We start from the raw sequence: 138047 nt of genomic DNA on the forward strand, positions 1-138047 counted from the left end.
TTGGAGGTTTTATGTCATATTTCTGTTTCTTTCATGGTTTCCCTAGCTTTTATTTCCCAATTTTTCTATTGTGGTAAAATTTACTATCTTAACCATTTTAAAGTGATATACAATACATTCATAATGTTATACAAACGTCACCACCACCCATCTCCAGAACTCTTTTCATCTTGTAAAACTGAAACTCCATACCCATTAAATGATAACTTCTCCTTTCCTCTTCCCCCAAGCCCCTGTCAACCACCATCCTACTTTGATTTTTGACTAATGTTAAGTACCTCATGTAAGTGGAAACATGCAGTATTTATCTTTTTGTGGTTGGCTTATCTCACTTAATATAATGTCCTCAAGATTCATCCATGTTGTAGCATGTGTCAGAATTTCCTTCCTTTTAAGGCTAATTGATATTTATTTGTATGGATATACCACATTTTGCTTATCCATTCATTTGTCTATGGATGCTTAGGTTGCTTCTATGTTTTGGCTATTGTGAATAATGTTGCTATCAACATGGGTGTACAAACATCTCAAGACCCTGCTTTCAATTTTTTTGGGTATGTATATACTCAGGATTGGAATTACTGGGTCATTGTATTTTTTAGTTTTGTGGGGGCTGGGCATGGTGGCTCATGCCTGTAATCCCAGTGCTTTGGGAGGTCAAGGTGGGAGGATCACTTGAGGCTAGGAGTTTGAGGCCAGCCTGGGCAATGTAGCGAAGGCCCTGTGTCTAAAGGAAAAAATAAGAAAAATTAGCCGGGCATGGAGGCACACATCTGTAGTCCCAGCTACACAGGAGGCTGAGGTGGCAGGATCAGTTGAGACCAGGAGTTTGAGGGTACAGGGAGCTATGATTATGTCACTGCACTACAGTCTGAGCAACAGAGCCAGACCCCATCTCTTAAAAAAACAAAACAAAACAAAAAACTGTCCTTTTCCCATTGAATGGTCTTGACACGCTTATCAGAATCATTTGACCATATATGGGAATGTTTTTTCTGGGCTCTCTGTTTTATTCATTCGTCTATATGCCTGTCTTTATGCCGGTATCACACTGTTTTGATTACTGTGTAGCTTTGTAGTAAATTTCGAAATCAGAAAGAGTGAGTCCTCCAGCTTTGTTCCAGCTTTGTTCTTCTTTTTCAAGATTGTTTTGGTTATTCAGGGTCCTTTGAGATTCCATATGAATTTTAGGGATGAGTTTTTCTAGTTCTGCAAAAAATTTCACTGGGATTTTGGTAAGCATTGCAGTGATTTCCTAGGTTCCCCCTACCCCTAGGAGAAAGCTCAAACACAGTCCCCTACTATCACAAATTATGCAGTCGAGTTTCCCACATTTGGGGAAATCGCAGGAGTCAGCACATCGGGAGAGCAATGGATAAGCCTCGCCCTGGGAAAACCACATTCGTGATCATGGTATCTCCCCTGCCAGGTAAGTATAATTCTGCCATTTTTTAAACATACATAATCTACTTTATACTTTCCTAACTCAGTCTAAGGTTAATTAAATCTCTGAAAGGATATGTGAAAAACTGATGACATTGGTTGATTCTGGAGAAAAGAAATGGGTGGCAGGGAGATACGTGTGCAATAGTCTTTTTATAGTAAACCCTTTATACTTTTTGACCTTGAACCATGTGAATGTATTACTAATTACAAAAGGAAATACATATTATTAAAATAAATAATAATGTTAATATCTCAATTCTTTTCCCAAATAAGAACCTTAAAAAGTGTTAACTTCCCTTCAAAGGTTTTCTTCTCCACTTACATGTTACTATTGTCTAGCATGTTATTTATATACTATGTACAAGTGTTTTCAGAATTAGTGGTTATCATTTTCCATAGTTAACACTGATCCAGATTTATCAATACATTCTACAAATGTGTTTGCTCACTATTGCAGCTTGCAACCATGCATCCCTCTGGGTTTGTTTTTCTTCTACTGAAATATATCCTTTATGTATTTTAAATTAAATTTTAATTTTAAATATTAAGGTTCAATGAATGGTAAAATATCATACTTTAAAAAAAATCTTACATCTATGAGTAATAGATTATTTTAGCCTTTGTTTATCTTAAAATGCTTTTATTTTGTTCTCCTCCATGGTAGTTTGCTAAGTATAGAGTTCTGGATTGAAAATTATTCTCTACTCCCACCCCAATACCCCTGCATTTTCAAGATATTATTCCATTGTCTACCAGCATTTATTGTTGTTGATGAGTCTAATTGACCTTCCTCTGTTTGTAATTTGCCATTTATTTCTGGGATTTTTCCTCTTTTTTCCTCATATGTAATAAGGTTATTGTTTTGCAAAGTTTTTATTGACTTGACTTGTAACATTTAGACAGAAAAGTGCACAAATCATAAATGTAGGTCTATGAATTTTCCATATTGTTGCTTTAGAGTACTCCATTGTATAACTATATGATGAGTCATTTCTCCATTCTACTGCTGAAAGATTTTTGGTTTTTTTTTTCCAGTTTTTGCCTTGTTACAAATAGTACAGCTATGAACATTTTTACAAAGATCATTTTTTTTTTTTTTTGAGACAGAGTCTTGTTCTTTTTTGCCCTGGCTGGAGTGCTGTGGCGTCAGCCTAGTTCATGGCAACCTCAAACTCCTGGGCTCAAGTGATCCTCCTGCTTCAACCTCCCCAATAGCTGGGACTACAGGCATGTGCCACCATGCCCGGCTAATTTTTTCTATATATTTTTAGTTGTTCAGCTGACTTCTTCCTATTTTTTAGTAGAGACGGGATCTCACTCTTGCTCAGGCTGGTCTTGAATCGCTCAGGCTGGTCTCGAACTCCTGAGCTCAAGCAATCTGCCCGCCTCGGGCTTCCAGAGTGCTAGGATTACAAACATGAGCCACCACACCCGGCCTACACAGATCATTTGTTAAGATGTTTGTAGTTTGTTTGCAGGGCATATACCTGTAAGTGTAATTGTTGGGTCATAAGGTATGTGTATATTCAGCTTTAGTAGATATTGCCAAAGAGTTTTCCCTAATCGATTTTCACTTCACCAGCAGTTATACGAGTTTTGGTATCCTTGCCAACACTTGGCACTGTCAGCTAAAAGGTAGCCATTTTCGTAGGTGAGGAGTGGTATCTCATTGAGGTTTCATTTGCATTGTCCTAATTAAGTTAAGCACATTTTCATATGTTATCTTGATATTTTTATGAAGTAAATGTTCAAGACTTTTTTTTAAATTTTTTTTTCAAAAATTTGAGACAGAGTCTCACTCTCTTGCCTGGGCTAGAGTGCCGTGGTGTCAGCCTAGCTCATAGCAACCTCAAACTCCTGGGCTCAAGCAATCCTTCTGCCTCAGCCTCCTAAATAGCTGGGACTACAGGCATGCACCACCATGCCCAGCTATTTTTTTCTATATATTTTTAGTTGTCCAGCTAATTTCTTTCTATTTTTTAGTGGAGACAGGGTCTTGCTCTTGCTCAGGCTGGTCTCAAACTCCTGAGCTCAAACGATCCACCCGCCTCGGCCTCCCAGAGTGCTAGGATTACAGGCATGAGCCACCGCGTCTGGCCTGAATGGTGCGTCTTTAGATTAGTTTACATTTTCTATTTCATGATCACTCTGTTTGCAAATAATGAAAATTTTATTTCTTATATTTCAATATTTATACCATTTTAGTTTTCCTGCCTTGTTGCAGGAAGGTCTGCAATATAGTGTTGAGTAGAAGTGACAGGAGATACCCTTATCTCATTTCCAATCTCAGGGAGAGAGCTTTCAATAATTCATTATTAAGAATGATGTTTGGCCGGGCGCGGTGGCTCACGCCTGTAATCCTAGCACTCTGGGAGGCCGAGGCGGGTGGATCGCTCAAGGTCAGGAGTTCGAGACCAGCCTGAGTGAGACCCCGTCTCTACTAAAAATAGAAAGACATTATATGGACAACTAAAAATCTATATAGAAAAAATTAGCCGGGCATGGTGGCGCATGCCTGTAGTCCCAGCTACTCGGGAGGCTGAGGCAGTAGGATCGCTTAAGCCGAGGAGTCTGAGGTTGCTGTGAGCTAAGCTGACGCCACGGCACTCACTCTAGCCTGGGCAACAAAGTGAGACTCTGTCTCAACAAAAAAAAAAAAAAAAAAAAAAAAAAGAATGATGTTTGCGTGCTCGCTTCGGCAGCACATATACTAAAATTGGAACGATACAGAGAAGATTAGCATGGCCCCTGTGCAAGGATGACATGCAAATTCGTGAAGTGTATTAAAAAATTCATAAAAAAATAAAAATAAAAAAAAGAATGATGTTTGCTGTGGAGGTGTTGTAGATATTCCTTATCAGATTAAGGATGCTCTTATCTATTCCTAATTTGCTGAGAGTTTTTATCATGAATGAGGGCCGGGCACGGTGGCTCACACCTGTAATCCTAGCACTCTGGGAGGCCAAGGCGGGTGGATCGCTCGAGGTCAGGAGTTCGAGACCAGCCTGAGCAAGAGTGAGACCCCGTCTCTACTAAAAATAGAAAGAAATTATATGGACAACTAAAATATATATATACAAAAAATTAGCCGGGCATGGTGGCGCATGCCTGTAGTCCCAGCTACTCGGGAGGCTGAGGCAGTAGGATCCCTTAAGCCCAGGAGTTTGAGGTTGCTGTGAGCTAGACTGACGCCACGGCACTCACTCTAGCCCGGGCAACAGAGTGAGACTCTGTCTCAAAAAAAAAAAAAAAATGAATGAGTAGTGGACTTTACAAAATGCATTTTCTATATCTGTTAAGATGAATATGATTTTCTTCCTGTTTTTTTCTGTTAATATGGTTACAAGTTGGGTGTTAAAACCACCGTTGTATTCCTGAAATAAACCTCCCTTGATCACGATCTACTCTCCATTTATACATTATTGGAATTGATTTGATATATTTTGTTTGGAATTTTTACCTGTATGCTTATGAGATATATTGTCTTGTAAAAATTTTCTTTCTTGTAATGAGCTTGTCAGAATTTGATATCAGTGTTGGGCTGGGTATATTAGTTTGCTAGGTCTGCTATAACTAAGTACCACAAATGGAATAGCTTAAACAACAGAAACTTATTCTTCACAGTTCTGGAGGGTAGAAGTCTGAAATCAAGGTGTCACCAAGGCTGTGCTCCCTCAGAAGGCGCTAGGGAAGGATCTCTCCCAGTCCTCTCTCCTAGATTCTGGTAGTTTCTTGGTTTGTGGCGACGTAACTCCAGTCTCCACATGGCATTTTCCCTGTGTTTGTGTCTGTGGTCAGATTTTCCCATTTTATAACGACATCAGTCATGTTGGATTAGTAGCCCACCCTACTCCAATGTGACCTCATCTGAACTAATTATATCTGCAACAAACTTATTTCCAAATAAGGTCACATTCTGAGATACTGAGAGTTAAGACTTCAACATATGAATTTTGCGGGGACATAAATCACCCCATAAAGTTGGGCTCATAAGACGAGTTGGAGAGTTTTATGAGGCATAACCTTCTCTTTGTGTCCGTTTTGGTAGAGTATGGGTTGATGTCTTACCCGTTTTGGAAAATTTTCAAGCATTATGTCATCAGACACTATTACTTCTTCCTCATTTTTTCTCTCTTGTCCTTCTGGGACTCTAATTATGAGTATTTGCGACTTTACTTACCACGTATCTTATACTTTACTTATTTTTTTTTTTTTTTTGAGACAGGGTCTTGCCCTGTTGCCTGAGCTAGAGTGCCATGGCGTCATCATAGCTCACTGCAACCTCAAACTCCTGGGCTCAAGTGATCCTCCTGCCTCAGCCTCCCAAGTAGCTGGGACTACAGGTGTGTGCCACCATGTATGGCTAATTTTTCTATTTTTTTGTAGAGATGGCGTCTTGCTCTTGCTCAGGCTGGTCTAGACTCCTGGCCTCAAGCAATCCTCATGCCTCAGCCTCCCAGAGTGCTGAGATTATAGGTGTGAGCCACCACACCCGGCCACGTATCTTACACTTTTCTTTATCCATTCTCTTTTTTCTCTTTGTTAGTTAGGATATTTTCTATTGCCCTATCTTCCAGTTCACTAATACTCTCTTCTGACTTGTCTAATCTGCTCTTAAACCTGTCTCTTGGATTTTTGTTTTCAGTTAATTGTATTTTTCCATTAAAGAAGTTCAATTTGATTCTTTTTATAGGATCTGATTCTCTAGGAAAATCCTCCATATTTTCCTTCATATTTTTTCATTTCTGTCTGTAGTTTCCTTAACCTATTGATCATATTTATTTTAAAGTCCTTTTTTGGCCGGGCGCGGTGGCTCACGCCTGTAATCCTAGCACTCTGGGAGGCCGAGGTGGGCGGATTGTTTGAGCTCAGGAGTTCGAGACCAGCCTGAGCAAGAGCGAGACCCCATCTCTACTAAAAATAGAAAGAAATTATATGGACAGCTAAAAATATGTATAGAAAAAATTAGCCGGGCATGGTGGTGAATGCCTGTAGTCCCAGCTACTTGGGAGGCTGAGACAGGAGGATCCCTTGAGCTCAGGAGTTTGAGGTTGCTGTGAGGTAGGCTGATGCCACGGCACTCACTTAGCCCGGGCAACAGAGTGAGACTCTGTCTCAAAAAAAAAAAATAAAAAAAAAAAATAAACAATAAAGTCCTTTTTTCTTATCCCTAGTCTTTGAGTCACCTCTAGGTCTGTTTCTGTCATCTTGTTTTTCCTCTCAATTTTCAGTCATAGAGTCCTGTCTTTTAAAATGCCTAGTAGATTTTAATTGAATGACAGGTATTATGTATAAAAAATTGCAGAAATTCTGGATGATGTTATCTTCTTCCAGAAAGAATTCACCTTTTCCTCTGCCAGGCAGATAGAGTTGGCTGATTTCCTTTGACCATTAGGTCAAGGAGCTGAGCTGAGCGGAATCTGGGTTGGGGTTTTGGTAAAGCTGTCTGGTTCACACCTGCCCCCAGGTGGAGCATCAGGTTTCTAGCAGGGAGCCTGGGGTTCATGAATGAGAATTCTTGTCTTCTCAGTGCAACTGCTGTAAATCACACAGCTACAGTGCTTCCCTCACAATTAAGGTGTCTCCTCTCTTTACATTTAGTTCTTGCATTCCTGCTCAGCTATGTATGTTTAAATGTTTTAAAATATTTTGTCTAGCAATTTTATGTGTTAAGATTGGGATTTGGGATCCCAGGTCAGTTCAGTCCAGCATCTTGACTGGAAGTTCCCTGAAGGAGTTTAAGCAGGAGAGTGACATTATCTAGTTCTTCAGAAAAATCCCTTTGTCTGTGGTGCTGAGGATAGATCAGGGGCTGTTGTAGAGATGACCATGGTCTTGACTTGAGAGAATGACATAGATTTGAGAGGTGTTCAGAGGATAGAGCCTGTGATGCCCAGGGATCAGGTTAGCAGTTGGGGTAAGAGGAGGACTTTGAGCCTGGTACTAGAGTCCTCCCAGAACCAAGAAGCTATGGATAACAACCAGAGTGGGATGAAGGAGAGGAGGAGGAGGGAGTTGCACTGGAGCCTCAGGGTGGGAAGTTGCAGTGAGAGGGAGGAGACATGGATGGTTTGGGGTGAAGCGAATCCAGAGGGCAAGGGCCCACAGGGAGAAGAGGCACTAGTGAAGAGAAGTGACTTAAGAAGTCAGAGGGTGAATACTTGCATTTTGGGCATTCTGAAAGGTCACCAATGGTCCTAAAAGCCTGAGACAAACTAGACATTCAAGAGACATTTGCAGAGTATTTTGGTGCCAGAATGGGCTCAGCGTTCCTGCTGTCTGGGAGGAAGCATCTGGGCCCTAGTGGGGAAGGGGCCACTTTGGGGGCTGCAGGGCTGGGACCGGGCCCCCAGCTGACCCTCTTCTCCTGACCTTTCACTACCCCCAATTCCGGGTTCTCCCTGCTTGCACCGTCACCATAGCGCTCACTGATCTTAAAACCACTTCCAGGTTTATCACTGCCAATAAAACATGGTTCAGATTTTTGACCTTTCCACCTGTGGTTGTCCACACTTGGCCTTAACTCACTTCCCCAGACACCCGTGACTCTTCCCTGCATCCTCTCCTCCTTCCACCTGGTACCTGCAGATGTGTCTCCATGCATTCCATGGGCTTTTAGTTTTGTTGCGCGCACTCCTGGAACGCCTTTCCACCAATGTTGATGTTGAGCCAAACTCCAGAAGTGTGCAGAGTTCTCTGTTCCTGGTCCTGGGCAGTTGGTATTCATGCAGATCGTGCCATGTAAAGGGCATTCCTTCACTCCATGTTTGACACCTGTGGTGTGCCAGGGCCCGGACTAAGTGCTGGGTTGGGCATTAAAACTCACAGATCATACCCTGTTCTGAAGGAGCTTCCAATCCAGAGATGCTGAATGATAGCGCTGGTTAGTCAGGGGCAGTGGCATAGGGCACCTGTGCTGGTATTACATGAGCTGAGGTCCAGAGCTGGTACCATTGACAGTGTTGCTTTGCAGGGCAGGGGATGTGGTAGAAACTTGGAGATTTTGTTCCATAGATACTTGTATTGTTTAATTTTTAAAACAAGAGTGGATTTAATTATTACTTATGTAAATAATTTTTTTTAAGTTTTTTTTTTAGAGACAGGGTCTTGCTCTGTCGCCCAAGCTGGAGTGCAGTGGTATCATCATAGCTCACTGCAGCTTCCAACTCCTGGACTCAGGGGATCCTTCCACCTCAGATTCCTAAAGTGCTGGGATTACAGGTGTAAGCCACTGCACCCTGCCAGTAATGCTTTCTGATTGAAAAATAAATTTGCTTTTTTTGGCCTTGGTATAGTTACCTGTGTTCGTGTTCTCCCATGAAGCTCACTGGGACACACCCGTGGCTGAACAAGTTGAATTACTGCTCATTGTAGTGAGGCAGGATGCACACCATGGGGAGTCATGGTGAGAGGGTGCTAAGAAAGGACTTTTTATAGGATTTGGCTTGTTTTGAGTAATTTGGGGAGGGTTTAAGGAAGTAGGCTTTGCTTTGTGTTAGCCTCAGTATATCCTATTTGGTTTAGCCTCCAGTGCAGTTTCTGACTGGAGCAAGACTGAAGCTGTCAGTTGTAAGGAGGCAGCAGCCACTCAGATTGGTCAGGATAGAACACTGCTTGGTCTTTTCTATGGCTTGGACAATGCTCATGTTTTGTCTGTGTCCAGACATGATTACAGAGGGGTCACAGAGTGGCCTTGTCTAATGTTGATTTTCTGTGAAATTATTTATATTTTTACCAGGAGGGCACTGAGGCCTCTATCTCTGAGTGCCAGGCCAGCTCCTAGCAGCACCGAGTCCTCTATCTGTGAGTCCCAGGCCAGCTCCTAGCAATGCTGAGGCCTAGCAGATAGGACCAGGCCAGCTCCCACATGGCAGGGACTGCTTTTCTTTCTCCCCTGAAAAATTAGCATGGTGACTTCAAAATTGCTGTGTTTCCATTCCTCTTGGTAAATCAACATGCGCATCATCAACCTGTGCCTCTGCTTGGCCAGATCGCCAGGCACTGGGGCTCATTTCCCTCCCTGGGTGGGGTGTAGCAGACAGCAGGCCTCTCAGCTGGCAGACATCCCCTGCTCCCCCTGGCTGCATACAGCCCAGTGCTTCTGGAGGCCTCTGTACTATTTGCTCCTACCTCCTCCTAGCACACCTCAACGGCTTCCCTACTGCTCACTTTACCTGTGCTCACCCCACAGCCTCCCCTGTATGTTCTACCACTGGACTCACCTTCCTAAACACAATCCCCTGCCTGACTGCCCTTCACCGACAGGATAGGCTTGAGCCCTCCCTGGCCTTCTCTCTTGCACTAGGGGCTTTTGCTGTAGATCCCCCTGGCCCTGGTCCTGGTCCACACCTTCAGACCCTAGCCATCCCCAGGGAGCCTCCCCCAAGCCTCTCCCTCTTAGCCAAGGCATGTGTCCTTGAACTCCTCAAGAAAACACTGTCCTTGCACATTTTGCTTGGCAGTTATTCCTGAGCTCCTTCTTTCACTTCTACAGATGTTCTAACCATGTAAAAATTCTGTGTTTTCTTCTTTAGTGTAAAATCCTGATGCATCTGGGAGTTAGCACTAGACAGGTCGCTTCTCCTAATTAGAATGCTTACAGCACTTGCAGTCACCCTGGAGAAGGAACTGTACCTGCTCAAGGAAACTGGCAGAAAATGGGGGGAAGGTGGAACCATGTTGCCTGCCCCATGCCCAGCATGTGACTAAGCTTAGCCCTGTGTCCCAGGCTAAGGAGTGTGGACTTTATTCTGAGGGCACCCATTAGAGGGTTGTAAGCAGGTGAGCAGTGTGATCACCATTTCTGCCTGGTGGAGGGCTGATGAGCCTACAGGGTCAGTATGAGGTGGCTTGAGGCAGGTGGTAGGGAGAGGGGAGGGAGGCTGGCCTTGCTCTGTCCTGGGAAGATAATGCAGAAGCAGGCAGGTTTCAGGGAGCAGGAGCTTGGCTTTGGGCAGGCCCCAGCTGCCTGTGAACATGGCTTGTGGTGTATGGGTCCCTTCACAAGCACTGAGGTGCCGATGCCAGTTAAACAAGTGGATTGACAGGCTGGTGGGGAGGAGGTGGAGGAGCAAGAGAGGTTCTCATGCCAAGCTGGAGAGTCCTGGGGAGAAAGGCTACAGTGGCCAAGTCTAAGGCCGTCCCTGGCCCTGAAGGCACTAGAGTTAGGAGCTCAGGAGGGCTCAGACAGAACCCCAGGAAGCAGAGGAACCTAGCTTTGGAGCAGCAAGAGCCACAGCAGCGGAAATGCAAAACAGGCTGTGCTGTGGGCTTAGGAGAGGACAGGACCTGACTAGCTGAGCCCTCAGAGCCTTTGTCCAGCTTACTGACTGGGGCTCTGGTCTGCAGGTTTCTGGTGACAAGGACGGAGAGGTGCGGAGGCTCTTTGTCTGAAGCAGACCTAGGCAGCATTTCAGGGTGCCCACACAGATGGACTCCACGGTGACTGGAAAGCCCTAAGGAGAGCCTGGCAGAGCCCCGGGGGCAGGACAGGCTGCCCTGGGGTGGGTCAATGACCTGTGCCACTGGCCCTTGCCTGGGGCAACAGACAGTAAGGGGCTTATGGGGCCCACTGCCACACTGTGCCACTTCCAGAATGATCAAATGTCAGACATAACCAGGTCACTTACCATCGTGTGACCCAGGCACAGGTGTAACTAACTCTGATGGAGCCTCAGATCTCTCCATCCGCTGGGAATCCCACGACATACCTCATAACACAGCGGAGAAGATGGCAAGGAAGGATGTACAGTGTGGACAGAGGATCAGCTACTGTCATTAACCTTTCATATTAATGCCTGGTCCTGTGCCCCCATCAGCCAGGGGTGCCCAGAGCCCCCTCCCTACCTCAGTGAGGCAGTGAGAAGAGTGACTGGGAGAAGGCAGAGAGCAGATCTCATTTATTGGCATTTTAATGACAGCAGAGTGAGAGGAAGGCTTCCGCCTCCCCTGAAACATGCCGTCCTCTCTGCCCTCAGGGCTCAGCACAGGGATGAGACCCCCACACTAATGTCCCCCAGAGAGAAGCACTCCAGGGTGCAGTGGGGAGGGGAAGGGGTACTCTATGCCAGGCTGGGGAGCTGGGACAGGAGGGAAGACGTGCACCCTCAGCTCTTGGCTCAATCCCTCTCCCCTGGGACCTGGTGTTGCCCCCAGACCCTGGGGTGGGCTGGCAGACAGGGCTCATGCAACAATGAGTGAATAGGAGGTGGCCTGGAAACGTGGCCTTGTTGCCCCTTGGCGGGGGCGGGAGGACTAAAAGGGCCATGCTGTGGCCACAGCGGGTCCAAAGAGAAGTATCTGCAGTGTACATAAAGGAGGGTTGGAGAGGGGCTTTCTCTGTCCCAAGCTGTGCCCAGGACAAAAGAGAGGGGAAATACAGATGGCACTGCCATGCCAGGGGCAGGGTCCAGGCCAGCCATGCCACCTGATGGAGCACAGCGAGCTGGGGGCTTGGACTACTCCTTGGCGCGGCCGATGATGGTGAGGATGTACAGGAAGATGTTGATGATGTCTGTGTATAGGTTCAGTGCGGCAAACACGTACTCCTCTGGGCTCAGGGACAGCTGCTTGTTCCCCAGTAGCAGCTGGGTGTCCACTGCCAGGAACTAGGGGTGACAGAACAGTGGTGTCGAGGGACAGGCTTGCCTACCCGGTGTCCCAGCCCCTCCCCACCAGGGGCTCCCCCCACCCTCACTCACACAGGTGAAGAGCAGAGCACCCAGCGAGGCATACACAATCTCCAGGATGCGGTTCCGGAGGAAGATGCAGAGGATGGCGAAGATGAAGAGCACCACCATGCTCACCAGGAGCACGCCCATGCACGAGGTGAAGTCGTAGCGAGTCTGAGAGGGTGGGAGAGGAACAGGGGCCATGGGTGCTCCGCCCCCTGGGAAGGCCTTTGGGCCCCAGGGCCATAGCCCTGCCATAGGGGGCCCCTCACCTGCATGGAGAAGATGACCACCGTGAAGCAGACGGCCGTGGTGATGCCCACGGCCATGATGACCGCCTCAGTGTTGTAGAAGCTGGCGATCATGCCCACCATGTAGGACAGGCTGACGGTCAGGATCGACTGTGGGGAGATAGGAAGGGGATGGGGGTGCACCAGCCTTGGGTGTGCAAGCTGCTCCCTGCCTCCCCCACGTCCCCTACTCTCTCCTGCTTCGTGGGGAGAAGGGGAACCAGGGTGACCAGGCCCCCCAGAGTGGGCATGTGGGACTGATACACTGGGCCCAGGGGGCCAGGGGCCCAGGTTTGGGGGTTACCAGTGCAACGAGGTTCCAGGGGTGCTTCCGCCGGAAGTCCCCACAACAGCTGAGGACAATGAGGGAGATAAAGAAGATGGCGTAGGAGACATAGTAGGTCCAGACGTTCTCCCGGACAAAACCCTTCACCTCCCGGACAAAAGTGAACACAGACACCGTGGACAGGGTCACCGACAGCTGCAGGGTCAGCACCAGGAACACCTGGAGAGGAAGTGACTCAGAGCCTGCCAGGCGTTGGCCTCCCACCCCACAGACACCCTGGCCTCACCTTCCGGATGAAGGCCTGTCGGATGCTCTTGTCATCCCAGTTGGTGGCAGGAAAATCCTGGTTGTCATAGTAGGATGGGGGCCCCTCCTCCTGGTAGTTCCCATGCTGTGGTGCTGGGGGCGGATGGGCTGTGTTAGTGCACTTCTGGGTACCGTACCCATGCCCGTGACCCTGCCCTGCCCTGCCCCTGCCCTTGCCCTGCCCCTGCCTCTGCCCCGCCCCTGCCCCACTCACAGTCAGGGTCCTGTGCCTGGAAGGCCTGTGGTTGTCCATAGGGGTTAGGGGGGAAGGGGCTCTGAGGGTATGGCCCCTGTGGGTAGCCCTCTTGGGGGTAGGGCCCCTGAGGGTAGCCCCCTTGGGGGTAGGGGCCCTGAGGGTAGCCCCCTTGGGAGTAGGGGCCTTGAGGGTAGCCGCCTTGGGGGTAGGAGCTGGGGCCATGGGGATACCCTGGCTGACCATAGGGGGAGGGCTGGAAAGGGGGCTGTGGGTAGGGGGCCCCCGGATAAGGAGGCTGAGCATAGGGGGGCATGGGTGGCTGGGGCCCGCCAGGATATCCAGGGTTAGGGGGAGGATAGTTGTCCCCAGACACCAAGAAACTCTTTTCATGGGACATGGCCTCCGGTTCCGTGGTCTGCCCCTAGAGGAGACAGAGAGAACAGTTAGCCCTGCGTGACACTGTGGGAACCAGCCTGTGGCGGTCTCACCTGCTGCCAGGAACCCAGAGGGAAGGAAGGGGAAGCCATGACCTTTGCCCCCGGCTGTAGGGAGCCCTGGAGGGGCCAGGAGAAGCGGGTGGGGACCTAGACCAGCATGAGCCTTCAGAAGGGGCGGCTCTAGGCCAACCCTAAAGGTGGGGAGGAGACGGACGAGGGGATGGATGACTGTCAGCCTCGGGACCTGGGGCTTTAGTTGTTTCTTACAAGCAACTGGAAGGCCCTTCTCACCGCTGTCGGAGTCTCCCGAGCTAGAGCTCAGCCCGGTCAGGGCCGGGGGCGCGGCCGGGGATATGTGAGGGTGTGTCCGGACCCTCCCCTTCACAACCTGCCCCTTAAGCAGCTTTAAGGGGCCAGAGCCCGCGGCTATTTCTATCCCAGGAAATCCCCAGGCCATCTGTGACCCACGAGAGCCCTGGCACCCCCATCCCAAGAGCAGGGCCCAACCGTCCCCCGTTCCCGGGTTTGGGGGGATCAGGCCAGGATCGGCTACCGGGTGCTTGCCAGTAGGGTACGCTGGGAACAGCGGCGTGCGGGGGTGTGTGGGGGATGGAACCGACCAGAGGGCGTGCGGGGGAACGAAGCAGGTGTGCGGGCGAGGCGGTGGGGGCGGCGGCCGCGGAACCCGCACCCAGGGAGGGTGGGCCCTCCAGCCAGGTCGGGGGCTCTCGGGGCCCGCGAGTCCTGACGTAGCCGCAGCGCGCCCCCCCACCCTGGCTCCAGGCCGCCGCGGCTCCCTGCCCCCACTGCTGCTGCCACCCTGGCCCCGAGCGGGCCGCGCGCCCTGGCCAGACAGACCGGCCGACCGAAGGCGGCCCCGCTCAGCTGCGAAGGGTCGGCGCGGGGGCGGGGGCGGCCGGCAGTGGGGCTGTGGAGGGTCACGCGCTCTCCTGGGCTCTGGCCGGGGACTCACCACTCGCGAGGCGCCGCAGGCCGGTGCGCACGGTGTCCACTGCGCGGCCGGGCGGTGATGGCCGGTGCGCCTGCACCTGCTCGGAGGCCGGCTAGGCTGGGCCTGCGCCTGCGGCTCGGGAGACGCAGAGGGCCCTTGTGACGGGGCGGGGCTGGGGCCAGGCGGGGCGGGGCCGGGGCGGGCTCTGCCGGGACTGCGGGAATTCTTCCGCGCGGAGCAGAGTCGGTACGCCCCGCCCGCGTCTGACCTGCCGGCTCTTCTCCTGGTCCCAGACCCAGGGCCAGCGCCGCGCGGGTGGCAGTGTCTGCCGAAGGCGGGGTGGAGGGTCGGGCGATGGGACGAGAAGACCCCTGGAGGCAGAGGCCTGGTTTGACCAATTTGGCGGTTCGTTCAGGGAGTTAAGAAATTTATTCCTAAATCCAGGATTTGCTGAAGCTGCCAAGGATTCTCAGTCCCTTCTTGGCCTTAAAGCACAACGTTCACTTTCCCTTTGCATTCAAGTCTATCGCAAATCAAGAGGCCTAATCGTTTAATTGCCCCATTCTCTTTACCAGCCCAGCCTCTGCCAGGCTCCATCCTAGAGACCGTTTACCCTTGCTTGCCTTCAGCACATCCTCGTAAGCTGTGAGGGGCTGAGGCTTAGAGATACAGTAGCACTGGACGCCAGGCGAACTGCCCCCCTGGCCTTGGAAGTCCTCCTGAGGGAGTGCTGTCACAGGCAGAGCATCCCCTGCAGCAGGGCCTCTCCTCTTGGGGCCTTGGGGCCTTACTCTGCTCTCTTGGCCCTTGGATGGCTGGCGTCCCCCAGACTGGGTAGTGGTTGGGGAAAGACTCTGCCCTGTGCCCCACAGTGTGAGTTCAGTATTTACCAACTTGATCTCCTAAGGGGAAGCCCTGATCTGTAGCTTTTGCACAAGCCCGTGGTGTAAATACTCCCGCCACAACTGGTTTCAGGCTACCAGTTTAACAACCAGTTAATGGGAATTCCTGTAAATGTAACAATCTGGTTGTGGTATGAGCTGCTCCAGTGCACCCCTGCCTGTAGCAGAACCTCCTCAGCCGTGATAGGCACAATGAGTGATAGACAGTGGTAGAAGGTGATGAGTTCTATGACAAGGGAAGAAGTAGAGCAGGCAGGGATAGATTTAGGTTTTGTAGAACCAGAAGCTCAAAAAATTTGAGGGGCTTCAAGAAAAATGATAAATACAGAGTTGAGTACAAGGCTTTGGCAGGGGCTTATGCAAGTCAGAGATCCTTAAGGGTTTTTAGCTTTGTGTTAAATCTGCTCCTAAGAGCAGAATAAGGGAGGTCACAGGGGAGGATGCCCATGTATCTCTGTGGGGAAAGCCAGGCCAAGCAGAGGGATGGGCCACTGCAAGGGCACTGATGCAGGAGTGGCCTGTAGTTTTGGAGGATGAGCTGAGAGGCTGGAGCCTCCCTGAGCATCAGGGTATGCAGGCAGGCATGGAGCCAGAGAGAGGACTGGGACCTTGTCAGGCAGAGCTGGACAGGCCCTTAAAGGGATTTTGGCTTTTACTATTACTGACACTGGGAGCTGTAGTGGCCATTGGTACCACTTTACAAGGTCCACCCTGCCCTCTCTGTTGAGGGCCCACTGTGGGGGCAGGCAGAAGTGGCACAGGAAGATCAGCTAAGAGGGTAGCATAGCTGCCCAGTGAGAGATGCCGGAGGTATGGACTAGGGTGGGGGCAGCAGAGGTGCCAGGTGTGCAGGGATGGGGGTGCAGACTGGCTAGGGTCCTTGGCTCCCTGGAGGAAGGAACAGCAGGGATGGGAATAGGTTTCCGTGGGCTGAGGGGTGAATGGGAAGTGAGGGGTGCAGAGCTGGGTTCCACTCTGAGAGGCTGGAAGCAAACAGAGCTTGGGTGATGTTGTGGGGGTTGGTGGGAATGGGAGTGTGGATTGTAAAGGCACAGCCTGGGTGTGAGCCCTGGCACTGCTGTGGGCCCTGTCTGCTCCTCCATTTCCCCTTCTCTGGTAAGGATTAGTGGCAGCAAGGCATGCCAGTACAGTGCCCATCACATGTGGGATCACACATGGTGACGATAACATGGTGATGATAACATGAGATGGGAAGGTTAAGTGAGTGTGCAGGCTGGAGAGAGAGCCACAGGGATGGGCCCCAGTAGGGGACCAAGGAGCAGGAGGAAGGCTGTGCTGAGATGCAAAGTCTTGTAAGTCACAAAGTATTTTCATGACTGTGGGAAATCTGGTCACCTGGGAGGTGTGAGGGCCCCAGAAGCATGGTTTGGGAAGGTTGCTGGAGGCAGCTACAAGCCAGCCTCAGGCAGCAACAGGACTGGAGACCCAATGCTGCTCCTGTTGAGTGAGGGTGACACAGAGACTTAGAGACCCTGAGTTGAGGGCAGTGACTCAGGCCCCTTGGTGGATTTAGTGGGGAAGGTGATTGACCATTTCTGGGCCACAGGGAGAGGCCAGGGGAGTGGAGGACCACCAAAGGACACTCCTGTCCACCCTACCAGTCAGGGGCTGGAGTGGGCCAGATAAAGCCAATGGGCTGGGCTGGCAGGAGGGTCCTGAGGGACCCAGCCCAGCCAATACTTCCTGGTCAGAGCTGGGAGTTGAGGCTTCAGCAGAGAGGAAGCACCTGAGCCCAAGTAATCAGGCCCCAGTGTTGAGGGCTGAGTTCAGCCCCTCCCTCCTCTCTCACCCTCTCTCTTTCAGTTTCACTTTTGTTTTCCTGTCCGGGCCTTCTGCCTGTGGGGATCCGTGCACCAGGAGGGGTAAGCAAAGGAGTCCTGGTTGAGGGTGTGGGCTGGGGCTGCCCAGCAGAGGGGGTCTGGGTGTAAGTGCTGTCTGTGGGGCCACCCACAATCAGGGGGAACTGGGGAACACTGCAGAAAGGCCTGGGGAGGGGCAGGAGGGGTGGAGCAGGCATTTCTCTACCCAGCAGATGCCCTCTCCCAGGGTTGCCATGGCAGAGGTGGAGGCAGGGGCAGCAGTGGAGGTCCGCGGACTGTCCCCCGATGTGTCCGACGAGCTGCTGACTCTCTACTTCGAGAACCGCCGACGGTCTGGTGGGGGGCCTGTCTTGAGCTGGCAGAGACTTGGCTGTGGGGGCATTCTCACCTTTCGAGAGCCTGCAGGTGAGGGGGTGCCGGCTGAAGGGGCAGCCTGGGTGCCCTCATGCCCTGATGCCTGATGTTCTACCCAACCTCTGCCTGCAGACGCTGAGAGGGTCTTGGCCCAGGCAGAGCACGAATTACATGGTGCCCAGCTAAACCTGCGGCCAGCTCCTCCACGTGCCCCTGCACGACTGCTGCTTCAAGGACTGCCCCCTGGCACTGCACCCCTCCTTCTGGAGCAGCATGTCCAGGCCCTGCTACGCGCTGCGGGACTCCCAGTGCAACCCTGCTGCGCCATGGCCAGCCCCCGGCCAGACCGGGCCCTGGTCCAGCTGCCCAAGCCCCTTTCTGAGGCAGGTGAGAGGCGAGAATGGGGCTGAGGTGCTGGTTAGGGGAGATGCCCCAAACCAACGTGCACATTCTCCACAGAAGTCCGTGTCTTGGAGGAGTGGGCCCAGAATCTGGGCCTGGAGGGGGCCACGGTGTCCCTGGCCCAGGTGCCCCAGGCCCGAGCAGTGCGTGTGGTGGGGGGTACCCCCTCCGTAGACCTCCTGCTGCTGGAGCTGTACCTGGAGAATGAGCGCCGCAGTGGTGGTGGGGCCCTGGAGGGCCTGCGCATCCTACCCAGGCATCTGGGCACTGTCGTCTCCTTCCAGCAGTGGCAGGGTGAGTGGGGCAGGATGGACCCAGCTGAACCCCCCTTTCCCACAGAAACCTGATGGGCTTTCTGTCTTCTCCCTTCCTCCAAGTGGCTGAACGGGTGCTGCAGCGGGACCACTGGCTACAGGGCTCAAAGCTGAGCCTTGTCCCTCACTACGACATACTAGAACCCGAGGAGCTTGCTGAGGACACCAGTGGAGGGGACCACCTGTCCAAGCTGGGGCCTGGGGCCACCAAACATGCTCTCCTGAAGGCTGGAGGGCTGGCGAGGGCACTGAAGGGTACAGAGACTGTGACAGTGGGCTCTAGAGAGACCCCAGGGCAATCGGAGGCCTCTCTGAGGACAGGTCCAGCAGGGTCTCTGGGACAGGCTGAGCCAGTCAGCTCAGAGACCAGGGGGTCTCTGGAGCAGGAGGGGCCCATGAGCCTGGGGACTGTGGGGTATCCAGAGAAGGCTGAGCTGGTGACCCTGGAGTCCATGGAGTCTCCTGCCCTGGGGGAGATCTCTATGGGGGAGCTAGGGCAGGAGGGCCTGGTAGAAATTGCCATGGGCTCACCAGGGCAGGAGGGGCTAGTGGGTCCAGTGGAGATCACTGTGGGGTCTCTGGAGAAGGCAGGGCCAGTGAGCCCGGGGCGTGTGGGGATGCCGGGGCAGGTGGAGACGGTGCTGTCGATGGAGCCTGGGGCGATGCGCTTCCTGCAGCTCTATCATGGGGACCTTCTTGCTGGCCTGGGAGATGTTGCCCTCTTCCCACTTGAAGGAACAGATGTGACTGGCTTTCGGGTAAATGACTCCTTAGGATGCCTCACCTTTGGCCCCCTCCTCCCACTGGGGACTTTGAGTACCTTTCCTGTGCCCTAAACCTGCAAACTGCCTCTCCCCATGGTCCTGCAGCTCTGTGGAGCCCTGGCTCCATGCCAGGCAGCTGAAGAGTTCCTGCAGAGTCTGCTGGGCAGCATTAGTTGTCATGTGCTGAGCCTGAAGCACCCGGGCAGCGCCAGGTTTCTCCTGGGCCCAGAGGGGCAGCGCCTTCTTCAGGGGCTGGAGGCTCAGTTCCAGTGTGTCTTTGGGACGGAGCGTCTGGCCAGGGCCACCCTGGACACAGACCCTGAAGAGGTAGAGATGGAGTCCTGCCCCTGCCCTTTCTTATGCCCCAGACCCCAGGACCTCTGCCCTTGCCCAGAGGCTGATTGTTCTGACATCCTCTCCCTACAGGTGGACCCCACTGAGGCCCTCCAGATCCTCCCTGGCGGTGCCCACATCCTGTGGCCCCCAGACAGTATAGGCAATGACCGGGAGAACATGAGCCTGGGTATGGCTCCCTGGGAACCCTTAGCACGTCTTGAGGCCCTTGCTTGACCTCCTGTTCTGCCCTGCTCTGTATTTCCACCTGTCTAGTGACCCTTCCCAGGCCCACCCTGTACCTGCTAAACCTGCTAGCTATCTTTCACCCATTCTGACTCCACCTGTCTTCAGTGACACCCTGGCTGGGCCCAACCCCTGACCCAGTGGCCTCTCCCTGCTCCCAGAGGAGGTCCGAGAACTGCTGGCCACCCTGGAGGGCCTGGATGGGGAAGACTGGCTGCCTCTAGAGCTGGAGGAAGAGGAGCTTGAGGAACAGCCAAAGGAGGGGGCAACTCCAGGACACAAGGAGGGGGATCCTGTGGTTCCCAGCACTGGGGCACCTGGACGGCTGGAAGAGGAGGCCGCACTGCAGCTGGCCCTCCACCGGTCATTGGAGCCTCAAAGCCAGGTGGCTGAGCAGGAGGAGGCTTCTGCGCTACAGCGAGCCCTGGCCCTCTCCCTGCTGGAGCAGCCCCTGTCAGAGGTAGAAGAGCCCCCAGGTGGGGCGATTGGTGGTAGGGCCCAGCTGGTGGTGCACACAGCCTTTGAGCAGGACATAGATGAGCTGGACCAGGCACTAGAGGCTGCCTTGGAGGAACACCTCTGGGAAGAGACAGTGGGTCCTCAGAGCCATATGCTGCCCACAGAGCTATGTGCTCGCCTCGAGCGGTGCCATGGTGTGAGCATTGCCCTGCGTGGGGACTGCACCATCCTCCGTGGCTTTGGGACCCAACCTGCCCGTGCGGGCCGCCACTTGGCTGCACTTCTGGCAGGCCCCTGGGATCGGAATTTGGCCTTTCCCTTGGAAGCTTCAGGCCCTACCTGTGAGTCTGCATCCTGGACTGGGGGAGTGTGGGGTGGGCCAGCTATCAGGAGCTAGTGCCCCAGACATGGCCCTGACCCCCTGTCTCCCCATGTGTCAGTGCCAGAGGAGGGCCTGAAGGAGCCCTTAAGCAGGCTGGAGCAACTGGCAGAGAGCACTAGGGAGTTCCAGGAGGTGGTGCAGGCCTTCTACGACACCTTGGACACTGTCCACAGCAAGATCCGCATTGTCCGGGTGAGTCTGCTCTGTTTCACTGGCCTCATGGCCTCCTGGGCTCTTGGCACCACTAGCACCTTACAGAGTCTGTGGGCTGTCACTCTTGCCTACATCAAGGTCGGCTCAGTGCAGGCTGGAAAACTGATGGTGGGGGAAGAGGGGGAGGTAGCATGAGGCCTCCCAAGCCCCCTTCCCTGTCCAGGGGATGTTCACAAAGTCAAGTAGGGGAGACAGGAGGGCAGAAGTTAGCGGGGTCCCTAGAATCTGACAGGCCAGAGCGAGGGTCTCTGCTCTGCCAGTTACAGCCAGGTGACCAGGGACTGTGTGACCTTCTCCATGCCTCAGTTTCCTTCTCTAGAGCATGGGGCGGTGATGCCATCTCATGGCCATTGTGAGGATTACTTATTCCACAAATGTGTACCATGTGTTGTTCTGGGGGCTCTTCTGCCTCCAAAGGGGGCCACTTCATCAGGGAAAGGGCCAGGACTTGCTGCAGCTTGGCAGCCTCATCCTGTATTTTTACTTGCTAAATGTGGCAACCCTGAGCATGAGTGTGTTTCACAAAAGGCTGGGAATAATTGGTGGGGAGTCAGAGAGAAATTTCAGGATCCCAGGAGCCACCAGCCTATCTGGGCAGCTGAAGGAAGAAGGGGCTGAGAAGGAGGGACGGGAGGCCAGGGAAGCATGAGCACATGGGGTTATAGGAGGCAACAGGGGGATGAAGAAGGGAAATGGGGTCCACAGCATCTGCACTGCCTGAAGGAAGGTCTGTGGAGAGATGGTCTGTTGGCTAGTTGGTGTGGGTTGGGATGGAGAGTAAATAGGAGGTGTGGGCAGGGACAACAATGGAAATAAGCTGGTTACAGGAGGGAGTGATGGGAGAGTAGCCAGAGGGGAGAGCAGGGTTGAAGACAGAGGTTTTCCACTTGGGAAGACTCAGTGTGTTCATAGCTGAAGTGAAGGAATCCACAGAGATGTCTGGGTACAGCCAAGTGAGAAGGAAGTGACAATGGAGATCTGGGGTCACTGTGCTAGTGAGACTGGGCCGGGCACTCACAACTCTTGATGCTCAAAGTTTTGGGTGGGGCCAGCAGCATCAGCCTCTACCTGGAACTGGTCAGAAATGCAGAAAGAACTGCTGGTCTTCTCCAGACCTGGCCCAGTCACCTACCACCACCCACTACCACCACCACCACCACCACCACCACCATCACTACCACTATCACCACCATCACTACCATCACCTTCACCATCACTATCACTACCACCACCATCACCATCGCCATCACCACCACAACCATCACCATCACCGCCACCCACCACCTTCACCACCACCACCATCATCTTCACCACTGCCACCGATCACCATCACTGCCACGCACCACCATCACTGCCACCCACCACCATCACCACCACCACCACCATCCACCACCATCACCTTCACCATCACTGCCACCCACCACCATCACCATTATCACTGTCACCATCACCACCATCACCATCATCACCTTCACCACCACCACCCACCATCATCACCACTATCACCATCATCACCATCACCACCACGACCACTGTCATCATCATTACCATCACCATCACCACACATCACCATCATCACCTTCACCATTCACCACCACCTTTACCAATCACCATCATCACAATCACCATTACCTCCCATCACCATGATCACTCACCACCATCACCATCAACTTCACCATCACCACCCAGATGCACTGTGCTCATATCCTGCTGGTTTTGTTAATTACATGCACTTGGTTCTCCTAGTGAGCACCTTTATGACTTTAGATGGTAACACTTGAATCTTTCTTTCCCCACTAAACAACTTTAGAGACTGCTTCTTTCCTTCATGCACAGAAGATGAGGAGAATGGGCCTCTCTTCTCTCTTGCTTACTCCTTCCTCTTCCATCTCATGGTTTGGTCAGTTACATTATTTTATTTATTTATTTATTTATTTTATTTTATTTTATTTTTTTTTTTTTGAGACAGAGTCTCACTCTGTTGCCCAGGCTAGAGTGAGTGCCGTGGCGTCAGCCTAGCTCACAGCAACCTCAAACTCCTGAGCTCAAGCGATCCTCCTGTCTCAGCCTCCCGAGTAGCTGGGACTACAGGCATGCACCACCATGCCCGGCTAATTTTTTCTATATATATTTTTAGCTGTCCATTTAATTTCTTTCTATTTTTAGTAGAGGTGGGGTCTCGCTCTTGCTCAGGCTGGTCTCGAACTCCTGAGCTCAAACGATCCGCCCACCTCGGCCTCCCAGAGTGCTAGGATTACAGGCGTGAGCCACCGCGCCCGGCCTATTTATTTATTTTTGAGACAAGGTCTCACTCTGTTGCTGGGTAGAGTACAGTGGTGTGATCATAGCTCACTGCAACCCCAAGCTCCTGGGCTGAAATGATCCTTCTGCCTCAGCCTCCTGAGTAGCTGGGACTATAGATGCACACCACCATGCCCAGCTAATTTTTCTGTATTTTGGTAGAGATGAGGGCTTGCTCTGACTCGAGGTGATCTCAAACTCCTGGCTTCAATCCTCCCGCCTTGGCCTCACAAAGTGGTAGGATTATTGGCATGAGCCACCATACCCAGCTAATTGAAACTCTTTTTATTATGTAGTCAAAGTTTACAGACAAATTTCACATTGTATTCTATAACTATCATGAAGCCTCCATGCTTGGGCCATAGGTTGATAGACACACTGTGATAATGAAAAAATATCTACCATTGAACCATAGAGAAGGAAATTAAGTCCTAGTTATTAAAACTGTGTTGCATGAAAGAGAATGTTCTAGGATTCAAGGTTTAATAGCTTCTCATTTTTTTACTTACTTGATTTTTTTCTGGGTCATGCTAGATTGTTGGGTTACTCTTTGTGCCCTGTCACCCTCTTTCATGATTCTTGTGTTTAGTGGGAGTATCACCTTGAGTGGGTAGTAAACATCTTTGACTTTTAAGTTTATGGTGCCTTTTACAATTAGAGGTATTTTACAACTATAATTTGATATTAGTGTTAACTTTCCATGTTCTTACATGTCCTAATAAGTCCTTATTTGTCCTCATTCACTCTTCATTAATGGTTTGACTGGATATAGTGTTCAGGTTCAAAATATGTTTTCCCTCAGATATTTGAAAGCTGCTCTTTTTTTTACTTCTTTTTTTTTTTTTTTTTTTTTTTGAGACAGAGTCTCGCTTTGTTGCCCAGGCTAGAGTGAGTGCCGTGGCGTCAGCCTAGCTCACAGCAACCTCAAACTCCTGGGCTTAAGGGATCCTACTGCCTCAGCCTCCCAAGTAGCTGGGACTACAGGCATGCGCCACCATGCCCAGCTGATTTTTTCCTATATATATTTTTCGTTGACCAGATAATTTATTTCTATTTTTAGTAGAGACGGGGTCTCGCTCTTGCTCAGGCTGGTCTCGAACTCCTGACCTTGAGCGACCCACCTCAGCCTCCCAGAGTGCTAGGATTACAGGCGTGAGCCACTGCGCCCGGCCTTTTTTTTACTTCTTAAAAATTTTTTTCTTGGAAAGTTAAAAAAAAAATTCCTCCCTGGTTTCTTAGCATCTGGTATTGGTAGTGAGAAACCTAATGTAAGAATATGAGATTTTTCCCCCCATTTGTATATTGATCTTGTGTATGTGTGTGTGTGTGTGTGCACGCACTCTTGTAGGGTTTTCTTCCACCTTGAAGGTTGAGGTTTCCTGGCAGGTAGGTAAGTGCCAGGGGTGTGTCTTTTCCCATTGTCCTTCTTGGTATTTTATGGATCCTCTCCATCTGAAGATCTGCCTCCAGCTCAGGGAAACTGCCTTCCCTTGTGTGTTCCCGTGCTTTGGCGTCCTGTGGAGCTTCTGCTTTGAGCAAAGACCTCATGCTCCCTCACCTGCTCTCTCAGGGTTCCCTTCTCTCTTTAGCTTTGCACTCAGCCTCAGTTCCTTAACTCCATCTAGACCCGAAAGCTGGGTCTTTAGCTTTAACTATTTCATTATTTGGCTCAGCAGTCCCATTCTTCATGTAAGAACTCTCTTATTTTCAGACTTTTTCTTTTTTCATAGCACGTAGTCTTATTTATAAGTCAATATCATATTTTTTTGCATCACACTGAAGAGACTAGAATTTCTTTAAAAGCTTTTCCCAGGGCTGATTGTCCAGTTGGTCACCTGAGGCCTTCTCTCCCACCTGAGCCTTCCAACACTGAGAGGTCCGTGGGCATCTCTTGTGTTGGAAGTACAGTACCGTGGGCAGTGCAGGCACCTGGCCCAGCTTTTTCTGCAGAGGCCTGGCTTGGGGTGTGTGGGTGGGTCTGCCCACCTACAGGCCTCCATGGAGGGCTCAGACATCTCTGAGGAGACTCAGGCCTCTCTGGAATCCTTCTATGTTACTTGCCCCATGGACGTGCTGGGCAGAGCATGATGGGAACTGCTAGGTCTTCTCCAAACCCTGAACTCCACGGGAGCAGGGCTCTAGATTGCAGGGCTCAACTCTGCCCTGGGTCAGCCCAGGGGCACAGGGATGGCCTCTCAATTGCCTGTTCCTGACCGAGTCACCCTGGGCAGGTGGAGCGTGTGTTGCATCTACTGCTGCAGCAGCTGTATGAGCTGCACCGGGAGCGCCTGCTGCAGCGCTGTGACCGGCACCCGGTGGAGCAAGTCCTGTATCACGGCACAACAGCGCTGGCCGTGCCTGAGATCTGCGCACATGGCTTCAACCGCAGCTTCTGCGGCCGCAACGGTCAGGCCTGGGCTGGGCAGGGGCGGGGGCTCTGCCCACCCCTATGACTCTGACCTCCACCCGTCCTGCCCCGCAGGCACGCTCTATGGGCAGGGTGTGTACTTCGCCAAGCGCGCCTCCTTGTCGGTGCAGGACCAATACTCACCCCCCAACGCTGACGGCCACAAGGCGGTATTCGTAGCACGGGTGCTGACGGGAGACTATGCGCAGGGCTACCGCGGTCTGCGGGCGCCACCGCTGCGGGCCTCTGGCCACGTCCTCCGGCGCTACGACAGCGCCGTGGACTGCCTGGACCAGCCCAGCATCTTCGTCATCTTTCACGACACCCAGGCGCTGCCCACCCACCTCATCACCTGCGAGCACATGCCCCGGGCTTCCCCAGAGGACCCCTCTAGTCTCTTGGGCCACTCCCCGGCCACCTGACCAAAGAGGCCACCCTCTGGCGTCCTGCTCCCCAGGTTCCTCACTCCTCACTGCCCTCCTTCCTCTGGGGACGCCTCGGCCTCTTGCTGCGTGGGGCCGGGTTGGGGGCAAGGCGACAGCACCGGACGAGGAGGGCCGGGGCGGTCCTGTCTTGCGGACCCAACCACCAGGGGTCAGCAGAGCCCAGAGCCCCGGCCGCCACCACCCGTCTTGGCCACACCTTGCCCGAGCGCGGCTCTGTTGTTTGAATAAACGTTTAGGTGAAGCCAGGCGTAGTGCCTCTGGAGCTCTGGGAAAGACTTGTTTGGGGAGTGGGGGACCTCGTCGTGACAGGGGCGGGTCGGCTGCTCCGCGGGCCCAGGGTAGCAGACCAAGGCTACGCCGGGACAGAGTACGGGGCGTGGCCGAGCGCGCACCCGTGCGACCCCACGCCGTCCTGGTGTCACGCACGCTCGCCCCAACAACGTCTCCTTGCCTACCCGCCCGCTCTGTACGCTCGGAGAGCAGGCTGCGCCGACAAAGTGTGCGCACGCGGGGGTCGTACCCGCCGGGGACCAGATCTCGTGGGCATAGCTCACATGCTCTCGGCGGGGCCGGGGCGGGGCTCGGGCTAGGACTCGCCCCGCCTGCGCCGCCTCCGCGGCTCCCGGGTCCTAGCAGTCTGGCTGCGCCGCCGAACTGAGGAGAGTGGAGCCACCAGGAACGTAAGAGCAGGGCTGGGATGGAGAGGCGCACAGCGTGCGGCAGCCGTAGAGTCTGGGTGGGGGGAGTCCGGCCGCAGGCGACCCGGAACTAGGGGCCACGCTGCGGCCGATCCTGCCCTCCTCCTCGAGGGCAGCACCTCCCTGCGCGCCCGAGACTGCGGAACTGGACGGGCGGTGCCCCGGGTGTGGGCAGGGAGGCTGCTGGGGAGGCGCGGCTGGCCGCAGGGCTGCGGACGGGGCGCTGGAGCGGACGCGGCCCTTGGAAGAGCCGGTGGGGGGCGGGGGAGTGGCCCCCTGCTCTGTGCCCGCTGACTCCTCCCTAGCCCTTGGCCTGAGGGCGGAGGCACAGAGCCCACATTGTGCCCCCACACCAGCCCGCCCCCGCCTAGACAGAACCCCATTCACCTCCCACACGCCAGTGCTCTGGGGGACGGGGAGCTGGGGAGTGAGTACGCGTGGGTATGCGTGCGCTCTGGTTGCGCCTGCGGTGCCGGCGTACAGGACACGCAGGGTGGGCTGCAGGAGCGGCGACCCGGGCTCCCTCCCGGCCTTGCCGCAGCCGAGCTCCCACGGCCCACGCCGCTGCGGCTCCAGCTATTTATAGGCTGCCACTGCGGAGACCGCGGTGGGGCCGCGCGGGGCTGAGGTGCGGTGGGGTGATGGAGATTCCTAGAGACCGAAACAGCCTGGAGATGGAGGCTCAGTGTCGGGGGTGGGGGGTGGGTGTCCTTCCCTGATGCCCCAGTGAGGAGAGGGGCAGTGATCAGCGTTTGTTGATGGCCTCACTTGCCTGCTGATTCCAGGATTCGAGGAGAGGGAGCCCAGGTTTGGGAAGGAGGGAAGGGAGGCCGGTGTCTGGGTGACGATAATCACCCCGCTTCTGTGTGACAGGGTGAGAGTGGATTCAGTGCTGTGGATGGAGTGAGCCCCTAGGTATCAGGGTGCAGGGGTCTGGGTTTGGGTAACTAATAGTGGCAGTCAGTGCTTGCGGGTCAGGGTGGCAAGGGTGGTCACTATCTTGCTGATAGACTAGAGAGGTGAGGTTAGTGTCTCCGGAGTTGTCACCGTGTGGGGTATCTGAGAGACGGGCTGGAGGAAGGAGGGTTGTCAACATCTGGGTTGACGGTGTATGGTCCGTATGTGGATGAGGCAGAGCATAGGAGAACTGTGGGGGTCAGTGTCCAGATGATAGGGTGGATGGAATGGTGTCAGTGGCTAGGTGAGGAAGGTGGTCGGTCAGTGGCACCATCTTCTCCCTCCAGTGGTAGAGGTGTGACTCTTCCTGCCCCCGCTCCAGGAGGCATGTCAGGTGAGGACTCCGAGGTGCGGGCAGTGGCTGAAGATGTCTCCAATGGAAGCAGTGGCTCGCCCAGCCCTGGGGACACACTGCCCTGGAACCTTGGGAAAACACAGCGGAGCCGGCGAAGCGGGGGTGGCGCTGGGAGCAACGGAAGTGTCCTGGACCCTGCTGAGCGGGCAGTCATTCGCATTGCAGGTAACACCCGATGGGGCAACTCTTCAGCACACCTTGTTGTTTGGGCACATTTTGTGTGCTGTATGCAGGTGCTGGGACTGGGTGAGAAGATTGTTGAGATCTGTGGGTCAGGGAGGGCTCCTGCAGTTCCAGGTAAGTGCAGATAACACAGTGCCACCTGCTGGCCCCACCTGGGAAGCTGCAGTGGCCTGAGGTTGGGCTCCTTGCTGCAGTGGCACCATCACTGGCCTCATGACAAGGATCCAGTGCCCACATGTGACCATAACTTCTTGGGCTTCTGGGGCAGAGCTGCCCACCAAGCCCTTAGTCTTGGCTGCCACCAACGGGGGCAGGTGGGAGTGTATACGAGCAAGACAGGAGGGGGTGCCTGTTTGTCCAGAGCCCCAGCCCCTCCCTGAGCCAGGGTCTGGCCTTGCCCTCCAGTAGCTGCCAGTGTGGGGAGGAGAATGGGAAAGACACAGTGAGAGGCCCCGGGGAAGGGGTGGGCAGCTGGAGGGTGGCCCCTCCCTGTAGGAAGTGGGTGACCTAGGGCTGGGGGCCACTTGGCCAGATGTACTGTGAAAGGGAGGAGCCAGTGGAGGGTCTCTAGGCTTCTTTGCAGTACTGCCCTAGTCCACCACTTGGCCCCTAGGGGGATTAGGAGGCACCTGAATGGGGGCGGGAGGACTGCAGGAGGATGGGAGGGTGGACTGAGACTTGTCTGGAGAGGGCTGGGAGGCCAGGTGCTGAGCCTGAGGAGCTCGGTTGGTGGGAGCACAAATGTGGCTTGTGGAAGTGGAGAGGGACAGAAAAGAGTGCAGGAAGCTCTGTCGCCACCCTGCACCTGGCCCCTGAGGCCGGTGTGGGCAGTGCATGCCCTTCTGGCCTTTTCATATCACATACGGATTTTAATGAATGAGGTTATCTTTTTCCCACTTGAAAGGGTCAGGAATGTTCTTTCTCAGCCCTGACCTTCTTCAGCATCACCTTTAAAGATGTGGGGGCAGGGTGGAGTGCTGGGCATACCAGCAACCCCTGCTGCTGCCCGCAGTGGTCTTGGGCCATGTCTCTGTGCCATGATCTTCTTAGGACTGATTCCTAGAAGTGAGACTCTCGGTCACAGGGCATGCAGCATTTAAGGTTAGAGAGGTATTGCCAGGGGCGTTCTCGAAAGGAGGACATTTGTAATTGCTGGGAGAAAGGGCTTTGCCAATCTGATGGGTGGAAAATAATTGTTTTGTTGTTTTTAATTATTTTTTAGAAATTTTTGCAGAATTGTTTGAAAGTTAGGTGCAGACATCATGAGGTTTTATTCTTTTGTGTTTTTCAAGAGATGGGGTCTCATTATATTTCCAAGGCTGGACTCCTGGACTCAAGGGATGCTCCTGCCTCAGCCTCTCCTGTGGCTGGGACAGGTGTGCCACTATGCCCAGCTGTCTTTTTCTTTTAACACTATTTTTTTTCCTTGTGTAAATTGACTATTCCAGTTTTATGTGTAGTTTTTTCTTGTGTTTTAATAGCTACTTATATACAGAAGAGTCCAGCTCTGTCTATCTGCAATGTTGCAGTGGGAGAATTCCAGCCCAGGCAAAGGAGCAGGGGAGGGAGGAGGGCAGGGGCGCGCCTGGGGCGGCCAGGTGAGGTCGCTGCCTCGGCTGGGATCTGGGCCCGTTAGGGCCTACGGGGAGGGGGCCGCCTCGGGGCGGGGACCCAGGCGAGGGATTCGGGCCGTCGGCGGGCCGTGACTGAGTCGGGAGCGGAGCTGGAAGGGTTGTGCGCCCGCCGGGACGCGTGTGAGACCGAGTTTCGGAGCCCGCGGGGTCGGCCCTGGCCAAGCCAACGCGGGGAGGCGCTCAGCTGCCCGACTGCCCGGCCGCGGCTCCCCTGGGCCCGGCCCCCCGCCCCGCCCCGCCCGTGGGGCATCCTGGGTGCGGGGGCGGGGCGGGAGCGGCCTCTTTAAGTGGCCCGCGCGGCCGCAGGGACAGAACGGCCGCTCGGGGTTGAGGCTCCCTCAGCGCCGAGCCCCGCGCCCGCCGGCATGGCCGCCCTGCTGACGCCCGGCCAGCCGCCCGACGAGCAGGATTTCATCCAGGCCTACGAGGAGGTGCGGGAGAAATATAAAGGTACGGTGCCCCTCACCCCGTTCTGACCGCGCTGCCGTCTGGTCCGGCTGCTCCAGGTTGGCCAGCCTGACAACCTGGCCGCTGACCACTTTATCCACGGTGGCCGTCCAGATGGCGGCCCAGCCGGAGCCCGGCCACCCTGTTGGCCTGCCAGCCTTGCTCTTCCCCTGCCCCCAGTGCCCAGGGAAGGGGCGGGCACGCTGGGCTGAGCCCCCGCAGCCATGCCCTTAATAGGGCATCCTGAGGCATGCATGAGTGGGTGGGGTGGGCCGCTGCGTGGGTGGGTGCACCGAGGGCTTGTCAGTCCCCCAGTCAGGTTGGTGACCAGTGTGCGTGCCTAGCAGACACGTGAGTCAAGGCTGAGCCATCCCCCTGCCCCTCCTCTGGGGCGCGTCCCCATGGGGCAAGGGTGGCTGGGGCTGCCTGGCAATGGGTTGCATAGTTGTCGCCTCTCCTCACCTCCTCAAACTGGCTTGGGCCTGGGCTGCCACCTTTCTTTGGCAGGGACTCCTGTGGCACCCCTTCTCTGACCCCTGGGGGGCAGCTGTGGGCTGGGGAAGTCAGAGCAGCCCCTCTGTCTTCTCTAGAACATCAAGGTGGCCTGTCCACCCACTCTGTGGCTTTGACAGACCCCCATGTCCTGCTCCTCGCCTGCCCGGAGGCCGTGGACCTGCCCAAGCCCTCATTGCTCTTGCCACTCTTGCAGCCCAACTGCCTGGCTTGGGCTTGGGTCGCTGGGCTCTGAGCAGGCATGGACAGAGCCCTGGCTCCCAGCCCACAGAGGCTTAGAGGCCTGGGATTGAGCTGCTGGGGAGGGTCAGGGTGGGGGCCTCGGGCAGTGCCGACCACAGCAGGTTCCAGCTTCATGCGGCTGGTTTTGCTGGCTCTGCCCCCAAGGGCAGCTCAGGGAGAGAGGTCCTGCTGGGGCTCTGCCCAGGGCCCTGTGGTGCTGCTCTCCACTGTGTCCTAACCCAGGCAGGATAGTTTTCACTGTGCCTTGGGTTCATCTCTTCCAGGTGTACCCCATGACCAGCTTTCCTGGGCAGGGTGGATGTACTGCTGTGGTCCTCTTTGCTGGCCAGCCTGTTTGCCTGTGTGACCAGTACACCTGGGCCAGGGGAGATGCTCCTGTGAGAGTGGCTCTTAAGTCTAACCACTGCACCCCAGGGAGGCCTACCTGTTGCTCATGCTCTGCACAGCTGGCCCTGTCTTGGGGGGGTCCACCTGGACAGCTGCAGGGCAGGGGAGCAGCTGTCTTCTTGGGCCACAGTCTTCTTGGCAAACCCCAGGAGAGGACTGTTTATGAACTGGCCACTCTGTTTAAAGTGGGGATACCTATGCAGAGTAGTGTTTCCTTCTGGAACTCTCCTTGGTCTGGTCAGGTCTCTGGGCTGTGTGTGATGCCAGAGCCCATCCTGGCCCAAGGGGCTTTATTTCCTCTACTTGTGGGGTGGGGACGTACTTCCAACTTGTCCAGGAGTGGGGCCTGACAGATCCCATCTTGGTGCCCTCCCCCCCAGTTCCTGCGTGTGGGTGCTGGGGTGCCTACCTGAGGGGGGATTGTCGTGTGTGGTGGTGCAGCTGCCTACATGTGTATGGCACTGGCCTAAAAGTCACTAAGCAGGAAAGCAGGTGCCGAAGTTCCTTGAGCAGGACCGAGGTAAAGAGAGCGTGTGGGACATACTAGGTGCCTGAGCTCCTCAGCTCCTGGCTCAGACAAGGAGGTGGGGGAGGGGCTGAGCTTGTACTTGTGGCTGGGAGGCACAGGGTAAGGCTGAGCAGTGGCCTAGGGAAGGCCAGAGGTGACCCCATGTGCCCCACACCTCTTCCAGGCTTGGTCTCTGTGAGCCCCTTGGATGCCAGAGAGGGAAGAGGGAAGGACATGATGCCTGCTGTTGGCCAGTGACTGCCTGGGAGGTAGTACCTGAGTCACCTCCATTGTGAGCAGTTGGAGAAGGGATAGGGGAGTACCGCTCTCTTGGGCCCAGCTCAGCACTGGCCCACGCTGAGGAGGGCAGCAAGGCCCAGACCTGTACCCAGGGACCGCTGCCCAGCCTATCACTGAGCTGAGGAAGGTTCTGGCTTCTGCCTCCTGGCCTCCTCCCTGCTCTCACACTTGTTCCCAGCCCTGCCCTCCCTCACAGAGGCATCACCTCCCCTGTCTGACCCTTACCCGAGTGACCTTCACCCCTCCAGCATCTCAGGCCCTACCCTGGACATTTCATTCCCTGGCTCTCCCCGTGGAAATCCCCAGTCCTCCCTGTGCAGTTGGTCGGTCATGCTCCTCCCAGAATATTTTCAACTTCCTGTCTGCCCAAGCCCCTCACCCCTCCCCATCCTCCCTGCTTTCTCTTCAGGGCAGATTCCTCTGGGGCTGAGGCCTTTGGGGCCTGTGGTGGAAGAGCTCTGGTTGCCCCATGGGAGGGGACCTCCCATGCTAGGGGCTGTGGGCTGGTGACTTGCAGCCAGCGAGCCTAGCAGCAAAGGGGTCATGACCCCCTCAAGCCTGGCCTGTGACAGCTCGCTGAGGCTGAGCCACCCTGCTATAGGGTGGCTCATAGGAGCCTGGAGAGGCCTGTGTTCGGGTGCAGGAGGGCAGGAAGGGGTTTGGGGGAGAGGTGAAGTGATGTGGGTGACTGGAGAGGAGAATATTTGGTGACAGAGGAGCAGCCTGAACCCCAAGCAGTACTGTACACCCAGCAGGCAGGGCCTGTCCTTGGGGTCAGGGCATAAGGTGCAGGGCGGGGAATGGGGAGTGGGGCCAGCCAAGGGACCTGGGCAGCCAGGGTAGAGACTTTAAGCTTGTCTTGTCAGGGATGGGACTGGGGTGGAAACAGAGTCAGTGTGGATCCGAGGATAGGGCTTGGGGATGGATGACCAGGCTGATGAGATGGTCTTGGAAGGGCTAGTAGGTGTGAGAGGGGCGGGCAGGGGTAAGTGCTGTTGGTGAGTGGGTGGGGTTGATCCCTGCAGAATGCACCCACCTGGGAGACGCCCATTGGTCTGGGGAAAAGGTGGGGCTGGAGAGGGGCCAGGAGGAGCCATTAGTGTGTCCATGGGGCATGAGCCAAGTATGTGGCCTATGCTTTCTTTAAGACCCTCGCAAGCCCTGGGCCTACTCGGTGCTGTTGTACCTGGCCTCTCCTCACATGTCCCCACTCTCTCCCATTCTGGCCTCTGAGCTTGGGTTTATCTCTGTCTCTGGCACTGGCCGCAGCCCCTCGGCCAGCATTTGCAGGGTGTTTTCATGGGTGAGTGGGTTAGGGTGTGGGGTATCATCTGCAGTGGCTGGAGCTCAGTTGGCAGAAGCAGAGGCTAGCAGTTATTTGGGGCTCTTTGGAGAGAGTTTTTGGTCTGCATTTACTGTCAAAAGTAAAATATGCTAAAAAAAAAAAAAAAAAAATCAAGCACTGTAGAAGTACATGAAAAATGGTGAGAGTACGTCTCTGGCCCCCAGTCTTACTGGCTGGGATGACCACTATGTGCATGCATGAAAGAGGGAGAGAGAGAATGCAGAGATGTGGCCTGTCTTTACAGTGAGCTCAGATGGTAATTTCCTCTGGAGCCACTGGCTTTCCATGTCAGCACAGATTAGGTCAGCCTCATGCTGAGTATCACTATTTTTTAATAGCAGCTTTATTGAGATGTAATTCACATGCCATACAATTCACCCATTTGAAGGGTACAATTCAGTAGTTTTTGGAATACTCAGAGTTGTGTAGCCATCACCACCATCAATTCCAGAATATTTTTGTCACTCAGCCCCTGGCAACACTGATCTACTTTCAGTCTTTATGCATTTGCCTGTGTTGAACATTTCATATGCGTGGAATCATACAAGACTTACTTCACTAAGCATACTGCTTTCAAGGTTCATCGTGGTATACTGTCCATCAGTACTGCTTTCCTTTTTATGGTAGAATAATATTCCATGGTGTGGATATACCAACTTTTGTTTATGCATTTGTTAGTTGGTGGATATTTGGATTATTTCTGCCATTTGGCTGTTAGGAATGATGCTACTATGAACATTTGCATGTAAGTTTTTGTGTGGATGTATTTTTTTAATTTCTCTTGGGTAGAAACCTAGGAGTGGAAATTCTGGGCCATGTGATAATTCTATATTTAACCATTTGAAGAACTGCCAGATTGTTTTTCAAAGTAGCTGCACCATTCTACATTCCCAACAGTAATATGTGAAGTTTCCAATTTCTTCACATCCTCACCCATACTTGTTATCATCTGACTTTTTTATAGACATCCAATTCTAGTGGGTGTGAAGTGGTTTTGTCATTGTGATTTTGATTTGCATTTGCATTTGATTTGATTTGCATTTCCTGATGGCTAATGATGTTGAGCATTTTTTCATGTGATTATTGGTCACTTATATATCTTCTTTTGAGAAATGTCTATTCAAATCCTTTGTTCATCTGTAATCCTAGCACTCTGGGGAGGCTGAGGCGGGTGGATCATTGGAGCTCAGGAGTTCGACACCAGCCTAAGCAAGAGCGAAACCCCGTCTCTACTAAAAATAGAAATTATATGGACAACTAAAAAATATATATATACAGAAAAAATTAGCCGGGCATGGTGGTGCATGCCTGTAGTCCCAGTAACTCAGGAGGCTGAGGCAGTAGGATTGCTTGAGCCCAGGAGTTTGAGGTTGCTGTGAGCTAGGCTGATGCCACAGCACTCTGGCCTGGGCAACAGAGTCAGACTCTGTCTCAGAAAAAAAAAAAAAAAAAAAATCCTTTGTACATTTTACAGTTGGGGTTTTGTGTTGTTATTATTAAGTTATAAGTGTTCTTTATATACAAATCCCTTAACAGATATATGATTTGCAAAAATTTTCTCTGATTCTATGGGTGCCTTTGATGGTGACCTTTGAAGCACATACTTTTAATTATTATGAGTCCGGTTTATCTATGTTTTCTTTTTTGGTTGCTTTTGCTTTTGATGTCATATCTAAGAAACCATTGCCCATCCAAAGTCACGAAGATGTATGCTAATGTTCTCTGCTAAGAGTATTATAGTTTTAGCTTTTATATTGAAGTCTTTTTTTTTTTTTTTTTTTTTTGAGACAGGAGTCTTGCTCTGTTGCTCGGGCTAGAGTGCTGGGCGTCAGCCTAGCTCACAGCAACCTCAAGCAACCTCAAACTCTGGGCTCAAGTGATCCTCCTGCCGCAGCCTCCCAAGTAGCTGGGACTACAGCCCCAAGCCACCAAGCCTGACTACTTTTTTTTTTTTCTGTTTTTAGTTGCCCAGCTAATTTTTTTCTATTTCTAGTAGAGACGTGGTCTTGCTCTTGCTCAGTATGGTCTCAAACTCCTGACATCAAGCTATCCTCCCGCCTCAGCCTCCTATAGTGCTAGGATTATAAGCGTGAGCCACCTCACCCAGCGTTTTGTTTTATTTTGAATGAATTTTGTGCATTGCATGAGGTAGGGGTCCAAATTCATTCTTGTGCATGTGGCTATCCAGTTGTCCTAGCACCGTTTGTGGAAAAGATTATTCTTTTCGGATTGAATGGTCTTGGCAGCTTCATGCTTTTTAATGCCTACAAAATACTCCATTATATGAGAGTACCACAGTTCATTTACTCAGTCCTTTAGATGTCCTTTAGATAGACATTTATCATTAGAAAAGATTGTGTTTCTAAATCACTCTGCAGTACAGATGAGCCCGGCAGATATGAGGCTGACATTCTCCTTTTGCTTGCTCATCTGATTGATGAAAAATTCTAATTTGTTTTAATTTGCATTCTTTGAGTATTAATTAAGGTGAGCATTTCATAGTTGTTGACCATTTCCATTTTTATGAGTTGCTTATTCAAAAGCATTGTTCATTTGTCTATAAGGTGTTTTTTTTTTTTTTATTTATTTCATCTTGTTATGGGGGATACAGAATTGCAGGTTACATACGTTGCTCCTGTACCGCCTTTCCCCCTATAAGGTGTTTTATTTCTTTTTGACTTATAAGAGCTCTTTACATGTTATACATATTGACTTCCTTATATATTAATATCTTTTCAAATTTTTCGCTCAGTTTGTTACTTTTTAAGTAAATTTTTAAAAAACTTTCTCTCTCTCTTTTTAAGAGATGGAGTCTCACTATGTTGCCCAGGCTGGACTTCAACTCCTGGGTTCAAGCAATCCTCCAACCTCAGCCTCCTGAGTGGCTGGGACTACAGGAGTGTGCCACTGTGCCTGGCTTTAAATATGCTTTTTATCGAAGTATGACATTTTTACAGAAAAGTGTACAACTTACACATACGAATCCTTCATATCTAAGGGTTCTGCATCTTGGGATTCCACCAACTGCAGATCGAAAATATTTGGGGGGAATAAAAACCAATAAGAAATAATAATACAAACAAAAAACAATATAACAACTATTTACACAGCATTTACATTATATTAGGTGTTATATGTAATCTAGAGATGATTTGAAGTATGTGTGAAGATGTGCATAGGTTATATGCAAATACTAAGCCATTTTATATCAGGGACTTGAGCATCCATGGATTTCGGTATCCTCAGGGGTTCTGGAACTGACCCCTTGCTGATACCGAAGGATAACTGTATACCACTTAAATTTCAAAGTTGCCTTGTAATCAGCACCCAGGTCATGGGACAGAGCTTTTTTAACTCCTTAAAAGCTCCCTGTGTCCCCAGTTGACCCTGTCCTGACATTTCACACCATGGATTAGTTTTGGTTTAATTCTGTGTTGTCTTGAGCCAAATCAACTTTTAAAATTCACTAGTCTCCTGTTTTATGACCCCTGGATTTTATGTTATGCTTAGGATGGCCTTTTATAAAAACATCTGCTGATAGTTTCTTCAAATACTGGTACATTTTAAAAAATATCTTCATCTTTAATCAGTGTGAAATTTGTTTGGGGCTGAGGTATGCAGGAGACTGTGGGTATCATGCTCTCAGGGTCTGGATGTGGGTTCGTGAGCAACAAGGACTTTAAACATCTCCCCTCCCACCAATTCGACTTCCCAAGGGCAGTGTCCATTTTCTGCTGCACCTCTTTGGCCCTGAACCAGACCTTGCCCTGTCATGTGGCAGGTGTGGCTTGAAACAAGTGGATGGATGGTGGGGACAGTTGGACTCCGAGCTGGAACCTGCAAGAATCATGGCCTGGCACCTCCAGAGGAGCTGCCAAGGAGAGACCCCAGTGGCAGCAATGGATATGGAGAGCAGCCTTGGTGTGTCTGCAACAGAGAAGGCAGAAGAGCAGGAGTTTAGCTTTGGGCATATAAAATTGGAGATGGCCATGATATAGGAACACATGTGCAGATGCCAAGATGCCAGGACATCTGACTGAGCTAGGGGAGACCAGGCTGGGGGGCAGTGGTTCGGACCCTCACTAGAGAAGGCCATGGACCTGAGCTCTGAGGCCCGAGTCCTCCAGAGTCTAGTGACTGGTAGGCCAAGGCTGTGAGGGAGCAGAGCAGTGGGCTGGGGCGGCGCAGGGTCCTGGTAGTGCAGAGAAGGAGGCAGGGCATGAAGAAGCAGTGAAGGGCCACCTGGGACACATTCTCGAGAGCAGGGTGAGGCCTGAACAGTGTTGGAGACCAGATGATGAGGTGCATGGGAGACCTCAGCAAGACTGCTTGGGGTATGGTAAGATTAGAGGTGAGAGGCCGTGGTGGGTCGAGCAGTGTGGGAGGGAGGATGCTCTCCAGGATGGAGCAGTGACATGGAGGCTGTGCCACCTGCAGAGGACAGCCTTGTCAGAGTACTGGCCCAAGGTCCCTGGGGAAAGGACCAAGGCCAATATTGGGTGATCTTTCTCATTTAGCCAGCCACACCTGTCGGGGGGCCAGTTATGATTGCTGCTTGTCACTGAGGGCCTAGTGGTTCAGATGTGAGGGGTGATTTTCCCAGCATTGAGCTGTTGGGCCCTAGCAGGATGGGAAGATGCAGACAGTATGCCCTGTGGCCCAAAGGGAGCTGGCAGCAGAGGGGCCAGCCAGGGGCAGGCATCTTGAGAAGGGACTCAAGGCCGGGCGCAATGGCTCACGCCTGTAATCCTAGCACTCTGAGAGGCTGAGGCGGGCGGATCGTTTGAGCTCAGGAGTTCGAGACCAGCCTGAGCAAGAGCGAGACCCTGTCTCTACCAAAAAAATAGAAAGAAATTATCTGGACAACTAAAAATATGTAGAAAAAATTAGCCGGGCATGGTGGCGCATGCCTATAGTCCCAGCTACTCAGGAGGCTGGGGCAGAAGGATTGCTTGAGCCCAGGAGTTTGAGTTGCTGTGAGCTAGGCTGACGCCATAGCACTCTAGCCCGGGCAACAGAGTGAGACTCTGTCTCAAAAAAAAAGACAAAAGAGAAGGGACTCAAGGAGGCTGGGGAGGGGTGATGCTGGTAGGGGGCCAGGTGCTCAGATCTGCCATGGATGGCAGCCAAGGGTGATGCCCACAGACCCACGGTAGGCAGGGAGACGCAGGGCCTGGAGAGGTCAGTGACTCAAGAGGGGCATGGGCCATGTTATCTGTAGGGTGGTGGCCTAGGGCAATGGCAGACCAGGCAGAAGGGGAGTCAGGAACTCCCTCTCAGATGATAGAAGGAAGATGTTGGCTTGAAAGACTGGTGATCCCTATAAGATTTGGGACCCAAGCATGCGGGATCTGCTCCCTTCCTCCCTTCCCTTTCTTCCTCTACTCGGGGGGTTTGGGTCATCGTTTAGCTGCAGAAGGGTCCTCCCAGCTGAGTGGTCAGCTCTTGGCAGAGACCTTTTTTGCTTCTTCCCTGAGGCAGAGGAAACTTGGGCCCAGGATGGGGGTCACTCTGCTACCCTATCTGGTTCCAGGAGTGGGGGCAGACCCAGGGCCAGTGCTATAGGAAAGGAAGGCCCCAGAGTGGGCCTTGGCTGATCTGAGTGTGGGAGATCTTGGGCAGGCGAGTGTGTCAGGTGGGCTGGGGCAGTACCCGGGATAGTGGGGTAGGGAAGGTCCTCTACAGGAGGCACACGAGGGCAGGGATTGGGGGGGCTGGATGCTCAATTTTACAGGGTGCAGGTGTGAGGTAGCTGGTAGGAAGCAGAGAGAGGTATCCACAGTAGGCTTCTCTAGGTGTGACTTTCATGATCTTTATTCCACTCTTCTTTTGTTTTCCAAATGAGTATGCATTTTGACTTTTTGAAAATGCATCTTTTTTTTTCTTTCTTATTAAATGAATGGCTACATGGGAAGCTAGTAGAACAGGCACAGTATAAGCCTTAAGAGACACAACTGGGCTTCACTTTTGTTTTTTTTTTTTAGAGACAAGGGTCTTACTGTGTCACCCAGGCTGGAGTGCAAACTCCTGGGCTCAGGTGATTCTGCTGCCTCAGACTCCTGAGTAGCTGGGACTATAGGTGCGCACCGACCACACCTGCCTAATTAAAAAGAATTTTTTTTGTAGAGATAGGATTTTGCTATGTTTCCCAGGCTGGTCTTGAACTCTGGAGCTCAAGTGATCCTCCTGCCTCGGCCTCTCAAAGTGTTGGGATTATAACATGAGCCACCATGCCTAGCCAGGCTTTGGTTTTATTATTACCACAGGAACTCATGGTTATTTACAGAATACAAATTGCCCCAAAGAACATCCTCTGTTTCAGGTTCCTTTGGTGGCTGTAACAATTCCCACAAACTAGGTGGCCTGGAACAATAGGAGTGTGCTCTCTCACAGTTCTGGAGGCCACACGTTCACAGTCAGGACATTGGCAGGACCACACGCCCTCCGATGCTCTCTGGGGCAGATTCTCTTGCTTGCCTTTCCTAGTTTCTAGTGGCCCTTGGTGTACCTTGGCTTGTGGCTGCATCATTCCAATATCTGCTTCCATCTTCCCATGGCCTTCTGTCCTGTGGCTTCTCTTCCACTTCTTGTAAAGACACTTGTCATAGGTTTTAGGGACCCACCTGAGTAATCTAGGATGATCCTCATCTCAAGATATTTATCTTACTTAAATTTGCAAAGACCCTTTTCTCCAAATAAGGTAACATTTGTGGGTTCCAGGGATTTAGATATAGACATATCTTTTTGGGGCCTCTATTCAATCCACTACAGTCTGCCCTCTGGCCCCCCAAAATTGATGTCTGTCCCATGTCCAAAATACATTCACCTTCTCCTGACATCCCCCAAAGTCTCCACTTATAGCATCCCCTCTAAGTCGAAAATTTTAGTGAGGGAGCTGCTCTGCTATGTACAAAACCCTGACCCAGAAGCAGGTTGTTTACAAATGGTTGGCCCCATGTTCCCCACAAACATGTGTTGCATGATGGGTGCTTTTCTGGCCATGCCCCCAAAGTCCCAAATCTCATCATATAAATTGTCTAAATCAGGTATGGCTGAGGCTCTGGGTAGGGCCCAGACTGGGACAAAATTCTTCTCCATCTTTGTAAAACTAAAAAGCAAGCTGTATACTTCCAAATTACAATGTTGGGCATAGACTGGATATTCCCATTTCTAAAGGGAGAAATGAGAAAGAATAAAGGGGTCACCAGTCCCAAGCACATCTGAAATCCAGCAGGACAAATTCCTTTAGGTTTCAGGGCCTGGGAATACAGAAGAGTTTCTGTGGCCCAGTGCTCCACTCTCTGCACCTGTAGCTCTGCTGGCCTCTGCCTCTGCACCCATGCATGGCTCCACCCCCCTGGGCCTGAGGCTCTGCTCCTGAAGTCATTCTTCCTTTTTTCTTGAAGAGTATCACATGTTTGCAGCTGACTAGTTCTGTCACCCTGTTTCTTGCCTGTAGAGTCTCAGAAGTCCAACACCTTCCTTCATTTCATCCTGCTTTTGTCCTCTTCAGTACAAGCTGGCAGTGTTTCTGCTGATACAACATTCTCATAAAACTTGTGGGTCTCCCTTGTATGTAACAGGGAGCCAGGCCATTAGATAGGTGGGCTCACCACTGATCTTTCCTGGATAATCTCATCTGTAGTCCTGGCTTCTGCTGAGTTGGTTGAATGGACCCAGGAGTCATGTGCCTGATCTGTTGATTGAAAGGCTGTGTAGTCACACCTGTGTCTCTCTCTCCAAAGCACACTTTCCTAACAGTGAACCTCCCAACATTACCATCTTTTGCAATTTGAATAGGCTGCAGATTTCCCAAATCACAAGTGTTGGTTCCTTTTTGCTTAACAGTTCCTTCCTCAGTTTATCTCTTTCTTCCTGCACTTTACTGTAAGCAGCAAGAAGCAGCCAAGCCACACCTTCCATACTTTGCTTGGAAATCTCTTTAGCTAAAAACTCAAGTGCATTGCTTACAATTCTACTTTGTACCCAACAGTAGAACACAATTCATTCAAGCCTTTGCTGCTATCTGACAAGGTTCACCTCTCCCCCAGTTTCCAATAATATGTTCCTGGTTTCCTTCTAAGGCCTCACCAGCAACATGTGTAACCAACATCCATATTTCCACCAACTGTCTGGTCGGGCAATCTAGGCTTTTTCTATCATGTGCCTCAAAGTTCTCCAGCCTCTGTTCAATACCCAATTCTAAGGCCACTTCCACATTTGAGGTATTTGTCACAGTAGCACCCCACTCCTGGTAACAACATCTGTATTAATTTCTTGTGGTTGCCATAACAAATTATCACAAACAGGGTGGCCTAAAAAAAAATTTATTTTCTCACAGTTCTGGAGGCCAGAAGTCCAAAATCCAGGTGTCAGCAGGTCCATACTTCTCTAAAGGCTCTTGGGAAGAGCCTGCTTTGCCTCTCTGATTCTCCCATTCCCTGGGTCATGGCTGCATCACTATAATCCTGCCTCTGTGAATCTCTCCTCCTCTGTCTCTTCCAAGGACACTTTGAGATCTAGTGCCCATCCAGATAGTCCAGGATGATCCATCTTGAGACCTTTAACTTAATTACATCTGCAAAGACCCTACTTCCAAGTAAGGCCACATTTATGAGTTCTAGGGATATGGGCATATTTTTTTGTGGGCCACCATTTAACCCCCATCCCAAGTCATTCTGCAATGGTTGATTGATATGTTGTGTGCTTGTTTTAAAAAGTGTGCACAGCGCTTCTTCGTATTTTTAAATTTATTTGTAATTTCATAATTCAATGTTATAAAGTATTTTAGACATATGTAACTTCTTTTTACTTAATGATACAACGTGGACATCTTTCTATGACATCAATTTACAATATTATATTCCTTTGTATGGTAACCATATAATATTTAAATCAATTGCTTCTCATGGAACATTATTTTTGTTTTTTTGGTATTAGAAACTGCTGCAGTGAACAGCTTTATAGCTGGATCATTGTGTATGTTTGTGACAGTTGTTAAAATAGAATTTCTGGGTCAAATGGTTTTCAAAATTTAAGCTTATTTAACACCAAGATATCATTTTTCTCTTATCATATTAGCAAAAATCCAAAAATCTGGATTTCTGGATTCTGCTGGTGAAGTTGTGGGAACCAGGCCAGTGAAAGTGTCTGTCAGATCTCTAGACACAGGGTGTGAACAAGCAGAAGACAGGGGCGCCATCCTGAGCACCTCGCACTGGAGGAGCTGGGTGGGTGGGTCCGTGTGCAGAGTGGTGATTTCCGAGGGGTGGAGTTGACAGAGAAGCCAGGGCAGAGGGTGCACATTAGATGTCACCATTTGTGTTAAATGGGGGAAGCCAAGAATCATATTTGTATTTGCTTGATTTTTCCATAAAGAAATTCTGGAGGAGTAAACAGGAAGCCACTAACTGATTTTCACTGTGTGTGTGGGTGGGAAGGGTTCAGGCTGGGAAGGAGACTTTGCACTCTATACCTGAGATGTTTGATTCACATGAATATTTTCTATTCAAACAAAATTTTTAAAATAATTTCTAAGAAGCTTCTTAGGTATCGCAGTTGAGTCCCCCCAGGTAGGCCGACTCCTCGCACCTGCCATAGCTTCAGACAGTGGAACCTCGCCAGTCTGATGTGGAATTGTGTAAGTGAGTAAATGGGGCAATTATTAATGGAGTCTTCTCACGGAGCCAGTGGGAGGGCCAGTCAGAACTGCAGTGGTGTTAGCACATAGGTTAACTTGCGGAGCGTTGGTGTCTATGAGGTTGGACCTCTGCATTCAGGAACCTGATTCTCCTCGTGGAGCTGGGGCTTTATGTACTCGCGCTTTCCGTGCTTAAGTTCTGACCAATTGTTGTTTATCTTATTCTAGAGTATTTTGTTTCTTGCACTGCTGATGAAGAGTTTTTCCTGTTGTATTTTCCTAACAAGTTATTGCTGGCCTATAAGAAATCTCTTGGTTCTTTTAAAAATGTATTTGAAGCCAGCCCCTTCAATGACCTCCTTTGTTAGTTCTAATGAGTGGTGAGCTGAGTTTGTGTAGGTGCCCATAGGAGCAGTGCTGACATGTATAAATGCTTTACCGTGTCCTGGTGCTGGGATGAGAGCCAAGCCAGTGCTGTCTCCTTTCATGTTCACACACCCTCATGGGCCTTGAGAGGCCTCTTGCCTTTGGGAGGATGCTGTGGTGGCCTTCAAAAGATGTTCTGTTAACAAGTGCACTGTCTTTCCTCAGTTACTGGTCCATTTTAAAAAATCAGAAATGCTGGCTGATTTTTATCAAATGGGTTTTCAGCATTTTTGAGATCAATATACAGGTGTTCTCCTTTAATCTATTAGTGAAGTAACTATATTAAGAGTTCCTGGGATGTACATCATCCTTGAACTCTAAGAATTCATTTATCCAGGTGTTGGGAGTTGCAAAAATAAGAAAAACAAAACAAAAAAAGAATTCATTTAGTCTTTCACCCCATGTTTCCTGTGTGACACACCTTTGTGTCCAGTGCTGGGGTGAGACAGCCACTCCAGGAGCCCACGCAAGTGTCTCAGCATTGGTGCCATTCCTGCTGGATGCCTTTCTGTGGAGGCCTAGAGATGGGGTCCACTGTGCCACAGCAGAGCAAATGCCTGTGAGGAGGGACAGCCGCAAGGAGGGGTGGCGGCAGGGCTGTGGCGGGACCTAGCTTGTGCTTTAAAAGCCCCTGGCTGCTGTGTGCCCAGTGCTTGGAGGAGGAGGGGGTAGGGGCAGCGAGGAGGCCACCGCTGTCCTTGAGGTGAGCAAGGTGGTGGCCAGGCCCGGGGTGGTGGTGGACACAGTGGGAAGAGGATGGGTTTGAGAGATGTTTAGGAATGATAGAGCCTCCCAATGGATGGGACATGTGGGTGGGACCCAAGACCTTCCCCCCCAAATAGGTCTCTGGCGGGCCTCTGGTCTCATGATACTCTTGTACTAGGCTGCAAGGGCAGAGAGGTAGATGGGGTAATCTCTGCATCCTGGGCCCTCATTGAGCCACCAGAAGCCCTGGCAGGCACCCCACCCAGCAGTGTGGCGGACCTGCACCACAGGCTCCCAGGAGCCCCCAGGGTGGCTGGCCAGCACAGGGGTGGCCTCCCTGTTGGAGGAAGGCTTCCCTCCCACCCCTGTCCAGCAGGTCCTCAGAGATGAAGGCTGGTGCTGGGCCAAGGCTGCAGGGCCAGTGGTACAGGGGGGTTGGCTCTTATGGTCCCGAGCATGTACAGGCAGGGAGCACAGCAGGGATCCGTATGTCAGGAGAGAATGTCACCTATAGGAACAGTCTGTGGTGTGTTCTCACTCAGCTTGGTCTCCCCTGGGCTATCATGGGGGTCCCTGAGTGCAAAGTGTCTGCTGGCAGAGTCTCCAGCTATCAGAGGTCATCCCTGCACAGGACCACCCAGATCACCTGCCCACTGGCCTGTTCCACCAGCACCAGTGAGCTCCAGCAGGGCTGGCCGCCATAGGGATGAGGGCAGGTGTGAAGATGAGGAGCCCTGGGGGGAGCAAAAAGCTGAGGGCAGGCAGGGTGGTGGTTGGCAGGGCCTCAGAAGTGGGACCATCCTACGTGCACGTGGGGTATGTAGGGCAGAGTCAGGGCCCCCTCTCATTGGCCTGGGCCTGGCCAAGGGTACCAGGGTCTAGAGGACTTATGAAGAGGGAGTTGCTTTGTGCCCAGATAGAGGGGCTGGGAAGGAGGGAGAGCCTGTTTGTGGTATCTGGGCTTGGCTCAGGTTCTAGGGTCCAAAGGGTGTGAGCTGCCTCCTGGAATCTGCAGAAAGCTTTGAGAGGGTTTGGCCTTGCTCAGGGTGTAGGTCCCTGGCCCAGGTGACCTGGTGGGACCCTAGTTGGGCAAGGGGGAGCTGTGCTGGGTCAGACTTCCCACCCTCTGGAGAGGCCCCCAGGTGGCCAGAACACAAGCTGGAGGCTGAGGGTTCTCCTGCTGCATCTGGTGGTCAGCCCTCCCACTGGGGGTTTCCCCAACTGATAGACCCACGTACTTTTTCAGTCAAACTTATTTGTGACTCATGGTTTGGTTACCAGGGATCGGAGCAATGAAATTTCCTGGGCAGTAAGGCTAGGAAAAGTTGAGTGCTGTAGAGAAGGGTCAGGGGCTTTGCTTCTCACTCACCAGAGCTGGGTAACCAGGGGCATCCAGTTTCCTCTACACCTGCTCCCTTTCCCCCAACCCTGCCTAAATCTCTCACCTCTAGGCCCTTCTCCACTGCCAGCCTGGGACCTGCCTGTCCTGGTGAAATCCCTGACTGTAGCTCTGTCTCCAGCTGCCCCCTCCTGGCTGTAGCCACCCCTACATTCTTTGGTGTTGGCTGGATTTGCTTTCTCTTGCCTCAGTCAGGGCCTTTGCAGGTGCAACCTCTCTTCCTTTGCTGGCTAACTGCAGCCTGTCTTTCCATCCCCACTTAGCTGCCCCTTCCTCTGGGAAGCCTGTGCTAAGGAAGAACCAAGGAGCCAGCTCCCACATGCCCTGCAGAGCCTTTCCCAGGGTCCTGTAGCTGCTGCCACTTCAAGGCTGCACTGTGTAGCCACAGTTCCAGGCAGGCTGAGCAGGGCCATCTCAGGTACATCTTCACTAGACCTTCTAGCTGCCAGAGCTTGTCTAAGAGACCCTTGGTTGCATGCAGGTGGCTGTTCACATGTGGACAGCTCGACTGGAGGGGCACGTTACAGGCAAGGTCAGTGCATGGAAACCTGGGGCGTCCCTTCTCTGAACAGTTTCTGGCTTCACTTTTTCATTAGCTTCAAACCAGGATCTTATGAAGTTCAATTTAATGCAATTAAAACAATAGAACCAGCGCTGATTTTTTTTAAACATATGAGCTTTTCCATAGTTTTTAGATCTGCTTATATAAATACCTATTAGTTTCATTTGAGTTTAATAAGGAAGTACTGTTCAGTTGCAGACCAAGTTTAGGTTTATCCAGAAGTAGCTTAGTAAAAAGTAACTAGGAATTTGGGTGTAAGGAGTCAAAAAATTCTGTTTTAATTCCTCCCTTTACCATTCACCTACCCCCAGTTTGGCAACTGGTGTTTCCTTAGACCCACCCTGCCCTGGGCTGCTTAAGTCCCAGGAAGGGCAGGAATGGGAACAAGAAGCCCAGAGCTGCTGGTCTCCAGCCTGGGGCTGGCACTGGCCACTGCTTTGCCCATTAGCCTGTACCTGCAGGTGCTGCCTGTGCACTCCTGTGCCACTACCACGTCCTCCACCCCAGCCCAACCTGGCACACAGCCGCCTGCCTTCAGAAAGGGTAGGCACCCATAGGAGGTGGCCTGGCTGGGCAGGTGCCGTCAGGTGAGGTCAGAGGAAGGGCCTGGCTGGAGACTGAGGCAGGCTGGCCACTTCCCATGGAGACTATCTTGCCCTCCTCCACTGCCCAGCACAGAGGGCCAGGGTAGAGCACAGTCTGGGGGCTGACGCTGAAGGAGTGCTGTGGTGTGGGCATGCCCTACATGTTCCTTTATGTCTTCCTGCAGCACAGTGAGTGAGCAGAGCTGGTCTCACATTGTCCCCAGGAGGCAGGCAGTGAAACACTCCACTCCCTGCCAGCTGCCCTGTCAGCGATTGGGGTGGTTAGATCAAGAGCAGCTGTCTAGGGTCCCCAGTGGTGGTGGGGAGGTGTGGAGGTGGGACCCTGCAAGGAGCCGCTGTGTCATCCTGGTGGCAATGGAGATGGTGACAAGTGGACAGACTGGCAGGTGGAGCCAACAGGACCTGTGGGGCTGGCTGTGTGGGGTGATGATCCAGGGTTTTGGCCTGAGCCACTGGGTGGTGGATGGTGGTATACCCATGAAGCTGGGAAGACAAGGTCATTCTAAGGCCAGCTTAGTTGGGATTTGCTGAGTGGCAGCAGCTAGGGTGCAGGTGGGAGCCTGGAGGGACATGTCATTTTGGGAGTATAGAGAGCATCTTGAGCCATTGAACTTGGTGAAGTGACCCAGGGAGCATGTTGGTGAAGGGCTCACGGAAACCAGGGGAGAGGGCACAGGGAAGGGGCGCTGCCGTTCGGGTGTGGGAAGTGAGGAAGTGGCCTCTCCTCTTGGTGAATCGTGGCTTGTCCTTGGTCCTGGGGGCATGACTGCAGGCAGCCCCCCAGCCCCAGCCCTGGAGAGAGGCTGGTTGAGGAGGTCATTGGGAGGTCCGTGGGTGTCTCCTGCAGGGAGTGAGTGGCGGGGTCTTCGAGGCCATGGACAGGCCCTTGCACGTGCGTCCCGCAGGCATGGCATTAGAGGCAGGGGACTGTGAGGTGGGCCGTCTGAGCGCGCCTGGATCCGGCCTGGTAGCCTGGTGGTCCCGCTGGAGTTAGCGAGGTCGCATGCCCCAGAAAAACAGTCTGGGAAGGAGGGGTGGGGCGGTGCCTGGCCGGGAGCATGCGCCCGGGACAGCCTTGTGCGGCGCATTGATTAGCCGAAGCCCCGCCCCTGGCCAGCAAGCCCTGCCCCGCACCTCCGGGCTCCTCCTCAGGCTGCGGCGCTGGCCCGGGCAGTGCAGTGCGGGGCTGGACTCCGCCTGGCGGCGGCAAAGCCGCTCTCGGTCCCCCAGAGCCGATATGGACCCCTCACGAGCCATCCAGCATGAGATCAGCTCCCTCAAAGGTGGGGTCCGGGACTGGGCCCGAGCTGGGGGGCGCGGACCACGCAGTGATCTCTAGCTGAGTGCAGCCTCTGCAGGGTGGCGGTCAGGGTCTGCCACCCCAGGAGCAACTGTGGGGCGCTAAGCTGGAGCCGCGGGAGACCCCAAGCTCATCCTCATCAGGCTCCACCTGGTTCGGTGTCTTCCCTGGGCGGGCTCCAGAGGCAGGTCTGCAGCTTTGCGGGGAGTGTCGGGGGCGGGGCCAGGGTCGGTGGGAGCTCAGCCTTTCCAGTGGGACGCCCTTTCCTCCTGGATAGCTTGAGGCGCAGGGTAGGGCTTGGGGGTCACTGCAGAGGCGCCGGCGGGCTGGCCCCCTGGCAAGTCTACACTGCGGCTCTTTGTCCTGGGGTGGGGGGGAGCTGGGGGCTGCCCAAGAGCCCTGACTGGTTGCCCTGGAAACCTGAAGGGGGCCTAGAGTGGGGGAGGGGAGAGGAGGGGGACGGCCCAGCCCACACCCTGGCCCTCCTAGTGCTGAATCAGCTACTGCAGGGTGGGGGCGGGGCAAGCAGCAGGCGTCTTCCCGCCCTGTTGACCTGGGGGGACGCCTGGACCCTGGAAGGTGGTGGAAGGAGAGGGGGGTGTGCCGCAGGGGCGTGTGCCGCAGGGGGCGTGTGCCGCAGGGGGCGTGTATCAGAACTGGCGGTGTGGCGGAACATTCTGCTCCACTCCTCCCTGCTCCCCCCATGCCTGCAGGCGCCCAGGCTTGTGGGAGGGACCCCACCGAGCCCCGCCCCCTTTCTTTGGAGCCTGTAGCTGCTGCCTTCTCCTGCCTGGGGTTGGCAGGGGGAGAGATACCTGGGGGGTTAGGGCCCCATACAGGGCTGTATAGGAGGAGAGACCTTAGGCCCAAGTGCTTAGGGACCTTGGGTATGATTTGGGACCATTTTGGGATAGTGTAGGGGCCATGGGTTGGCCATGGGGCATTGGAAATTTGGAGGTTAGGTTAGAGAATCATACTGGGAAGATGGCATGGATGTATGGGGTGGGCATGGGGGGAGTGCAGGGAGTCAGTGTGTAGGGGGCTGAGGGACAGGCTGAGAGAAAAGGAACTTTTGTGGGCACAGGGCTGGACTGGGCTGCTGGACTGAGGGAGGCCTGGATCCCAGCTGTTGTAGGTTTCCAAGCACAGCCCTGGTGGTGTGGAGGGTCTACAGGCACTGCAGTGCTGAGGGTGCATGGCCGCTGCCTGTCTGTCTCTCGGTGTCCCTTGAGGTGGCACTGCACCCTCCTAGAGGTCTCCTCAAGGGGCTGGACCCCCATTCCTGCATGGGCCTTGCCGGAGGGGAGGGAGAGTGGTGTCAGTGCTGCAGTGAGTGTCCCGGCAGGCGGGCTTTGGGAGCAGTTGGCTGTGCCTTCAGGGTTTCCACGCTGTGTGTGTGCGTGCGTGTTTGTGTGTGTGTGTGTGTGTGTTTGGAGCCTGCACCGTGGCGCCATGGCGACGGCCCCATAAACCCGCCCCCACGAGCTGCTCCTTGGCCGCCTGCCTGCCGGCTGGCCAGTGCCTCCCACCTCGAGATCCCCCACCCCCGCCCTATTTATAATCAGTTCCTGGGCTAGCCCTGCTTGGTGGGAATGGGTGTGTCAGCTTGTGGAGAGCACGAATCCGGTTGGGGGTTGATGGGGCACAGCATGGGCGAGTTGGGGTGTTGGGTGAGGCCCAGGCTATCCATGGTTGGACCCTCAGTTGTGGGGGCTGGGGGTGGTGACGGGTGTGGCTGGGCCAGACTCCTAGGGCCTTACTGGGCCATTTCCTCTTCCTTTCCCTTGGGCCCCTGACTCTCTCCTGCTGTGGTATTCTTCTGGCCTTAATCTGTCTAGCTAGACCACAGGCAGGCACTCTCGGTGCCCAAGGTGGGAGTCTGTGTGGGCGGTAGGGACTGGGTGACTTTGATTTCCTGCAGCAGCCGGAGTCTCCGGCCTCTGACAGCTGGCCTGGACTGGGGGTGGGTAGAGGCCCCAGTCAGCCCCACCTTATGCTCTTCTTAGCATGCTCTGGGCTCAGAGTGGCTGCAGTGTTTCTGGGCCATCCCTAATCTGGCCTGGAAGGGGAAGTGTTAAATCAGTGGCTATTGCCTCCAGGCCCAGCCTTTGGAGGTGGGGGCTCTGTCCCTTTGCCTGTCTGACAGACAGCAGCAGGGCTGCCTGCAGCCCTCCTGTCCATGTGCTCTAGCAGTACCCTCTGCTGCCCCCACAGATTTCTGCCCCCCAAGGCCCAGCTTCTTCCCATGTCCTCCCTCAGACTTCAGGTGCCCCCTCTTCAGAGCTGTGTGAAGCCGCGATGCCCTGGAGTCACATCCGTGGTGGGCTCCCTGGCCTGAGGACCCCTCCCTGCCCCCGCACTCAATCTGCCACCTTTTTTTTATAGATTCTTGGTCTATATCTACTCCTTGTTCCCCACCACCTCCACAATCTTAGGAACCTTGAAGGAAGTGTTTAGAAACTGATGTAATTTCTGACGTTGGCGCTGTGGGGCCTGGGAGGGGAAAGGGGCAGCAGCCGTGGGGGTGGCTGCTGCCTTGAGGTGCCCCTGAGTCCATGAGGGGCCCTGTTGGCTGTGGGTGGGAGGGGCCGCCCATGCTGCTGAGTCAGAGGGGGCTGGCCCAGCGTCCTGGAGGGCGGGCGGGCGGGAGGCTCGCACAGGCGGTCAGGCAGGCAGCAGTGCCGGCTGGAATCGAAAGAGCCAGGGAGCCAGGCGCCGCAAACCACGCCGTCCCAGAGCCTGTGCCTGAGCCTGCCTGCCCTGCAGAGGGCTTCTGTTGCACCCTGTGCCGAGGGAGCCTCCTCAGGCTTCCTCTCTGTGCCCTGCTGGCCGCCCTTGCCTGTGGGCACACCCGGCTCTCCGGCAGCCATGGTGGCTGGCATGCTCCTGCCGCTGGACCAGTTGCGGGCCATCTACGAGGTTCTCTTCCGTGAGGGTGTGATGGTGGCCAAGAAGGACCGGCGGCCTCGCAGCCTGCACCCCCACGTGCCTGGTGTCACCAACCTGCAGGTCATGCGCGCCATGGCTTCCCTGAGGGCTCGGGGCATGGTGAGGGAGACCTTTGCCTGGCGCCACTTTTACTGGTACCTCACCAACGAAGGCATCACCCACCTGCGCCAGTACCTGCACCTGCCGCCGGAGATCGTGCCTGCCTCTCTGCAGCGCGTGCGCCGCCCTGTCGCCATGGTGATGCCTGCACGCCGCAGCCCCCATGTGCAGGCTGTGCAGGGTCCCTTGGGCCCCCTGCCCAAGCGGGGGCCACTGCCGGCTGAGAGCCCTGCCCGTGAGGAGCAGCGGGTGTACCGCCGGAAGGAGCCTGAGGAAGGGACACCTGAAACCCCTGTGGTGCCTGCCACCACCCTGGGGACCCTGGCCACACCAGGCCCAGAGCCTGCCCCAACCACAGGTCAGCTGCATCCTGGCCCCAGCTCATGAGGGGCAGAAAGTGGGGGGTTCTGGCTGTCAAACGCTCAAGCCAAGGCCTGGTGGGCTAGGGCAGGCAGTGTGTGTGCAGGAGTTTTGCTCATGCCAGCAGGTGGCGCCTTCTCTATCTGAGGGTGCTGGGTGGGCTGGTCAGTGGAACCATGTGGCTCCTCCTTCTGGATTGAGGACTTTGGGGTGGGTCAGCAGAGGAGGAGCTTGTGGGCTGATGCCAGCCCATCCCCAAGCGTACCCCAGGGCTGGACACAGGGCCTGAGGGGCCAGCTGCTGGCCCTCTCCCCAGCACTGCCTTGGCCTTTGCCCCCTGTCACTCCTCTCCCTGTCCCAGTGACCTTTCTGCCTGGATGCCCCTCTGCACAGAGGTAGGGGTGTGCAGAACAGGTGCTGGCTTGGGACAGTGTGGCCCGGGCGAACTGCTCCACATCTGTGAGCCTGCACAGTGGGGTGACACCTGCCCCAGGTATTGGCCCAGGTTCAGTATTGCACAGAGTGTTGGGCATCACCAGCAATCAGGTGCTTGACTAGTGTCAGGGGTGGCCCTGGGTGGGATGGGGAGGGCAGGAGAACCCTCTGGTTGGCAGAGGCCAGGGCTTGGTGGGTTCTGGCACAGTCAGGTAGGCCCCTCTCAGGTAGGAACCAGGTCCCAAAGGGTGGGACAGGTCCCATCATCCTTCCCAGAGACCCCTCATTCTGTGTCTTCTCTGTGGCCTCCTTCTGTCCCCTGTGCCTGTGCAAGCAGGACCCAGGTGGGCAGATGTGTCCTATGCAGCCCGAAGCCCTCTCAGGTACTCCCAGAGCACAGTGCCCTCAGTGCCAGCACAGGGCAGCCCGGGTCCCCCAGCACAAAGTAGGCTTGGCCTCCACCCCATTTCTCTGTGGCTTGCCACTGGGGGAGAAACTTGTTCTCTAAGGGATGGGGAAGGGGCCTGGGCTGAGGCTAGCAGGGTGGGGGGCCTGCCAGGAGAATGGGGTGAGGGGACCTAGGTGCAGGCCCAAGCTGCTTGGGGCACAGGGTGCTGAGCAGGAACCCCAGTTCTGGCTGGCTTGTTCTGTGGGAGCCCATCTGGGAGGGTCAGTGAGGGCTGTGGCAAGGGCAGCCTTCTGGCTCTCCCCATGCCTCAGGCAAGTGGTATGGCCTCTCTAGCTCCTCTGTGAGCAGGGTGACATAGTCTCCCAAGAGGAGCCATGAGATGAAAACCGCTTGGCTGGGCGTGTAGTCAAGGCTCTGGTCCCCTGGCTTCCCCTCCCCCTGAGCCCCTGCCCACTTTCAGCCACTTGGCAGACCAGCCGTCTCCCCATCCTCGGGCCCTGGGTGTGGTGAGTGCGAGCCCCTCCTTTCTTCTTTCCTTCCTTCCTTGTCCGTGGCCAGGCTGGGCCAGCTGGGCAGCAGTTGGCAGAAGGGCCAGGAAGGGGGGACTGGGTGTGGCCGTAGCAGGCAGAGCTGAGGGCACCCCCCCCAACCCCCGTCCCCGAGGAGGTGACTCAGTCTTCCCTTCCCAGCCACAGCCGCCAGTGGCAGCTCACAGTTTCCAACAGGAAATGAGCTCCAGCTCCAGGCTGAGTCAGGGCCAGCAGACAAGGACCCCCCAGTCCCCCCCTCCCACCCTCACAGGGTGGGGCAGGGGGCTGAGGGAGGGTGAAGGCTTGGGTGCTGGGTGTGGCTCAGGGCCAGGGCTAGGTCCCAGGCCCCTATCATTGGCAGGGATCATGATGGTTCCACATATAGGCTGGGGCAGTTCTGATGGCACCAAAAACTGTCCACTTCTCAGAGTTTTTAAAGTGACCAAGTAATGAGCCACATAGACCCTGTCCTTCCCCATGGCATGGCCCCTCCATGGCAGAAGGGCAAGGTCAGGAGCTTGTGGGGTGATTGCACTGGTCACCAAAATGGCTCTGGTTGGGAGGGCTGCCTCTGTCCGTCAGCTCTGGCTAGGAAGCTGAGGACAGAGCAAGGCCAGTTGGGAATGCCTGCTGTACCTGGCCCCTGCCTGTGTGTCCCCCGCCCCACTGCCGTGGTGGTCTACTGTCTCTGGGTTGGGGCCCTGTGGGCCTCCAGGCAGCACATCCGTGTGGGAAGGTGTCCACCTGCTTGTTCAGCTACACTCAGGCCAGGGCCAGACCCAGACTGAGCCCTGTCCCAGGGAACCCCCAGATATGTGCGGATGAGTTGGGTGAGGAGAAAGCTCTGGGAGGCGTGACAGGAGCCATCAGGGAGGCCCTCTGCAGAGGTGCCCTGAGCTGAGGCCTGGGTAAGGAGTGCTGCCCTGCCCGGAGCAGCCCAGCAGAAAGAGGGAGAGAGGGAGGCTGTGGGGCTGTGGCCGGAGGGCAGGGTGAGGACACGTGGGCTGGCCCTGTGCCTCCGGCAAGGAGTTTGGGTTGACTTTGTGTGGTAGCAAGCCGTTGGGGTGGGTTTTGTATGTGAATTCCATTTATGTTTGGAATAGTAACATTTTCCCTGGCTCAAAATTCAGAGTGAACTGAGATTTGTATAGACAAAAGACTCCCGATGAACTTTGCCAAGACATTTTCCACTTAGCAGGGGGCCCTATGTAGACATCAGAGGACACACTTAGGTCTTAACTTCCCTGGGTGACCCTCCATTGTGGAGGAGACATGAAGGTGGATGTAGAGCTGCCCTGCTCTTCTTCATGGCTATATGTAGCACCCTGTTTGGAGGTGGGACTGGCTTTTTGTGATGATCACTAGCTTTGCACGCAGGGTATGTCTGTACAGCTCTGGTAGGTTTTTAAGCGCAGTTATGGTGGTATTAGATTTGCCTTTTGTTGGGTCCTGCAGCAGCTAGGTGGAAAGGGGTGTGGAGGAGGAAGGCAGAGGCAGAGACAGGAGGTGCCACGCTGGCCCAGCCAGACCATAGTGCCTGGGACTGAGTTGGTTGTGGGATCTCACACAGGAAGGGGCCAGTTTTGGGGGCTGAGGAGACATGGGTGCTTAGGAGGGCTTGGGGGGTAGTTTGAAACTCTGCTTCCACGTGGCTCTTGAATGCCACAGGGCACGTGGGTGCCTGGAATGTGGGTGGGTGGGGTGACAGGGCTGGGCTGGTGGGGCCTGCAGAGGGAAGGGAAGGCTGTGGGGTGGGCTGGGCAGGGCAGGCACAGTAGGGAAGACCAGTGGGCTGGGGCCTGAAGGCTCAGGGATTACAGGCAGGCTGGTCCCTTGCATCCCCAGGCTGGTCCGCCTGGGCTGGTCTGACCCGTCCTGTAGGTCTACACTGGGCTCCTGCTCTCTGGCTGCTCACTGAGGGTGGCCCTGAGGAGGAGCCACCGTTCCCAGCGCTGGGCGGGGAGGCCAGGGCATGAGTGAGCCCTCCCTCTGCCTCCCACCCCTTCCCTCCTTCCTGCCTTGCCTTCCTCTCTGCTGGTGTGAGCGGCCTGGCCTGTGCTCGGCAGCCATGGACAGGTACAGCATGGAGGAGCTGATTCAGCTGGGCCAAGGTAGGGCAAGGCAGGGATGGGGCTGCAGGGGGAGAGGAGAGAGGGAGGGACCCAGGCGTTTGCTGGGGCTGGGCCCTCCCTGGCAGCCTGTGCAGGAGCCCTGGAGGGACTACCCCGTGCAGATCTGTCTTTGCCTCAGACCCACAGTTCTAGTACCCTCACATGCCAGAATCCGGGAATACAGGGATGAGCACGACCCTATCAGAGTTGCCCCTGTGTGTGGTGTCGGTGTGTGTGGTGTGGGTGTCCCAAAAGCCCAGGTCATATCCAGGCCTCTGTGGCGTGGTTGAGGGGCTGCCCACTGCAGCCAGAGGCACTCCTACCTCTGAGAGCCCGTTCTCACCCAGGCTCCTCTGAAGCCCCCTACAGCCAGGTGGGGGGAAAGGGCCAAAGACCCTGTCCACTGCTGGCCAGCTCAGTCAGAACTCGGGCCCTTGCTGGCCTGCCTTTGGGGCAGTGGGTGTCCCCCATCCTTGTTGGTGGCCTGAGCTAGCCCAGCACCTGGCTGCCCACAGCCAGCCACCGCAGACCAGTTTCCTTCAGAAATGAGCTTCTGAACCATGGGGCTGCAGGGCCCTGGGCTGTGGTCCCGGACCCTTTGTGATCCCACCCCATGTGTAGTTTGCTGTCCTTTGCTGCAGGCGGAGGCTTTGCGCAAGGCAGAGACCGCCTGGGCTCACATCTGGGCTCCCCTTGCGGCCTCGTGGGAGTCCTGTGGGCTCCTCCCCTTTCTGTTCCTTAGGTTCTCACCTGTGTGATGCTCCACAGGAGTTGCTTAGGATTCAATACAACGGCACCAAGGAAGTGCCACAAAATGGGATGTGCCATTGTCAGTCTCCCACAAAATGAGATATTCCATTGTCAGTCTGCTAGGGCCAGACCTGGGGTCTGGCCAGCAGGTCCGGGCTCCTGGGAAGAGGAGGGCAGGACTATGTCCCCACATCCTGTTTCTCTGGGTGCCCTGGGATCCAGATCAGCACAGGATATGCAGGGCCTGCCTGCTGACATGACCTCCAACTTCAGGCCTTCCACGGACCAGGGCTGCTTGGGGTTGTGGGCAGGGCCAGGACAGTGTCTCTCTCTGGCCCAGGAAGGGCCTTCCCTGTCGCAGCCTGCCTGGGACAACCGGAGAGGCTTGGGGTAGGTAGACGCAGCCCTGTGCTGTGGGGTAGGCACTTGCTCACATTGTCTGGGCTCTGATTTTGGGCTGCCAGGGTCTCTGGCCAGCAGCGTGACCTTGGGGAGGCTGTCCTGTCACCCTGGGGCCAGGTGTTGTGTTGAGTGACCTGCGCTGGGCCCTCTGGGAGAAAGGGCAGCTGTGTCCCTTGGCCTGAGTGGTGCTTCCAGGAGCACCCCCTGGTGTGGGCAGGTCAGACAGAGTGGGTGCCACTTTCCTCCATGGGACATGAGCCCGAGGCCCCTGTGCCTTGTTCTGTGTGGTTGGAATCACCAGTGGGCACCTAGGGGTGTTGGACAGCGCCACCTGGACAGACCCGGCTCCAGAAGGCCACAGAACCTGGGCGCCCTCGCTCTGCACGTCATGTTCTAAGTCTGGACCAGTGACGGGCCCTGCTTGCCCTCCTCAGATATTTATATCCCCCTGGGCCCCTGCCCACTGCTCCCCTCCCCCATGCACTGCTGCTGACAGCCGCCACCGCACCCTCCTCCCACCCGCCGCTGCTGCTGCCGGCTCACTGCCTCCACAGGGCCTGTGACCCCCCACACCCCTCGCCCGCTCCTTGTCCGCCCTGTGGGCTCCTGTTGCTGTCCCCAATGAAGATCGTGCCCGGTAGGTGGGGCAGCCCTTGAGAGTCTTGTGAGAGCTGGGCTAAGGAGAGGGGACAAAGGGCTGGGGCAGGGGCTGGAGACCAGGGCTCTGTCCTTCCATCCTGCACCTACTCTGCTTCCCAGGCCCTCACCTACACCCCCCTTGGACCCTGTCCGAGGTCCCACATGGGGACATTGGGACTAGTGAGGCGGGTGCACGTCTTTGAGTGTGGTGGAGTCAGCTGCAGGCCTGGGGTGGGAGCACTGGGGCACTGGCATCGCCTGACAGCTGTCCCCAGAGGGCACCCTTGGAGGTAGAATGGGGTGCTTGGGTCCTCGCTCTGGTGGGGACAGCTAGGTGGCGGGGGCTGGGCGGACAGGCGGATCTTGTATTGAGGCGGCCAGGCTGGGCTGGGGGGGGTGCTGCGGCTTGGCCATGCGTACTGTAGGCCCCTCCTCCTGGCGGGTGTGGCCATGGGTAGGCAGGGGTTAAGGCTCCCGCTAACCTTGAGCTCACAGCTCTGCGCAGGGACAGCTGAGCTGGGCTGAGGTCGGAGGGAGGGTGGGGAGGTGCCGGGCGGGCAGGAGGGAGGAGGCAAGGAGGGCGGTGAGCCCAGTTGGTGCAGTGGCCGGGAGTTGTCCTGGTCCCCAGGCTGCTGCGGCTGAGGGCGGTCCTGCAGGCAGGGCAGGCGCTGGTCTGGTCCCTGGGCGCTCCCCCTTGCGCCCTCCACACAGGGAGGGGACTGTCCAGCCTTGGAGCAGCCGGCTCCTGGCGCACGAAGGGCGGTGCTGGCAGCTGTGGTTGGCGGCCATGGAGCCGTCGGGCAGCCTGTTTCCCTCCCTGGTGGTTGTGGGCCATGTTGTCACCCTGGCTGCTGTGTGGCATTGGTGCAGGGGGCGTCAACAGGCGCAGGACGAGCAAGGTAAGCACTGCTTGCTGCTACCGCCTCAGCCACTGTCACTGGCCACCGCCCCTGCCAGGGAGCTGGGGGCGGGGCAGAGGCGGAGGGGCCGCCTCCCTCCCACCCCTTGAGTTTCCCTGCACCCTCCTCTTCCTGTCTCTGAGCTAAACAACCGAAGGCGAGTGTTTGAGAAAGCTGTGTAGGCCCCCTGCCCCTACCCTACCTGGAAGACCCTGCCTGCTTCCCAGGGTGGGGCAGGGCTCTGCGGCTGTGCTCAGCCTGGAGCTGTACCCAGCAGGTGCATGGAAGGAGAGGCTGGGACTGGGCTCCACTGGGGAGCCTGGGCAGTGCAGGAGCGTCCCCTCCTGAAGGGAGGGTCCTCCCAGCTGCCACAGCAGGGACAGGTGAGCCCAAGTGGCTGTCCTGGGCAGGACTGAGGTGGGCATTATCTCCTCACCCACAGAGCGTGGTGTGGAGCTGCACAGAGGGGAGGCAGGTGCCACGTGCCCTCAGGTAGGGCTAGGACCATATTCAGGGCAGGCAGCCAGGTTGTACTCTGCCCTCCCAGCTCAAAGTCACCAGCTTCTGGGCCATCGCCTGAGGCAGAGGCAGCAGCTGTGTCCTGCACAGGATGGGGTGGAGCTGAAGTGGATGGAGCCTGGGGCAGGGCTGGGGATTGGGCAGTTCTGTGCCTGGGCTTCTGGCCAGAAGGACTGCCCTAATGGGGACACCAGCCACACCTCAGACAGGGACTCGCCTGTTGTGAGGGGGGAAGCTGACCAGGGCTGCCCCCTAACGGGCCTGCTCAGTCTCTGCCTCTTGTGGTGGATCCCTGGACTTGAGATCTGAGTTAGGATGGGGCTTCTAGGCGTGGCCTGGGGGCTCCTGGGAGCAGCTGGTGACTCAGCTGCAGGGAGGGAGCATTCAATAAAATGCTTGGGCTGAGGGCTGAGGCCTTCTTCTCCCTCAGATTTTTCTGTTTGGGGACCAGACGCTGTCCTTCGCTCCATCAGCCCACCTCTTTCCCGTGTGCATGTGGGACGGGGGCTCCCCTCTCAGCCTGCTCGCTGCCCCCACCTGGTGATACCAGGCTTACAGGCCTGGGTCTTGTTCTTGACTGTTTTTTACCCACCGCCTGCGCACCATCCCCCACCTTCCTTCTGGTGGCCGCAGCCCCTACCGCACATCCCGCTGGGAGTGGCCCTCTTGCAGACGTCAGTCTAGGGGAGTTTCCCAGTGTGTGTATCCCCCGGGGCTCCCCTCCCAGGAAGCCCGGGCCCCAGACAACCCCTAGGCTGCTTTGTCCTGGGGCAGCTTCCCACCCGACCCTGGGGCTGAGTGGCTTCTCTCCCAGGGTTGGGGCAGGGCTTCCTGGCCTGCGCTGGGCGGAGCCACCCCGCTAGGGGCAGGTTCTTCTGGTCTGGGCCTCCCTCCCACCGTGGTGGGCGGGGGATGTGGAGAGCAGCCTCGCAGCCTGGGCTGGAAGCAGAGCCACCTTGCTGTCCGTGGGTGACCCTAGGCCACCTGGGGCTTGTGGCTCTGGCAGGCATGTGGGAGGTGGGGGGCACCTTTGCCTCACAGAGAGAGGTCCTGCTGGAGCGGCCGTGCTGGCTGGATGGGGGCTGCGAGCGGACCCGCAGGGGCTACCTCTACCGGCAGCTGTGCTGCATAGGTGGGTGCGGCCACAAGGGTTGGTGGCACAGGACCTGTAGCCTCATCTGTGAGGGCTGGGTCTCTGCTAGGAACTGCTGCCTGGGCTGGGATGAGGGTGGTGCCTGGCCCAGGTGCAGCCCCGCCTCCACCTCCGCCGGAAACACCTGGGGAGTGAGGCCCAGTGGTGTCCCCGGCCCACTAGTTTGTCTCTTGAGAAGGGGGTGGGGGAGGGGCAGGGCCAGCCCACCCCCAGCTGCTCCCTGCCAGCCTTGGCTTTGGCCTTGGTCTCCAGCCAGGCGTGGGCAGGAGGGAGGAGCAAGGGAGGGAGGCAGGCGTTGGGCTCCCCGACTTTTGCTGACTTGCAGCTCTCCTTGGCCAGCGGGATTCCCTTCCCAGTCTTGGGCGTTTCCCTGGCAGGACCAGATCTTCACTAGCTATCGGGCATCCAGCTTTAGTTTCTACATCTGTAAAAAAAAGCGGGGGAATGCTTCTGTCCCCTAAGGAACACTGTGCTAGTAGCTGAGGGTCAGCTGCCTGGACTGTACAGGAGTCAGACAGATGTTCAGGAGCAGCAGTGCTGGGGGTGTCTGGGGCAGCACAGAGCTGGCAGGGCCAGGTGAGGTGTGTGGCAGCGTTGGAGGAGGGGGCGTGGCCTGGCTGGGGGAGATGGGGGCCGGCCAACCTGCGAGCGGTTGCCTATTGGTTTGAGGGTCTGAATAGGATGGACTGGAGAAGGGGCAAGGAGCAGGCAGGCCTGAGAGGGGAGGGATCACGAGGGAGGAGGAGCTCAGAGGAAGGAGGCACCAGAGGCAGGAAGGCTTCCAGTGGGAAGGGGTGGTGGAGCCCCAGCCCTGTCCTGGGCATCCTTGGAGGCCCTAGTGGCAGACTACGCTGGAGAAGGGGATTGGTGGGGGCCCACATGCCTCTCCAACCCTAGGCCCAGGCTCCTCCAGATTCTGGCAGTTCCTGGAGTTCCCCATGCCCACCACCCCATTCCCAGGAGCCTGTGGTGTGTGCCCCTTGAGCAGAATGGCAGCCCCACTCCTGCAAGGTGCCCCCCACCCTGCCCCTATCAGCACCCCCTGCACTGCTGGGCCCTTTGTTAGCCTGTATACAGCAGGGGCCTCTGAAGAGTCAGGCAGGCTTCTACGACTCCAAACCTGGGGAGGGCCAGGTGGGTGAGTGTGGGTGTGAGATGTTCTAGAGCACGCTGGGAACACTGACCAGTGTGGGGTCAGATTTGGGATTGTGGAGGGCCTCAGGAGGGGATAAACTGGAGTCTGGTGGGGTTTAGGGGGCTACTGGGCTGCACAGGGGGCAGAGCAAGGCCAGGGGTCTCCCCAAATCTCAGGCCAGGCTCAAGAGTCCAGGCTTGGAGATGGGGTGTCTTCAGAGGTGGAGGTGGCTGTAAGATGTTTGGGTCTATGCCCTAGGCATGGAAGATGGGGCCTTAACCACCTCTGCCTGGCTTGGGTACCTCCTACTCCATGGGAATTTGGGCTCCCTCGCCTGGCCACAGAGGGGCAGTAGGGCTGGGGTGGGGTGAGCTTTTCCTGGAACTCAGGCCCGAGGCTTGAGAGCACTGTGGGAAGGGGGGCAGTCCTTCAGCACCTCACAGCTGGATCACATCAAGCTAGATGCACAGACTGGAAAATTCTTGTGGTTTGGGATGGTGCATTTTTTCCTACGGTGGTCGGGTGGGCTGGGCAGTCCTAGATGCTGGCCATAGGCCATGGATCTGAGGAGCCAGAGGCCCCACCAGGGCAGGCCCATCAGTCACTGGCGCCCTTGATGCCCTTTGCCCAGGTCTTCCACCTTTATAGCCCTGAGCAGCTGCTCTCTGCAAGCCCCACCCGACTGCGAGCAGCCCCCATGTCCTGCCCCAGGTGTGGCTTCCTTTCCAGTGAGTCACAGTGCCTGGGCCCCCCTCCACCCCCAGCGTCACCCCCCCATGTGTGGAAGTGTCCCTGCAGCTGGGCGGTCCTGCCTCTGTGAGTCAGTACTTAGCTATGCACCCCTTCCCTGAGGTGTGCTGCCTGGTCAGCCTGGGCTTGGGGTGGGCTCTGCAGGCAGGCTTTGCTCCAGGGCATGACTGCTGGGTAGCTGGGAGGGGCTGGCCTGGCATAGGACCCCTGTGGCTGGGAGCAGTGGCCGACGAGCTTGGCAGGGATGGCGGCTACAGGGTAGGGCGTGGTCCTTTCTTAGTGCAGGTCTATGAGGAGGTGTGGTTTAGAGCAGCCACAGGAAACAGAGAGGTGTGGCCTTGAAGCCCAGCCCCAGCCCCACTCAGGCGCCAGCCTTAGGTGATGGGGGCCCCTCCCCATGATAGGGGGGTCCTTCTGGGTGGTTGTGGGGATGGTGTGCATTCCTTTGCGGTCCTGGCACCAGTCTGTGCAATGAAGTACCATGCTCCCCTGCTTCCCCAGGTGCCATCCCCCAGGGCTGCGGTAGGCAGAGTGGGTGAGGAAACCCCCGTTTCCTGTTTCTGGCCTGCCGAGGGTGTGGCTGTGGGGGAGGAGCTGCCTTCCTCCTTCCCGCTGGGACACTCCTCTCTGGCAGGCAGGGTGGGGCTGGGGGTGGGACGGCCGCCTGCTGGGGAGTACTGCAGGCAGGGAGTGTCCACACCGACTCCGAGCTGAGCCGGTGCCGAGGGATCATCCCGTGCAGCCATAGCCGCCTGTGTGCCACTCAGGGCTGCCTAGCATTGAGGGCGGAGGAACAGGGCAGCTGAGGGGGCAGGGCAGCACCATGTCCCAGCACCAGCTCCGTGTACCTGAGCCCGAGGGCCTGGGTCGCAAGAGAACCAGCTCGGAGGACAACCTCTACCTGGCTGTGCTCAGGGCCTCGGAGGGCAAGAAAGGTAGCGGGCACTCCCTGCTGTATAGGGCGGGCCTCTGTAGCAGCAGCTCCTTCCTGTGGCAGGAAGCCTTGGCAGCCTGTGGGGGTGGGGATCCAGACTCTGAGGTGGGGGGATGCTGGGGGGTTAGCCACCCATGCCCAGTGTGGATTGGGCTCCCCAGCGTCCACAAGGCCATCCAGGGCGTTGAGCCTTAGCTGTAGGGCCAGGGCAGACTGAGGGGCTCTCTCTGCCCACCCTGGGGAAGGCCCACTGCCCTTTTGGGAGAACACAGCTTTCCCTGAACTCCCCGGCTCTGCTGCACCTCTGCCTAGGTCGCAGAGGCAGCGTGTTGCAGAGCAGGCTGGGACTTGTGCAATCCGGGCATGGCTCTGGACTCTCCCCTCTCTGAGCAGAGACAGTGGAGGATTGAGCAGCAGGCCTCCCTGTGCCTGAGCTCCCGCTTGGACCAGAGCTGGCCAGGCCAGGCACCAGGGTCTCTGCTGTCCTGGCAGGGCAGTGGGCCGAGGGGAGGGCTGGTTCTCTGTGGGATCTCAGGGAGGCTTTGGGGGCTTCCTCAGGTGGGATCCGGCCAGCCTGGCCTCTGTGTCTGCACAGCGGTTGCCTCTAGGGCTTCTCTGAGCTTCTCCCAGGCCCTGGGTAAACTGGCCTTGTCCCCCACCCAGATGAGCGGGACCGTGTGCAGAAGAAAACCTTCACCAAGTGGGTCAACAAGCACCTCATCAAGGTCAGTGGCATGTGCTCAGAAGCCTTTCCTGAGGCAGAGGAGGCTGGGGGTCGGGGAGGAGGGTACCCCCACCTGCCCCATGGTTGTCCTCACCTGCCCTTGTTCTCGCCTTTCATCTCTGAAACCTGTCATTTCTGTCCTCTCTCCTCCCCATGCTCGCTCCTGTCTCTTTACTACTACTCCTCTTCCTTCTCCTGGTCTCTCCTGGCTTCTCCGTAGCACTGGAGGGTAGAGGTAGGTGCTTCCAAGGGGCAGAGGCCGTGCTCTGTGCCCTGAGGGACTCAGACCCTATCTCTGCCCCTCTGGGGTTAGGGCCCAGCTCTGGGCTCTGCCCTCCAGGGCCTGTTGGTGGGTGTGGGGATCTGTGGTCAGCCCAGCTCCTATTGTCCCTGCAGGCCCAGAGGCACATCAGTGATCTATATGAAGACCTCCGAGATGGCCACAATCTCATCTCCCTGCTGGAGGTCCTCTCCGGGGACAGCCTGGTGCGTGTGCCCCCACCTCTCCACCTGGGCTCCCCTGCCTGACCTCCCTCCTTGGGACCTTCTCCTACCCACTCTGTGTCCAGCTCAGCCCCTCCTGCCTTCTCCCGGGGAGCAGGCCGGCCTGCCCCACGGTGCCCGCCCATCCAAGGTGTTGGGGCATCGCAGCTGAGGGCTGGCCTAGGAGTGGCCACGACCCCCATGCCTTGGGCTGTTCGGACCCTTGCTGCCCTCCGCCTTGGAGCCCTGACACAGTAACCTCATGCTCTGCTCTGCTTTGGTTTCTCTGCTGCTTGGACTCTGATCCTTGACCTCTGCTCTTTACCCTTTGCCCTGCTCTGGCTGGGCAGCCGAGGGAGCGGGACGTAATCAGGAGCTTGCGCCTGGTGAGTGGTTGTGCCTGCTGGCCACAGCGGCACGTGGGCAACCTGAGACCGTGGAGCCCAGCTCAGCCGGGGATGGCGGCTAGTTTAGCTGACCCATGGCTGGCCCTTGGGTGGGCAGATGGCCGTGTGCCAAGTTGCCTGCTGTGCTGCCTGGGGCTGGGCCTGGGACCCATCACCAGCTGCCGTGGCTGCCACCGCCAGGCAGGAGGACCCTCCCTTACCGCCACTGCCCTCCACCCGCTGCTTCCTGACCATGTCTCCTCCCCACCACCCTTCCTTCCTTTCTGCAGCCTGGGTTGCTGGACTTCCTAAGCCCCTGCTGGGCCTGGTCTAGACTCTAGGCTGGCGTCCTCCTTTTCCAAGCTGGAGAGGGTGCACCTGGGGTGTGGGAGGGGCTGCTGCCCCAGTCGCTGTAGTTGCTTTGGGGGGTACTAAGGGGTGGGACCCAGGAGATGCAGCTGCTATGTGGACGCTGACCATGCCATGCCTCCTCTCACAGCCCCGGGAGAAGGGCAGGATGCGCTTCCACAAGCTACAGAATGTCCAGATTGCCCTGGATTACCTCCGGCACCGCCAGGTAAGGCTGCCCACCTGGCCCCAGGCCCCTCATGCAGCCAGGTTTGGTCCGTGGGCCATGACTTAGAGGTCCTTGCTCACAGGTGAAGCTGGTGAACATCAGGAATGATGACATTGCTGATGGCAACCCCAAGCTGACCCTCGGCCTGATCTGGACAATTATTCTGCACTTCCAGGTAGAATGGTTACCCGCAGGGGTCTCCAGGGTTGCCGTGGGCTCCTGGGCTGGCGGGCTGGCCTGGTGGCACCTGGGCACCTTCCTGCCAGCCCTAGCCCTTGGCTGGCTTCGTGGCCTGAGGGCCTAGGCCTCTCTCCAAGCCTATTCTGTGCCCTCTGGCCCTGGCTGGGCAGGGCCTGGAGCCTCCCTGTGGAGGAATGTGTTCTCTGCTGCCTGCCCTGGGGAAACTTCTGGAGCACCATAGGCTGCACCGGCTGACTCACCCATTGCCCGTCCCGGCTGCACAGGAAGCCACAAATCTGAAAGCTGGGCAGGCAGAGCCTGGCTGGCACGGTAGCTGAGTCACATGGGCCAGCAGGATGACAGACAGCAGGGCAGGAAGGCTGCCAGGCCCACGTGCCATTCACAGTCCCCAGGGTCCTACCCCGAGCAAGCAGAGAGGGGCTTTCCTAGGCCTTGGGGTTTTGGGCCTGCACCTGCTCTTCTTGTGCCCACTCTCTACCATCTCTATGCCAGCCTCTGGGGGTATAGGGTGCACCCCAAGCCTCCTCAGTCAAGGTGGTGGCGGTGAGTGCTGGGGCTCCGACTTACTTTGTGGCCAGTGGCTGGCTGGAGTGGCTTGGGCTTGTGGCCCTGAGATACAGCTGGTCCTAGCTACATCTCCCCCAAGGGGAGAGCCCTGGGAACCCTGCGCAGCCCAGCTGGGTGCTGAGCCACCCGCCCTCATGCATGTGGTCATGGGCGTTGGGCAGGCCAGGCAGCTGGGCTGAACTGCTCCCTCCTGTCCACTGCATGGGGCAGATCTCGGATATCCAGGTGAGCGGGCAGTCGGAGGACATGACAGCCAAGGAGAAGCTGCTGCTGTGGTCACAGCGCATGGTGGAGGGCTACCAGGGCCTGCGCTGTGACAACTTCACTTCCAGCTGGCGCGATGGACGCCTCTTCAATGCCATCATCCACCGGCATAAGTATGTGGTGCTGGGGAGTGAAGGGCTGTGGGCCAGGGGCACCCCCAGGGCACCTCAGCTGGGCAACTTCAGACAAGTCAGGGCGGGGAGGGTGAGTGCCAGCGGCTTCTGGGTGGTGCAGGCCAGCAGGGCCCAGCCCCACCCTGGCGCCCGACCCACCTCCTCCTGGGCCCTTCAGAAGCACCGCTGCCTCCTCAAGGCCTTGGGCCACTGGTTCTCATAGCCATGAGCATCTGTCCCATTTGGACAGCTCAGAAGGGACCTGGCTGGCCAGTGCCCTGCACTCAGTGCACTCTGCCTGTGCCCATGCCCACCACAGGCCCATGCTCATCGACATGAACAAGGTATACCGTCAGAGCAACCTGGAGAACCTGGACCAGGCCTTCTCTGTGGCAGAGCGGGACCTGGGAGTGACTCGGCTCCTGGACCCAGAGGGTGCGTGCCGCTGGCTCCTCCCTGTCCCTCTCTCCTCTATCAGACAAAGCCTCCTCTGACCCCCCACTCCCACACAGATGTGGACGTGCCTCAGCCCGATGAGAAGTCCATCATCACCTACGTCTCATCCCTGTATGACGCCATGCCCCGAGTGCCAGATGCACAGGATGGGGTGAGGGCCAATGTGAGTGGTGGGCTTGGGGGGCAGGTGGGCCTCGTGTCTTGATGGCCCCCAACAGGCCCTGATGATCACTCACTCATGTGCTCACAGGAGCTGCAGCTTCGTTGGCAGGAGTACCGGGAGCTGGTGCTGCTGCTGCTGCAGTGGATCAGGCATCACACAGCTGCCTTTGAGGAGCACAAGTTCCCTTCCAGCTTTGAGGAGATTGAGGTGGGTCTGCCACTTGGGCAGGGGTTCTAGGCCTGCCTTGGGGGCTGGGCACGGTGCTGACACCCCTGTGCCCACAGATCTTGTGGTGCCAGTTCTTGAAGTTTAAGGAAACAGAGCTTCCAGCCAAGGAGGCAGACAAGAACCGCTCTAAGGGCATCTACCAGTCCCTGGAGGTGAGGGGGTATCCCCTAGGGAGGTGAGGGAATGTCCTGGGAGGCTCCTCTGGAGTTCAACTTGGTCTCGCCTTTTGAACCTCTGGGACCAGGGCTGTCCCAGGTCTGGTGGGCTGGGGGCCCGAGGGCCCAGCACACCTACCACCACCCCCTGCAGTCTCAAGCCTGAGCTTGGCCCTGCCCACAGGCCTCGGTGCAAGCAGGCCAGCTCAAGGTGCCCCCTGGCTACCACCCGCTGGACGTGGAGAAGGAGTGGGGCAAACTCCACGTGGCCATCCTGGAGAGGGAGAAGCAGCTCCGGAGCGAGTTTGAGAGGTTGGCGGGGGTGGGGGAGGCCCAGTGGGTGGAGCCCTGTGGTAGCAGGGGAGCCACCCGAGGGTGAGTCACTGCCTGGGGAGGAAACCCCCCCAGGCCAGGGAGCTGCTGCTAACCCGAGGGCCAGTGGGCGGGGGAGGCTGGAGCGAGGGGAGCTGTACTGTGTGGCCAGGGAGGCTGTAGCAGGAGTGGGGCTGCGCTCTGTGGCCAGGGAGGGTGGTGGCTGACCCAACTTACAAGTGGGTCCCTGCGTGCCTTGGGCTTCAGGCTGGAGTGTCTTCAGCGCATAGTGAGCAAGTTGCAGATGGAGGCTGGACTGTGTGAGGAGCAGCTGAACCAGGCCGACGCCCTGCTGCAGTCGGTGAGGGGGAGGGATGGGGCTGGAATGGGCGGGAGGGAGGCGGGAGCCCTAGCCTGCCCCGCCCTGCAACCAAGGAGCCTGGCAGGGGCTGGCCAGGCAGGGGCGGGCTTTGGGGTGGGGAAGCCTGAGCTCCTCCCTCCTGGTGTGCAGCCAACTTTCACCACAGGCTTTGGGCAGAGTTGTCTTCTGGGCACCAAGCAGTCCCCCTCCTATACAGTGGCTTGGTGTTAGGGAGGAGTTGGTGGGGGAAGGACCCAGACCTTCTGCCGGCTGAGTGCCCGTGGGGCCCAGCATGCACAGGGCTTTGTGGCCTGGGCAGAAGCTTGTTGTGGGAGGAGGAGGGAAGTCACGGACAAGGCCACAAGGCATCTTAGTCCTTGGACCTAGCAGAATTCCTGTGGACTTGTTCCCAATCCTGCAGAGAGCTAGAGGGTAGATTTGGCCAGAAGTGCATGTCAGGGTCGGTAGGGAGGGCAGGCAAGGACGGGGATTGGGGGCAGCAAGCCAGCTGAGGCCTGCGACTTGGGCTGGGCAGGCGAGTGAGGGCAGCTACCTTGGCCAAGGCTCCTGTGGGATCAGGAGGTGGGTCAGCTGGGCTCTGTGTCACAGATAACCACTTTGCAGGATGTCCGGCTACTGGCCACAGGCAAAGTGCCACAGCGCGCGGGGGAGGTGGAACGGGACCTGGACAAGGCAGATGGCATGATCCGGCTGCTATTCAATGACGTGCAGACCCTCAAGGATGGACGGCACCCACAGGGCGAGCAGATGTACCGCAGGTGGGGCCCACCCTCACCCATCCCTGGGTGCCCTGGGTATGGGCACCCTGAGGCCTGGCTGACCCCCTCCCTGACTCTGCTGCCCCAGGGTGTACCGCCTGCACGAACGCCTGGTGGCCATTCGCACCGAGTACAACCTCCGGCTGAAGGCAGGCGTGGCTGCCCCTGTGACCCAGGTAACGCTACAGAGTGTGCAGAGGCGCCCTGAGCTCGAGGATTCCACCCTGCGCTACCTGCAGGACTTGCTGGCCTGGGTGGAAGAGAACCAGCGACGAGTGGATGGCGCTGAGTGGGGTGTGGACCTGCCTAGCGTGGAGGCACAGCTGGGTGGCCACCGCGGCCTGCATCAGTCCATCGAGGAATTTCGGGCCAAGATCGAGCGGGCGCGGAGTGATGAGGTGAGTGGCACCCAAGGAGTGGGCAGTGGGTGGGGGCCAGGCCCCGGCCACTGTGGGCCTCAGTCCTCTTGTCTCTTGCAGGGCCAGCTCTCCCCTGCCACCCGGGGTGCCTACCGTGACTGCCTGGGCCGGCTGGACCTGCAGTATGCCAAGCTGCTGGTGAGTGGGGGGGCAGGGCAGGGGCTGGGGGAGGTGGGCAGGCTGTGGCCTGCTGACACGCACCTGCCTGCCCACAGAACTCCTCCAAGGCCCGCCTCCGGTGCCTGGAGAGCCTGCATAACTTTGTGGTGGCAGCCACCAAGGAGCTGATGTGGCTAAACGAGAAGGAAGAAGAGGAGGTGGCCTTCGACTGGAGTGAGCGCAATGCCAACATGGTTGCCAAGAAGGAGAGCTACTCGGTGAGGCAGGCAGTGGCCTTCTAGAACTCTCCCATGACCATCCCACCTGTGCCCGTGGTTGTCTCCCAAGGGTGGGAGCACCTCAGCTGGTAGCTGGTCAGGTCCAGCTCCAGAATCCACAGACACCAATATGGAACTCAAGTCAAATTTGCTGGGAGACTGGCAGACCCCAGCGTAGCCCGACACTGTCCCTGAGACCCTCTGCCCTTTTTCCAGGCCCTGATGCGTGAGCTGGAGCTGAAGGAAAAGAAAATCAAGGAGCTCCAGAATACTGGTGACCGGCTGCTGCGGGAGGACCACCCTGCTCGGCCCACAGTAGAGGTGGGGCAGGGCTGTGGGGACCACCCTGGGCCCTGGGGGTGGGATGGGGCCTGACAAGGACCTCGCTGTCTTGCAGTCCTTCCAGGCTGCCCTGCAGACCCAGTGGAGCTGGATGCTACAGCTGTGCTGCTGCATTGAGGCGCACCTGAAGGAGAACACCGCCTACTTCCAGGTGAGAGCAGGAGATCCCCCCACCCCACACAGCTCAGCTACAGCCTTGGAGCAACCCCTGGACCCCTGTGGCAGACACGTGGCCCCTGACTAATAGCTTCCTGTCTGTCCAGATGCTGCCAGCTGCTTCCTGAACTCTGTCCCACTGGGCTTGGAGTTCTCCCCGGGCCTCCCAGGGGCTTCATTGTCCCTTGCCTCAGGCCTCACCCCTTAGGCCTACACTGGGGCAGCTCTGGCCTGGGGCTCCTGGCCCAGACAGCCTGGCATGACCCCCTTCCACCACCCTAGTTTTTCTCAGATGTGCGGGAGGCTGAGGAGCAGTTGCAGAAGCTGCAGGAGACGCTGCGCAGGAAGTACAGCTGCGACCGCTCCATCACCGTCACCCGGCTCGAGGACCTGCTGCAGGATGCCCAGGTGAGGCAAACTCTTGGTGCAGGAGTGCAGGGAGAGAGTCTGGCCTGGGGTTTGGGCTGCATGGTACTCTGGGGGTGGGAGCAGCCAGAGGGGCCAGCAGGGGTTGGGGATGCATGATGGGGGGCATAGAGGCCACTGAGTGTGGGGGAGAAAAGATGTGGGTATATAGGGACCTGGCTGGCCGCAGCCGGTATGAATCCCTGACCCTTGGAGCCCACGGAGCAAACAGAGGCTTGAAGTCAGCTGCCGTCACCAGCCCTTTTATCATAGATGAGTGCACTGGCTTTCTGGCCTGCAGCAGACACAGTCTGAGGCTGTGAAGAGCGGAGGGGTGGCTGGGCACCCAGGAGGGCAGAGCATGCTTGGTGGGGGGTGATGGAGGGAAGAAGGGATGGGACACTGGACAGGTTCCTGTGGTCGGCAGGGGCTGGGAGAGGGCAGGAGAGGTGTAGACAGCTCCAGGGTGGACTCTGACCCACAGCCTGGGCAGTCCTTGATGGGATTTGCCTCACACACAGGGGTTGGATGGGGGAGGCAGGTGACCTGCCGCCTGAAGGGGAGGTGGGAGGGGAGAGAACACTGTAGGAGCTGGTGCATAGCCAGGCTGTACTCCTGGTCCTGGAGGACATAGGGGGTGGTCTGGGGCACAGGAGGGCACCCAGTCCTTGATTAGGAGAGAAGAGAGTGGGTGAAGTCTGCTGGGGCCTGTCTCAGCCACACCTACTGCCTCCAAGTGCCTCCAGACCCCAGAGTACCAGGAAATACCCATAGACTTGTCCTGGGAGTGCTGGGCATGTCTGCGCTTCACTGTGGCAGGCCCGTGGGTCTTCGTGGCCTTCACCCAGATGTGCCCTGTGTCTGGATGCGGCCGTGTCAACCTGAGCTGCCCCTCCCTCACAGGATGAGAAGGAGCAAGTGAACGAGTACAAGGGCCATCTCGCAGGCCTGGCTAGGAGAGCCAAGGCCATTGTGCAGCTGAAGCCCCGCAACCCAGCCTACCCTGTGCGGGGCCACGTGCCCCTGCTGGCCGTGTGTGACTACAAGCAGGTGGAGGTGAGGGCTGGGCCAGGTGTCACATGGGAGGGGCGTGGCCAGGCAGGGCACAGGTGTGGCCACATCGTTACTGATTCTGACTGTCCCAGGTGACCGTGCACAAGGGTGATGAATGCCAGCTGGTGGGCCCTGCGCAGCTGTCCCACTGGAAGGTGCTCAGCAGCTCTGGCAATGAGGCTGCTGTGCCCTCTGTGTGCTTCCTCGTGCCGCCACCCAACCAGGAAGCCCAGGAGGCCGTCACCAGGTGGGTGGCCCAGGGTCCAGCAGCTGGAGGGGTGGGCAGCAGGCGGGCCCCAGACACCCTGACTATGTCCTGACTTGCCAGGCTGGAGGCCCAGCACCAGGCCTTGGTCGCATTGTGGCACCAGCTGCATGTGGACCTGCGGAGCCTTCTGGCGTGGCAGAACCTCAGCCGAGATGTGCAGCTCATCCGCTCCTGGTCCTTGGTCACGGTATGACTCCCCACTGGCCGCGGGCTCTCTGAATGGGAGGAGGGGACCAGCCTGCCTCGCCCTGTGCTCAGCCCCATATCCTGTCCCCAGTTCCGCACGCTGAAGCCAGAAGAGCAGCGCCAAGCCCTGCGCAGCCTGGAGCTGCACTACCAGGCCTTCCTGCGGGACAGCCAGGACGCTGGTGGGTTTGGGCCTGAGGACCGGCTGATAGCCGAGCGCGAGTATGGCTCCTGCAGCCGCCACTACCAGCAGCTGCTGCAGAGCCTGGAGCAAGGTATGGGGCGAGCAGGGCCTGGGAGCGCAGGTGGCTGGCTATGGGCTGGGCAACTGAGTAACCAGAATGTGCCCCCAGGCGAGCAGGAGGAGTCTCGCTGTCAGCGCTGCATCTCAGAGCTCAAGGACATCCGGCTGCAGCTGGAGGCCTGGGAGACTCGCACTGTGCACCGCCTGCGGTTGCCACTAGATAAAGAGCCAGCCCGGGAATGTGCCCAGCGAATCGCTGAGCAGCAGGCAGGCGCCTCCCCTCCCCTGTCTCTGTCCCTCTCCAGCCCCACCTCCCTCCCTGGGCCTTCTAAGGGTGCTGTGCTAGGTCTGGGGGTCAGCATGCCCCTGCTTGGTCTCTCTGCAGAAAGCACAGGCTGAAGTGGAGGGGCTGGGCAAGGGGGTTGCCCGGCTCTCCTCGGAGGCCGAGAAAGTCCTGGCCCTGCCTGAGCCATCGCCGGCTGCCCCCACTCTGCGCTCAGAGCTGGAGCTGACACTCGGCAAGCTGGAGCAGGTGCGCAGCCTGTCTGCCATCTACCTGGAGAAGTGAGTGAACCTGTCTGTGAGAGGCTGGTCATGTTATGGTGAGGGCTGTGACCACAAGAGCATTCTGAGCAGAGGAAGGAGGGGCACAAGGGGATGAGGGGTACTGGGTTAAGGGCTATAGAGAGATCTGGCCAGGGGATGGCTGTGGAGGTGGCAAGAAGAATTCAAGCCTGAGGTGTTTCAGAGACAATACTCTTGGGACTTGCTGATGATTGGATGGGGCGTGAGAGAGAAGGAGGAGGGCAGGAGCTGTTCACTGAGGTCAGGGGCTGAGGGAGCCAGGACCTGGGGAACCCAACCTATGGGAAGTCGGGGCAGCCAGCCCAGGCGAGAGACGGAGTTTAGGTGGTGGACAGAAAGGAGTGGTAAGGAGGAAAGAACCAAGGAAGCACCACCCCAGCCTCAGCATTGGGAGCTCAGGAGGAGGAGGGTAGTTGGGGTGGCCCAGGCCAGAGAGGTTCTGAGGAGGGAGGGCTTGGCCTAAGGGCAGGGGTGGCCTCAAGAGAGGGTCTTCTTAGTGGAAGGTGGGCGTGGAGACCTGCAAGGAGTAGGTGGGAGTGGAAATAGTAGGTGAGATACTGGAGGGCAGGGTGTAAGAGGCCCCCAGTGCCAGGGTCTATCTGGGCATTCTCCCCAGCATCTTCCCCTGGTCCCAGAGCCCCCACCAGGCCTGCCCTCCTGCCTGCTGATGCCCAGCCACAGGGCCTCTTCTACGCTTTCTTTGCTGCTTATTTCAGCAAATTTTAATTCAGGGGCATAAAAAAGTACCTTCATGTGGATCCACTTTCAGTAGAGTAGTGAGAAATCTTTCTCCACCCTGTTTCTCATCTGTCCCATTCCTGCCTTGCCCCTCAGGGGCTTCTGGCATATATTTGTTTTTTTTTTCCCCTCCCGAGACAGTCTCACTCTGTTGCCTGGGCTAGAGTACCATGGCATCAGCCTAGCTCACAGCAACCTCAAACTCCTGGGCTCAAGCAATCCTCCTGCCTCAGTTTCCCAAGTAGCTGGGACTACAGACATGTGCTACCATACCCGGCTAATTTTTTCTATATATTTTTAGTTATCCATATAATTTCTTTCTATTTTTAGTAGAGACGGGGTCTTGCTCTTGCTCAGGCTGGTCTTGAACTCCTGAGCTCAAATAATCCACCTGCCTTGGTCTCCCAGAGTGCTAGGATTACAGGTGTGAGCCACCACACCTGGCCCTTCTGGAATGTATTTCTAATGTATTATTTCTTAGGCTCCTATATTATAAACAGTACGTCCACCTTCCACGCACAAATACTAACTGATGTTTGAGAGAAATGTCGCTGTCTGGTATAAGCTGCCATTCGCCTGGGTACCCCTCACCCAGTCTTGGGCTGGAAGGCTAATCACTATATCCCTAGGCCCTGTGGGTGTCAGGATGCTGCAGGAATGCAGCCTGTGGGCTCCACTTGCCTCAGGGCCTTGGAGTCTGCTGTTCCTAGCCATGTGACCTCCCTCCAGATCTTTGGGCTGGAGCTTAAACCACCTTCTCCCCACATGTCTGTTTTTCTCCCTGAAGCCTGTGAACACAGGGGTCAGCTGACCCCCAGGGCTTTGGCCGGTCAGGTCTGGGCTGGGCAGGCAGCACTCACCAGGCACCTAGGCTCTGGTTCCATCACCTTGGGCCTGGCTCTGAGCTGCGCTCTCTTCCAGGCTCAAGACCATCAGCCTGGTGATCCGCAGCACACAGGGGGCAGAGGAGGTGCTCAGAGCCCACGAGGGACAGCTCAAGGAGGCCCAGGCTGTGCCTGCCACCACTGCAGAGCTTGAGGCGACCAAGGCTGCACTGAAGGTACTGTTGCAGGGCTGGTGCCTTGCCAGGGGCGGAGGGACAGTGGGACCCAGCTAAAACGGCACCCTCCTCTCCTGTCCCCAACAGAAGCTACGGGCCCAGGCGGAGGTGCAGCAGCCTGTGTTTGATGCTGTGCGGGACGAGCTGCGGGGGGCACAGGAGGTGGGTGAGCGGCTGCAGCAGCAGCACAGCGAGCGGGATGTGGAGGTAGAGCGTTGGCGGGAGCGGGTCACCCAGCTGCTGGAGCGCTGGCAGGCTGTGCTGGCCCAGATCGACGTGCGGCAGCGTGAACTTGAGCAGCTGGGCCGTCAGCTGCGTTACTACCGTGAGAGCGCGGACCCGCTGGGTGCCTGGCTACAGGACGCCCGTCAGCGGCAGGAGAAGATCCAGGCCATGCCGCTGGCTGACAGCCGGGCTGTGCGGGAGCAGCTGCGGCAGGAGAAGGTGGGCCAGGGTCAGTGGGGTCGGGGGCAGTAGGGCACACCCTGTGGCCACTGTGCTGACCACCCTACCCCTCAGGCCCTGCTGGAGGAGATCGAGCGACACAGTGAGAAGGTCGAGGAGTGCCAGAGGTTTGCGAAGCAATACATCAATGCCATCAAGGTGAGCCTCCAGCCTCCTGCTGTGCTGGCCAACCCCATTTCCAGGGACACTTGCGGGGTCAGTGGGCGTAGGACTCTGCAGTGCCCCCTGAGCCTGGGCCACGCTGGGGAAAGCCTGTGGGTAGGTATGGGGGCTGGGCACAGGCAGCTGGAGGACAGAGCTGCTGCCTGACCACAGTGTGTACCCACAGGACTACGAGCTCCAGCTGGTTACATACAAGGTGCAGCTTGAGCCAGTGGCCTCCCCAGCCAAGAAGCCCAAGGTCCAGTCTGGGTCAGAGAGCGTCATCCAAGAGGTAGGGTGGGAGTAGGCTGAGCCTGGCCTGGTGAGGGGCTGGGTGGGCCTTGTGGGGGTGTGGCTCTCAACAGGGCTGACCCTGGCTGCGCCCCCCCCCACCCTCCAGTATGTGGACCTGCGCACACGCTACAGTGAGCTGACCACACTCACAAGCCAATATATCAAGTTCATCAGCGAGACTCTGCGGCGCATGGAGGAGGAGGAGGTATGGTCACGTTTGGTGGGGCCGGGTAGGGGTGGGGAGGGTCTTGCCACCTGCCCCTACAAATGCAGCCAAGGGAGCTGTCTGAGACCACTTACTGTAGCCCCCTCATTCCCCTTCTGCCTGGTGCTATCCAGCACCCGTTACCCCCCAGCACGGCCTACCCCAGGCTGTCCCCCCTTGGCCTGGCACTGCGCTGCTCTCCCCACAGTGGCTGGCGCCTCCTTTCTCCTCTGTTTTGGCGAGTATCTTTTGCCAGCATCCCACTGGCTCTCGTGTGCGTTCTTCCTGGGGCTTCTGTATTGGTCTCCACACTTGGCCCTTTGCTCTGGGAAGAGTCGGTGGCGGGGCATTAGGTCATGGGGGCCTGGAAGTGGTGCCCACCTATTCAGTTCCTTCCTGCCTCTCAGCTGCCCCTGTGGTTTGGGCTGCCTGTGGCCCTGTCTCCTTTCTGCTCGAAGCTGCTGGCTGGAAAGTCCCTCTTGTGAGCTGGCTCAGAGCTGTACTGCTGTGCCCACTCTGGCCACTCTGCCCTGCCCCAGCCAACCCCACTGGGCTTTGGGAATGGCCCCTGACTGGAGAGAGGGGCTCTGCGGTGGGTGCCAGGCCCACTGGCCTCCAGCAGAGCTCAGGCAGGGCTGTGTGGTAGGCACAGCTCACAGACCCTACAAGCCTCCTGCTTTGCTCTCTCTTTCTCCCCCCATCCGTTTGTCTGTCTCCGTCGCCTGTCTGCGGGGAAGAGGGGAGGACACCTAGGCCTCCTTCCCCAGGCTGGTGAGCACGGTGGGGCTGGCTGCGCTCACTGCCCGAGTGCCCTGGGCGGGTGCACGCTGTCTCCTTGGCCGGGCTGGGACCTCTGTCCTCTCTGATCCCCCTGCATCGCGCTGTCCAAGTGAACTGTGGTAGTGCTGTGTCCTGTGAGCACCTGGCACCTGTCCCATGCTCACGCTCTCTCTGGTTCTCTTCCTCTCTCTGCCGCGGCCTCAGAGGCTGGCTGAGCAGCAGCGGGCAGAGGAGCGGGAGCGGCTGGCCGAGGTGGAGGCTGCGCTGGAGAAGCAGCGGCAGCTGGCCGAGGCACACGCCCAGGCAAAGGCTCAGGCAGAGCGGGAGGCACAGGAGCTGCAGCAGCGCATGCAAGAGGAGGTGGTACGGCGGGAGGAGGCGGCGGTGGATGCACAGCAGCAGAAGCGTAGCATCCAGGAGGAGCTGCAGCATCTGCGGCAGAGCTCGGAGGCAGAGATCCAGGCCAAGGCCCAGCAGGTGGAGGCGGCTGAACGTAGCCAGCTGCGCATCGAGGAGGAGATCCGCATTGTGCGCCTGCAGCTGGAGGCAACTGAGCGCCAGCGCAGTGGGGCAGAGGGGGAGCTGCAAGCGCTGCGCGCGCGGGCAGAGGAAGCTGAGGCGCAGAAGCGGCAGGCACAGGAGGAGGCCGAGCGCTTGCGGAAGCAGGTGCAGGACGAGAGCCAACGCAAGCGGCAGGCAGAGGCAGAGTTGGCCCTGCGCGTGAAGGCCGAGGCTGAGGCAGCTCGAGAGAAGCAGCGGGCCCTGCAGGCACTGGAGGAGCTGCGGCTGCAGGCTGAGGAGGCAGAGCGGCGGCTGCGGCAGGCCGAGGCAGAGCGGGCACGCCAGGTGCAGGTGGCCCTGGAGACAGCCCAGCGCAGCGCGGAGGTGGAGCTACAGAGCAAGCGTGCCTCCTTCGCAGAGAAGACAGCGCAGCTGGAGCGCACTCTGCAGGAGGAACACGTGGCAGTGGCACAGCTGCGGGAGGAGGCTGAGCGGCGGGCACAGCAGCAGGCAGAGGCCGAGCGTGCCCGCGAGGAGGCAGAGCGTGAGCTGGAGCGCTGGCAGCTGAAGGCCAATGAGGCGCTAAGGCTGCGGCTGCAGGCAGAGGAGGTGGCGCAGCAGAAGAGCCTGGCACAGGCTGAGGCTGAGAAGCAGAAAGAGGAGGCAGAGCGTGAGGCACGGCGACGCGGGAAAGCGGAGGAGCAGGCCGTGCGCCAGCGGGAACTGGCCGAGCAGGAGCTGGAGAAGCAGCGGCAGCTGGCAGAGGGCACTGCGCAGCAGCGCCTGGCCGCGGAGCAGGAGCTGATCCGCCTGCGGGCTGAGACAGAGCAGGGGGAGCAGCAGCGGCAGCTGTTGGAGGAGGAGCTTGCCCGGCTGCAGCGCGAGGTGGCCGCAGCCACGCAGAAGCGCCAGGAGTTGGAGGCCGAGCTGGCCAAGGTGAGGGCTGAGATGGAGGTGCTGCTGGCCAGCAAGGCACGGGCCGAGGAGGAGTCACGCTCCACCAGTGAGAAGTCTAAGCAGAGACTGGAGGCTGAGGCCAGCCGGTTCCGTGAGCTGGCTGAGGAAGCTGCCCGCCTGCGTGCCCTGGCGGAGGAGGCCAAGCGGCAGCGGCAGCTGGCTGAGGAGGATGCAGCACGGCAGCGGGCCGAGGCAGAGCGTGTGCTTGCCGAGAAGCTGGCTGCCATCAGCGAAGCCACGCGGCTTAAGACGGAGGCGGAGATCGCGCTCAAGGAGAAGGAGGCGGAGAATGAGCGCCTGCGACGGCTGGCAGAAGATGAGGCCTTCCAGCGGCGCCGGCTAGAGGAGCAGGCTGCGCAGCACAAGGCTGACATAGAGGAGCGCCTGGCCCAGCTGCGTAAGGCATCGGAGAGTGAGCTGGAGCGGCAGAAGGGGTTGGTGGAGGACACACTGCGGCAGCGGCGGCAGGTAGAGGAAGAGATCCTGGCACTGAAGGCAAGCTTTGAGAAGGCAGCTGCTGGCAAGGCGGAGCTGGAGCTGGAGCTGGGGCGCATTCGCAGCAACGCTGAGGACACCCTGCGCAGCAAGGAACAGGCCGAGATGGAGGCTGCACGGCAGCGGCAGTTGGCAGCTGAGGAGGAACAGCGGCGCCACGAGGCAGAGGAGCGCGTGCAAAAGAGCCTGGCAGCCGAGGAGGAAGCTGCACGGCAGCGCAGGGCAGCACTAGAGGAAGTGGAGCGACTCAAAGCCAAGGTGGAAGAGGCACGGCGCCTGCGGGAGCGAGCAGAACAGGAGTCAGCCCGGCAGCTGCAGCTAGCCCAGGAAGCTGCCCAGAAGCGGCTGCAGGCAGAGGAGAAGGCGCATGCCTTCGCAGTGCAACAGAAGGAGGAGGAGCTGCAGCAGACACTGCAGCAGGAGCAGAGCATGCTGGAGCGGCTGCGTGGTGAGGCTGAGACAGCGCGGCGAGCGGCCGAAGAGGCAGAGGCGGCACGGGAGCAGGCCGAGCGTGAGGCGGCACAGTCCCGGCGGCAGGTGGAAGAGGCCGAGCGGCTGAAGCAGTCAGCAGAGGAGCAGGCACAGGCCCGGGCGCAGGCGCAGGCAGCTGCAGAGAAACTGCGCAAGGAGGCCGAGCAAGAGGCAGCACGGCGGGCACAGGCAGAACAGGCGGCCTTGCGGCAGAAGCAGGCAGCTGATGCAGAGATGGAGAAGCACAAGAAGTTTGCTGAGCAGACGCTGCGACAGAAGGCACAGGTGGAGCAGGAACTAACGACACTGCGGCTGCAGCTGGAGGAGACTGACCACCAGAAGAGCCTCCTGGATGAAGAGCTGCAGCGGCTAAAGGCGGAGGCAACAGAGGCCACCCGCCAGCGCAACCAGGTGGAGGAGGAGCTCTTCTCGGTGCGTGTACAGATGGAGGAGCTGGGCAAGCTCAAGGCTCGCATTGAGGCAGAGAACCGTGCACTCATCTTGCGTGACAAGGACAACACACAGCGGTTCCTGCAGGAGGAGGCCGAGAAGATGAAGCAGGTGGCAGAGGAGGCTGCGCGACTGAGCATAGCAGCTCAGGAGGCTGCACGGCTGCGGCAGTTGGCGGAGGAAGACCTAGCACAACAGCGGACCCTGGCTGAGAAGATGCTCAAGGAGAAGATGCAGGCAGTACAGGAGGCCACGAGGCTCAAGGCCGAGGCTGAGCTGCTGCAGCAACAAAAAGAGCTGGCGCAGGAGCAGGCCCGGAGGCTGCAGGAGGACAAGGAGCAAATGGCACAGCAGCTGGCACAGGAGACGCAGGGTTTCCAGCGGACGTTGGAGGCAGAGCGGCAGCGGCAGCTGGAGATGAGCGCCGAGGCTGAGCGCCTCAAGCTGCGTGTGGCTGAGATGAGCCGGGCCCAGGCCCGTGCCGAGGAGGACGCCCAGCGCTTCCGGAAGCAGGCAGAGGAGATTGGTGAGAAGCTGCACCGCACAGAGCTCGCCACGCAGGAAAAGGTGACACTGGTGCAGACACTTGAGATCCAGCGGCAGCAGAGCGACCATGATGCTGAGCGCCTGCGGGAGGCCATCGCTGAGCTGGAGCGTGAGAAGGAGAAGCTCAAGCAGGAGGCCAAATTGCTGCAGCTCAAGTCCGAAGAGGTACCAGCCCTCTCTCCATGCAGTGGGTGGACCCTGGGGATCTACCCTGGGGTGGGGTGGCAGGTGTTCCCGGGCCGGTGGTCCCTGACTTCCAACTCCCTTCTCTACAGATGCAGATGGTGCAGCAGGAGCAGCTGTTGCAGGAAACACAGGCCCTGCAGCAGAGTTTCCTCTCCGAGAAAGACAGCCTGCTACAGCGTGAGCGCTTCATCGAGCAGGAGAAGGCCAAGCTGGAACAGCTCTTCCAGGACGAGGTGGCCAAGGCACAGCAGCTGCGCGAGGAGCAGCAGCGGCAGCAGCAGCAGATGGAGCAGGAGCGGCAGCAGCTGGTTGCCAGCATGGAGGAGGCACGGCGGCGTCAGCGTGAGGCGGAGGAAGGTGTGCGGCACCAGCAGGAGGAGCTGCAGCGGCTGGAGCAGCAGCGGCGGCAACAGGAGAAGCTGCTGGCTGAGGAGAACCAGAGACTTCGTGAGCGGCTGCAGCGCCTGGAGGAGGAGCACCAGGCTGCACTTGCACACTCCGAGGAGGTCGCTGCCTTACAGGCGGCAACCTCAAAGGCCCTGCCCAATGGCCGGGATGCTCCCGATGGTCCGGCTGTGGAGGTGGAGCCTGAGCACACCTTCGATGGCCTTCGGCGGAAGGTGCCAGCCCAACGGCTGCAGGAGGCAGGCATCCTGAGCACGGACGAGTTGCAGCGCCTGGCGCAGGGCCACACCACAGTGGCCGAGCTTGCACGGCGGGAGGACGTGCACCGGTACCTGCAGGGCCGCAGCAGCATTGCAGGGCTGCTGTTGAAGCCCACCAACGAGAAGCTGAGTGTCTACACGGCCCTGCAGAGGCAGCTACTGAGCCCCGGCACAGCCCTCATCCTGCTTGAGGCCCAGGCAGCCTCAGGCTTCCTGCTGGACCCTGTGCGAAACCGGCGGCTGACAGTCAACGAGGCTGTGAAAGAGGGTGTTGTGGGCCCTGAGCTGCACCACAAGCTGCTGTCAGCTGAGCGCGCCGTCACTGGCTACAAAGACCCCTACACTGGGGAGCAGATCTCCCTCTTCCAGGCCATGAAGAAGGACCTCATCGTGCGGGACCACGGCATCCGCCTGCTGGAGGCCCAGATCGCCACGGGTGGTATTATCGACCCCGTGCACAGCCACCGCCTGCCTGTGGACATGGCCTACCAACTCGGCTACTTTGATGAGGAGATGAACCGCGTCCTGGTGGACCCGAGCGACGACACCAAGGGCTTCTTCGACCCCAACACCCATGAGAACCTCACCTACCTGCAGCTGCTGGAGCGCTGCGTGGAAGACCCTGAGACAGGCCTGTGCCTCCTGCCACTCACAGATAAGGCTGCCAAGGGTGGGGAGCTGGTCTACACAGACTCAGAGGCCCGGGACGTCTTCGAGAAGGCCACCGTGTCTGCACCGTTCGGCAAGTTCCAAGGCAAGACAGTGACCATCTGGGAGCTCATCAACTCGGAGTACTTCACAGCAGAGCAGCGGAGGGACCTGCTGCGGCAGTTCCGCACGGGCCGGATCACAGTGGAGAAGGTCATTAAGATTGTTATCACAGTGCTGGAGGAGCAGGAGCAGAAGGGCCAGCTGTACTTCGAGGGCCTGCGCACCCTGGTGCCTGCTGCCGAGCTACTGGAGAGCAGGGTCATTGACCATGATCTCTACCGCCAGCTACAGCGGGGCGAGCGCGCGGTGCGAGAGGTGGCTGAGATGGATGCCGTGCGGCAGGCTTTGCGGGGTGCCAACGTCATCGCAGGCATATGGCTAGAGGAGGCGGGGCAGAAGCTGAGTATCTACGAGACCCTGAAGAAAGACCTGCTGCAGCCTGACGTGGCTGTGGCCTTGCTAGAGGCCCAGGCCGGCACTGGGCACATCATCGACCCTGCCACTAGCGCCCGGTTGACTGTGGACGAGGCAGTGCGTGCTGGCCTGGTAGGCCCCGAGCTGCACGAGAAGCTGCTGTCAGCTGAGAAGGCTGTGACAGGCTACAGGGACCCCTACACAGGGCAGAGCGTCTCCCTATTCCAGGCCCTGAGGAAGGGCCTCATCCCCCGGGAGCAGGGCCTACGCCTGCTGGATGCTCAGCTATCCACGGGGGGCATCGTGGACCCCAGCAAGAGCCACCGTGTACCCCTGGATGTTGCCTGTGCCCGGGGTTACCTGGATGAGGAGACCAGCAGGGCCCTGTCAGCACCCAAGGATGATACCAAGGCCTACCGTGACCCCAGCACACAGGAGCCGGTCACGTATGGCCAGCTCCAGCAGCAGTGCCGGCCCGACCAGCTGACCGGGCTGAAGCTGCTGTCACTCTCAGAGAAGGCTGCACGGGACCGGCAGGAGGAGCTCTACTCCGAGCTCCAGGCCCGTGAAACCTTTGAGAAGACGACAGTCGAGGTCCCTGTAGGTGGTTTCAAGGGTAAGACAGTGACCATCTGGGAGCTCATCAGCTCTGAGTACTTCACGGCAGAGCAGCGGCAGGAGCTGCTGCGGCAGTTCCGCACAGGCAAGGTCACTGTGGAAAAGGTCATCAAGATCATCATCACCATTGTAGAAGAGGTGGAGACTCTGCGGCGGGAGAGGCTGTCCTTCAGCGGCCTCCGGGCCCCTGTACCAGCAAGCGAGCTCCTGGCTGCCAGGATCCTCAGCAGAGCCCAGTTCGAGCAGCTCAAGGATGGCAAGACATCTGTCAAGGACCTCTCGGAGCTGGGCTCCGTGCGGACACTGCTGCAGGGCAGTGGCTGCCTCGCTGGCATCTACTTGGAGGACTCTAAGGAGAAAGTGACTATCTATGAGGCCATGCGCCGGGGCCTGCTCAGACCCAGCACAGCCACGCTCCTGCTTGAGGCGCAGGCAGCCACTGGCTTTCTGCTGGACCCCATACGGAACCAGCGCCTGTACGTCAATGAGGCTGTGAAGGCTGGTGTTGTGGGCCCTGAGCTGCACGAGAAACTTCTGTCAGCTGAGAAGGCCGTCACTGGCTACAAGGACCCCTACTCAGGCTCCACCATTTCCCTCTTTCAGGCCATGAAGAAGGGCCTGGTCCTCAGGGACCATGGCATCCGCCTGCTAGAGGCCCAGATCGCCACGGGTGGCATCATCGACCCTGTGCACAGCCACCGTCTGCCCGTGGACGTGGCCTACCAGCGTGGCTACTTTGATGAGGAAATGAACCGCATCCTGGCAGACCCGAGCGACGACACCAAGGGCTTCTTCGACCCCAACACGCACGAGAACCTCACCTACCTGCAGCTGCTGGAGCGCTGCGTGGAAGACCCTGAGACAGGCCTGCGCCTCTTGCCGCTAAAAGGGGCAGAGAAGGCCGAGGTGCTGGAGACCACACAGGTGTACACGGAGGAGGAGACACGGAAGGCGTTTGAGGAGACACAGATTGACATTCCTGGTGGTGGTGGCCATGGAGGCTCTACCATGACCCTGTGGGAGGTGATGCAGTCAGACTTGATACCTGAGGAGCAGCGGGCCCGGCTGATGGCTGACTTCCAGGCTGGCCGGGTGACCAAGGAGCGCATGATCATTATTATCATCGAGATTATCGAGAAGACGGAGATCGTGCGCCAGCAGAACCTGGCCTCCTATGATTACGTGCGCCGCCGTCTCACTGCCGAGGACCTGTACGAGGCCCGGGTCATCTCCCTCGAGACCTACAACCTGCTCCGGGAGGGCACCAAGAGCCTTCGTGAGGCCCTCGAGGCAGAGTCTGCCTGGCGCTACCTCTATGGCACAGGCTGTGTGGCTGGTGTCTATCTGCCTGGCTCTAAGCAGACGATGACCATCTACCAGGCCCTCAAGAAGGGGTTGCTGAGTGCTGAGGTGGCGCGCTTGCTGCTGGAGGCACAGGCGGCCACGGGCTTCCTGCTGGACCCAGTGAAGGGTGAGCGGCTGACCGTGGATGAGGCTGTGCGGAAGGGCCTGGTGGGCCCTGAGCTGCACGACCGGTTGCTCTGGGCTGAGCGGGCAGTTACTGGCTACCGAGACCCGTACACCGAGCAGACCATCTCGCTGTTCCAGGCCATGAAGAAGGAGCTGATCCCTGCTGAGGAGGCCCTGCGGCTGCTGGATGCCCAACTGGCCACAGGTGGCATTGTGGACCCTCGCCTGGGCTTCCACCTCCCACTGGAAGTGGCTTACCAACGAGGCTACCTCAACAAGGACACGCACGACCAGTTGTCAGAGCCCAGCGATGTGCGCAGCTATGTAGACCCCTCTACCGATGAGCGCCTCAGCTATACGCAGCTGCTCAGGCGGTGCCGCCGCGACGAGAACAGCGGCCAGCTGCTCCTGCCACTCTCGGATGCCCGTAAGCTGACCTTCCGCGGTCTGCGCAAGCAGATCACTGTGGAGGAGTTGGTGCGCTCACAAGTCATGGACGAGGCCACAGCGCTGCAGCTGCAGGAGGGCCTGGCCTCCATCGAGGAGGTCACCAAGAACCTGCAGAAGTTCCTCGAGGGCACCAGCAGCATTGCTGGTGTCTTTGTCGACGCCACCAAAGAGCGGCTGTCAGTGTACCAAGCCATGAAGAAAGGCATTATTCGCCCTGGCACAGCCTTTGAGCTCCTAGAGGCACAAGCAGCCACTGGCTACGTCATCGACCCCATCAAGGGACTCAAGCTGACTGTGGAGGAAGCCGTGCGTATGGGCATTGTGGGCCCCGAGTTCAAGGACAAGTTGCTGTCAGCTGAGCGTGCTGTCACTGGCTACAAGGACCCCTATTCCGGGAAGCTCATCTCCCTCTTCCAGGCCATGAAGAAGGGCCTGATCCTGAAGGACCACGGCATCCGCCTGCTGGAGGCCCAGATCGCCACGGGCGGCATCATTGACCCTGAGGAGAGCCACCGGCTGCCCGTGGAGGTGGCCTACAAGCGTGGCCTCTTTGACGAAGAGATGAATGAGATCCTGACTGATCCCTCAGATGACACCAAGGGCTTCTTTGACCCCAACACAGAAGAGAATCTCACCTACCTGCAGCTGATGGAGCGCTGCATCACTGACCCTCAGACGGGTCTGCGCCTCCTGCCACTGAAGGAGAAGAAGCGGGAACGGAAGACATCCTCCAAGTCCTCAGTGCGCAAGCGCCGTGTGGTGATCGTGGACCCCGAGACAGGCAAAGAGATGTCAGTATATGAGGCCTACCGTAAGGGCCTGATTGATCACCAGACGTACCTGGAGCTATCCGAGCAGGAGTGCGAGTGGGAAGAGATCACCATCTCTTCCTCGGATGGTGTGGTCAAGTCCATGATTATTGACCGCCGCTCTGGCCGCCAGTACGACATCGACGAAGCTATTGCCAAGAACCTCATCGACCGCTCGGCGCTGGACCAGTACCGTGCTGGCACGCTCTCCATCACTGAGTTCGCAGACATGCTCTCGGGCAACGCCAGCGGCTTCCGCTCCCGCTCCTCCTCGGTGGGTTCTTCCTCCTCCTACCCCAGCAGCCCTGCCGTTGCCAGGACCCCGCTGGCCTCCTGGTCTGACCCCACTGAGGAGACGGGCCCAGTGGCTGGCATCCTGGACACGGAGACCCTGGAGAAGGTGTCCATAACGGAGGCCATGCACCGCAACCTGGTTGACAACATCACAGGCCAGCGGCTGCTGGAGGCACAGGCCTGCACTGGGGGCATCATCGACCCCAGCACCGGTGAGCGCTACCCTGTCACTGAGGCTGTCAACAAGGGCCTGGTGGACCGCATCATGGTGGATCGCATCAACCTGGCCCAGAAGGCTTTCTGCGGCTTTGAGGACCCGCGCACCAAGACCAAGATGTCAGCCGCCCAGGCCCTAAAGAAAGGTTGGCTGTACTACGAGGCAGGCCAGCGCTTCCTGGAGGTGCAGTACCTGACGGGTGGCCTGATTGAGCCTGACACGCCAGGTCGCGTGCCTCTTGACGAGGCCCTGCAGCGTGGTACCGTGGATGCCCGTACAGCCCAGAAGCTTCGTGATGTTGGCGCCTACTCCAAGTACCTCACCTGCCCCAAGACCAAGCTCAAGATCTCCTACAAGGATGCACTGGACCGCAGCATGGTGGAGGAGGGCACGGGGCTGCGGCTGCTGGAGGCTGCCGCCCAGTCCAGCAAGGGCTATTATAGCCCCTATAGCGTCAGCGGCTCTGGCTCCACTGCCGGCTCTCGCACTGGCTCCCGCACCGGCTCCCGGGCTGGTTCCCGCCGTGGCAGCTTCGACGCTACTGGCTCTGGCTTCTCCATGACCTTCTCTTCCTCCTCCTACTCCTCCTCGGGCTATGGCCGCCGCTACGCCTCAGGGCCCTCGGCCTCCCTGGGGGGTCCTGAGTCTGCAGTGGCCTGAGTCCCTGCCTGCACCCTGCCCTCGCGCTCTGCATGTGGCCAGGCTCCCTGTCGAGGCGCTGGGGTCTTTCTTTAATGTTTAAATGTGTCTTCCTCCCAAGTGGTGCCTAAAATTTAACCAAAAAGACCAGACTAACATATTAATATATATCTGCTGTCCAGACAGCCTGTATCTTGGGGGACAGGGTTGGCCCAGCCCCACTGACCACCTCACCCTTGCGGGTCTCCCCACTCCCTTCTACCTGCCACTCATCACAGCCAGGTGCCTTGGAGGGTCCAGAGCTGGGCCCTAGCCCACCCCTCCTGTCTCCCCAGGGAGGGTTCTGTCTGGGCGAGACCCCCAGCCCCATAAAGTGGCCCACTGGACACCCACCTGCCAGTTCTAGCTGCCAATGGCAGCTGGTGCCAGTCCTATACACAGGGCCCTCGGCCAGCATTTTCTTCCCAGTGTTTCCAGGACTGGCCTGCTCAGTGGGCCTTGCTGGGGAGGGAGGCGGTCCCGGGCCAGCCATCTTTTCCTGCCTGCTCAGAGAAGCCCCTTCCCCATGGGAAGACGAGGAGCCAGCTGGCCCAGGCTAGGTCCCAGCCTGGTCCCGTCCCCTCCCAGCTCCTGCAGCGCCATCTGAGCTCTGCCTTCTAGCTCACCCCTCACCCCCACACACTCCTGAGACCCCTGGCCTCTGGCTTCAGCCTTCCAGCCTCAGCTCCCCTAGTAAGTGCCTTCTGTGTCTGCCCTCGAACCCCAGGCCCCGAGGACCCAGATCCAGGGTGGGAGACCGATGTTCCTGGCTGGGCATGGCCCGGGATTCTATAGACCTGTCCTTTCTGTGGGCCCTGTGGAACCCTACCCTGGGGACCTGCCTGCCTGTCTCCCAGGGAGCCCCAGCCCCACATCATGTGGCCCAGGGATGCTGCTGAGCTATCTGCACTGACCCCCCCAGTGCCATCCAGCCCCTGGCCTTGGTGGCCCCTATCCCTGCCTCCACCCTCTGAGCTTTGCATGTTCCACTAACCCAGGCAGGCAGCAGGTGGAGGTGCCAGGCTGCCGGCTGCCTCTGTGAGGGCAGAACACTAACCTGACCATGGGTGGGGGGCTCTGCAGCCCCCACCCCACAATAAAAGCAATTCCAACCTTCCTGTGGTTCCTACCTCTCATGTCTTTGTCCTGGGGTTGGGTGTGTGTCAGAGGTACACAGGTGCTGTTGTCCTGGGCTTCAGGCTCTGAGCTCAGCCACCACATCCTACCTGGGACAGAGGGGCCTTCGTGAAGATGCTGGCCTGAGGCCAGATGTCTGCAGGCAAAAAAAAAAAAAAAACTGGGTGACTGCTGGAGGACAGACTGCGAGGCCCTGGGCAGAGGGTGCGGAGGAGGGCAGGGTAGAGGCCAGGCAGGCTGAGGCTGCTCCAGGATGTCCACCCTATCACCCTGCCCCATCCGTGTGGTGGGCACTTTAGGTGCCCATCTTTCTTCATCCGAGCTGGGGGTCTGCCATACTCCCCTGTCAGTCATTGGCTGTGCCCCTAGGGGAAGCCCCCCAGACAAGGGGGAGTGAATTAATGGCTACTAATTATTTTCTAAATAGATAAAAACCATGAATAATTATATCGAAAAAGCACACTAAAATCCTGGTATGGCAAATAAAACATCTATATCAAAACATATTGTAGCAAAATTGCAGAAACCCAAAGACAGAGAAAAATTTTAAAGCAGCCAGAGAGAAAAGACAGATTGCCTCCTAAAGGATGCCGTTTAGAACAACAGCAGACATGGCATTAGCAAAGATGGGAAGCTGCTCAGAAGGTGGCCCATAGACGAGGAGCTTGGGCATCATCCTGGAACTTTTGGAAATGCAGAATCTTGAAGCCCACCACAGACCCACTGAATCAGAACTTTCATTTTAACAAGATCCCATGTTAATGTTATTTTAAAACAAAATTTTAGAATAGTTTAATATTTGTAGAAAAATAATAAGGATAGTACACAGTTATATACTACACACCTAGTGTCTTGTATTACATAGTAATATAAATTTGTCACAGTTAATGAACCAATACATTATTAAATAAAATCTACACTTTATTCATATTTATTTATTATTATTTTTACCTAATGTTCTCCTGTCATAGATCTAGGCTCCCACATTACATTCAATCATCATATCACCTTAGGCTTCTCTAGGCTGTAACAGTTTCTCAGGCTTTCATTGTTCTTGATGAACTTGATGACAGTTTTGTCGAATGGTCAGGAATGTTCTCACATTAATGTTTGAGAAGCACAATGCTAAATTTATGCCAAGCTTTACCATTTAAGAAATAGACTAAATAAAGATGTCTGTTCTTTCCATCTCTGCTCAGCCTTATACTGGAGGTTCTAGCCCAGCCAATAAGGCAAGAAAATGAAATAATGAAATTAGAGGCAACAAGATTGGAAAGGAAAGAATTAAACCACATTTGCAGAGAGCATGATCTTACATATAGAAAATCCTAATGAATCCACTAAAAAACTGAATCTCAGCAAGGTTGCAGGATACAAGATCAATAATGATCAATTGTTTATCTATACACTTGAATCTGAAAATTAAGAAAACAATTCCATTTTAACAGCATTGTATTTAGTCAGAGTTCTTCAGAGAAACAACCAGCATGAGCTGTAAAGAAATCTGTTAAAAGAAGTTGGATCACATGATTCATGGAGGCTGAGTCCCCAGGTCTGCAGTTGGCAAGCTGAAAACTCCGGAGAGCTGACGGTGTCCAGTCAGAGTCTGCAGACAGGAAAAGGAAAATGTCCCAGCTCAAGCAGTTAGGCCAGAGTAGTTCACTCTTACTTAGCCTTTTTGTTCTATTCAGGTCCTCAACTGATTGGATGTGGCCCACCCACATTAGGAAGGGCAATCTGCTTTACTCAGTCTACCAATTCAAATGCTAATTTAGGCCAGATGGCTCCTTCCTGCCTATAATCCTAGTGCTTTGAGAGGCTGAGGTGGGAGGATCACTTGAGGCTAGGAGTTCTAGACCACCAGCCTTAGCAACACGGCAAGACCCCATCTCTACAAAAAAAAAAATTTTTTTTTTAATTAGCCAGGAGTGGGGACTCATGCCTATAGTCCTAGTTACTTGGGTGGCTGAGGCAGGAGAATGACTTGAGTCCAGGAGTTTGAGGTTAAAGTGAGCTACAATTGTGCCACTGCAACCCAGCCTTGGTGACAGAGCAAGACCCTGTTTCTTAAAAAAATATACAAATAAAAACACAAATGTTAATTTCACTAGAAACGACCCCACAGATGCACTCAGAATAATGTTTAGCCAAATATCTGGGTACCCCATGGCTAGTCAAATCAACACATAAAATTAACCACCACAAGCACAAATTTAGCAAAATAAGTGCAAAACGTGTATTTTAAAAATTATAAAACATTGCCAAAAGAAATTAAGGAACTAAATAAATGGAAAGACATCCCATGTTCATGTATGGAAATAATTATTGTTTCTCAAAATGGCAGTACTTCCACAATTGATCCAAAGATTCAATCCCTATAAAAATTTCAGCTAGATGCTTTGCAGAAACTGACAAGTTGATCCTAACATTCACATGGAAATTAAGGGATTCAGAATAACCAAAACAATCTTGAAAAAGAACAAAGTTGGAGAAACACACTTTTCAATTTCGAAACTTACTACAAAGCTATAGTAATCTAAACAGTGTGGTACTGGCATGACGGTAGGCATATATTTGAATGAGATAGAATTAAGAATCCATAAATAAGCCCATACATCTACAGTTAATGGATTTTTACAAAATTTATACAAACCTTTGTGCATTAAAGGACACCATCAAGAAAATGAATATAGTATGAGAGAAAATATTTGGAAATTATACATTTGATAACAGACTTATATCCAGGATACATAAAGGATACCTACAACTCAAAAGACAAAGGCCCAATCTAAAAATGGGCAAAGGATCTGAATAGACAAAAACAAAACAAACTCTTTTAAAGCAGGCAGAGAGAAAAGAGAGATTGCCTACTAAAGGATGCTGTTTAGACCAACAGCAGACATTGCATTAGCAAAAATGGAAGCTTCTTAAAGTGTGTTCCGTGGATCAGGAGCTTGGACATCACCCTGGAGCTTTTGGAAGTGTGGAATCTTGTGGCCCACCACAGACCCACTGTATCAGAACCTGCATTTTAACAAGATCCCACGTTAATGTTGTAAAACAAACTTTTAATTTTAGCTTAGTTTAAGGATCTGAATGGAAATTTCTCCAAAAAAGATATACAAATGGCCAATAAGCACATGTAATTTTTTGTCATATGCCTGTCTTAGTCTGTTCCTGCTGCTATAACAAAATACCATAGACTGGGTAATTTATAAGCAACAGAAATTTATTTTTTACAGCTGTGGAGGCTGGAAAGTCCAAGATCTAGGCACTGGAAAGTTCACTGTCTGGTGAAGGCCTGTTCCACCAATGGCATCTTGCAAGGGCATCCTCACATAGCGGAAGGGTGACCTGCTGTGTCCTCATGTGGAAGAAGGGAGAAGGTCAAAGGGACCTAGCTAGTTCCTTCCAGCTCTTTTATAAGGTTGCTAATCACATTTATGAGGGCTCTGCCCTTGTGACTTAATCACCTCATAAAGGCCCCACCTGTTGCATTGGGGATTAAGTTTCAACATGAATTTTGGAGGGGGCACAAACATTCAAGCCATAGCAATGCCAGACATTATCTGTCAGGGAAACAGAACCACAGTGAGATACCACTTCATACCCACTAGGGTGGCTATAACTGAAAAGACAAATAATAACAGATGTTAGAGAGGATGTAGAGAAATTGAAACTCATACATTGCTGGTGGAAATGTAAAATGCTGAGGCAGCTTTGGAAAACATTCTGGCAGTTCCTCAAAGGTTAAGCATAGAGTTACCATATGACCCAACAATAACACTACCAGGTCTATATGCCCAAGAGAAATGAAAACATACATGCACACAAAATCTCATACATGAGTGTTTTATAGCAGCATTATACACAGTAGCTGAAAAGTGGAAACGTCAAATGTTCATCAACTGATGAGTGGATAAATAAAATGTAGCATATTCACACAATTGTGTGAATATTATTCAGCCTTATAAAGGGAGGAAATTCTGACACAGGCTACAACATGGATGAACCCTCACATTCTGCTAAGTGAAATAAGCCAGTCACAAAAGGACAAATACTATGTGATTTTACTTACATGAGGTACATAGAATAGTCACTTTTATAGAGACAGAAAGTAGAATGGTGGTTGCCAGGAGATCAGGGGAGGGAGAAATGGGGAATTATTGTTTAATGGGTATGAAGTTTGAGTTTTGCAAAATTAAAAGAGTTCTGGAGGTGAATAGTGGTGATGGTTGCACAACAGTATGGAGGTACTTAATGCCACAGAACTGTACACTTAAAAATGGCTAAAATGGTAAATTTTATGTATATTTTACTACAATTAAAAAAGTAAATCAATAGTATAGTTCAATTTGGAGGTTAAAAAAATGGAATTGGACTTTCACTTCTGTCCAAGATGGGGTAACAAGGACAAAATTTATCCTCCCACTTGAAAAAATGAAAACACCAGGTAAAATATGTGAAACAATGGTTCTCAAGTCTTTGGACAGTAGTCAATGAAGGACAATGATCCTGAGAGATAGGAAACAAACAAGGTGAGCCTTACAAGTGTTCCAGCTTACTGCCTTGAGAAAACGTCCCGTGCCTTGGCATAGGGAGGGCAGCCCAGGTGGGTCCTGACAGACTCCTAGAGGTGAAGTGGAGCCGGGAGCCCAGGGAATTAAGGACAGATAGAATTTGCATGGTGGGAAACCGGAGTAGGGAGAATGGCATAGGGAAAGCAACTGCACAGCAGGTCCTCCTCAGGGATTCAGCTGAGTGCTGGTCTGTGCCTATGTATAAAGGACCCACCTGAGGCTGGGGAAGTAGCACTCAAATGGATTAGAGGGAGAATCCAAGAGGTCACACAGGGCCAAGAGTATTGCCTGTTTCCACCAGCCAGAATGGAGACCATGTAATTCACAAAGTATCGGGCAGAGTACTCAGGTAGTCTTACTTTAGTGGTGGGGAAAAAGCCATGCCTAACAAAGCTTAGAAGCAAGACCTGAAAAGATCACCGTTGCTAAGCAACTTAACTGCCTCCCAAAACAAAGTTCAAAATATTTATAGGAAACAAAAATATCTAGCACCTAACAAGGTAAAATACACAATGTCTGGCATATAACAAAAAATTACAAGGCATACAAAGAAGCAAAAATCTACATCCTGTACTGCAGAGAAAAAAAAAATTACACAGATGATAGAATTCGTAGACAAGGACATTGAAAAGAACTGTTATAACTGTATTCCATATTTTCAAGAAGCTTGAGGAAAGACTGAACATATTAAGTATAGATATGGAAGATATATATCAAAAAAAGAGCCAAATTGAGCTTCTAGAGGTGAAATCTATAGTGACTGATATGACAAATACACTGGATATATTATTAACAGCAAATGAGACATCACAGAAGAAAAGATTTGTAATGCTAAAGAAATAGCAAAGGAAACTATCTAAAATGAAACGTAGAAAAATGAGTGGAAAACAAATGAAAAGAGCATCAGTGATTGGTGGGACAACTTCAAGCAGCCTAATTACATGTAATTGGAGGCCCTGAAAAGGGTGGGGGGCATTAAATCTATTTGAAGAAATATTGGCTAAAATTTTTCCAAATTGATGAAAACTATAAACTATCCATGAACTAAAACACAGATCCAAAAATCTCAGTGAACTTGGAAAAAATAACACCAAGATCATCTTATTCAAGTTGCTTAAAACTAGTGATAAAAATAAAATATTAAAAGCAGCTAGATAAAAAATATACATTATGTGTAGAGGAACAAAGATAAAGATAACAGCCGATTTCTTGTTGGAAACAATGCAAGTTAGAAGATTTAAAGAAAAAGTAACCTGTCAACCTAGAATTCTTTACTGAGTGAAAATATATTTCAAAAATGAAGGTGAAAGACTTTCAGACACACAGAAGCTGAAAGAATTAATCACCAGTAGACCTGCAACGCAAGAAATGTTAAAGGGAGTCCTTCAAACAGAAGGAAAATGATACCAGATAGAAATCTGGATCTACACAAAGGATTGAAAGAGCATTGGAAATAATAACCATGTGAGTAAATGTAAAGACATTTTTTCTTATTTAAGTTTCTTCAAACTATAACAAACTGTTCAAAGTAAAGAGAATAACAATGTAATGTGGGGTTTATAACACATTGAAATAAAACGTATCATAGTAATAGCACAAAGGCCAGAAAGGGAGAAATGGAACCATATACTACTGTAAAGTTCTTGTGTGTCAAGTGGAATAATTTGACTTGAAGGTAGACTGTGATAAGTTAAAGCTGTATACTATAAAACAGTAAAGCAATCACCAAAATGACACAACTAAGAGTAATAGCTAATGAGCCAAAAAAGAAAAAAGAAATAAAATGAAACACCACAAAATAATTAATCTAAATGAAGACAGAAAAGAGAGAAAGAGAAAACAAAAAACAGATGGGAAAAACAGAAAACAAACTGCTAAATCGTAGATTTAAACCCAACTATATCAATAATCACGTTAAATATAAGTGGTTAAAACACCTCTATTAAAAGATACAAAGGCAATTTCAGTGAAGTGATGACCTTTTCAACAAAGGATGCTAGAACCACTGAACGTATGCGAAAAATGAACCTCACACTATGTACAAAAATTATCTCAAAATGGATCATAACTGGAACCTAAAACTATAAAACACCTGAAGGAAAACATAGGAAAAATCTTTTTGACTTTAGAATTAGGCAAAGATTTCAAAATTATAACACCAAAATCATGATCCCTAGAAGAAAATAACGGATACATTGGAATTTATCAAAATTAGGAACATATGTTCTTCAAAATCCACTGTTAAGAGAAGTAAAAGACAAGCCACAGACTGGTGAAAAAATACTTCTTAAGTCACGTAACTGATAAAGGACTTGCATTCAGAACATACAAAGAACCCTCAATACTCAATTAAAGAAAATAACCCGATTTAAAAATGGGCAGAAGATTTGAACAAATGCTTACCAATGAAGATATGTGGATGGTGAACGGCACACAAAAAGATGTTCAGCAGCAGCTGTCCTTAGGGAAATCAAATTAAAATCACAATTACATAGAACCCGCTAGAATGCCTAAAATTTAAAAAGACTAACCATATCAAATGTTGGTGAGGATGTGGAACAACTAGAACTCTCACACAAAGCTGATGGGAATATGAAATGGTTCAACCACTTTGGATAACAGTGTGGCACTTACCATGTGATCCAGCCATTCCAGTCCTGCTGAGCGTGGGGACGGCTGCATGGTGTATAGTATATATCAGAGCTCGTTTGAAAACACCTGTGACCCGGCATTTTCACAAATAGGTCTCTATTCTGAGAAAATCTTACAAACGTGCACAGGAGACGTGGCTACATTTGCCACATTCTTGGAAATAGGGTTAAGGGTGGAACTAACCCATGTAGCCTCAATTATTAATACTTCCAGTAGGTGAAAAATTTATTCATACACGGGAATAAGCAGAGGTTAAAATGAAAAGAAAACAGATGGAAATAAAAATTTTTTTTTTTTTTTTTGAGACAGAGTCTCACTCTGTTGCCCAGGCTAGAGTGAGTGCCGTGGCGTCAGCCTAGCTCACAGCAACCTCAAACTCCTGAGCTCAAGGGATCCTCCTGTCTCAGCCTCCCGAGTAGCTGGGACTACAGGCATGCACCACCATGCCCGGCTAATTTTTTCTATATATATTTTTAGCTGTCCATATAATTTCTTTCTATTTTTAGTAGAGATGGGGTCTCGCTCTTGCTCAGGCTGGTCTCAAACTCCTGAGCTCAAACGATCCGCCCACCTCGGCCTCCCAGAGTGCTAGGATTACAGGCGTGAGCCACCGCGCCCGGCCGAAATAAAAATATTGAGATCAGTAACATGTAAAATGGAAGGTAGAATCTGAGTTAAAACATTTTTTTTTTTTTTTTTTTTTTGAGACAAGGTCTCACTCTGTTACCCAGGCTAGAGTGCCATGGCATCATCCTAGCTCACTGCAACCTCAAACTCCTGGGCTCAAGAGATCCTTCTGCCTCAGCCTCCTGAGTAGCTGGGACTACAGACATGTGCCACCACACCTGGCTAATTTTTTCTATATAGTTTTAGTTGTTCAGCTAATTTCTTTCTATTTTTAGTAGAGATGGGGTCTCACTCTTGCTCAGGCTTGCCTTGAACTCCTGACTGGCCGTTTTTCTATTTTTTGTAGAGACTCACTTTTGTAGGGTCTCGCTCTTACTCAGGCTGATCTCAAGCAAGCCTTCAGCCTCACCCTCCCAGAGGGCTAGGATTACAGGTGTGAGCCACTGGCACTCGGCTTGAGTTAAAACATTTTAATGCCCTTGTATTTTTCAGGAAGAAGGTAGAGATTTTGATTGACTCTGGACTTTGTTAAATATTCATGCTAAAAATGTAACAGCAACCATTAAAAGAATTGAAATACAGTTGTGTTTGCCAGTCTGAGTCCCAGCAGGAAACAGGGAAGCTGAGGAGAGTCTAACAAAGGGCTAGTTCACGGCGCCGGAGGGCGGGGGGAGGGGAGAGTGGCCGGGCAGGTTCTCGGGACCTACCAGGGGGACCTGCCAGGGGGACCTGCCAGCACTTGTACTTGCCCGGTCAGGCAGATCCTGGTTAAGAACTGCTGATCCCTGCTGTGGTCGAAGGATTTCACTTTTCTGTTTCCAGAGGGCGCTTTATCTGCTGTTTATTTACCTGGTTCTCTGAAGTCCCCAGGTGACAACTTAATATCACAAATTTTATTGTCAAAACAGCTGACCCCAGTCAGGGAATATGTGGGTGCCTGGAAGCTCCGGAAACCCCGTGGTTTTCACACCTGTGCTGCCTGTGGGCCCAGCCTGACAGGGAGGGAGGCTGCCCCAGACTCAGGGCTCTGACCAGGGGTTGGGGGGATTCTTCAGTGCTGGGAATCTGCCCCTCCCCCACCCCACCCCCACCGGGCATATGGTCGCCTGTGGTTCCGGAATGGGGCCAGTCAGGCCTCTCCTGTGAAGCCGGGCCCCTCTATCCTGGGTGGAGGCCCTCTGGGGACCGTGCCAACTGCTGGCAGAGGGCCCACACGGGGGAGGGGCAGCCCCAGGCAGGAGGCAGCTCCACCTGCCCACTTAGGACCACATGTATCCTCTGGGGTCTCTGGGGACAGCCCAGCACAGGTGGTGGGTCCTTGCCCTGCTTGTTCATATGCAGGTGAGACCCAGGTCTCTGGGACCCAAGCCCTCACCCCTGTCCTGTCTGTCCACCAGGGTCCCGGGGACAGCACTGTGCCCGGCTCTGCATGGACGGGCTGTCCTTGTACTCTGGGGGCCTCAGCTGATTCCCAAAGACAATCCCACAGCCCCCTGGCAGCTCCCACCAGGAACCAGTGTTTCCGCATGTTAATTAAAACAGAAATGAGGTTTATATATTTTTTTAAAATGAGAGCTTTGTTTCTCATGAAGGGTTTCTCAACCTGCAGTGGCTGGGAAACATTACTCCAGCCACAGCCAGGAACAAATAAAATGGAACAGGATTTTATAGGGAGGGGGTGGCTAATTATACCTGTTTAACAAGCTATGGGAGGAATCATGAATATTTATGAAGAGAAAACGCACATATGTGATTGTGCTTTTTTTTTTTTTTTTTTTTGAGACAGAGTGTCGCTTTGTTGCCCAGACTAGAGTGAGTGCCATGGCATCAGCCTAGCTCACAGCAACCTCAAACTCCTGGGCTTAAGCGATCCTACTGCCTCAGCCTCCCGAGTAGCTGGGACTACAGGCATGCGCCACCATGCCCGGCTAATTTTTTCTATATATATTTTAGTTGGCCAGATAATTTCTTTCTATTTTTAGTAGAGACGGGGTCTCGCTCTTGCTCAGGCTGGTCTCGAACTCCTGACCTTGAGCGATCCTCCCGCCTCGGCCTCCCAGAGTGCTAGGATTACAGGCGTGAGCCACCGCGCCCGGCCTTGTGATTGTGCTTTACACGCCCTGTCATGGCTGAGAACTCGGTTTTAAGGCTTTTTTCTGGGATCCCCTTGGTCAAGAGGGGTCGTTCCATTAGCGGGGAACTTAGGATTTTAGTTTCAGTTCGCACCCACATCCAGCGGGGCTGTGGCCTGGACGTGGGTGGGGAGGAGAGAGAGCAGCTCCGGCCGCTGGGCAGAGGCCATGGCTCAGGTAACCGCAGCTGCCTGGAGCCCCTGGAGGAGCCTGTTTTCTGGGCCCCAGACCCCAAGGATGTCTCAGTGTCTGTCTCAACAGGGTGTCCCGGCACAGAGGACTCCAGGGAGTAGTCAAGGCTAGGGCCACAGCAGGAGTCCCAGACAGACCTGTACCCAGAAGGGCTGGGGGTTCTTGCTCTGTCTCCTCTCAGAATGGGGGGCTTTACCATATTAGAAATCTGTTTGAGGCCGGGCGCGGTGGCTCACTCCTGTAATCCTAGCACTCCGGGAGGCCGAGGCGGGTGGATTGCTCAAGGTCAGGAGTTCGAGACTAGCCTGAGCGAGACCCCGTCTCTACTAAAAATAGAAAGACATTATATGGACACCTAAAAATCTATATAGAAAAAAATTAGCCGGGCATAGTGGCGCATGCCTGTAGTCCCAGCTACTCGGGAGGCTGAGGCAGTAGGATCGCTTAAGCCGAGGAGTTTGAGGTTGCTGTGAGCTAAGCTGACGCCACGGCACTCACTCTAGCCTGGGCAACAGAGTGAGACTCTGTCTCAACAAAAAAAAAAAAAAAAAAGAAATCTGTTTGGAAGATGGGACAGTCTGAGTATCTCAACTACTTAAATCCCTGAGTTTAAAAAAACCCTAATTGCTCATCTTTAGAGGATCCTGGGAACCAACTTAAAATTTTTAAATTGATAAATAAAGGAAAAGAATCAAGCTTTTACCTCACTTGTCCTATAACAGACTGGGCCTCCAGGTAACCAAATGTAAGAGAGGGAAGTTTCCCTTCATAGAATTATTCCGGCTAGTGAACAAAGATCAGGTAGCGACTGTTGACAGTCTGCGAGGATGCCAACCTCCCCATGGGAGCACACAACTCACCCACCCGCTGATCTCACCAGAGTCCCCTTCTGACACATTTCAGAGCCTTCTGGGGACAGAGTCCAAACTCCCACCCATGGAGCCAGGAGGGTTCCCAGAGGGCATGGCAGGACAGAGCCTGGATCTGTGAAGGGGAGCAGCAGAGTGTGCTGATGACTGCCGGGCTCTGGGCTCAAGCCCTGGGTTGGGGGTGGGGGTGGGGGTGGGCAGCCACACCCCTGGGGGGCCACCAACCAAGTGGGATTAGAGCTGGGAAGTGTTGGGGGACCCTCTCTTCCCACACTGAGGAGTTCCCACAGTTGCCTGACCATGCAGAGTGAGAACCTGTCTCAAAAACAAACAAAAAACACACGATAATGAAAATATGAAACACCCTAAATTAAGGAGGCCATGCATGGTGTGACAGTGCACCCCGGAGGTGGCGCTCTTGCAGCCCAGGAGCCCAGAGTCACTCTGCTCTCCCTGGCAGCCTCTGAACCAGGACTGGGTCCTGACCAAGCCTTGTGCCCTCTCAACCCACACACAGGTGCCACATCTTTGTGAGTTCACTCCATCCAGCACCAACTGGGGGTCTTGCTCTTACTAGATGGGGTCTTGCTCTTGCTCAGGCTGGTCTGGAGCTACTGGGCTCAAGCGATCCTCCTGCCTTGGCCCCCCAGAGTCCTGGGATTACAGGAGTGAGCCACTCCACCTGGCCTATCATGTGTTTTAATTACGGCTTCCTGGGCCTCACTGACAAAGTACATATCTGTTATGAGAGTTTCCCAGCAGATGGCAGCAAAGTGTCTTATTCTAACACAATGGGCGTTTCACTCCATTTTTCTGACAGAAGAAAGGGAGCATTGTGTCTGATCTGTGAGGCCCCATGTCACCTCTTGAAAGAGAAACCGGTCCCGTAACCAAAGGGCCTCATTGGCCTAAAGTCATCTCAAACAACCTGCGCTTCCAACACATGGGCCTTCTGACCAGAGGGTGTCTTAAAGGAGAGCTCCCACTGGGGACACTAAACATGGGACACTGGTCTTAAAACTTATTCTCCTCAAATACAGATTTCTAATCTCCAAAGCAGTAGTCACAGGGAGGAAGTTTTTGGAAACTTATTAAACATGAATTCTTCCAACTGGTGAATTTTTAAAAAGATTAGATCCCGCTTACTTTATAATTATAATACTCAAGGGAGTATGTATTTTGTTTTTATTTCAACGTCTTTGGACATGGAAAAAAAACAGCTGATGAGTGAGGATGGTGGCATTTATCCACAACCTGAGCAAACATGAAAGTATATATGACATGTACATCAGCAGTAGTATTGAATATTGAAAGTTAATAAAAAGTTTGAAAAAGATAATCTATGCTGTAGAATAAACACAACTTGAAAAACATTCAAGTTGTGTACTGCTCTTGATTGTTCATACACAGGCATCCTCCACTTAACATCAAGAATCCATTTCCGGCCGGGCGTGGCGGCTCACGCCTGTAATCCTAGCACTCCAGGAAGCCAAGGCGGGAGGATCACTTGAGGCCAGGAGTTCATGACCAGGCTGAGCAAGAGCGAGACCCCATCTCTACTAAAAATAGAAAAAAATTATATGGACAGCTAAAAATATATGTAGAAAAATTAGCTGGGCATGGTGGCGCATGCCTGTAGTCCCAGCTACTCGGGAGGCTGAGGCAGTAGGATCGCTTAAGCCCAGGAGTTTGAGGTTGCTGTGAGCTAGGCTGACGCCACAGCACTCTAGCCCGGGCAACAGAGGGAGACACTGTCTCAAAAAAAAAAAAAAAAAGAATCCATTTCCAAGAATCAGACATTCCCCACAAAAACTTCAGTTGAGAATCTATTTTAAATGAGAAAAATCATAATGTAACCAAAATCAAGAAAACACTTGTATGTAAGTAACACACTTACATATAAGTGACTATAAAATGCTAAGCATATTGCTCTCTGAACGCTGTGATGAGCAAGGGTGTCAGCAGATCTCTTTTCAGGAGCACCGCCCCTAAGCCCAGCCCCCGTTCCAACAGTACAGACGTCTCTTTGTTGATCCTCAAGTTTTGCAAAACACCCTCATGTTATTACAACCATCTATTCATTGTTTCTGGAATGTAACTCAAGACTTTTCCTACACATTCTTTTGTTAAAATTCTTTTATTGGTTTTGGGGGATGTAAATATAAAATATTTCTGTATAAATATTGCTAGGAAGTATATTTAAAGATACATATGTTCTTTGAAGTTTAGGAATTAAAAATCCAGAGGTGTTCCATGGCAAAAATGTTGCTCTTGTAGATGTTCCGTGGGCTATACCTGTACTGGGTTCAGCTCTCAGTGAGGCAATATCTAGGGTCCAAAAGACCATCCAAACAAAACTGCACACATGGGATAAGGCAAATATTTTTCATTTGACAGAAAGCATAGCAAAATTCAATAACAGATGCCAGATCATTTATGCAGAAAACAATGATCCTTACTAAATGTTACTACTTATTATTTAGTGGATGAATTATAAGACCCAATGATTAAAATTATAGCAGATGGGATAAAGGTGATGATTTTGAATTAGGTGAGTAGGTGGTCACTAGTACTGCTCACCAACTCTGCTCCATCTGCAGGTAAGCAGGGGAAGATTGCACTGCCTGGTCCCCTTGAGGTCAGGTGGAACCATGTGACCTTATTGGTCAATGAGGTATGAGAGGAAGTGTTTCCATGGCACCTTCATACCAGAGCATTTAATTGCCGTCCTAAGACTCTCTGGAATTCTCTGTTTCTCATCCAGGAAGATCCACAATGTTCCAGGTAGTGGTTGTTCTATCAACTTAAAGTGAAGATGGAAGGGCCAACCCCTGCCATGCAATGTGAGTAAGAATAAGCTGTAGCTTTGAGCCACTGAGATATAAGGGTCGTTTGTGAGCATGGCATAACCAAGCCCATCCCAATGATGGAGACTGATACCAGAAGAGGGGCACTGCTACAGCAAACCCCATATGACATTGACTTAGAGCTGACAGCAAGGCAGCTATTATCAGAGGTTAGAAGGATGGCAATCCATGTTATGCAAAACATTTGGCAAAACTGTCCCCAAGATAACTGAGAAGCAGATTGTGTGTCTAATGAACTTGTGCCCAAGAGGAAAGGGTGGAAATAGAGTTAGTGAAATATGTGAGTCACTATGACTGCAATTGCAGCGCATTTATAAGAGAGTTTTGTTCAACTATAGCAAGCAGCAATAACGACAAACCCTGGGCGGGGTGTAGAATCTAATTTGTGAAGTTGTCACATTATATTACTTTAAATGTCTGGTTTTCAACAAAAAATTACAAAACATGCAAAGAAACAAGAAAGTCTACTCCCATACAGGAGAAAAAAGAATCATTCAACTTACTAGACAAAGACTTTAAATTAGCTATTTTAAATATATATTCAAAGAGCTAAAGGAAACAATGTCTAAGGAGCTAAAGGAAAGTATGAGATTAATACCTCACTAAATAGAGAATATCCATAAAGAGATAGAAATTATAAAAGGGAAATGGGAAACAATCCGAAAGTCCATTGATGGATGAATGAATAAACAAAATGTGTTATATACATACAATGGAACATTATTCAGCATTAGAAAAAGAATCAAATTCTGATGCATGATATAACATGAATGAACCTTAAAGACATGCTAAGTGAAACAAGCCAGTCACAAAAAGACAAATATTGTATGATTCCACTTATATGAAGTACCTAGAGAAGTAAATTTGTAGAGACAAAAAAGTAGAACAGTGGTTACCAGTGGTGGGGGGAGAGGTGCATGGGGAGTTATTGTTTAATGGGTACAGAATTTTAGTATGGGATGATTCTAAAAGTTCTGTAGATAGTGGTAATGGTTGCACAACAATGTGAATGTATGCCCCTAAACTGTACACTTAAAAGTCATTAAAATGGTAAATTTTGTGTTGGGTATATTTATGACAATAAAAAAAATTCAAGGAACCAAATAGAAATTCTAGAGTTGAAATGTACAATCACTGAAGTGAAAAATTCACTCAAGGGGGCTCAACAGCAGATTCGGACAGGCAGAAGAAAGAATCATTGAGCTTGAAGATAGGTTAACTGAGATTATCTAGTCTGAGAAACAGAAAGAAAAATAAATGAAGAAAAGTGAACAGAACCTCAGAGACCTGTGAGGCACCATTAAGCATACCAACATACTCCTAATGAGAGTCCCAGGAGAGGAGAGAGAGAAAGTGTCAGGAAGACTACTTGAAAAAAGAATGGCCTAATATGCTCAAATTTGATGAAAGACATTAATCTATATATCCAAGAAGCCTAACCAACTCAAACAGGACAAACTCAAAGAGATCCACACCTAGATACATCTCAGTCAAACTATTGAAGGTCAAACAAAAACAGAATCTTGAAAGCAGCAAGAGATAAGCAATTCATCACATACAAGGGAGCCTCAAAAAGATTAACAGCTAATTTCTTGTAAGACACCATTCAGGCTAGAAGGCAGTGGGATGACACAGTTAAAGTGATGAAAGAAAAAAAAATCTGTCAACTAAGAATTCTATGTCCCGCAAAATTATTCTTCAAAAATCAAGAAACATGTAGACATTCTTAAACAAAAACTGGGAGACTTTGATACTACTAGACTAGAGTTTCCTTCTAACCTACAAGAAATACTAATGGGAGTCCTTAAAGAACATTAGACAGTAACTTGAATCCATATGAAGAAATATAGGCCAGGCACGGTGGCTCACACTTGTAACCCTAGCACTCTGGGAGGCTGAGGCAGGAGGATCACTTGAGCTCAGGAGTTTGAGACCAGCCTGAGCAAGAGCGAGACCCCATCTCTACCAAATATAGAAAAAATTAGCCAGGCATGGTGGTGCATGCCTGTAGTCCCACCTACTTGGGAGGCTGAGGTGGGAGATCACTTGAGCCCAGGAGTTTGAGGTTGCTGCACGGCACTCTAGCCTGGGCAACAGAGTGAGACTCTGTCTCAAAAAAATAAATAAAATAAAATAAACAAAATTGAAAAACCCTTAGCTAGACTGACCAAGAGAAAAAGAGGAATGCAAAATTGGTTCAACATATGAAACTTAACCAATGTAATACATCATACAAAATTAATAAAGGGAGAGAAACCCACATTATCATTTCAGTAGATAGAACAAAAGCATCCATTCATAACAAAAGGAGTCAACAAACTAGGAATATAAGGGAACTTCCTTAACCTGATAAAGAACATTTAGGAAAACCCACCACTAAAACCATACTTAGTGGAGAAAGGCTGAAAGTTTCCTTCCTAAGGTAAGGAGCAAGACAAGGATATCAGTTCTCACCATTGCTGGTCAACATAGTGGGGGTTCTAGCCAGGGAATTAGGCAAGAAAAGAAATAAAAAGCATCCAGATTGGAAAGGAAGAAGTAAAACTACCTTAATCTTGTATATAGAAAACTCCAGAGAGTGCACCAAAAAACTATTAGAGCTAATCAGTGAGTTCAGCAAGATTGCAGGATACAGATCATTATACAAAAAACAATTGTATTCCATACTAGAAATGAACAATTCAAAAGTGATATTAAGCGGCCAGGTGGGGTGGCTCACTCCTGTAATCCTAGCACTCTGGGAGGCCAAGATGGGAGGATCACTTGAGCTCAGGAATTCATGACCAGCCTGAGCAAGAGCAAGACCCCATCTCTACTAAAAATAGAAAAATGGCACGCACCTGTAGTCCCAGCTACTTGGGAAGCTGAGGCAGGAGAATCCCTTGAGCCCAGGTGTTTGAGGTTGCAGTGAGCTATGATGACACCACTGCACCCCACCTGGGATGACAGTGCAAGACTCTGTCTCAAAAAAAAAATGATATTAAGCAAATAATTCCATATACAATAGCATTAAAAATAATGAAATACTTAGGACTAAATTTAACTGGAGGGGCAAGGCTTGTACACTGAAAACTATAAACCACTGCTGAAAGAAATTAAGAGGACATAAATAAATGGAAAGTCATCTCATGTTCATAGGTATTCATATTATTAAGGTGGCATTACTCCGCAAGTTGATCTACAGATTCAATGAAATCCCGATCAAAATTCCAACTTCCTTCTTTGCAAAGATGGACAACTCCCAAAATTCATATGGAATTGCAAGAGACCCAGAATAGCTAAAACAATCCTGAAAAACAACAAAATTGGAGAAATTATACATGCCAATTTCAATTATTAATACTACATAGCTACAGTGATCAAGATAGTGGCTTAAGGATAGACAATAGAAAAGAATTAAGTCCAGGCCAGGCACGGTAATTCACGTCTGTAAACCCAGCACTTTGGGAGGCCAAGGCAGGAGGATCACTTGAGGTCAGAAGTTCGAGACCAACCTGAGCAAGAGTGAGACTCCATCTCTACTAAAAATAGAAAAAAACTAGCAGGGTATGGTGACACACACCTATAGTCCAGCTACTCAGGAGGCTGAGGCAGGAGGATCATTTGAGCCCAGGAGTATGAGGTTGCAGTGAGCTACTGCAATCTAGCCTGGGTGACAAAGCAAGACTCCTTCTCTGAAAAAAAAAAGAAAGAAAGAAAAAAGAATTGAGTCTGGAAATGAACCCACGTATCTACAATCAATTGATTTTGGACAAGGGTGTCATTCAGTGGGGAAAGAATTTTTTTTATTTTTTGAGATAGAATCTTGCTTTGTTGCCCAGGCTAGAGTGCAGTGGCGTCTTCATAGCTCACTGTAACCTCAAACTCCTGGACTCAAGTGATCCTCCTGCCTTAGCCTCCAAGGGCTGGGATTATAGGCATAAGCCACCAGGAACAATAATCTTTTTAACAAATGGTGCTGGACAAATGGATATCTACAGGCAAAGAATGGAGCTGGACACATTCCTCATATACCATATACAAAAGTTAGCTGAAAATGTATCAAACAGGCCAGGCACAGTGGCTCACACCTGCAATCCCAGCACTTGGGGAGGCTGAGGTGGAAGGACCACTTGAGCCCAGGAGTTTGAGGTTGCAGTGAGCTGTGGTGGTGCCACTGCACTCCAGCCTGGGTGACAGGGCAAGACCCTGTCTCAAAAAAAAAAAAGATCTAGAAATTATTAATCTTAGTGAGGAAAGCATGTTGAAAGCTAAGATAGGTCAAAAGCTAGGTCTCTTGTACCAAACAATTAGCCGAGTTGTGAAAGAAAAGGAAAAGTCCTTAAAGGAAATTTAAAATGCAACACCAGGCCCGGTGGCTCACGCCTGTAATCCTAGCACTCGGGCAGGCTGAGGTGGGAAGATTGCTTGAGGCCAGGAGTTTGAGACCTGCCTAAACAAGAACAAAATCCATCTCTACAAAAAATAGAGAAATTAGCTGGGTGTGGTGGTGTGCACCTGTAGTCCCAGCTACTCAGGAGGCTGGGGCAGGATAATCACTTAAGCCCAGGAGTTTAAGGTTGCAGTGAGCTATGATGACGTCACTGCACTCTAGCTGTGGTGACAGAATGAAACTCTGTCTCAAAAAAAAAAAAATGCTACTCCAATGAACACATGAGTAGTAAGAAAGTGAAAACAGACTTATTGCTGATATGGAGAAAGTTTTAGTGGTCTGGGTAGAAGATCAAACCAGACACAACATTCCCCTAAGCCAAAAATCAATCCAGAGAAAGGCTCTAACTCTTTTCAATTCTATGAAGGCTGAGACTGGTGAGGAAGCTGCGGAAGAAAAGTTTGACGCTAGCAGAGGTTGGTGCAAACAATTTAAGGAAAGAAGCCGTCTCCGTGACATAAAGGTTCAAAGTGAAATAGCACGTGCCGACGTGGAAGCTGCAGCAAGTTATCCAGAAGATTAGCTAGGATCACTGGTGAAGGTGGCCACACTAAAGAACAGATTTTCAATGTTCTTCTTCCTTCTGTTGGAAGAAAATGCCATCTAGGACTTTCATAGCTAGAGAGGAGAAATCAGTGCCTGGCTTCAAAGCTTCAAAGCACAGACTCTCTTGTCAGTAGCTAATGCAGCTGGTGACTTTAAGTTAAAGCCAAAGTTTATTTACCATTCCAAAAATCCCAGGGCCCTTAAAAAAGATGCTAAATCTCCTCTGCTTATGCTCTATAAATAGAACAACAAAGCGTGGATGACAGCACCTCTGTTTACATTATGGTTTACTAAATATTTTAAGCCCAATGTTGAGACCTACTGTTTAGAAAAAGATTCCTTTCCAAATATTACTGCTCCTTGACAATGTATCTGGTCACCCAAGAGCTCTGAAGGAGATGTACAGGGAGATTAATGTTGTTTTCGGCCGGGCGCGGTGGCTCACGTCTGTAATCCTAGCACTCTGGGAGGCCGAGGCGGGTGGATCGCTCGAGGTCAGGAGTTCGAGACCAGCCTGAGCAAGAGTGAGACCCCCGTCTCTACTAAAAATAAAAAGACATTATATGGACAACTAAAAATCTATATAGAAAAAATTAGCCGGGCATAGTGGCGCATGCCTGTAGTCCCAGCTACTCGGGAGGCTGAGGCAGTAGGATCGCTTAAGCCGAGGAGTCTGAGGTTGCTGTGAGCTAGGCTGACGCCACGGCACTCACTCTAGCCTGGGCAACAAAGTGAGACTCTGTCTCAACAACAAAAAAAAAAAAAATGTTGTTTTCATGCCCATTAACACAACATCCATTCTATAGCCCATGGATCAAGGAGTAATTTCGACTTTAAAGTATTATGATTTAAGAAATACATTTGTAAGGCTATTGCTACCATAGATAGTGATTCACCTGATGGATCTGGGCAAAGGAAATTAAAAACCTGGAAATGATTCACCATTCTAGATGCCATTAAGAACATTCACGATTCACGGGAGAAGGTCAAAATATCAACATTAACAGGAGTTTGGAAGAAGTTGACTCCAACCTTCATGGGTGACTTTCAGAGGTTCAAGACTTTAGTGGAGGAAGTCAGTGGGGATGTGGGGGAAATAACAGGAGAACTAGAATTAAAAGGGGAGTCTAAAGATGGGACTGAATTGCTGCAATCTCAGGATAAAACTTTAACAGGTGACGAACTACTTCTTATGGATGAGCAAAGAAAGTGGTTTCTTGAGATGGAATCTACTCCTCAAGAAGATGCTATGAACATTGTTGAAATAACAAGAAAGGATTTAGAATATTCCATACACTTAGTTGATAAAGCCCCGGCAGAGTTCGAGATGTTTGACTCCAATTATGAAAGAAATTCTTCTGTGGATAAAATGCTATCAAACAGCAGCACATGCTACAGAGAAGCTTTCATGACAGGAAGAGTCAATCAATGCAGCAAATCGCTGTTATCTTATTTTAAGAAATTGTTGCAGCCACCCCAACCATCAGCAGCCACACCCTGATCAGCCACACCATCAACATCGAGGCAGGACTCTCCACCAGCCAAAAGATTACAGCTCTCTGAAGGCTCAGATGATCCTTAGTATTTTTTTTTTTTGAGACAGAGTCTCACTCTGTTGTCCAGGCTAGAGTGAGTGCCATGGTGTTAGCCTAGCTCACAGCAACCTCAAACTCCTGAGCTCAAGCAATCCTCCTGTCTCAGCCTCCCGAGTAGCTGGGACTACAGGCATGCACCACCATGCCCGGCTAATTTTTTTTCTATATATATTTTTAGCTGTCCATATAATTTCTTTCTATTTTTAGTAGAGATGGGGTCTCGCTCTTGCTCAGGCTGGTCTCGAACTCCTGAGCTCAAACGATCCGCCCACCTCGGCCTCCCAGAGTGCTAGGATTACAGGCGTGAGCCACCGCACCTGGCCGATCCTTAGTATTTTTTAGCAATAAGCTATTTTTATTTTTTTGAAACAGAGTCTCACTGTGTTGCCCGGGCTAGAGTGCCATGGCGTCAGCCTAGCTCACAGCAACCTCAAACTCCTGGGCTCAAGCAATCCTCCTGCCTCCCGAGTAGCTGGGACTACAGGTACTCACCACCACGCCCGGCTAATTCTTCTATTCTTAGTAGAGATGGGGTCTTGCTCTTGTTGAGGCTGGTCTGGAACTCCTGACCTCAAGCTATCCTCCCTCCTCGGCCTCCCAGAGTGCTAGGATTATAGGTGTGAGCCACTGTGACCAGCGCAATAAAGTATTTTTAAATTAAGGTATGCATATTGTTTTTTAGACATAGTGCCGTTGCACACTTAATAGGCTACAGTATAGTGTAAACGTAATTTTTATATACACAGGAAACCAAAAACTTCATGTGACTGGCTGTACTGTGACATTTGCTGGTGGTCTGGAACCGAACCTGCTGTACCCTAGAGGTATGCCTGTGCTGGTTTGATCTTTTGTTTCATTGGTTTCTTCTCTTATTTCATTATTTCTTTACTTCACGTTTCTTTGGTTTGCTCTATTCTTCTTTTGCCAATTTCTTGAATTCTTAATTCTTTTGCTTTTAACTTCTTTATTTCCTGGTAAAATGTATTTAAACAATGCATTAGCTCAAATGACTGCTTTAGCCGTACCCCACAAAATTTGTTTGTTTTTTTTTTTTTTGAGACAGAGTCTCACTCTGTTGCCTGGGCTAGAGTGAGTGCCGTGGCGTCAGCCTAGCTCACAGCAACCTCAAACTCCTGGGCTCAAGCGATCCTCCGGTGTCTCAGCCTCCCGAGTAGCTGGGACTACAGGCATGCACCACCATGCCCGGCTAATTTTTTCTATATATATTTTTAGCTGTCCATATAATTTCTTTCTATTTTTAGTAGAGATGGGGTCTCGCTCTTGCTCAGGCTGGTCTCGAACTCCTGAGCTCAAACGATCCGCCCACCTCGGCCTCCCAGAGAGCTAGGATTACAGGCGTGAGCCACCGCGCCCGGCCCCACAAAATTTATGTGACGTTTTCATTATCATTTGGTCCTCAATATTTTAAACTTTGCTTTATAATTTCCATTTTAACACAAGGGTTATTTGGTAACATGTTATTTAGTCTCTAACCATGTGGAATACATTAATTAGGGCATGAGCTAATTAATATATTCAGGGGGCTTAAATAACATAGAAGCTTATTTCTCAGTCACAAAGAGCCCAGATGGCGGTGTGGGGGGCGGTGGGGCTGCTGCAGGCGCTCGGCAGGGCCCAGCTCCCTCGCCTCTCCTGCTCTGCTGTGCCCGGGTGACTGTCCCGTCCACCACTGAAGCCTCGGCCACTGCTGCACCGGTGTCCTGGCCGTGGGAAGGGGAAGGAAAAGGCTCAGGCAGGTGGCCGAGGAACGAGGCTTCGGCACAAACCTGGTCCCGCGGCCACACTTGCTGCGGTGGTCACTGGGAAACGCAGCCCTCCGCAGGGCGGCCCCGCACACACCATGATGGAGGTTGGGTGAAGTGCTATTTATACGCTGATACAGTCACTGCTTTGTGGGATTTTTGTTGCTAGAGATTTTTTTAAAATTTAATGTGTCTTGTTGCACTTCCCTCAAAAGATAGTCTGTGTGATGTTGATCATTTGGGTTATTCCAAAACATCGTGGTTGGCCGGGCGCGGTGGCTCACGCCTGTAATCCTAGCACTCTGGGAGGCCGAGGCGGGTGGATCGCTCGAGGTCAGGAGTTCGAGACCAGCCTGAGCAAGAGCGAGACCCCCGTCTCTACTAAAAATAGAAAGAAATTATCTGGCCAACTAAAATATATATAGAAACAATTAGCCGGGCATGGTGGCGCATGCCTGTAGTCCCAGCTACTCGGGAGGCTGAGGCAGTAGGATCGCTTAAGCCCAGGAGTTTGAGGTTGCTGTGAGCTAGGCTGACGCCATGGCACTCACTCTAGCCAGGGCAACAAAGTGACACTCTGTCTCAAAAAAAAAAACAAAAAACAAAAAACAAAACATCGTGGTGTCCTGATAAACAAGCAGAAATGTTCCCTGCGCTGTCAAAACGCACGTGTGCCCCGTCGCGGGGTGTATCTAGTGCGTCTGCCGGTATCTGGCAGACCGCAGCTATCAACCGTTTGGCTCAGATCTTCAATATGGCTCTTCATTTCCCCTCCCCGGGCTACCAGCTTTTGTGAGGCCTGTACCCCTGGGGGACCCTGAGGGTCGCTGGGCACCGAGGATTCCGCTGCTCCTCGGAGCAGCACAGGTGGCAGCTCTTTTCCTTCCAACACTTGTCCGAAATCCTAGCTGGGCCGAGACCAGGACCTCTTTCTGTCTTTTGGTTTTAAGATCGTTCCTTGTAGCCCAACATGTTGTTGGGTCTGGTTTGTTCTTTTTTCAAATCCGATCTAAGAATCGCTTTCAATTGATGAGTTTGATCTTTCACGTTCTATGTCTGCTGTTAGATTTGGAGTGACTTCTGCCATCCCATTTTACACTTTCTATTTACTGTGCTTTATTTTTCTTTCTTTTTTTCCTTTTCTGCTTTCCACTGGATAAATCAAATTTTCCTTTGCGGATTTATAAGTTATGTCTGGTCCCTTTGCTCTTATCCTGCTGCCCCTAAGATCCAGGCTGGTGTTCTTTTCCTGCTCGTTGTTTTTCACCTTCGTGGATCCGCGTCTTTCCCTAACTCATCACCCTCCCACGCCTGCCCTGCCACCGTCTTCAAGAGCAGTGTTCATGGCTCTCAGCCGCGCCCCTTTCCCTTCCTTCACCCTGCTGCTGTGACCCGGCCCAGCCAGGCCCCTGTCGCTTCTGTCCTCCTTCCTGTCCTCCACCTTTCTCCTGCTAAGGGAGGGCTGGGAGGGCTGAGGATGTAGTTCCCATTACCGCCTCACATTTGCATGATGTTTGAATGGCTGGAAACAAGTCCAGAAAGGTCCAAAGTTCTTTCTGTTCAGAGCCGAAGAACAACACACCCCCCTGTCCTCGGGGGCCCAGCGCTGCTGCGGCAGAGAAGTGTGACTCTGTGGTTATGTCCCATTAAGCAGTGTTCTCTTGTTTCTTAAATAGTTTCCAGCTCAGGAGGTAGGGTAAGGGGCCAACGAGCTCTAATGGTCCTGGGCTCGGAGGTGGGGGCTCCCTCTCTAGGGAAAAGGGGCCCTCACCTGACCAGCAGCACCTGGCACCAAGGCCTCGTTGTCCAGGAAGGTTGGCTATGTGCGGCTCCCAGTTTGGGACTCTGGTTATAAGCAACGGAAACTTAAGCAAACGTGGCTGTTGGGAGTGCAGTGGGGGGGCCCACTGAGTTGTGGGGCCAGGGAACAAGCCTGGGGAAGGTGGGGGGGGCATCCCAAGAGGCGAGAGACAGGAGGCACAGCAGCGGGGGAGAAGGAGCGGGAGCCGGGAGTGCCAGCATGACACCCCCACCGCAGCCATGGGTCGATCCATGATTGGACCACGTCCAAGATCCAGGCTCCAGGGCTGGGTGTGGGGAGAGGAGGTGCAGGGAGAGTGTGCCACCACTCAGGATGAGAAGAGCCGCGGGCGGCAGGGCCGGGCTCCAAGGAGCCAGGGCGCATCTGTGACCAGCCATGTGCAGCTGGCCCCATCCTTTGCCCAGTGGCCTGGAAACCCAGCTCAGGTTCATTGACTAACTCAACACCAATTGTGCACCTACTGTGTGAAGGCTCCCCGCTGAGAGCTGCATGGTGTGCATGGTGTCTGTGTGTGGTCAAGCTGGGGAGAAGCCTGGGCCTTGGGCAGGGTCCCTGGGGGGCAGACCCTGAGGCAAGTGTCGGGTGAAAGCTAATGGGATGGAAACTGGGAGAAGCAGGGAAGGGGTGGGCTGGGGGAGCAGGGAGGGTGCATCTAGCGAGCCACAGGACAGATCAGTCCTGCAGGTGTCTCGACAAGGCTAGGGGCAGGATTGCATATACCAGTCATAGACTAAGGGTGGCCCCGGGAACTTAGATGTCCAGTCACTTTCACCCATGTGCTCACAGGCTGGGCCGCAGGTGCGCACCAGGCTTGGAGGCATCTGTGCAGCCCAGCCCGTGCCCCGGGTCCACACTCCATGGATGCTTCAGACTTGCTGCTTCCCTGGTTTCTGGAGAAATGAGGAAGACTTATGAGAGGAAGGTTAGTAGAACTCGCTACAGCCCCACAACTGCGGTTGGCCCCAAGGTCGTCACCAACATGCGGCATCTTCTCACCGTTGGCCAATAGTCAGGTGCCTTGCGACCCCTGACCCCTCAGGGGTCTGAGTCCCTGTGTGGTGCCCTCACTGCCAGGCTGCTCCAGCCGCCCTAAGGCTGGCAGCTTCCCCATGTGGCCATACAGAGGTCGGCCGTGGTCCTGTGACTTGTGCCTCTTGTGGTACCACCTTTGCCATAGGGCGAGTCCCTTGGTTTGAGACTAGGTTAAGCCGAATCCCACACAGGTAAATCTCTCCCTTATCCCTGGGAATGTGCTCTTTCCATACCGTGGCGAGAGGATCAAAAGCAGGCTGCCTTTTCCCGGGAAGGATAACAGTGCGCCCGTGCAGCCCACCACAGGGCGGCCGTGCTCTCCCACCGCCACCACAGTGTGGCCCCCGGCACGCGGCTGCTCTTGGCAGTGGGGATGTCGAGGCACATTCTGCATGCCCTGTTTAGACACCTCCCTCTCCAGACATGGAGACAGACCCGGGAAAGATCCCAGGCACAAGGAACATATGCAAAGCGGCATGGAAAGGAAGGCCAGTGTGGGCGGAGCTCAGCGACCGTGGCCAGAGGCAGAAGCTGGAGAGGCCCACGGGCCTGTAAACACGGCAGGGGCTGGGCGCACAGGAGTTTGGGACGGCAGTGCAACCTCGGCGTCTGTGGTCACATTTACTCGGACGCAGTTCGGCCACACGTAACCATTTGGAGCTCACAGAATGGCCTCTAGCGTTGCCCTCCGTCCTCTGAAGCCACACGAGGCCTCTAGGGTTTTGTAGCCTCAGCCATGCAACTGGTACAACCTCACACCACAAACACAGGAGTGAGAGAAGACTGACTATACCATTTTCACAACTGAGGTAAATTCTTATTTGAGCAAGCATGCCACAGACTCTGGCTCAGGCAGCCGTTTCCTGTCTGGGGGGGGGGAGTGGTTGTCCCAGGTCCTGGTTGCTCTGGCCTAATGGCCGCAGCGGGGGTCTCCCTCCTCCATCTGCTGAGATGCGCTCACCCTGCCCTCGGCCCACCTTCCCCAGCTCCAGCCTCTCCCACCGGATCTCTCTTCCCCGCCTCTCTGGGAACCACTCCCTCCCGCCCTCACTGACACAGGTGGACCAGTCTCCTGGCACTGCCCTAAGAAAGGACCACAAACCAGGGGCTTAGAGTGACAGGAACTTTCTCACAGCTCCAGATGCCTGGAGTCTGAATGGAAGGTGTCAGCAGGGCGTGCTCCCTCTAAGGCGAGCCCTCCCTGCCCCCTCCCTGCCGGAAGCTGCTGGTGGTTTGCCGCCAACTCCGGCGTTCCTTGGCTTGCAGCTGCAGCTCTTCCATCGCTGCCTCCATCAACACTCGGCGTCCTCCCTGCCTGTCTGTCTCTGTGTGGTGTTCCCTTCCAAGGACACGCGTCATATTGGATCGGGTCCCACCCTAATGACCTCATCTTGACTTGATTATATCGGCAAAAACACCGTTTCCAAATAAGGTCACATTCACAGGTACTGGGATTAGGGCTTCAGTATCTCTCTGGGGGACACAGTTCAACTCATAACAGCAGGTGACTCAATGAGAGCTGTTGTGACTTTTCTAGAACTCCTGGGAGAGAGGCAAGTGGGCTTCCTCTGCACTGGGCTGGCTTCATTCTCAGTCTGGGCCAGCCAGTCCCGGCCACTCTGGGCTCACCTGGCTCCAGGCTGCAGCCCCTGCACCCGGCCACCCCGACTTTCCCAAGCTGCTAGTCAGGAATCACCTCTCTTTGTTTTTTATTTTTTATGACAGTTTGCGTTGGGTTTCTGGTGCCTGGTGGAAGCTGGGTTCTGCCCGTCCCTTGGCGGACCTGCCTTCAGCTGTGGGAGGGGCCTGGGGCTCTCCCACCACCTGGGACACGGGTGCAGGTTCCCTGGACTCAAGTTACCCCAGACACTGGCTTTTCTGTCCAAAGCATCTGCACTGGTTAAGGGTGGAAACTTTCACACTTGCCACAGCTTCCTTCCTAGTAAATCTCTGAATCTTGCAAAGAAAACAGTCTCCTGTCTCTACACACATGTCCTGCCAACCCAGGTCTCTGGGAGTCAGCTCTCCCCGATCTTCCCTATGCCAGCCCCTTCCTCTCACATATGAGCTGCCCCATCCCGGCCGCCTTAGCTGCTCACCCCAGCAGGCTTCCCAAACCCCCGGTGCTGCCCCCTGACCCCCTGACCACATCAGTGGGCCCCCACCGAAGCTGGCCCATCCATGCCAGCTCCAGCCAGTCTGGCCGCCAGCCACTGTGAGACATACCATGGCACGTCCACCAGGACGTTCACTCCGACGAGGGCCGGCGCTCAGTGGGACCCCTTTGGGCTGCGTCTCCAGGTCTGGTTCTGCCTGCATTCCCCTCTCCATTCTAGGTCCCTCGGACCGTGCACAGGGAGGCCCAAGCGTGCATAAGTGACCACCTGGGGGCTTTGAGTGGTGCCAGTGGGGCCAGACCTCTAACCCAGCCCAGTGGGGGCACTAGGTCTGGTGTGGCCTCTGGAGGGGCTGCCCAGGGCATCAGCTTGATCATGCAAGGAGAGGACACAGAGAAGGGAGACTGTGGCAGAGAGGCAACCTGTGCAAAGGCCCAGTGGCAGCTCCAAGGATGAGCCTCCAGCTCCATTATGTGGCCCCAGCAAACCAGTGGCCGCATGGTGGACACAAAGGGGTGTGGGGTCAAGGCCCCTCCCTCCCGAGGCCCACTATGTCATTCCCCTGCCGTGACGGGGGAGCCCGTGTAGAAAGGGGACCACATGGCCAGCTGAGCTGCCAGGAGCTGGACATTTGGAGAATGGTCATCAGTGCCCCAGGGGCAGGGGTAGCTGGTGACTGTGCTAGAGGGGCCTGCTAGGTGGGTGTTGCTGTCCCCAGGAAGAGTGGGAGGGGGAGAGCTGGAGGCTGCCACAGGCCGCCCCACCCTCCTCCAGCCTCCAGCTCTCCCACTCTAGGCATCTGCTCCGCTGCAGCCCCTGACAGAAATCCCACCTGGCCCTGCTGTGGGCAGGGAGCAGACCAGGGCACCTATGCTGTCTTCTACATGGGCCTAGGGAGGAGCTGGGACAGGGGAGGACATTCCAGGCCGGGGACACTGCCCAGGCAAAGGCCTGGGCCTAGATGGGGTGGCCAGTCCTGGGAACTCCCTGGTCCCTGTGGGCACATGCTGGCAGCAGGGGGACATGAGCAGACCAGGTCTGAGGTGAGCAGGCCTTTGCTGGGACATGCCCTTCCAGCCCACTGAGCCTCCTGTGGGGGTCCTCACATGCTCCCAGGGCCTGGGGTGGGGGCTGAGGACAGGAATGGGCAGGGCAGGGGCCACCCTAAGGTGTGGGACAGACAAGCCCCTCCTGGGAGAGGCGTCCACCACCCATCCACCCACAGCGTGTCTGCGGCTTGCCCTGGCCTGTCTACCCGCCCACCCCACCCACCCCGCCCAACATTTCCATGGAAAGTTTCCAGGGCAACAGCAGCACAAACCCATGAGGGAGACATGCCTGAGCAGGGGTGGACCTGGGTGGTCATGGGCTGGGGGCAGGAGTGAGGTCAGAGCTGATACAGTCCACATCCCAGGCTGCCCAGAGGCTGGGGCCCAGGCTCTGCATCCCCTCCCAGAGGGTCTGGGGCCCAGCATGGTGGGGGACACTGGAGAGCCCCCACCTTGTCTGCCACACAGTGTCCACTCCCTGTGGTGGCCAGTGTTGGGCAAAGGAATCGATGGATGGGGGGTGGAAGAGCCCATGTTGGTGCCCACTGACCACCTGACCACCAAGCAGGCCTGCAACTGCACACCCAGGAGCGCTGCCACTCTGCTGGGAAGCACTTCCCCCTGCCTGGCAGGCCTGGGAGAAGGGGCTTCCAGGCTGGAGGAGGGGCAGGTTCATTCCGGGCCTGGGTGGGGGAAGGTGTGGCCAAGGTGTGGAGGTTCCTGGAAGCAAGAGCCCACAGGTGGGGGGTGGGAAGTCCTGGGTGGAGCGTGTTGGAGCCCCAGGGTGGGTGGCTGCAGGATGGAGGGACCATCTAGGGGCGTGAGGCAGTGGGGAGCCGTACCTGGGACATGTCTGGGGAGGAGGTGGAGGAACCCACCCACAGGTCTCCGGCCCTGCTCCTCATGTGAGCGATGTGAGCCTGTTTCCTCCTACCAGCGACCCCTCCCTCCCTGGCCTCCACCCTGCTTGGGAACTCAGCTCCAGGGCAGGGCAGTGGGCTGGGCTGGCTGGGTGGGGAGTGAGCACCCTGCCAGACCCCAGCTCAGGGAGCTGAGGGGGCGGGGCGGGAAACTCCAGCGGCCCCTTCCCCAGCCCCTCCCCCAGCCAGGAAACAGGAGGCTGAGGTGGCAAGGCCAGAGCAAAGTGCTGGGGCCTCGGCTGGACTGGCCTTTTGAGCGAGCGGTGGCGGTCAAGATGGTAGGCCGGGCAGGGAGGTGGGTCAGTGTGGGCGTCGGCCCCAGGGGCTCGGGCTCCCTCTAATGCCTGCTCAGGCCAGGGCCAGCAGCAGTGACCCCCAGGTGGGAAGCCTGAGGGTGTGACCCCAGCACCAGCCTTTGGCACAGGGGCCTGTGGGGTGCCAGGCAGGCTGGGTGACTCTCCAGATCCTGTTTCAGGTGCCCCTGGCAGGGCCACGCTGTGTCCTGCTCCCCCCCCACACACATCCATAGGAAACCTGTCCCTGAGGCTGGGTTGCCTGGGGGGGCAGCGGGAGCCATGCAGGGCTGGCCCTGGCTGAGGGGCAAGGAGGGCAACCAGCCCAGGTGAGGCAGGACCACCGGCTTGGGGAGAGTGGGGCACAGCCCCCAGGGCCCCTGTACGTCCTGCACAGGTGGCTGGACAGCATGGAGGGGCCACAGGCCTCATGGGGGCCCCTGGCCACAGTGGCCACCTCCCAACTGTGTAAGCAGAAGGTATAGGTGTGGGGGGCAGGGCTGGTGGGACCCCAAGTGCTCCTCTGAGCCTCAGAGCAAAGCCCCCAGCACAGGATGCCTGCTGGGTGCTGGGTCACAGCTGACCCTTCCTAGAGGGTGGGTTGAACATACACTCAGGGAAGGAAAAAACCACCAATGTCCCCGTAGCCAGTGACCCCTGAGAGGGGCAGGTGGGAGGGCAGATCAGGGCGAGGGGCAGCAGGTGGAGCCGAGGCTTCAGGAGGTGTGGACTGCCTGGCCATGGGGTGGGGCTGGGGAGGGTGCCACTGACTGCCCTGTCTTGGTCCCCAGGTGGGAGCTCCGGGCTCTCTTGGCAAGGCTGAGCCTGGGGGAGGGGCTCCTGGCTGCACCGTGGCAGGGCCCGGGGCATGGGGGGCAGGCGGGGGCCATGCAGCCCCTGCAGGTAGGACTGGGGTGCAGGGCAGGGGCCCAGGGCTGGCGCAGGGCTCAGCACTAAGTCTGTAGCATGTGCACGTGGGGCTGCAGCTCGGGTCAAGGACTTGGGACTGGAGACGGGCCAGAGGCTAGCAGAGCTGCCTGCCTGGTAAATGGCCCCTTGGCCTGCCCTGGCCTGGTGCTGACATCTGTGCCATTGTCCAGGGGATGTGTCCCAGGCCCGAGGCCAAGGCCTCTCTCAGTGCTCACATCCAGTCACTAGCCCCTTCCAATTGGTGAAGCAGCCGCTGGAGCAGTTCCAGGAGCGAGTGAGGCTGACCAGGGACGGCACTGCTGTGTGCCCTGAGGACAGGACCCCCCCCCAAGCCCTCAACCCCAGTGGGCCCAGCAGCCCAGCCTGTACTGGAGGAGCGGCCTCTGCACGTCAGGGACTCAAGAACCAAGAGCAGGTGTTTGCGCTCCCCTCGGCCCACCCAGGGGAAGGGTCTCCACCCTGCCCCTGTCCTCTAAGGAGGCTGCAGCCCACGCCCCCTGGAGCAGAGATGGCTGGGAGTGGGCACTGAGGGCCACCTGCCGTAATACTGGGTTCCTCCCTCGCTGAGTGCCAGGCTGGCCCAGTGGGCAGAGCGGCATGAGCAGCTGGCACAGCGGGCAGAGTCCCTGGCCAGGCCACAGCACACAGCGTCTGCACAGGAACACCTCCCACCAGATACCCCGGGCCTACAGAGGTTGCCAGAGAGACAGTGCGTGGCCAAGCCCAGGAGGTGGGCTGAGGCCTGGGTGCACAGGAAGCTGGGGCCAGCTGGAGTGGGTGGGGTGCTGTGCCCAGGGCTGGGCTCTCGAATAGACCTGTCTCTCCCCACCTGCTCTGCAGGCAAAGGTGGGGCCTCTGGTGGGGGGGGACTGGTCAGAGGCTCAGGAGCAGGACACTAGGCTGACGGCCACATGGGGCCAGCCCAGTGGACCTGGTGGGGCCTAGGGGAGGTGGCGGAGATCAAGGAGGGGCTACAGCCTGAGGGCGGCTGGGCCCCAGCCTTGGAGACGCTTTGGAAGATTGGGGGAGGGAAGAGGTCACCCAGAGGCCCTCAGTAAGATAAGGGGGACCACAGAGGGGCTGACAGCTTGGGGACTCTGGGCTGGAGCTGCTGTCTGCTGGCAGGAGGGGCCTAGCCAGAGGATACCCACCCTCTTGGGAAGTGAAGAGGGTATCGCACAGGAGCAAGGAAGGCGGGTCCGAAGCGTTGATAGGAGGATTTCTATCAATTTTATGACTTGGTTCCCATATTTCCAACAACCTGAGTCCTGCATGACACAGTCACTCTGCTCTCCCCGTGGGGTCAGGGTTGGAGGTACAGGCAGACCCTGGCTGCCAGCCGCTACCAGTGGGAAAGCACTGTCCGCCTTCTGAACTGTGTTAGTTAGGGTGGGGCAGAGGAGGCCACGGTGTCTGGGCCCCTGCCTGTTCTACCAAGCAGTGATCCCAGCAAGACCACAGTGTTGTTATTTAGGACTCCCATTCATGCAGCGCCTGGGAAGAAAATATGTATTTGGAGCAAGATACAAAGAAAATTAATTCTGAAGTACATGTTGGGGCCTTCTCTCCTGTGTTTAATGCAACCTTGAGGCCCAAAGGGGTTCTGCCCTGGCTTGGCCTTCCTCCTCCTCCCCTTCCTCCTCATTTCATCTGTAAAACGGGAGAAACTGGCCATGCACGAGGCAGTCCTGAGGTTTCCCTCCTGCCCTGAACTTCCAGATCCTCTCTTCACTTGCTCTCCCAGGTTTATTTCTTGTACTTGGGCGCTGTATTTGTTTCCTGGGGCTGCCATAACCAACTGCCACCGACCGAGTGGCTCAAACAGAAATATATTGACTGCCAGTTCTCGAGGCCAAAAGTCTGAAATCAAGAGGTACACAGGGTCATTTCCTTCGGAGGGCTGTGAGGGAAGGACCCGCTGCAGGCCTCTCTCCTCTGCGTGTAAACGGCTGTCTTCTCCCTCTGTCGTCACATCATCTTCCCTCTGTGCATGTCTGTGTCTGCGTCCAAATTTCCTTTTTTATAAAGACACCAGTCACATCGGAGTGGGGGCCCAGCCTACTCCAGTATGACCTCACCCTAAGTAATTACATCTGCAGTGAACCTGCTTCCAAACAAGTTTGTATTCTGAGGGGACTAGGCGTTACGACTTCTATGTGATGTGGAATAACCCTGCTGGCTCCACTGGCCTGTCCTCACCCCACCCTGAGTGTCCAGCGTGACGGACGGCGCCAGCAGGGCAGAGGCTGTGCTCCCGCTGACTGCCTCTGAGGCCCGGGGCAGGAGGGGCTGGGCCAGCCTCTGTCGTGCTGTCTGGTGCCTTTGCGGTGGGGTGGCCCAGCCCCGTGAGGAGGGGCCGCCAGGTCCTGCTGCCCAGCTGCCATGTCCAGCCCCTTGGTGGAGTGGTCAGCCTGCCGCGGGGCTCTGTGCCCAGCCCGCTCCCACCTGGCCCTCCCTCCTGCCCACATCTGCCACATCTCCTCTCTGGGCCACACAACCTGGAGCAGGTGTGGCTGCTTGTGGGCCACTTTATAGAGCAGCTGCTCACACCCCCCCATGGGCTGGGCCAGGCTGAGCCCCAAGAGACCAAGGAAGGGCCTGTGGCCAGAGGTTCTGGCCTGCACAGCAATCCCTCTGTGGGGTCAGGGCTCCCCAGCCCAGGGTCAGCATGGTGACACTGCTCTTGAGTGCCCTGGGCACTCCCTTGGACCACACCCTCCGAGAGTCCTTCTGACGTACTGGGAGCCTGGGGGAAGCTGGGTGACCTGCAGGACAGGGTGCACCTGCTGATGGGCTCTGGGTCAGGGGCAGCAGCAGCAGGCAGAGCGGTGGCAGTCCTGGCTCAGGGCCCACGTTGCTCACTTCCTGACCCCTCCCATCCCTCCCCAGTGCCCTGATGCCCCTCTCTGCTGCAAAGGTGGTGCAGGCCCAGTCCTGGGGACTGCCAGCTGAAGCACCGGACCTGAGCCCCAGGGGTGGTATTGGCTCCAAGGAGCCCTGACCATGAGTGGCCCAAAGACCTGGGGAGTAGGGCAGTCACCCAGGTTTACCTCCTGGGGGAGTCCCCCAAAGCGCTGAGCTGGAGTCCACCCCTGGGCAGAGGCCATCACAGGGAGCTGGAGCCACAGGAGAGGAGCTGGGAGACAAGGACTAGGGGGTGCAGCTGGGCAGGGCCATCTGCATGCAGCTGCCCCCTACAGGAGGTGGGGCAAACAGGCACATGCCCCCGCAAGAGGTGAGAGCAGACAGGCACATGCCCACCCTAGCCAGCCTCACACTACGTTCTGGAAGTGAGGGGCAGGCACACACCTGGATTTCATGGCCTGGTGGGGACGCTTTGCTACCTGTGATGACTTGGACACAGGAGAAGTGGCTCCAGGGTGCACCCCAGGCCATGAGCCACAGCCAGCACCACTGTGGCTCCCTGTAGGACTTAAAGGACAGGGTCCAGGTGTCTGGTGAGCAGGGCTGGGACAGCATGGTCAGCCTGGCAGAGCCCTGGGAAACATGGGACACAACAGAGCTCACCCCTCTGTGGGGACAGGGCTCCCTAGCAGCATGGCCAGTGTGCAGGACATGAAAGGGGATAAGCAAACAGGTGGCCAGAGGCTGGCCCAGGGTCCAGGAAGCCCTGGTGAGCAGGTGTGAGTGTGGGCCTGGTGGGTGTGCTGAGGGCAGAGCCATGGGAGCTGTCCACCCCCACTCCAGGAGGCCTGAGCCCATCTGGGATCTCTGGGCAGCAAAGGGGAGGACCAGCCAGCAGAACCACATGAGGCTCCTGTGCTGGGCTGGGGCTTCCAGCAGGCCAGGCCCCCCGGGGCACCCCTAGTGCTTCCAGCCTGCCTTGAAAGGTGGGTACTGGGACTGGCTTCGGAGAGTGTTGCCAGGCACTTCCAAGGAGACAGGCAACCTTCTCTGAGCCCAGGTGGAGGGCCTGGACCTGTGGGGTGAGTCCTGGCTACCTCCGCAGACAGGGCTGGGAGCCCGCTGTGGACACAGAGGACACAAACAGCCCAGCTCTTACAAGGTCAGGGCAGAGGAGCCCACAGAAAGTCCATGGACACCTGCACCGAGGGAGCTGGCCACCAGTGCTGGGCAGGACCTGGGGAGAGCGGGCAGGAGAGGGAGTGTTGCTGGGCAGCCACTCCCAGCCCGCAGGGCTCCTGCCTGCTCCCACTGTCCCGCAGCACTGGCAGGTCTTCATTTCCCCGCCAACTCCACGGGAAAGCCTTCGGAGCTCCCCGCCCCAACGACGGCCTCGCTCCTCCGCAGTGACTGGGGCGGAGGGTGGGGGGGGAGGGGAAGGCCCCTGCCTGTCCCGCCCCGCATCCCCCACCCCACCCCGCCCCCTCCCCGAGATGGAGGGCGGGACCGCCTTGGGGAGGGGCCTGCTCGGCTTTAAATGCAGGCGGCAGGAGGCTGGAGAGGGAGAGCGTTCCTGTTGTCCTGTGGATGGGTGCAGGTAGGTGGGGACGCTGGCCAGGGCCACCAAGGGAAACCGAAACACCAGCAGGTCGCCGATTGGGGACGTGGCAGGCGGTGCAGCTGGCAGGGAGCTCAGGGCTCCGTCCTGGCCTGAGCCCCGGCTGGGCCTGGGGGATGCGGCCCAGGGCGGGGGTCTCTCGGGTCCCCCAGCTTCTGGGCAGGTTGGTGCGCTGCCCTGGGTGGCCCGGCAGGTCCGCTTCCTTCCTGTCCTCACCCCGGTGAGTGTGGGGGGGAGGCGTCTGCGAGGAGGCTCCAGGCCATCCTGGTTGACAGATTGAGAGGGCAGGGGCTCCTGGCAGTGTTGCTGGGGCAAGGGGGGGGTGTCGCTGACCCATGGGGGAGCTACCTGCCATCCAGGGTGAGCGGTCAAAGGGAGGGCCACTCTGGTCATCTGGAAACTCTGGCGAGGCACAGGTAGGAGGGGCCCTGCTCCCTCCCCCCAACCGCCAAGCTTGTGTCAAGGTCTCTGACTGCAGGTGCAGAGTGCAGATGGGTGGGGTCTTCCCACCAGCTGCCCACAGGGGGGCAGAGGTCAAGGTTGCTGCCTGGCCACCTGGATCTGTTTTGGCCTGCCTCCAGGCTGGAAGGGGCGGGGGGCGCTGCAGTCAGTGTGGAGACAGGTCATCCCACGCCTGAGGGATATGGACCCACCCTTCTCAGGAATGGTCCTCCTTCTACTTGGCATCTGGGGGCTGCCTGAGGTGGGGGCCCTTTTCTGCTTCAGACTCCTGGGCAATCCGCTGGGCCTCCTCCCGCAGCCCAGCCTGAAGAGGATGCCGACTCTTGTGACACATTGGGCTTGCCTGGGTCTCCTGCCTTAAAGCTGCTCCTTCCCCCCTCCCCAGGCCCTGCCCTGGACGTCCCAGCTGCCTTCCCCAGGTCCACAATGTGGACTCAGGCTGCCCACTTTGGACCTTCCCTCTGTTCAGCCTGGAAAGGGGCGGGGCCCAGGAAACACATACCAGGTCCAAGGTCACCACTGAAGGCACAGAGAGTGGCAAGGCCATCCCCAGTCTGCAGCTCCTGCCCTCACACACAGGCCCCGCCTGCCAGGCTCCTGGCCTCTTCCCTGGATCTTCCTTTGTTCAGGGAACTTGAGCGGCTGGCCCCAGCCCTGCTCACGCTGGCTGTCTCTGGCTTTCTTGCCCTGGCATTGCCCTTCTCCACGGCAGCACACCTGTCTGGGCCCGCTGCCCAGTCCAGGTCCAGGGCCTTTACCTGATCCTCCTGCCAGAGCCCACCCTGGGCTAGACACTGTCCTCGTGCATGGTTCTCTTGGGCTCCCAGACCCTGTGAAGTGGGCCCTGGAACACTTGGCAGAGGAAATGGTGCCTGGAGTCACTGGTGTAGGTGGGCACAACAGCACCCAGGTCAGGTTCCTGGAAGCAGAGTCTGAGACAGGTTATTAGGGAGTGGCCTCAGGACTGCCTAGGGGAAGGGAAGTGAGGAGGCAGGTTGGGCAGAAGCTGGCCTGTGCTGCTGTCTCGCCACCCCCAAAAGCAGTTCTGGGCAGCCCTATGTCCACCATGGCCCACTGTGCCCTTGAACCCGGCCTCTTCCTGGGAAAGTGCATAAGGAGAAGGCTGGCAGGATGGACCCAGCCGCTGCAGCACGTCTCAGCAGCACTGGGCACCTGTGGCCTCCCACTATCCAGTCCAGATGCCTCAACCTGATGCATGTGTGCTGGCTCAAGCCTCACTGGGGAGTGACCAGACCCCTTTCCCTAGGGTTTCCTCCCAGGGAGAACTGGGCAGGGCAGACCCACGTGGCTACTGGGGCCCACACGTGCCCCAGCCCCCCACACATGCTGCCCACTATGTAGGGGCCTCACCCCCTGCTGGTCAAGTGTGCTGCCCTGCTGGGCGGGTGACTCCCCTCTGGCTGCGGGGTCTAGACACGAGGGGCCAGAGCACCCTGGGAGCCATAGTAGCCTTTGGCTCAGTGGGCCTGGCTGTGTCCCCTGGCAAAAACTCTCCTTCCTCTGGGGACCAGGACTTCTAAACCCACTGACCCAGAGCCGTGGGGTTGAGGAGCCCAAGCTCCCAGTGGGTCACTGGGGAGATGGTGGGGGTTCCTGGACCTGTGTGACTCATGTCCTGGGACACAGCGCTGGGGGAAAGCCAGGATTTAGAGTAGAATGCCAGGCCTCCTGGGAGATGGTGCCCCAGCCTGCAAGGTGTCCCCTGGGACCCAGTGCTTTGGCTGTGCCTTCACTGGGTCATCCAAACTCCGTTAGGCCGGCTGCTTCCTGGACGGCACACTGCATAGACAAGAGCCCCAGGCATCCCTTGGGCTGGTACCGTCCAGCTGGTCATTTGCAGCCTTTTGTGATTTTTTTCTGGAGCTTAGTTGCTTAGCAGCAGTCCCCCAGGCCTGTCCTGCATGTCCTCTGTTTCTTCTCTGCTGCCTGACAGTCCTGAGTGCACCACCTTGGGAGAGCTGGACTGCGACTGTGCTTCCTCCAGCCTGGGCTCTCTTCGCTCCCCAGCTGAGCGGCTGTTTTCCTGGTTCTGGATTCCCAAAGGGGCTGGCAGTAGGGTCACCTGCCCACAGCCGTCCCAAGCCAGGGGCCGAGTCCTGTACCCTTGGAGGGTGTCTGGGCAGCACCCGTCTACCCCACCAGGTCCTGTGACATCAAAGCCCTATCTTACTACTAACTGTGGGGGCTCTGTGCTCATCTCAGCCATGCCGCCCTGGCACAGGTAGGATTCAAGCCCACTTCCCCCGCCAGCCCCAGTGTGGGCTCCTGCTCTGTGGTGTGGAGGCCCCCCGAGTGGGCAGGATGCAGGGCATGGGAGGCTCAAAAGCTGTGGGGTTAGGGCATGAAACGCTCATGAGCTGTGGGGTAGCCCCTCGTGGGGCCAGCCTGGGAGGACCCTGGCACCTTCCAGGGTTAGGCTCTGCAGGTTCACAGAGCACGGGTGGGCATGGGTGCCCACGAGACCAGGGAGTGGCTGGACAGGTAGTTCTGGGCTCCAGCTGTAGATTTAGGGAGCTGAGGGAAGACAGGTGGTGGTCTCTGATTTAATGGGTGGATGGAGGCAGAGTAGAATCCCATCACCAGGGAGAGCAGTCGGAGGTGGGTGGTAGGCAGGTCCAAAATAGGTTTGTTGAGCTTGGCAGCTGGACTTGGAGGCTGCCCCAGCAGGAGCTGCAGAGTGGGGGTGGGGGTGGATGTGGGGGTCTGACCCTTCTCCCAGGACCCTGTGTGGGAGGAGGTTTGGGCAGGCTTCTGAGCAGAAGGAAGGTTCCAGCAGGAATGAGGGGCCTGGGGGCCATGGTTCTGAGGAAAACAAGCAGATCTGGCCCCTGGGCAGTGGACATGGCAGGTGGGGAGGTGTACCCGTGACCACAGACTAGGGGGCTTGAAACAGCAGAAACTGACCCTCCCGAAGCTCTGGAGGCCAGAGTCTGAAAGGGACATGTAGGCAGGGCTATGCCCAGCCTCTGCCTCCATCAGCACGAGGCTGCTTCCTCCCTGACTGTCATCTTGTAGGGACACTGGCTGCACTGGGTTAGGACCAACCCCATTCATCTTACCTTGGTGACATCTGCAGGGCACAGGTGCTGGGAGTAGGCCTTGACATGTTTTTGGGGGGACACAATTCAACACAGCATGGAAGGGGGCAGACTCAGTGGAGGCGGTGGGTGTGCAGGTGCGGCTAGGACAGAAGAGTGGCTACACGGCTGTCTGCCGAGAGGGGCAGCGTGTGGAGCGGTGGGGCTTGGAGCCAGGTGACAGGAGCGGTGGGTGAGAGGCCCTTGCCTGGCCTATGCACAGCTCTTGCCAGGACTAGCATCCGTCCACTGAATCTGTGGCCCTGGTCCAGGCCCCCCAGGGCAGGCTGTGTGTGTGTAGGGGGGCCACAGCCCAGAGGCCATGGTTGTGGGATGGGCTAAGGGGGATGTGGGATTGAGTGGGCAGAGGAGACACAGGGCCAGGCTGAGGCAGGACACCTGGTGGGTCGGAGGGCAGGCATCTCACGGGAGCCGGGTGGGGAGCTGGAGAAGGAAAGGGGGACCCCAGGAGCTGTGGTGGGGCTGGTGTTCCTAGATTTGAAGGCAGGGGCTTCCCTAGTGGGGGTGGGAGGTTTTGAGAGGCTTCTGGATTGGGGCACGCACAGGGCAGAGCCATTGGGGAACCAAAGGAAGAGCCCAGAGGTTGGAAGACCCTGCCAAGCTGAGGGTGGGCCCTTGTGGGTGGGGCCACAGACTTCTTGGACCAGGGCTGAGCCCCGCAGGCAGGGCTGAGGACAAAGGGGCTGGGAGGGTGTTGGCCCAGGGTCAGGATAAGCCTCCAACAACAGCTCCCCAGGCCTGAGAGGCTGCCGATGGCCAGCCCCCGGTCCCTGAGCTCACACTGGCCCTCTGCATGCTCTGAGCTCCTGGGGCCTCCTTCACTCCCTCTACAGGATTCTTCGGAGCCCAGGGAGACCCCTGGTGGGGGGTGCTTGTTCCCCAGGGCAGGGCTGACTGGGTGTTCCACTTACAGAAGCAGATCTGGCTTCTCAAGGAACGCTCTGGCCTGGGTGTCTGGTCTCGTCCAGCTTGGGATGGTCTGGGGTTGATCCCGGGATGGTGTCTTCCGCTCACACCCACCCAGGGCATTCAGGGTCCCTGGCTGAGCCTTTTTGTCCCCCACAGGACACAAGTGGACCTCCAGCAAGTTCTGCACAACCAGCTGTGTGTGATGAGTGGCCACACCTCTCCTCTGCTTGACATCCTGGTCACCGACAGCACAGAACAGGCCAGCATCGCCCAAACCATGACAGCCATGCCAGGAGCCAGCACACCCTCTGGGCCCCAGGCTGAAGCAGCGCCATCTTCCCAGGCCAGAAGCATAGCTGGGGTGTACGTGGAGGCCTCAGGCCAGGCCCAGAGCTTCTATACTGCCATGAGACAGGGCCTCCTGCCTGCTGGCCTTGGGCTGGCTCTGCTGGAGGCCCAGGCGGCCACTGGGGGCCTTGTGGACCCTGCCCAGGGCCAGCTGCTCCCTGTGTCCAAGGCCCTGCGGCAGGGCCTGGTGGGGCTGGAGCTAAAGGAGAAGCTGCTGGCTGCTGAGTGCGCGGTCACTGGCTACCCAGACCCCTATGGGGGTGAGAAGCTGTCGCTCTTTCAGGCCATTGGGAAGGAAGTTGTGGACAGGGCTCTGGGGTGGAGCTGGCTAGAGGCCCAGCTGGCCACGGGGGGCCTGGTGGACCCTGCCCGGGGCATTCGAGTGGCCGCAGAACCAGCCTGCCAGCAGGGCCTCCTGGATCAGGAGACATGGCACAGCCTGTTGGAGCTCGAGCCCAGCACAGGGGTCCCAGGATTCCTCGACCCCAACACGCTGGAACGGCTGACGTATCGCAAGCTGCTGGAGAGGTGCGTACAGGCCCCTGGCTTAGGGCTGGCCCTGCTGCCTGTCAAGGTCACCTTCCACTCCTTGGGTGGGGCAGTGAGTGCGGCTGAGCTGCTGGAGGCTGGCATCCTGGATGAGCAGACCGTCCAGCGCCTTCAGGAGGGCAGGTTGGCTGTGGCAGATTTGAGTGGGCGCGCCGAGGTACAGCGCTACCTGGAGGGTACTGGCAGTGTGGCAGGGGTCATCCTACTGCCCGAAGGCCTCAAGAAGAGCTTTTTCCAGGCTACTGCCGAGCACCTGCTCCCAATGGGCACTGCACTCCCACTTCTGGAGGCTCAAGCCGCCACCCACGCCCTGGTGGACCCAGCCACAGGCCAGCGGCTGTGGGTGGATGAGGCGGTCAGGGTGGGCTTGGTCGGCCCAGAGCTGCACGAGCCGCTCCTGGTGGCAGAGCAGGCTGTGACAGGGTACCACGACCCCTTTAGCAGCACCCGAATCCCCCTCTTCCAGGCCATGAAGAAGGAGCTGGTGGACAGGCCACTGGCACTACGGCTCCTGGATGCGCAGCTGGCCACAGGCGGGCTAGTCTGTCCAGCCCGCAGGCTCCGGCTACCCCTGGATGCCGCCCTGCGCTCTGGCTGCCTGGACGAGGCCACTCAACAGTTGCTCTCGAAGGCAGCTGGCTTCACGGACCCCAGCACGCACCGGAGACTGCACTACGGGCAGTTGCTGGCCCGTTGTGTCACCGACCCTGAGACAGGCCTTGCCTTCTTGCCCCTCCCAGGGGGGCCCAGTGGAGAGAAGCCCCAGGGACCCCCGTTCATTGAGCACTGCACTCGGCAGGCCTTGAGTGAGGCTGTGACCACCATCTCCATGGGGAGGTTCCAGGGCCGGCCCGTGACTCTCTGGGAGCTGCTCTTCTCCGAGGCAGTCCCCGTGGAGCAGAGGGTGACACTGGCCCAGCGGCACCAGGAAGGGACCCTGTCGGTGGAGGAGCTGGCTGCTGAGTTGAAAGTTACCATTGAGCAGGCTGCAGCCAATGCCAAGGTCACCTTTGCTGGGTTGAGGGACACCGTGACACCAGGAGAGCTGCTGAGAGCCAAGATCATTGGCCAGGACCTGTATGAGCAGCTGGAACGAGGACAGACCACGGCCCAGGATGTGGGCAGCCTGGACTCGGTGCAGAGGTACCTGCAGGGTACGGGCTGCATTGCTGGCCTGCTGCTGCCCGGCTCCCAAGAGCGGCTCAGCATCTACGAGGCTCGCAGTAAGGGGCTCCTCAGGCCTGGCACCGCCCTTATCCTCCTTGAGGCACAGGCTGCCACCGGCTTCATCATTGACCCCAAAGAAAACAAGAGACACTCTGTTGAGGAGGCTCTGAGGGCTGGAGTCATCGGGCCCGATGTGTACATGAAGCTGCAGTCGGCCGAGCGCGCTGTCACCGGCTACACCGACCCCTACACTGGGGAGCAGATCTCCCTCTTCCAGGCCATGCAGAGGGACCTCATTGTGCAGGACCACGGCATCCGCCTGCTGGAGGCCCAGATCGCCACGGGCGGGGTCATTGACCCCGTGCACAGCCACCGCCTGCCTGTGGACGTAGCCTACCAGCGAGGCTACTTTGACCAGACCCTGAATTCGATCCTGTTAGACCCCTCTGATGACACCAAGGGCTTCTTCGACCCCAACACACATGAGAACCTCACGTACCTACAGCTGCTGGAGCGCTGTGTGCGCGACCCCGAGACAGGCCTGTACCTGCTGCCGCTCCGCAGTGCACAGCCCCAGCTGGTGGATGGGGCCACCCGGCAGGCCTTCCAGAAGCTGCTGCTGTCTGTGAAGTACGGGCGGTTCCAGGGGCAGAGGGTCTCCGCGTGGGAGCTGATCAACTCGGAATACTTCAGCGAGGACCAGAGGAGGCAGCTGCTGCGGCAATACCGGCTGCGCAAGGTCACGCAGGAGCAGGTCAAGTGCCTGATGGAGGCAGCATCGTGCAGGCGGGCAGACATCATGTTGCCCGCACTGCAGGGCCGTGTCAGCGCTTACCAGCTCCTGGAGGCCCACATCATGGACCAGCAGCTCCTGGACCAAGTGCTGGCACGGACAGTCAGCCCCGAGGCCCTCCTCCGCATGGACAACATCCGCAGGTTCCTGCGTGGCTCCGGTGCCGTGGGGGGCGTGCTGCTGCAGCCTTCCAACAAGCGGCTCAGCCTCTACCAGGCCATGAAGCAGAAGCTGCTGCGACATAGTGTGGCCCTGGCTCTGCTGGAGGCTCAGGCGGCCACTGGTGCCATCGTGGACCCTTGCAGTATGGAGACACTCTCAGTGGATGAGGCCGTGCGCAGGGGTGTGGTGGGGCCAGAGCTATGTGGCAGGCTGAGGAGGGCCGAGGGTGCTGTCACTGGCTTCAGAGACCCCTTCTCTGGAAAGCGGGTGTCCCTGTTCCAGGCCATGAGGAAGGGCCTTGTCCCTTTGGAGCAAGCCGCCCGCCTCCTAGAGGCCCAGGTGGCCACAGGAGGGGTCATTGACCCTGCAGGCCACCTACACCTCCCTATGCCAGTGGCCATCCAGCGTGGCTGCATTGACCAAGAAATGGAGACAGCTGTGTCCAGTGCCTCTGAGACCTTCCCCACACTAGACAGCCAGGAACACACTAGCTATGCCCGGCTCCTGGAGCAGTGTGCCCAGGACGAGGCCTCTGGCCTTCACCTCCTGCCCCTGCCAGAAAGTGCTCCCACCATCCCCACCGACGAGCAGGTCCAGGAGACCCTGCAGGCCACACCGGGGACAGAGGATGGCATGTCCCTCTGGGACCTGCTTGGCTCCTGCCACTTCACTGAGGAGCAGCGGAGGGGCTTCCTGGAGGACGTCCGGGAGGGGAGAACCACCGTGCCACAGTTGCAGGCAGCTGTGCAGAAGTGGGTGCAGGGGGCCAAGCTCCTGGCCCAGGCCCATGTCACGGTGCCTGGCCCGAGGGGTGAGGTCCCCGCTGTCTGGCTGCTGGATGCCGGCATCATCACCCAGGAGACCCTTGAGGCACTGGCTCGAGGCACGCAGTTGCCCACCGAGGTGGCTGAGCAGCCGGCGGTGAAGGCCTGCTTGTGGGGCACGGGCTGTGTGGCTGGCATGTTGCTACAGCCCTCCGGGACCAAGGTCAGCATTGCTCAGGCTGTGAAGGACGGCATCCTGCCTGCAGGGCTGGGCCAGAGGCTGCTGGAGGCCCAGGTAGCATCTGGATCCCTTGTTGACCCTCTGACCAACCAGAGACTGTCAGTGGAGGATGCAGTGAAGGCCGGCCTGGTGGGCAGGGAGCTGAGTGAGCCGCTCCGGCAGGCAGAAAGGGCTGCGGCTGGGTACACAGACCCCTACTCAGGGGGCTCCCTCTCTCTGTGGCAGGCCATGGAGAAGGGGCTTGTGCCCAAAAGCGAGGGCTTTCCCCTTCTGCAGGCACAGCTGGCCACTGGGGGTGTGGTGGACCCTGTCCATGGGGTGCACCTGCCCCAGGCATTGGCCTGCAGGCTTGGCCTCCTGGACGAGCAGACGGGCCAGGTGCTGACCATGACAGATGCAGACAACAAGTTCTTCTTCGACCCCAGTACGAGGGACAAGGTAACATACCAGCAGCTCAAGGAGCGCTGCCTGCTGGATGCTGAGACTGGCCTCTGCCTACTACCGCTCCCTGAGGACAGAGTGCTAGAGGTGGACGACCACACCGCCGTAGCCTTGAGGGCCATGAAGGTGCCCGTCAGCATGGGGAGGTTTCAAGGCTGCAGCGTGTCACTCTGGGACCTGCTGTGCTCTGAGTACATTGGCCCTGACAAGCGACGGGAGCTGGTAGCACTGTGCCGGTCAGGGAGGGCTGCAGCGCTGCGGCGGGTGGTCAGTGCGGTTATTGCCCTGGTGGAGGCTGCAGAGGGGCAGCCCCTGCAGGCCACCTTCACAGGGCTCCGGAACCAGGTGTCAGCCCGGGACTTGTTCAGGTCCCAGCTGATCACCAAGAAGACACTGGATGAGCTACAGCAGGGGAAGAAGACTGTGCAGGAGGTCATGCAGACAGACAGTGTACGGCGGTCCCTGGAGGGAGGCAACTTCATCGCTGGGGTCCTCATCCAGGCCACCAAGGAGAGGCTGAGCATCCCGGAGGCCCTGAGAAGGCACATCCTGCGGCCCGGGACAGCCCTGGTGCTGCTGGAGGCACAGGCAGCCACTGGCTTCATCATCGACCCTGTGAAGAACCGGAAGCTGACTGTGGAGCAGGCATTCCAGGCAGGGATGTTTGGCAGAGAAACCTATGTGAAGCTGCTGTCGGCCGAGCGCGCGGTCACTGGCTACACCGACCCCTACACCGGGGAGCAGATCTCCCTCTTCCAGGCCATGCAGAAGGACCTCATCGTGCGCGACCACGGCATCCGCCTGCTGGAGGCCCAGATCGCCACGGGCGGCATTATCGACCCCGTGCACAGCCACCGCCTGCCTGTGAACGTGGCCTATCAGCGTGGCTACTTCGACGAGGAAATGAACCGCATCCTGGAGGACCCAAGCGATGACACCAAGGGCTTCTTTGACCCCAACACACATGAGAACCTCACGTACCTGCAGCTGCTGGAGCGCTGTGTGCATGACCCCGAGACAGGCCTGTACCTGCTACAAATTGTGAAAAAAGGAGAAACCTACATGTACATCGATGAGACCACAAGGCAGGTTCTGCGATCTAGGACTCTGAAAATGCGCGTGGGCAGGTTTGCCAACCAGACAGTGTCTCTCTGGGACCTGCTGTCCTCAGCATACTTCTCGGACGACAGGAAGCGTGAGCTTGTGCGGTGCTATGGAGCTCGGGACGGGGGCCTGGAGGAACTATCAGCGGTCATTACAAGGGCCATCGAAGAGGCAGAAGAGCAGAACAAAGCCATCAAGGTGGCAGCCATCAGGGGGGACACGACAGCTGCAGAGTTGTTCCACGCTGAGGTTGTGGATAAAACGACGCTGGATACATTTCGCCAGGGTAACAGGGGTGGGCAGGACCTCAGGCAGCTAGAGCACGTGAGGATCTACCTGGAAGGCAGTGGCTGCATCGCTGGGGTGACTGTGCCCTCCACCCAGGAGGTCATGACCTTCCACGAGGCCAGCAAGAAAGAGCTCATCCCCACAGTGTTCGCAGCCCAGCTACTGGAGGCACAGGCTGCCACTGGGTTCCTGCTAGACCCCCACACTCACCAGAAGCTGTCCGTAGATGAGGCCATGGCTGTGGGCCTGGTGGGCGAGGAGCTGCAAGAAAGGCTCTTAAACGCGGAGAAGGCTGCCACAGGCTACAAGGACCCTGACTCAGGAGACACAATCCCATTGTTCCAGGCCATGCAAAGGAAGCTAGTCCCAATGGCAGAAGCCCTGAGGCTGCTGGAGGTGCAGGTGGCCACGGGCGGCATCATTGACCCACAGCAACACCACCGGCTCCCATTACAGACAGCCTACACACGTGGCTGTCTGCACCGGGACACTTATGCACTCATCGCTGATCAGAAACACATGAAGAAAAGGTTTGTGGACCCAAACACACAGGAGAAGGTCACGTACCAGGAGCTCCAGGAAAGGTGCCAGAGACAGGAGCACACAGGATGGGCTCTGTTCCCAGTGGTCAGGGACACACAGGAGACTGAGTACATTGACGACGCAACCAGAAGGGCTCTCGAGGCAGAGCAGGTAGAAGTAACAGTGGGGAGGTACCGAGGCCAGAAGCGAACAGTCTGGGAGCTGCTGAACTCAGAATATGTGACGGAGGAAAGAAAGCTCGAGCTGGTGAGGATGTACAAAAGAGAAACAGTAAGACCACTGCATAAGGTGGTACAAGAGATATTAGACATCATCAAAAACCATGAAACCAGCAGTGAACAACTGTGGTTCCGAGGGATCAGAAGAAACATCACAGCATCTGAGCTACTGAGCGCAGCTGTCATCACCAGAGAGACCCTATGGGAACTGGAGTCAGGGAAACGCACACCACAGCAGGTCATTGCAGATGAGCAGGTGAAGCGCTACCTGGAGGGCACCAGCTGCATCGCGGGCGTCCTGGTGCCCACCAAGGACGAGCCCGGCCGTCAGGAGAAGATGAGCATCTACCAGGCCATGTGGAAGGGCGTGCTGCGGCCCGGCACGGCCCTGGTGCTGCTGGAGGCACAGGCGGCCACTGGCTTCGTCATCGACCCGGTGCGCAACCAGAAGCTGTCCGTGGAGGAGGCGGTGGCCGCGGGCGTGGTCGGCGGGGAGGTCCGGGAGAAGCTGCTGTCGGCCGAGCGCGCCGTCACCGGCTACACCGACCCCTACACCGGGGAGCAGATCTCCCTCTTCCAGGCCATGCAGAGGGACCTCATCGTGCGCGACCACGGCATCCGCCTGCTGGAGGCCCAGATCGCCACGGGCGGCGTCATCGACCCCGTGCACAGCCACCGTCTGCCCGTGGACGTGGCCTACCAGCGTGGCTACTTCGACGAGGAGATGAACCGCGTCCTGGAGGACCCGAGCGATGACACCAAGGGCTTCTTCGACCCCAACACGCACGAGAACCTCACCTACGTGCAGCTGCTGCGCCGCTGCGTGCGCGACCCGGACACCGGGCTCTACATGCTGCAGCTGGCGGGCCGGGGCTCCGCCCTGCACCAGCTGAGCGAGCAGCTGCGCTGTGCCCTGCGCGATGCCCGCGTGACCCCAGAGTCGGGGCCCCTCCAGGGCCAGAGCGTCTCTGTGTGGGAGCTCGTCTTCTACCGCGAGGTGCCCGAGAGCCTGCGCCAGGACCTGCTGGGCAGATACCGGGCGGGCACACTGACCGTGCAGGAGCTGGGTGCCACGCTCACCTCGCTGCTGGCCCGGGGCGAGGAACGGAGCCCGCACGTGGACCTGCGGGAGACCTTGCGTGCTGCCACCATGGAGGTCAAGGTGGGCCGCCTCCGGGGGCCCGCGGTGCCCGTGTGGGACGTGCTGGCGTCCAGCTACGTGAGCGGGGCCACCCGGGAGGAGCTGCTGGCCCAGTTTGGCGCGGGGACTCTGGCCTTGCCCGCGCTGACCCGCCGGCTGACCACCATCATCGAGGAGGCCGAGGAGGCTGACGGGGCACGGCCAGGGCTGGGGGACGCCTCCCCCGACCAGCGGGGGCCGGGCACACCTGGGCGACGGGAAGGCAGCTCGGGGTGCTGCCCGCAAGAGGCCGAGGCCGAGGCTGCCAGGCGCCGCCAGGAGCAGGCCCTGCGAGCCGCCACCATGGAGGTGGGCTCCGGACAGTTCCGGGGGCGGCCCGTCTCCGTGTGGGAAGTCCTCTTCTCTTCGTACCTGAGCGAGGCCCGACGAGACGAGCTCCTGGCCCAGCACGCGGCCGGCACCCTGGGCCTGCCCGAGCTCATCGTCCTCCTCACCCAGGTCATCGAAGAGACCGAGCAGCGCCTCAGCCGGGTGTCCTTCCGCGGCCTGAGGCGCCAGGTGTCCGCCTCCGAGCTGGGCACGTCCGGGATCCTGGGCCCCGACACCCTGCGCGATCTGGCCCAGGGCACTAAGACCCTGCAGGAGGTGACGGAGATGGACTCCGTCAAGCGCTACCTGGAGGGCACCAGCTGCATCGCGGGCGTCCTGGTGCCCACCAAGGACGAGCCCGGCCGTCAGGAGAAGATGAGCATCTACCAGGCCATGTGGAAGGGCGTGCTGCGGCCCGGCACGGCCCTGGTGCTGCTGGAGGCACAGGCGGCCACTGGCTTCGTCATCGACCCGGTGCGCAACCAGAAGCTGTCCGTGGAGGAGGCGGTGGCCGCGGGCGTGGTCGGCGGGGAGGTCCGGGAGAAGCTGCTGTCGGCCGAGCGCGCCGTCACCGGCTACACCGACCCCTACACCGGGGAGCAGATCTCCCTCTTCCAGGCCATGCAGAGGGACCTCATCGTGCGCGACCACGGCATCCGCCTGCTGGAGGCCCAGATCGCCACGGGCGGCGTCATCGACCCCGTGCACAGCCACCGTCTGCCCGTGGACGTGGCCTACCAGCGTGGCTACTTCGACGAGGAGATGAACCGCGTCCTGGAGGACCCGAGCGATGACACCAAGGGCTTCTTCGACCCCAACACGCACGAGAACCTCACCTACGTGCAGCTGCTGCGCCGCTGTGTGCGCGACCCGGACACCGGGCTCTACATGCTGCAGCTGGCGGGCCGGGGCTCCGCCCTGCACCAGCTGAGCGAGCAGCTGCGCTGTGCCCTGCGCGATGCCCGCGTGACCCCAGAGTCGGGGCCCCTCCAGGGCCAGAGCGTCTCTGTGTGGGAGCTCGTCTTCTACCGCGAGGTGCCCGAGAGCCTGCGCCAGGACCTGCTGGGCAGATACCGGGCGGGCACACTGACCGTGCAGGAGCTGGGTGCCACGCTCACCTCGCTGCTGGCCCGGGGCGAGGAACGGAGCCCGCACGTGGACCTGCGGGAGACCTTGCGTGCTGCCACCATGGAGGTCAAGGTGGGCCGCCTCCGGGGGCCCGCGGTGCCCGTGTGGGACGTGCTGGCGTCCAGCTACGTGAGCGGGGCCACCCGGGAGGAGCTGCTGGCCCAGTTTGGCGCGGGGACTCTGGCCTTGCCCGCGCTGACCCGCCGGCTGACCACCATCATCGAGGAGACCGAGGAGGCTGACGGGGCACGGCCAGGGCTGGGCGACGCCTCCCCCGACCAGCGGGGGCCGGGCACACCCGGGCGACCGGAAGGCAGCTCGGGGTGCTGCCCGCAAGAGGCCGAGGCTGAGGCTGCCAGGCGCCGCCATGAGCAGGCCCTGCGAGCCGCCACCATGGAGGTGGGCTCCGGACAGTTCCGGGGGCGGCCCGTCTCCGTGTGGGAAGTCCTCTTCTCTTCGTACCTGAGCGAGGCCCGACGAGACGAGCTCCTGGCCCAGCACGCGGCCGGCACCCTGGGCCTGCCCGAGCTCATCGTCCTCCTCACCCAGGTCATCGAAGAGACCGAGCAGCGCCTCAGCCGGGTGTCCTTCCGCGGCCTGAGGCGCCAGGTGTCCGCCTCCGAGCTGGGCACGTCCGGGATCCTGGGCCCCGACACCCTGCGCGATCTGGCCCAGGGCACTAAGACCCTGCAGGAGGTGACGGAGATGGACTCCGTCAAGCGCTACCTGGAGGGCACCAGCTGCATCGCGGGCGTCCTGGTGCCCACCAAGGACGAGCCCGGCCGTCAGGAGAAGATGAGCATCTACCAGGCCATGTGGAAGGGCGTGCTGCGGCCCGGCACGGCCCTGGTGCTGCTGGAGGCGCAGGCGGCCACCGGCTTCGTCATCGACCCGGTGCGCAACCAGAAGCTGTCCGTGGAGGAGGCGGTGGCCGCGGGCGTGGTCGGCGGGGAGGTCCGGGAGAAGCTGCTGTCGGCCGAGCGCGCCGTCACCGGCTACACCGACCCCTACACCGGGGAGCAGATCTCCCTCTTCCAGGCCATGCAGAGGGACCTCATCGTGCGCGACCACGGCATCCGCCTGCTGGAGGCCCAGATCGCCACGGGCGGCGTCATCGACCCCGTGCACAGCCACCGTCTGCCCGTGGACGTGGCCTACCAGCGTGGCTACTTCGACGAGGAGATGAACCGCGTCCTGGAGGACCCGAGCGATGACACCAAGGGCTTCTTCGACCCCAACACGCACGAGAACCTCACCTACGTGCAGCTGCTGCGCCGCTGCGTGTGCGACCCGGACACCGGGCTCTACATGCTGCAGCTGGCGGGCCGGGGCTCCGCCCTGCACCAGCTGAGCGAGCAGCTGCGCTGTGCCCTGCGCGATGCCCGCGTGACCCCAGAGTCGGGGCCCCTCCAGGGCCAGAGCGTCTCTGTGTGGGAGCTCGTCTTCTACCGCGAGGTGCCCGAGAGCCTGCGCCAGGACCTGCTGGGCAGATACCGGGCGGGCACACTGACCGTGCAGGAGCTGGGTGCCACGCTCACCTCGCTGCTGGCCCGGGGCGAGGAACGGAGCCCGCACGTGGACCTGCGGGAGACCTTGCGTGCTGCCACCATGGAGGTCAAGGTGGGCCTCCTCCGGGGGCCCGCGGTGCCCGTGTGGGACGTGCTGGCGTCCAGCTACGTGAGCGGGGCCACCCGGGAGGAGCTGCTGGCCCAGTTTGGCGCGGGGACTCTGGCCTTGCCCGCGCTGACCCGCCGGCTGACCACCATCATCGAGGAGGCCGAGGAGGCTGACGGGGCACGGCCAGGGCTGGGGGACACCTCCCCCGACCAGCGGGGGCCGGGCACACCCAGGCGACGGGAAGGCAGCTCGGGGCGCTGCCCGCAAGAGGCCGAGGCTGCCAGGCGCCGCCAGGAGCAGGCCCTGCGAGCCGCCACCATGGAGGTGGGCTCCGGGCAGTTCCGGGGGCGGCCCGTCTCCGTGTGGGAAGTCCTCTTCTCCTTGTACCTGAGCGAGGCCCGACGAGACGAGCTCCTGGCCCAGCACGCGGCCGGCACCCTGGGCCTGCCCGAGCTCATCGTCCTCCTCACCCAGGTCATCGAAGAGACCGAGCAGCGCCTCAGCCGGGTGTCCTTCCGCGGCCTGAGGCGCCAGGTGTCCGCCTCCGAGCTGGGCACGTCCGGGATCCTGGGCCCCGACACCCTGCGCGATCTGGCCCAGGGCACTAAGACCCTGCAGGAGGTGACGGAGATGGACTCCGTCAAGCGCTACCTGGAGGGCACCAGCTGCATCGCGGGCGTCCTGGTGCCCACCAAGGACGAGCCCGGCCGTCAGGAGAAGATGAGCATCTACCAGGCCATGTGGAAGGGCGTGCTGCGGCCCGGCACGGCCCTGGTGCTGCTGGAGGCGCAGGCGGCCACCGGCTTCGTCATCGACCCGGTGCGCAACCAGAAGCTGTCCGTGGAGGAGGCGGTGGCCGCGGGCGTGGTCGGCGGGGAGGTCCGGGAGAAGCTGCTGTCGGCCGAGCGCGCCGTCACCGGCTACACCGACCCCTACACCGGGGAGCAGATCTCCCTCTTCCAGGCCATGCAGAGGGACCTCATCGTGCGCGACCACGGC

At 56.0% G+C, this 138047-nt stretch overlaps 4 protein-coding genes and 2 non-coding genes across 16 annotated transcripts in view; 4 read left to right on the top strand and 2 right to left on the bottom strand.

The window, feature by feature from the left end:
* Positions 1-1273: 1273 nt before the first annotated feature.
* LOC138382006 (U1 spliceosomal RNA) lies at positions 1274-1437 on the bottom strand. The gene has a single exon (XR_011233196.1). It is a non-coding gene; the product is annotated as a U1 spliceosomal RNA (small nuclear RNA).
* Positions 1438-4132: 2695 nt separating this feature from the next.
* Positions 4133-4239, top strand: LOC138382048 (U6 spliceosomal RNA). The gene has a single exon (XR_011233225.1). It is a non-coding gene; the product is annotated as a U6 spliceosomal RNA (small nuclear RNA).
* A 7085-nt stretch (positions 4240-11324) lies between these two features.
* On the bottom strand, positions 11325-14743 carry GRINA (glutamate ionotropic receptor NMDA type subunit associated protein 1). 2 transcript variants are annotated; one of them, XM_069465876.1, is made up of 7 exons: positions 14605-14743; positions 13213-13615; positions 12979-13091; positions 12711-12911; positions 12389-12517; positions 12147-12290; positions 11325-12053 (listed from the first exon to the last, which is right to left on the bottom strand). In XM_069465876.1, the coding sequence occupies exons 2-7, from the start codon at positions 13589-13591 to the stop codon at positions 11904-11906; spliced, it is 1116 nt and encodes a 371-aa protein (XP_069321977.1). In that variant the 5' UTR covers positions 13592-13615; positions 14605-14743; the 3' UTR covers positions 11325-11903. The 2 variants fall into 2 exon arrangements, with proteins under 2 accessions (XP_069321977.1, XP_069321978.1); XM_069465877.1 differs by having other exon boundaries at positions 14498-14743.
* Positions 14744-17341: 2598 nt separating this feature from the next.
* Positions 17342-25996, top strand: PARP10 (poly(ADP-ribose) polymerase family member 10). Its single transcript, XM_069466779.1, has 11 exons — positions 17342-17368; positions 17539-17731; positions 17813-18067; positions 18140-18376; positions 18460-19154; positions 19266-19487; positions 19587-19683; positions 19901-20539; positions 20639-20772; positions 25326-25500; positions 25577-25996. Exons 2-11 carry the CDS (start codon positions 17539-17541, stop codon positions 25921-25923), a joined length of 2994 nt encoding a protein of 997 aa, XP_069322880.1. The 5' UTR covers positions 17342-17368; the 3' UTR covers positions 25924-25996.
* A 1933-nt stretch (positions 25997-27929) lies between these two features.
* On the top strand, positions 27930-86799 carry PLEC (plectin). Of its 10 annotated transcripts, none has more exons than XM_069466781.1 (32): positions 27930-28122; positions 62892-62953; positions 63349-63438; positions 64321-64398; positions 64481-64573; positions 65377-65543; positions 65863-65978; positions 66056-66162; positions 66250-66369; positions 66447-66542; positions 66730-66857; positions 67125-67218; positions 67843-67997; positions 68086-68395; positions 68477-68554; positions 68632-68793; positions 69010-69114; positions 69191-69286; positions 69574-69699; positions 70600-70752; positions 70842-70996; positions 71078-71204; positions 71295-71478; positions 71557-71714; positions 71833-72011; positions 73692-73830; positions 73918-74274; positions 74350-74433; positions 74624-74728; positions 74837-74935; positions 75920-79300; positions 79411-86796. In XM_069466781.1, the coding sequence occupies exons 1-32, from the start codon at positions 27930-27932 to the stop codon at positions 85627-85629; spliced, it is 13716 nt and encodes a 4571-aa protein (XP_069322882.1). In that variant the 3' UTR covers positions 85630-86796. The 10 variants fall into 10 exon arrangements, with proteins under 10 accessions (XP_069322882.1, XP_069322891.1, XP_069322888.1 ...); XM_069466787.1 differs by lacking the exon at positions 27930-28122 and adding an exon at positions 30140-30224; XM_069466788.1 differs by lacking the exon at positions 27930-28122 and adding an exon at positions 48058-48137.
* A 35097-nt stretch (positions 86800-121896) lies between these two features.
* Positions 121897-138047, top strand: part of EPPK1 (epiplakin 1) — a 21288-nt gene continuing 5137 nt past the window's right edge. Inside the window, exons 1-2 of the mRNA XM_069466791.1 lie at positions 121897-121905; positions 126332-138047. The exon at positions 126332-138047 is cut by the window's right edge and continues 5137 nt beyond it. Of these exons, the coding sequence (XP_069322892.1) occupies positions 126378-138047 (11670 nt within the window). The 5' untranslated portion in view covers positions 121897-121905; positions 126332-126377. The remainder of the gene's footprint in view (positions 121906-126331) is intronic.

This window comes from Eulemur rufifrons, chromosome 3, assembly GCF_041146395.1.
Source record: "Eulemur rufifrons isolate Redbay chromosome 3, OSU_ERuf_1, whole genome shotgun sequence".
NCBI lineage: Eukaryota > Metazoa > Chordata > Mammalia > Primates > Lemuridae > Eulemur > Eulemur rufifrons.

Excerpts from the sequence above, each read along its gene's own strand:
- GRINA (XM_069465876.1), bottom strand. The coding sequence starts at position 13,591 with ATGTCCCATGAAAAGAGTTTCTTGGTGTCTGGGGACAACTATCCTCCC. Across the intron at positions 12,912-12,978 it reads GACAGGCCTTCATCCGGAAG|GTGTTCCTGGTGCTGACCCT; the intron begins GTGAGGCCAGGG and ends CTTCCTCTCCAG. Across the intron at positions 12,518-12,710 it reads CCTGGAACCTCGTTGCACTG|TCGATCCTGACCGTCAGCCT; the intron begins GTAACCCCCAAA and ends ATCTCCCCACAG.
- PARP10 (XM_069466779.1), top strand. The coding sequence starts at position 17,539 with ATGCCCTCTCCCAGGGTTGCCATGGCAGAGGTGGAGGCAGGGGCAGCA. Across the intron at positions 20,540-20,638 it reads GGAAGCTTCAGGCCCTACCT|TGCCAGAGGAGGGCCTGAAG; the intron begins GTGAGTCTGCAT and ends CCCATGTGTCAG. Across the intron at positions 20,773-25,325 it reads GCAAGATCCGCATTGTCCGG|GTGGAGCGTGTGTTGCATCT; the intron begins GTGAGTCTGCTC and ends CACCCTGGGCAG.
- PLEC (XM_069466780.1), top strand. The coding sequence starts at position 51,023 with ATGGTGGCTGGCATGCTCCTGCCGCTGGACCAGTTGCGGGCCATCTAC. Across the intron at positions 66,543-66,729 it reads GCATCTACCAGTCCCTGGAG|GCCTCGGTGCAAGCAGGCCA; the intron begins GTGAGGGGGTAT and ends CCCTGCCCACAG. Across the intron at positions 74,434-74,623 it reads AATACATCAATGCCATCAAG|GACTACGAGCTCCAGCTGGT; the intron begins GTGAGCCTCCAG and ends GTGTACCCACAG.